Source organism: Macrotis lagotis, chromosome 1 (genome assembly GCF_037893015.1).
Source record: "Macrotis lagotis isolate mMagLag1 chromosome 1, bilby.v1.9.chrom.fasta, whole genome shotgun sequence".
NCBI lineage: Eukaryota > Metazoa > Chordata > Mammalia > Peramelemorphia > Peramelidae > Macrotis > Macrotis lagotis.
The window spans coordinates 9,941,049-10,066,098 of NC_133658.1; the positions used below are offsets into that span (position 1 = coordinate 9,941,049).

At 47.5% G+C, this 125,050-nt stretch overlaps 1 protein-coding gene and 1 long non-coding RNA gene across 5 annotated transcripts; one reads left to right on the plus strand and one right to left on the minus strand.

The window, feature by feature from the left end:
• Window positions 1-20,342: 20,342 nt before the first annotated feature.
• Window positions 20,343-110,869, minus strand: LPIN1 (lipin 1). Of its 4 annotated transcripts, XM_074195123.1 has the most exons (23): window positions 110,763-110,869; window positions 76,108-76,164; window positions 48,873-49,073; window positions 47,077-47,172; window positions 44,731-45,059; window positions 43,407-43,532; window positions 40,615-40,722; window positions 38,778-38,907; window positions 37,715-38,072; window positions 36,048-36,141; window positions 35,393-35,583; window positions 34,214-34,307; window positions 33,817-33,886; window positions 31,635-31,712; window positions 31,417-31,506; window positions 30,015-30,094; window positions 29,688-29,814; window positions 26,252-26,400; window positions 25,839-25,925; window positions 23,589-23,741; window positions 22,387-22,501; window positions 21,973-22,076; window positions 20,343-20,586 (listed from the first exon to the last, which is right to left on the minus strand). In XM_074195123.1, the coding sequence occupies exons 1-23, from the start codon at window positions 110,841-110,843 to the stop codon at window positions 20,418-20,420; spliced, it is 3,087 nt and encodes a 1,028-aa protein (XP_074051224.1). In that variant the 5' UTR covers window positions 110,844-110,869; the 3' UTR covers window positions 20,343-20,417. The 4 variants fall into 4 exon arrangements, with proteins under 4 accessions (XP_074051224.1, XP_074051208.1, XP_074051210.1 ...); XM_074195107.1 differs by lacking the exon at window positions 31,635-31,712 and having other exon boundaries at window positions 110,763-110,864; XM_074195109.1 differs by lacking the exons at window positions 31,635-31,712; window positions 76,108-76,164; window positions 110,763-110,869 and adding an exon at window positions 64,484-64,830.
• LOC141512677 (uncharacterized) lies at window positions 98,663-101,071 on the plus strand. Its single transcript, XR_012475572.1, has 3 exons — window positions 98,663-98,765; window positions 100,061-100,129; window positions 100,566-101,071. It is a non-coding gene; the product is annotated as an uncharacterized LOC141512677 (long non-coding RNA).
• Window positions 110,870-125,050: the final 14,181 nt, after the last annotated feature.

Here is a 125,050-nt window from a genome sequence, read left to right on the forward strand (position 1 = left end):
TGCAACAACTGATATATCCTAAGTTGTTTCTCTATGGACTAATTATCAGTACGACTGGACACAGGGAGGTGGGCTAAGAAGTGGCTGCGGTTGTGAGGCAAAGCCCCAGATGATTAATAACATTGGCCTATCCTGATTCTACTTTCTGCTCTTATCACTTCAGGACCAGCCAAGCCATCTCAGCCTTACTTGGCTAGGGTAGAGTGCCCTGAGAAGAACAGTCTCGGAGCTCTTTAATCAAAGCCACCATGTCCAGCTGAGTATCCTAGACTAGAATTGTCTTAACCTTTTCTGAACTCTGTTATCTGGTCTGAGATCCAAATCTTCTGTTACTGTTAACTATGAAACTTATGGGTCAGAAACTTGCAAATACTATGATTATCTCTGCCTTATCTGTTTGTCAAGCTTGAGCCAGAAGAAAAGATAGATTGAGGAGGCAAGGTCATTGTCTGAATTCCTATTTTATTATAAAAGCTTGAGTGTTTTTATACTCTATTGGAGGCAGTAAAAGCTTCATTTTTCCCACATTGTGTTATAAAGTAAAGCAAGATTCATAGGCTATTTTATAAGAAAAATCATTTCATTATCATCAAATATATCTGATCTCTGGAATTAACCCAATAACATTGATTAGTTCTTAGAGAGTCTGCTTTAATGAACAGTTAATCATGGTAAATATTTAGAATAACAGTTGCCTGAGTGTGTGATAAGCAAATTTCTGTCTTAGTCTTCTTGCCACCACAATGGTAAGAAAAGGACAGTCTTCTCTATTTGGAGCTTCCAGACATAGGAGCCTGCAGAATCACAATTGCTGTTTTGACCAACCTGACCAACTTGCCAACTGGCAAGTGTCCTCAGCATTCCCTTTCTATCACTTTTTGCCCAATATGTATTCTCATCCTCCCCTCCTGATTTCTGGGAAATTCCATTTTTCCATGTAGTTGAGATATTTATATTCCATCTAAAGTTTCTGAAGCTGATGCTCTGGGCTCTCCGACTTTCACTGGGATGATCCTGTTCCCCCAGAATAAATAAAATCTGTAGATAACTATCTCTACATCATTGATTTGTTGATTCACCCAGTTAGTGAATCCCTCAGATGACTTTTACATCATATGTAAATAGTAATTCTGAAAGATGCTTCAGATGAACATAAGATGATCACCCCAATCCCCCAAAAATGGATTCTATATCTTGCTTTCATAAAAATACTACTCAGAGCCAGCATTTCAAAAGTACTTTTAGGTTCACAAAGTGCTGAACATATATCATATGATCCTCATAACACATTTTTTGATCTGTTCCTACTTTTGAAGTTAAAATGTAAACTCTTTTGCAGATGAGGAAACTGAGACTGAGAGCTGTTAAGTGACTTGCCCAGGATCATACAACTAGTAACAGTCTGAGGCAAGATTTGAACTCTTGAAGATGAGTTTTCCTGATTTCAGGTCCAGTGCTCTAACTATGGTTAGAGCCCCCAGGTGCTTCATAAGTTCTAGGTAATTAGTTGATATGGAAACAAAGAACTAGGCTAGGTGCAAGAATACGCAAGTCAGCAAGCATCACGGTCATCACAACTCTGCAGATTCTAGAAGGCCACCATCATATTCACACCCCTCTCCCAAGTCTTCTCTTCTGCTTCAATTCGAGAAGATGTGAGTTTAAATCTGGTCTCAGACATTTAGGAGCTAGGTGACCCTGACAAGTCACTGGACCTCTGTTGCCTCGTTTTTATGTTCTATTAGATGGGGATCATTATGGCCCTATTTCAAGAGGGTGGCCTCCAGACCCTTCCCCATTCTCTCCGCCCTCCCCTGGATGCTCTGCTTTAGCCAGTGATCCTCCTAACTAGGTTGTCTGAACTTTTCTGAGATCCAAGGGCCAGGGGGTATGAGGGTTGGGCTTTAAATCCTGCATTTCTGAATCCCACTTGTTCCCTCCAGCTCTAAAAGGAAAATGGGAGAGTATTCTAGTTAACCTGCCTTTTGAAAATAACTGCCACTCGTCCTGTCCCTGTGTGGTTCTTCTGGTTCCTGTAGAAAACCTCAATTGTGGGGGGGGGGGGGGGCGGGGTCTTGGTTGTTTCCCCTCCAACAAAACAAAAAATGTGACCCCAGCTCTGCATCTCTGTTTTCCTGGAACAAAATGTGTTTCACTTTTGAAGATTCCAACAGACCAGTGAGAGTTGGGCAGACAAAGAGGTTACTTTACTTTCCTATGTGAAACTTAAAACCGCAATCTCCGGTTCACAAAAGACGGGGTGAGTCACAGGAAGAGGCCACTTGCTTGCAAAACTCATTAAAGGCAACGTGAGACAAAATGGATTTCCTGGGTCAATATTAAGAGCTGGCTGACAAGGCCGAGTGACCACCTGACAAAGCCCAGGGCCCCCCTGAGCCAGGATGTCACCATTAGAAAGTCTAAGCCCAGCCTCCACGGATTCTGTATCATTGCTCCAGCACCCTAGCCTTCCTTGCCAGCACTCAGTACACACATGGTGATGTGTCCACCAACAAGGTGAACTGGCCGTTGGTAAAATCCTGGTTCCGAGGCCAGCAGAGGTGACACCCCGCTGACTTGTGCCCTGACCAGACTGGCCTGGTGGGCAGGTCTAGGACCATGGTAGACCAGAAAGCTTCCAGACAAGGTCAGCCAGGGTGAGGAAGACCAGAGATCATGTCTCATGAAGATTGAAGGAAGAAGACTTGGGCTGAAGAGATAGGGAGCCACTCTCTAAACCAGAAAGCCCTGAGTTCAAGTCCCACCTCTGACATACACCTAGTGTGTAACCCGGATCACTAGAGCTGCCAGGGTTCCAGGGAGCTTTTTAAGATTCTAAGGTGATGGGTTGGCTAGGTGGCGTAGTGGATAAAGCACCGGCTCTGGAGTCAGGAGTACCTGGGTTCAAATACGGTCTCAGACACTTAATAATTGCCTAGCTGCGTGGCCTTGGGCAAGTTGCTTAACCCCGTTTGCCTTGCAAAAAACTAAAAAAAAAAAAGATTCTAAGGTGGAGGACAGGTTAACTGGCTTCAGGTATTCTTCAGTCAGTCGACATTTATTAAGCTTCTTCTCTACCTGCCCAACTCTGTGTTCATTAAGCTATGTGGAACCCCAAACAAAAACAAGCAGAATCTGAAGAATGGGCCCAGCCCTCTGCCTTGTTCTGCTTGGCTTTAGAGGACAGAACTAGGATCAGTGTGTGGAAGTCCAAGAGGCACCATGTTGGGTTGACCAAAGGAAAACTTTCCGACCAAGAAAACTGACTCAAAGTGCACATAAGTCATAAATTCTCAACGAGGAGACAAATGAGTTCTACCTTATCTGAATCCTCATGTGGCTATGGGATGGCTGTTCTCCATCAGAGATATTCCCACCATTTTCTAAGAATCACAGGGAGAGATGAGAAGAGGTGGAGATGGCGAGAGATACGCAGATCCACCTAGTGGTCATCGCTGAAGCCTTCAGAGGGGATGAGTTTATTACCTGAGAGTCTCCACCAACCTGGGGGGGAGAATAGTCTTTGGCATGGATTGCTGGAAGTAGAATGGCTGGGGGAGAGCTGACTAGATCAAAGTCACTTCCCCCTGGCCCCTCTCAAGGAAAAAAATACACCTCTCACTCATTCTATCATTAGTTGAGCTTTTGAATCTTTATTAAATGTTCTTTTAAATTTATGGGACAAAAGAAGCGTGTCCCTAACACAGTACAATAAAAAAAGATGATCTCCCATAAAATTGGAAATCTACTATGTACAGCTTCTTTTAATTATACAACAAAACTATCGTGTAAATTTCTTTTTTTTCCTTCCCTCTCCATCGCCACCACCCTCATCATTAATTGTTAACCTATCGGGAACACCCACTGTTTTTCCGTAATGGCACTTTTTTCCAATTATATGGAAAGGTAGGTTTCATAATTAATTTTTGTATAATTTTGAGTTCTGCATTTTTTCCCTCCCGTCCCAAGGCAGCAAGCAATCTGATAGAGGTTCTACACGCACAATCCTGTTAAACCTATCACCATCCACTCTTCCAAAAAATATTTAAGGCATTCAGAGAGACCACTGATCTCAATTTAGTGATTTTTTGAGTCGAATTAATAAATTGATTTTTAATTACCCAGAAACTGCCTTTCAGACAGAAAACCACCCCACTTGACCCAACATTCTAGCACCATTTTGGACCCTGCCGCCCCCGGTGCTCACCCTTGAGAAGATGGATGTGATTTCATTATCTCTTGCTCTTTGGGTGTGGTGATAAAAATGATTTCCAGGTCCATTAGGCATTTTTCTGTTCCCAAGAAAGAAGTATTTTAGGAAAGTGTAAAAAAAATCCTTAAAAAGTTATACCTAAAAAATGAATCTTTGGGAACAAAATTATTTGTCAAACTATCTGACAATGCTAGGAAGTCCCTTTTTTCTCAGTATTTAATCTAATTGTCTAGATCTTTTTTCATTCTCTTAGCAGACTGTGACCTCTTCAGAACCTGTTGGTAACTCAGGCTAACCTGAGCTGTGCCTAAGTTTAACCGACTAATGGGCAAATAGTTTAAGAGGAAGGTTTGTGTAGTCCCCACCCCCTCTCTCTACTTCTCTTGGTCTCTCCATATCTCTCTGTCTCTGCATTCAGCTTGGTATTCTATTTAGATAACTGACAGACAGACGGATGGATGGACAGATACTCTATACATCCTCCTGAAGGTTTCCAACACCAGACCCCCCATGTGCCCTCCCTTGCCTTTCCTCTTCCTGCATCACTGCCCTCCTCACTCCACTTCCTGGCTTCCCTAATTTCCCTCAAATGCCAGGTAACATCCCACCTTCTCCAGGGAGCCCTTCCCAAGGTCTCTTTATTCTAGTGTATTCCTGCTGGGGGTTATTTCCTATTTATCCTGTATCAGGTTTGTCTATATGTGGTTTTGAGTGTAAGCTCCCTGAGGGCAGAGACTGACTTCTTAGGACAGCTGGAGTTTGGTACACATTAGGAGCTCAATAAATGCTTGTTGCCTTCCATATAATTGGTTTCCTTTGTAACCCTATGTATTTTCTTTTTGCACTTAACAACAGACTTCTGAGAAGGAGTCCCAAGGCTTCACCAAAATGTCTATCGGAAGACAGTGTGTGCGTGCGTGTGTGTGTGTGTGTGTGTGTGTGTGTGTGTGTGTATCTGTGTGTGTCTGTGTGTGTCTGTGTGTGTGTCAGTGTCTGTGTATATTATTAATACTACTTCTCATCAACACAGAGAGGAACAATGAGGGGACCCTCACAAGCTGGTCCAAGTCAGGGTCTTCTTGGAGGTCACATTGGACATCAGAGTGGAGGCTGGCTCTGGTTGACTTGGCCACCACTGATCCTCGTGGTCCAGTAGGGGATGATAGCCTTCATCCCAGAGGGGCGACGATGCCCACAAGCCCATGCTTCAGAACCCCCATGGAGGATCCAAAACAAAGAGGGAGCCTAGAGGTCTCTGCTAAGTGGGACCCTTGCATGACCATTCACAACAATAGGCTGAGCCTCAACCTCTTCCCATTCAGGTGACCATGGTAGAAAGGTGGGGGGGGGGCTGAGGAGGGGATCAGCACCATCTTTCTACATCCTTGCATCTCTCTTCAGACCAGTGACCATCACTGCATTTTAGACAGAGAGATTTCCACTCTGGTAATAAGATGGACTCTGACTGAGAAGATGCTAACATTAAATAATGAATAGAAAGCCTTGAAGGCTGGCTTTATCTCAGAGATCAGAAGAGACCCCTCCAAGGTCATTAAGACCAGCCTCCCATCCAAGGCAGGACGTTCTTCCCCATCCTGAGCAAAAATCTGTCTCCCAAGGATACAGAACTATGAATCTCAGAGCTAGAAGGAAGCCCTGGAGGACTGAGACCACTCTGCCCCTGGACAGAAGACATATTCAGGTGACACGGGGGAAGGGTGGCTGGAAATCAGGAAGACTTGGATTCAAATTCTGCCTTGGTCACTCAAATGCAACAACAAACAAAAAGAGCAACAGCCGCAGCCAGCATGTTAAGGGTTCCAAAGCACTTGACATGTTTCATCTAAGCCACCCCCTGAGAGGTAGCTGCTGTTGTGATCCCCATTTTACAGATGAGGAAACTGAGGCACTCAGTGCCAAAGGATTACTTGACAGACATTTTGGCTGAATTAAGTAAGAAGAATATGAATGGCTCGACAGATGCTAATTGTCACGGTTGGCTTCGAGGAGCCAACTTCCTGAGTACAAGACAAGGAGAAGCGACAAGAGCAATTTGTTGATCTTAATGAGCTTCAGGCCCAACACGGGGACCTCAGCATTCAAATCTTTCTTTAAGATCTGCAAAGTGCTTCATGGGATTCTTACAACTTTGAGAGGTGAGTGCTATTACTTCTTTATAGGTTCTGTTTGGTTTTTACAATTTACAGATAAGGAAACTGAGGCTGAGAAAAGGGATCCATCCAGAGTCACCCCACTAGGAAATAGTCCTCCTACCCCCATGTCGAGTGCCCTCCCCACTAAGACATGAGGCAACAAAGGAGACGAGGACTCACCACCTCCGGGCAGCCCGGGTCACCTTGGACCAGCTCTGGTGGCCCGAAGCTTTTCCTGATCAGAATACACAAATGGATTGTTTGTTCATCCAGGCACCCACCTCTGCCTGAGGATTCCCAGCTGCCCCTGGCTGCCTTTGATCTTGTCTTGGACCATGGAGACCAAGCAGAAAAAGAGGAAGGCCACCTCCCCAGAGCATCGTTCCACTCTGGCCTCGAGTCTTCTCCTCTCTAGGAAAGACCGTTCGCAGGTCCATGTGTGCCTATATGAGCATATTGCATGTCTCCATGTATGTCTGTATCTTTGTGTGTCTGGGTGTCCATGTTTGTGTGTGTCCCTATATGTCTCTGTGTGTCTCTATATCCTCACGTCCATGAATGTGTCCCTGTGTCTGCGTGTGACCCATGTGTGCCCATGTATGACTGTGTCTTTATTTCCCTGTATCCATGTGTGTCCTGTGTCCATGTGTCTGTGTGTGCGTATTGAAGCCTCCCTAGGCCTGCTTATCAGAGGACCAGGCTCCCCCGACAACTATGGGGCCAGCTATGGGGATTCTCCCCAGGGTCCCTGTGCCCCTGGATCCCAAGGGGTGCCGCCAGAGAGCAGGCATGAGGGACCCCAGGGGAGGGGGCCTGAGGAACACATAGGCAGCTAACTTTGGGCAGGGAGAGAAGGGGCAGGAATTGCAGAACCCTGGCCTGGATCCTGGCTTCTGGGGGGCGAGGTTCAAATTCTGGCCATTACCCAGGGACCCCACTTTCCTCAGGTACCACCCCCCACCTTGGTTTCTCCATCTATACAGGGAGGGAGCCAATCTGGGGGGGAGTCTGAAAATGAGCCAGCCCGAAGAGTCCTGGGGCAACCACTGCCTTGTTGGACCACTTTAAAAGGAAAGTCACTGCCCCCTTTGGACCTGTTTCCCCACCTGTAAAATGGCAGGACTGCACTGGATGGCCTATGACATTAAACCGTGAACCTGCATTTTGTTGTGGATATTTGTCCTTTGCTCTTGAAGAAGGGAGCTGATGCCATGACAAGGAAGTGAACTGGATTTGAGTGGGGGTGGGGCTGGGCTAAGTCACCAGCCTCAGTTTCTCCTCCATCTAGTGCATCTGGGTCCAGTGGTCAGATATGAACCAGGACGATTGGAGATGACCCGAATGCGAGGCAATCAGGGTAAAGTGACTCGCCCAAGGTCCTACGCTAGTGTCAAGTATCTGAGGCTGGATTCAAACTCCTGTCCTCCTGACTCTCAGGCCAGTGCTCCATCCACGGTGCCACCTAGCCCCCTCCCCACATACTGTAGGATCTCTAGTCTATGTCTTTACTCCACGAAGGAAGCTTTCCCATTCTCTAGACATCGTTCGCTGTCTCTGCCCCCTAGAGGTGATTAATAAATGTTTACCAGACTGAACTACTCAGGGAGACCTTCCAGCCTTAAGATCAGCGTCTATTAAGCACCTACTGCATACCAAGCAGGCACTGCCCTTGGGAAGACCCCTGCCCTATGGATCTCTGAGCTCAGACTTCCAGGCTGACAGCACTAAGTCAGAACTTGTCACGGTGCAGGTTTTAATGGCATTTTAATTTCTCTGGACACTGAGCTATTTGCTGATTAGAGGACTTGAGGGGATGTTCTGTCAATCAAACCAGTCAGTTAGGGAAAGCCTGCACCCTCTCTTTTTCTCTGCTCGGTGATCCCATCATTTCTTCAGAAGAGGAGGCACCAGGAGATGCCGCATTAAGGACAAAGCGTCTAAGCCCCCTCCCCTGCCCTCCTCTCAAACAACCCACTAACTCTTAACTCATTTTCAGAACAGCCCCAGTGCCAAATTCTCTCCTCTTCATGGCCCCAGTGGCCATTGAACTAGCACTGGCATGGCCCTTCCAAGAATTGCACAGTCTTTGAGCTTAGAGGAAACATTGGATCCAAAAGTTCCTGGACCAAGCATCCTGAACAAGCCTCCGGCACCACTGGAAACCCAACAAGAAGCCAGGCTTGGCCTCTTTCGAGCTCAGGGGCCAAGCAGGACAAGGGGCATGCCTCCTCAAGATGGGAAGGACAGGGCAGCAAGGTGGCACAGTGGACAGAGCACCAGTCCCGCAGACAAGAGGACCTGACTTCAAATTTGGCCTCAGATACTTAAAAATTACCTAGTTGTGTGGGCAAGTCACTTAACCCCATTGCCTTAAATAAATTTTTTAAAGTTAAAAAAAAAGATGACAAGGATGGATTCCACCCTGCTTTCGTGGTCCCTCCTGGTCCTCACTAAACACCTTCCTCTTACCATCTTGGATTATGGAAGGCTCTTCTCATTGCTTCCCCCCATATCCAACACAAATCGATGAACCACATGGCCAAAGACACCAATATTGTCTAATCAAAACACAAGCACAACCTTCTCCAAGTCAGAACAAACGCTCAGTCTTCCAGTCTTTCTGTCTTCTACCCCTCTCTTGGAGTCATTCAGTTACCAAGTTCTGGTGATTCTACTCCCTGCCTAGTAGATAGAGCTGGATGCGGAAGCAGAAAGAGTCGTGTTCGAAGTCTTACCTTGGACACTTTCTCCCTCCATGACCTCTCCAAAGTTCAGTCTCTTCATCTGTAAACTAGTGATAATGAGAGCACCTACCTCACACGAGATTATTCTGAAGACCACTGACCCACCAGAAATCTGCCAAATATCACCTCCCTTATCTCTGGCTGCTGGACGTTTGCATAGTCTGGATAGCCTCCTTACCTGTTCACCTGGGCCTTGGTTCAAGGGTCACATCCTAGCTAAGGCTTTTATGGACCTCCCCGGTCCTTACTGGCCCACTACTACCACCAGCGGCCACAAAACAACCTTCATTTATCGGTAGACTGAAGCTCCTTGAGGGCAGGGACTGTCTCAGGACTACTTTTTCCTTTATCCTATCAGATTTTTCCAGTTACTCGTTATGATACACATTCACCCACGTGCATATGCAGATGTTTAAGTTCCCTAATTTCTTTCCACGCTCCCTTCCCACACCCCACCCCCACTGGCAAACAGTCTGGTGAATTCTGTATACACACAGTTGTGTTTAACACGTTTACAGATTAGTCATTTTCTGTATGAGGAATTAGGATTAAGGGGAAAGGAAAAAATCATGAGATAGGAAAGAAAAACATAAGAGGAATTTTAAAAAGTGAATGTAAAGAAAATGGAGTGTTCCTTCAGATTCTGTAGGGTTGTTTTGGTTTGTTTTTCTTCCTCTCGATGTGGACAGCATTGTCCATAGCATGTGTCCTAGGGTTGTCCTGGCTCTCTGAACAGTCTCTTGGGATTAGTCTTGTTGTAATGGGAGAGTAAGACATGTTTATGGATTGACTGATTGACATGGACCTTGGAGACAGGGATTGTTCCACTTCCCCCCTTCTGATCCCTAGGGCTCAACACAAAGTAAGTGTCTAATAAAGGTTTATTATGAGCAGTTAGATGGCACTTAACCGCATTGCCTTGAATAATTTTTTTTTAGGTTTTTGCAAGGCAAATGGTTAAGTGGCTTGCCCAAGGCCACACAGCTAGGCAATTACTAAGTGTCTGAGGTTAGATTTGAACTCAGGTCCTCCTGACTCTAGGGCTGGTGCTCTAGTCACTGTGCCACCTAGCCACTCCTACATAAAATTTTTTTAAAAAGGGTTATTGAATTTAATTTAAATGAGGTCATATGTATAAAGGGCTCTATAAACAAGTTATTTTCAATATTAATATCACATCTCTCCCCTAATGATATCCACTATCCCTGCCCCAATACAGATAGATATCCCCCAATTCAGTTATTCTAAGAGCACCCTAAAAGGCACCCCTCGGTCTGCCTCAGTTTCCTCATCCATAAAATGGGATTAGTAATAAGCACAGGTTTTATAAATACTGACATTGTTGTGGTGGTTGTGGTTATAGCTCCCTGTCCACGCATTAGTCTAGGAACTCCGTGGGAAAGGATCACGTCTCCAATACACTATGTCACCCCACACCCCCCCACAGAGCTAGGCATAGGGTGTGCAGTGAACGAATAAATGAATGAATAAAGGTATCAGTATTGACTGGTCCTCGCCCTAATCCTGAGATAGACAGGCTAAAGTTATACCCACTTCACAGTTAAAGAAAATGACCCAAAAAAAGAGAAGATTGTTCAAAATCACATGGCTACTAAGTGACAACAGAAAAATATACAACTGTGTGACCTTGCTTTGATGGACAGAGGAATATCTGGTCCCATGACTAGGGATGAAACCAGCTCTCAGCAAAGAGTCACCCTTATTCCTATTTAAGCGATTAAGGTCTAACATAGCTTCTCTTTCTGCCCCAAGTGAGTTCAGGTCCTGCCTGGTTCCAATGCTTAGCTCACTTAGATGCTGCTCCCCAATAATGAGACCCTTTCTGAATAAGCACTGTTTTGGCTTGTTTTCCTAGGAGATGGGGTGAGAAACAAGAGGCAATTGCATCAGACCCAAGGGGAACTTGTCTATACAAGAGAAGACAAAGAAGAGGTAAACTTTCCATTAAAACACTGATGTGTGAGGAAAGGAATCCATGATGCAAGAAAACTGCCCCATGGGTTTGCTCCTAAGTGGAGAGGGGATCACAGGAGAAACCCAGGGCATTTCTAAACAAAAGAGAGCAATGAAAATTAATTTTTTAAAAGAGTATATTTATCTCTCCTGCACCCCTCAGTCCCCCATGAAAGCATCACAGAAATGGCCAAAGGATCTTAGGACCATAGTTCTAAAGCTAGAAGGGAGCTTCAAGATTGCTGGATCCAATCCCCTCATTTTACAGATGAAGAAACTGAGGCTTACCCAAAAGAAATCAAGTAATTTACTCAAAGTCATCCAGGTAGTCAAACAGTGATATATTCTAACTTGTCTACATGGGCAGTTGAGTGGCACATAGGGTAAAGTCCTGGACTTGGAGTCAAGAAGACCCTGTATTCAAATCCAGCCTCAAATGTGACCCTGGTCAAGTCAGTTCATCTCTGTTTGCCTCAGTTTCCTCATTTATAAACTGAAGGTAATAATAGCAGCCACCTCCTGGGACTGATGTGAGGATCACTTGAGAGAAAAACTGTAAAGCACTTAGCCCATGGAAAGTCGTTAAAGAAATGCTAGTCACCACCACTATCATCATCATCATCATTATATTATTATTATTATTATTTTAAAGACCAAATGAAAAGTAGCATTTAGCACAGTCCTTTGCCCATAGTAGCTGTTTAATCATTTTTTCTTTTCTTCCTTCCTTTGCAAAGGTCATCTGAAGTAGCACATGAAACGCTTCAGTGGATTCCATACATTCACCAGTGAAGATTGCAGCCCTTTCACACCTTCCTCTTTGCATAGGTCTTGCCCTTTTCTTTCTGTCAATTCTCAAGAGAGGACCCCGAGACAGTGTGTGTGGCAGACCACCTGTTTCCTCTCAAGCTTACTACAGGACTAGCCTACTCTCTTTTTGAGCCAGCTGGGTACTCACAGACACCCAGAAAAGGGCTACCCTCTCATTCATGTCTAAACTAACCACTACTTTCAACCCCAAGTTAGTTCTGATCCTACCTGGTTCCGATGCTTAGCTCGGATGACTGCTCCCCAATAAGGAGACCCTTTTTGAATAACATCCAAATCATCAATTCCATGGCACCAAGAAAAGAATCACCAAAAGGGGGGGCCTCAGTGTCCCCACCTGGCTTGGGACCCCATAGGTGACCAGTGATCCTTTCCCAGATGAAGCCAAGGCATGGGGACCTCTTTGCACCTGGAGAAGTCTCCTTCTCCTGGCACCACTGGGGCACATGATGCCCTCTCCACACATCAGCAGCAAAGTCTGTCCTTAGGGAGGTGTCTTACACAAGGTGGGAGCTGAGACCCCTGGTCCCTTCTTGGACACTCCTTCCTTTGGCTCTTGGTTGTTGCTTCTCCTGGTTCCCCACCTATGCCTCGCTGTACGGCCTTTGGAGGATCACCAACCATCCCTTTGGCTTGAAGCAGGGCATCCATCGATTTTTTTTTTCCTTCCAGGTTCACCTGTGACAGGAGCCCTTTCTAGATTCTCCCTTGCCCTACTCCTGTCCAAAAAGATTACCTTGTGCTCAGTTCTTATAAATTCTGTCCATATTTAAAGACAAACTATCCTCTTGATTAGAATGTAAGCCCCCTGAGGGCAGGAATTAATATCTTTGTCACTGTATGGCCAGCACATAGCCCAGGTCCCTGCTGACTAGCTAACTAATGACTGCTTACTAACCAAGTACAGAGGCAGTAAACTGTACTCTGGCAGGGTCCAGCCCAGTTTGGTTGCAAAGGAGGCCTGGGCACTGTCCAAGACTTGATGGCACCTGGAGATGCTTCCTTCTCCTGGCATCGTGGGGCACACAATGCCCCCTTCACACACTGCTACTGCAGGCCATCCTTAGGGACATGTTTTACAAGAGCTCAGAGCCGAGCCCCGCTCCCCCCCATCATCAAGCCTTCATTCACCCAGCACAGGGACCGGGTACGTTCTCTCTAGATTTCTCTAACTCGTTCTGGCTCTTTTCTCTCTATATCTTTCTCTGGCTCTGGCTCTGGCTCTGGCTCTCTATGTCTGTCTGTCTGTCTGTCTCTGACTTTGTGTCTCTATTTTTCTGTCTCTGTCACACACACACACACACACACACACCCCAGGGACCCCAATGGCTGTATCCTATCTGAACAGTGACACCCTCCACCACCCCTGAGACGTGGTCCCTGGCCCCAGCTTCAGGGAGACGAGACCTCCCATCTAATTTTTGGAGGGGTCTCCTCTAATCCTGAGCCCCAAGGTACCACCTTTCCCCTTGGGGTCCCTCCTCCACAGCACACCTGACCTTGGGGGGGGGGGTGGACTGGCCTCCCCTGCCTCCCACAGTCAATCAGACTCACACCCCCCACCAGCGGCGGGCCCCCAGCAGAGTGGGCCTGGGTCCTGCCCAGGTTGGCAGGGACAGCTCCCAGAGGGCACGCCCGCCCCCAGCCCCGCAGCCCCCCCAGGCTCCCCAGTGCTGCTCTCCCCCGGAGAGCCAGGGGCTGTCCGAGGCGCTGCCCACCGACGGAGGGCTCGGGCTGGTCAGGCAGGGCGCCCTCCCTGCCGCCTCTGGTCCGGTCGCTCCCGTCACCACTGGGTGGGGGTGATGGGGGGGCGTTGGCATCGTCATCTCTGCTCTGCTTGTGGGGGAGGACAGCCCCCTGCCCAGCTCTGGACCCCAGGCCCTCCCGTCCTGGAGGAGGCCTTGCGGCTCAGCCTCAGGCTCCCCATCTGGAAGGACCCAAACTTTGGGGAGCTAGGATTCTTTTCCAGGGGAATCAGAGGATCTAGGTTCCGATCAGCAGCATGGGCTTCTCGGCCACCTGCGTGACTCATCTCTGAGGACCTCACCATTCTCATTTCTGACAGAGGGGCTTGCCCTTGCCCCGGGGTCCCTTCCAGACCTAGGTCTGCGATCCCAGGAAGCCCTGCCTTTTTTAAATTGTGTGCATTGATCACAGTGTTTCTGAAAAATAGCAAGGAGTGGTCTTACAGAGCGGGGAGTTCCCTGATTACAGAGAAACCGTCCAGCCCCTCACCCAGCCCTCAGAACGCCTGAGTGGGCCAGCCTAGGGTAAAATGCCCAAGAGGGCCCAAAGGGGCCTGACTTTGGGGGGAAATTAAGGGCAATGACTGTGGGATCCTTATCAGGCAGGTCATCCAGACAGACATCATCAGCTCCAAAGGGCCTGTTTCATGGATCTGAAGACACAAGGTCAAGGTTGGGGAGTCCCTGCAAGGTAAGAGCAGCCCTAGAAGCTCCTAGAAGTGCCTTCAAGTCTGGGGTGGCCCATACAGGGTTTAATTTCATTGGGACGATGATCTCAGTAGTGGTTGCAACATATTCTTTGTTGTTTCGTTTGCTGCAATGTTTGAGACTTGCTATTCGCATGGGATATGAGTTTTAGCTAGGCTGTTGAGATGGTCTAAGTCCGCAAGGTCAGAAGCGGAAGGAGCAGCTTCACATCCAACATGGCAGAAAGTTCATAAATCAGCTCCCACCACAAAGGGCTTATTGGAAGAACTGAGTTGTTGTACCTAGATATGCTTAGTTCTATTGGGTCCACTTATGATAGGATCTATGATTTCTCCTAATTTGTAAAGAAGTCTAAATTAGGGACGGCTGGGCAGCACAGTGGATAGAGCACCGGCCCTAGAGTCAGGAGTCCCTGAGTTCAAATCCAGCCTCAGACACTTAATGATGACCTAGCTGTGTGGCCTTGGGCAAGTCACTGAACCCCATTGCCTTGCAAAAAGCTAAAAAAAAATAAAAAATGAAAATAAGCAGTCTAAATTAATCTCTGACTGAGTGAGGGGAGCAGAACCAAGAGAACAATGTCCACATTAGTAACAACTTTGTGAGTTGATCCACCTTGATGGATGTGGCTCCTCTCAGAAGTTCAGAGATCAAGGCCAATTCTGAGAGACCTGCTTTGGACAAGGTCATCCACATCCAGAGGGGAAAAAAACCCCATAGTATCTGAATGCATGCTAGGATCACTTTTTTCAAACTCCTATGTTTCTCCTTCCTCATTCTTGGTTTTCTTTTCCCTTAGTTCTCATTCCTCTTACACAAAATGACCAAGATATAAATGTGCATGGACAAATTTCACCAGACTGCCATGAGGAGGGGGGAGCCATGGGAGGGGGGACAGAAAAATGTGTAACTCATTACATTTGCAAATGGCTCGATGGATGCTGAAAAGCTATCACAGCATGTAATTGGAAAAGCCAAATCTCAATGAGCAAATCAATCAAATCATGTCTGATTAGGGTGGAGTTTTGTTCCATGATCCTGCAAATATGCTTCTGTTTCCTCGTATTATGAAGGTTGGTAAGCTGTTGCAACAGATATGTGTAGGGAAAGCAGGGTCTCTTTGATTAGGTTATGAACTGAATTGAAAGAAGAAAAGGGGTAAAAAGAAAAAATTGAAGAATGTTATTTATGTTATCAACCAGTTGTTTTCACAGAGTTGGATGTGCATCACCTGGGGAAATGGCTTCACCCAGCGCGACGTCCCCTTGTTTTCAGTAAACTAGCTCTGCTCCCTTCACTCGCTTCACTTACGTCCTGCACCTTTGCCGTATTATCCAAGTAGTTTTTGAGTAGATTCTCTAGAATTTTCTAAGTATACCCTCATATCATCTGCAAAGACAGTTTTGCTTCCTCATTGACTGTTCCAGTTTTTTCTTCTTTCATTGTTAAAGCTAACATTTCTAGTAGAGTATTAAATAAGAGCAGCGATAACTTTTAATGTAGTCAAAATTACTCACCCCTGATTTTAGTGGGGAAGCTGCTAGCTTGCCTCCCTTGCCTATACTGCTTATTGAAGGAAAACCACCACCATCTGACATTCAAGCACCATTTGAGATCCGCACTCCAGTCCCCCCACACTCACCCTTGTGGATGGATGCAAATTTCATCATCTCGTGTTCTTTGATATGGTGATAAAATGATTTCCAGGTCCATGAAGTGTTTTTCTGCTCCAGGAAATTAATATTTCAGAAAAGTGCAAAAAGAAGAGTCTTTGGGGATAAAATTATTTGTCCAACTTTTTCAAAGACTATTCTAGGTACGTAAACTAATTGTATAGAAGGTCTTTTTTTTTTTTTTCATTCTCTTAGCTGACAATAATTCTTTAGAACTTTAACTTTAGAACCTTAACGCAGGTCAACCTACCTCTGACTGTTAAGATTTACTTTAACCAAGAGACCAACAGTTTAAGAGACTTAGAAACTATATTTTCAACTGGGTAAAGTAAGACAATGGACTGTTCACTTCTGCCAAATACGTATTCATTCATAGTGGATAGGGTTCTGGACTTGCAGTCAGGAAAATCTGATTTCAAATCCTACCTTTCCGACCTGGATGACCCACAAAGGCCTGTTCTTTCATCCGTTTCGCCCTCCCCGTGCCCATCCAGTAATAGTCCTCTTGCCTCTTTTACCTGAGGAACGTATCCTGGGTTGTCCAAGAGGAGAGGGCCAAGGGTTAGCTAGAAATGTGGAAAAAAATTTTCATTGTAGAAAACCAACCCTTTATGAATGTTAAGAATTTTCCTAACTGGGGGCTCTGAGCTACTCCGGTTGTAGGGATCTGCTAGAAACTCCATAAAAGCACAGAGGAAGGCACCAAGTTTGATCCAACCCATCCAGTATTGCCTGCAGGCTAACAGGGAGATAATTATCAGAGGGAGGTGGACAGGGGTGAGAGGTGAACCCCCAAACTTGAAGCCTCTCAAGTGAGAAAGGAAGTGGGGTAGTGAGATGGATGAGTCTTGATGTGACTCAACTTCTCCTCATTCCAGGTGGGAGGAGAGAACTGATGGGACCACCTACTAACATTAAATAAGGCAGGATTTGAGCCTAGATCCTCCAAATCCAAAACCACAACGAACAGTTGGAGAGAATGGAGGAAAGCCTATGGAGCTGATTTGAGGGCTGGGGCTGGGGCTGGGGCTGGGGCTGGGGCTGCGGCTGCTGTTTTGTCTCTGCACACTCATCACATAAGCCAATGCCTGGTTCCAAATGTGTAATATTAAATAGGATTGTGAACTGAATTAAATGTGTCTGCCCATATTTTCTGGAATCTGTTCATCCAGGAGCCCCCAGACAGAAACTTTCACATCACAGGGGCTTAATAGCCGTCTCTCAATTGGACTGGATGGTTTACAGGGTAAAGAATGTTTTTCCATACTAATGCACAAAGCACCATCAACTAAGGGCTGGAAGGAGCCATGATCAGTGCAGATAGAGGGATTGCCACCAACCAAGAAAGAACATTTCTTACAAGATTTCCCTTATAAAGTAGGCACTGAATGCTGAGAGAAGCCTTCCAGCTTTTATAATGCAAATACCAACAGAGAATAAAATCCTTAAGAATGCATAACATTTGGGCTTAGGTTTCCTAAAGGAAAATTCCTATAGCCTGCAGAATCGAGAGCAAAGACTCCAGCCCAGGTCTTCCTGACTTCAAAAGCAGTCCTCTCACCACCAAGCCACACCACCACCCAGAAAATCACCAAGAACCTTTCAAATGGTTGACGGACCCAACAGACTTGAATGCCAACAGCTTCCTCCATCAGTCTTATTTATTGTAAATAAGTTTTCTGACTTTGCATCCAGCACAACAAAATGAAGTATGACAATGAATTGCCACAAATATTGGACATACATAGACCTGGGCATGGGAGGGAAAGACCCGTCTCTATGGAAGATGGCATCATTTCATGCCGATGGAATGGGTGTTGTCAACACAGATTGTTGTAGTCTTCTTCATCCACGACGATTGTTTTTGTTGACTTTGTGCTTCAGATCAGAAAATCACATTCCTTGAGGTGACGTGGAAATGCTTATCAGATCCACCATGGCGGGGCAGTGTCCTGGTTCCGCCATCTTACCTACTTCCAAGCACGGCCACGACCTGAAGCACATCCATGTGTGGCTACATGCACAAATATGGATTGTATAGATGTGTGGACATGTTACATGAGTGCCTGGGCACCTGTCTGTGACCTACATGTATGTGGAATACATGTTAAATATTGTAATACATATGCATATAATACGCACATTCTTGATTTCTACAGTAGCAATGGAACTTGAGCATTAAGTAACATTATCATTCTTTTCCTATCTTTGCCCAAGTCCTTGCCTTCCACATTAGTCTGCCATACTCATCACAGAGAGAGCCTCCTTAGTTGGCAAGGGCATCCGTGTGGACTGCCAAGTGCCAGGCCCTCAACCATCACCCTAAATGGGGGTGATACAGGTTAAATCCTGACAAAGTGACTCTTGGGGGTAAGACTTGCAGGAGCTTCTTGCCCCCCAAGGTTGGATGGGTCATTACCCCCTTGAAATTTCTGCAATCTAGCCCATGGTCCAGATGCCTTCAAAAGGTCCAATGACCCCAGAGTGGCATGGAGAACCGGGAGTTAGGATGGAAACGCCCATCTGTATTACACAGATAAAAACACAAAGAAAGACACCTGTGCTTGACTGACCCTCCGGTTCCACGCAAACCACTGGCGGTGGGGGAAAGAAAGGAGGGATTCTTTCTGGGAGAGAAATCAGAGTGAAGGAATATCTATGGCTTTCTTTCACAGAAAGAATAAAGACTTCATCAAACCATCCCCAGGTTTCTCCCAGTCCTCAAATAGTGCAATTGAAAGAGAAAAGCTTTCTCAGCTACCCAAGTAAAACTCTCTTAAAAAAAAAAATCTCCTCAAAAATAGGAAGTTACTTCTTGTCACCAAGGTAGGCTTCCACTTCCCAAACTCTCTTCCCCGTGAGCCAGTCGGATGAATGCCGGTGTGGAGAGGAAGGGTTGCCTCCCAGCCATGATGAAAGAGTCCCAGATGGGAAACGGCATCAGATTTGGCCCAACTATTCATCCACAGGCCCGTCCCTGAGGGGGAAGGGAAGGGTTAAGAGAAGACAAGCTGCTCTGAAATCCTAGAGGCTAGGGCTCCGTGGATGGAAAACTGGACAATGGCTGAATAGCAATTTTCTTTTAAAAAAAATAGTAATATTATTGATGAATTCAGGATGCTTGCCAAATGACTACCAAAAGATCAAACCAGAATGTTTCTACATGAACACAATGAGGAGGAGACTCCATGAGCACAGCTATGAAGAACCTAGTTTAACGTGCTCTTCCAGTGACTCGGAACAACATGGGCTTCCTTGAGAAAATGAATGTCACCGTCCTTTGGCATAAATTCACTTCAAGGCCATGGTTTTGGCACTGACCCTTTTCCTGTGAGAATTCTCAGTGACCCTGTGTGTAGAACAGAAGGAGAGGAACAAAGGGAATATTGCTGATGGCCTGGAGACCTTGGCCTCAGAGGCCACTGTGTGTCTCATGGCTTTGTGGGACACAGGTCCCCACTATGGCCCTTTATGGAGCTCAGGTCCCCACTATGGCCTTTGTGGGGCATGACTCCCTCTATGGGCCTTCTGAGTCATGGGCACCCACTATGGCCTTTTGGGGCACAGGTCCCAGCCATAGACACATTCCAGAAAGAATCTGTGCTCCCCAGCCCAGAAGTGGGTGGTCTCCAGGGAGGGTGGAATCCCAGGGGAGGGAGAAGAAAACTAAATGGGCCAAGGGAATAGATAGTTAAGTATTCTGGAGTCAGGTTCTCTTTCACAGAGAACATGATGAACTTTTCACCAACTCCCAGGGGCAGTACAACCATGCGAACAGAAGCCACCAAAAGTCCTCCCCAGAGAAAATCAAGCCCCATTACAGAGAACTTCCTGAAGTAAAGGCCCTTCCCAGCAACTGGGGGAGGCCTCCTTAGGAGGGTCTCTGCCCCGACGCCGCTCTTCCAAGGGGCAGAGATCTATTTTGGCTCAGAAACAAGCCACATGGCATCCATGCTGCTCTGAAATGTCCTGCCCACGCTTCACGGGCACCGTCTACTTCCGACTTTGCAGCAAAACAAAACAAATGACAACCACCACAAACCCACGCCAAGCCATCCTTTGGTGACCTGAGCCTGCGGGATGCAGACACCATCCCTGGCTGCGACAGGCTGGCCAACCATGGCCTCGGGACCACCTGGGGCCACCCTAAGAGGATCTTTTCTACACAGTGAACAAAGCAACGATCCCCCAACTCTGAAGTGACTCATAAGTGACTTAGAAATGTTGGTTCAAGGGGAAATGGGGAGGGGGAGGGAGAAATGTTTAAAACTTTTTTTTTTAGCAAATAAATACAAGGCCCCAAATTCCAGCTGAACTCTTCACCAAGCCTATCCTTTAATCGTAGCTTAGCCAGGTGTCACACCAACATCATGCAGCCGTCAGAAGGTGCTAGAGGAGGCCGGATGGATTTCCTGGTTCTCAAACGGGGGTAGGGGCTCTCTCCAAAAAGTGAAGTTACTGAAAGTGTCCGAACAAGGGAAGTCTGAAGAGTGGCTTCTTTTCAGCAATGGGAAAACGTGGTCAACCACCTCACAGAGTCTCACGTACCTGGACAGAAAGCAGACACATGACAATGAACACGACTGAGTAATGGCAACAACAGAAGAACACACCCTCCTCTGGAGCTTTATATGTATTCTACTGGAACCCCACAACCAGACCACCCTGGGAGGGAGTCACCCCCCCCACCCCGTTTCAGGGATAAAGAAATGCAGTCTGAGCGAGAGGCATTAAAATAAAGGAATTTCCTGGAGTCAGACATCTAGTGATGGTCTGAGGCAGGATTTGAACTTGGGTCCAGAGACAGAAAGATGTGGAAAGAGTCCAGCCCTCCTCCCGTCAGGCTGCATCCAGGAGCATGTCCCCGCTCCCCTGGGCTTCAAGCAGCTCCCCTTAGAAAACTAATGAGATGCCCATCACCCCCATGCCGTGTTTCGGACAGGGAGCCTCTGGAGGCCAGGGTCCGGGGCTTTCATCTCTTCCTCTCTTCTCCTCTCCCCTGGACCTCCAGATGGGCAGCTCTTCTGGACGCCCCATTTTAAGGAGACCACAAGAAGGATAGTGGCAGTGAGGAGCCCATTGAAGATTCAGCAGTCCCATATTGTGAGACATTCAGAGAGAGCAGGAGGAGGAAGGCCAGAGTCAGCCGCAGATGGAAGGATCGTGGCCCCTCAAATGGAGAGTGTCCAGTCCCTGGCCGGGCCCTGGAACCACCTTCCTTAGTAACTGCAGGGGCACTTCACACCCTTCAGGATCCAACAGGAAAAGCTCCCTGGACCCTACTGCCCCCACAGCATGTCCACACCTCACTATCCCCCAGGTGCTTCTCACTGGCTTCCTGGCCAGTGACCCCTCCTGACCACTCCTGCCATCGGTTTTCATGTGGCCGCCTCTGACATAGCCAAAACCCTCCTCCACTGGATCCGCCTTTCTTGGAAGCCTCCAGTGTGGGGAGCTCACTACGTGTCCACCTCGGACAGCCCTCCTGAGGAGGACATGAGATCTCCATTTGCTTCTGAGGCTGCCCACCACTGGTCCAAGTTCAGCCCGCTGGGGCCAAGCAGACCACACATCAGTCCTTCTCCCAGATCTTCCATCAGGCCTGGGTCTTCAGGTGGGCCAGTGACCCCACCCTCGGCAGAGGACTGGCCACACCCCTCGGAACGCCTCCTTGTCCTCCTCCACTGAACCAAGAGCTGCTGAGACCCTTCCCAGCACCCGCTGATATTCTCCTGGGGCCCCTTTGTCTTGCACCCACGCTCCACTCTGAAGTCATTTTAAAGGGCAGCACTGACGCCTCTAGCTTGAAGGCACCAGAATAATTTTGGGCAGGATCACCGTGCCCCGCCCCGTTCTCTTCTCCCAGAACCTCCCCGTGTCGGCAGCTGTGACCAGGGAGCCCGGGCCAGAGCAGGACTGGCAAGCGCTACTCACGAGGAGATGTTGGTCTTGGCATGTTCTTGGACTAGCTCTCCTTTGGGATTGACAGTAAATATTCGATTCAGGGTGACGCCCACTTGCTTGTAAGAGTACACGTCCTGAAGGAGGAGTTCAAGGCCAAAGAAAATCCTATTAGCCAACAGAATCAGGGGCGAGAGGCTGCCCTGCTGCCCCCCAGAAGCCTGCTGGGCACTGCCCTCCCCCACTGCCCCTTTCCTGCACCCACCCCGCTTTCCCCACTCTGCTCCTCCGCTCCCCCAGGTCCCTCTCACTGAGATGTCCATATAGAACGATATTCTCCAGAGACCTGGATTCCAATCCTGGCCAGGAAGCTCCCGGCTCTGAGACTCCCAAAACGACCGACCGCAGTGGCTGTGTCAACCAGTCACCATGATGGTGGATACTCACAGCAGGCCGGTTCCCAAAAGCAGCATAAAAGGGTTCCGTGTTAGGAAGAAACAGGTTTTTGATGTCTGTCAAACACTGGACTTTAAATTTTTCAGGCTTCTTCTCAATGACCTCTCTGTGAAGAGAAAATCACCATGAAGCTACATCGGCTCATAAAGGGGACTCTGGTCGCCGGCTGGGAATGCGCTGGCTGATGGCTGGGCCGGGTCTGGTCTAGACAAGCTCCGCCCCACCCCCTCCCCAGAAGAACAGCCTTCCACAGACCAGATTATTCAGGAAGCATCTTTTGCACATGAGACCCCCCTCACAGAGCTTACTGTCCATGTGGAGAAGAGGAGGGAACACACCATCACGCAATATCAGGGCAGGCAGGGACCCCCACAGCCATCCATCCCTGTCTGACCTACATCCCCTTAAGTTACACACAGTGAGGGGCTCTGCAGCCTCTGATCCAAGGTTCCCAGGGACAGAGGGCTTACCACCAACTCAGTTCAATCAATAAACCCCTAAAAAGAGGCCAAAGTCCTGCCCTCGGGGAGCTTATGGTCAGTTCAAGATAGCCCCACCCCAACCTGGGTCAGCTCAGTCATCAGGGAGCTTCTGTGGAGGTGGGTTGGGAGGGGGTTATGGTCTGCAGTATGGTAAAGAAGTCAGAAATGACTGGTCTTTTCTTGGTAATTGTTTGTTGAGAGGAAGCGTAGTCCGGTGTATAAGAGAGCTGCTTCAGGGCTAGGAAGACCTGGGTTCAAGTCCTGATATATGCCTAGTGACTATGGGCTATGGGTAAATCACTCCACCTCTCAGCTATACCTGCCAGCCTCAAATGAGAATTCTCTAGATCAATGAAATGATGGGAGCAAGGTGCTCTCCCCCACAGACAACTGAAATCTAGCCTTCTATCTGGGGAAGGACATCAAGGATGCCAAGCCCCTCACTCTACAGTTGGGAGACTGAGCACCTCTCTCTGGGTTGTGCAAGTGATCAGAGAGCCAGGACTCAAACACAGACCCTAGGAGGAGAGGCAGGAGGGCGTTGGGAGGCCAGGATTCAGCTCTAAGCCCTCACAGCTCCATCCCCCTGCCCCAGCCCCTCTCTTGCATCCCAACCCTGAAGATGGATCTCACACCCTACAAGGACGCCTTTCCTGAACAAGGATCTGTCCCCAAGACACGGAGTGCACAAGGCCGGGGGCTCTTTCCTACCTGTGCAAGGCGGAGAACAGGCTGCTAGGGCTGAGCAGCAGGGGACCCTGAGGGAGCACGGTCCCCCGCTCGTTCACCCAGTGCAGGTAGCCCCTCGTCATGTCCGCCATCCCGATGGCCCTGGCCGAGCAATAGAGGAACTTGTAGCCATTCCTGCAGGAGAGATGGGGAGACGGACGGTCACATTTCAGGAGCTCAGCCAGGATGGTCACCACACCTGGGCGGTCACCACGCCTGGGCGGTCACCACGCCTGGGCTCCCACTCAGAGCAGGCAGTCCTGCTGTGACTCCTGAACAAATGACAAGGAGGTGAGGGCAGCAGAGGCCCGTGCTCATCCCCAAAGTTCACGTTCCAGACTATTCTAAGGTCCTCCCTCAGTCTGACCAGGGAAGAATGGCGGAGGCCCCTCCTCCCAGACTGATCAGGAGCTGCACTGTACTTAACCGGGACTCAGAGAGGCCTCAGGAACCAGGGCAAAACCCCAGAGCTACCCAGCACATCGCAGGGACCAAGCCACACTCCAAGGCACCATACCCATCAAGGGGGCCTTGAGCCTCCACTCAAAATCACTGAGTGACGGGGAACTCAATACCTCCTATGAACTAACTCTTCTTGCTGGAAAATTTTTCAGAACTTCAAGTCTAAAATGCCTCTTTGAAACTTCTACCCATCAATCAATCAATCAATCATTCAATCCAGAGATGTCCTAAGCACCTCCTGGGTCCCAAGAACAAACCTTTGCTTACAGCCCTAACAATAAAACTTTACCCCTGCTGCAAAACTGCCCCTTAAGCTGTCCCCGGGACCATGGGCTCATCTGCTCAGGAGAGAGACACTGGGTTCCACAGCAGCTGTCCACATCCTCATCCACGGTTCTCTCAGTCATTCCGGAGATGCTGCCAATCGACTCCAAAGGACTTGGGAGAAGTCACCCAGAGCCACTGTCTGCACCCATCCAAGAGACCTTCTGTCTTCACTTCCTATCCAAGATGGGGGGGGGGGGGCTTTCCCCTTGAGAATCACCACCTGGCCCAACCCCAGTCACGTCTCCAACTCTGGCCACACAGCCTCTCCTCTCAGGACCCGGGCATTTCACCCAGGCAGCTCCTCCCTGGTCACTCAGTGTTCATCAGCTGCTTTATTCAACTTGGCAAACATGCCAAACCCTTGGACCAGGAATGGGCCCCGCGCTGGACTCTGGAGTCTCCCTCAAAAAGTTCAGTTCCAGGAGACTCTGGCACTCCCAAGGGTGAATTATCAGGAATGAGTTTCATTACATGCCAGACTCCCCCCCAACCTCCAGCAGACTATCCTATGCCTCTCAGCACTTACTAGTACGAGGACACACTTTCAATCTCCTCTCCCCCCCTTTTTCTTTCTCCCCCTTTCCCTTCATTCTCTCTCCTTTCTCTCTCTCTCTCTCCCTCATTCTCTCTCTCTCTTTCTCTCTCTCCTTTCTTCTCCCCTTTTCCCTCTCCTCCCTCCTCCCCCTTTCCTCCCCTCTTCCCCCCTTCTCTTCTCTCCTTTCTGTCTCTCTCTCTCTCTGTCTCTCTCTCTCTCTCTCCTCCCACCTTCTTTCCCCCAGCAATGAGCACATGGCCTGGAAGGTCGGTGGCACTTCAACATTTAGAGGACTGCCTTGGACAGCAGCTCTTCTTGTCATGACAAAAAAAGCCCCAAAGGTCAGAGGCCAAGGGGGTCCATCAACTGATAAACAGTGGTCTAAGATGAAGAATCTGAGTATGACGGATGCTCCAGAAACACTGGAAGCCTAGTCTCAAGTGCCACAAGCCAAGTCAGCATAATGGGCTCTGCCACCAGGGCCTGGTAAGGACAGACACCCCCAACCAAGGCCTGGGTTAACTGACCTTCCAGGAGAGCCCCAATGAATGATAGGAAGGTTAGTTCTTAGCAGTAGTAGCAGTTTTGATATCGGCAAGGTGGGGAGCTGTTTGGTTTGACTATAAATATTTATGATGAGGGCTCTTTTCCTTTCTCATTGTGAAAGAGAAAATAAATGACTATTAATTGAAAACAACATTTTAATTTCATTTTTTTTAAAGATGGCCATGAGCTCTGTGGCCTTGGGCAAGCTACTTAACCCCATTTGCCTTGCAAAAAAATAAAAAAATAAATAAAAATAAAGATAGCCATGCCACACAGAGCATTAGCCAGGTGGGCACACTGACACCAACACCAACACCAACACTGAGGAGGGAAAGGGGGAAAGAAGCAAGTCAGGAACTTACTGGCTAACTTTATGATACAGTTTGGCGATCCCTTGGTGAGTCCAATCTTTACCAAGAGTGGGCAAAATGTGTCCTAAAGTGTCAGATCTGAGAGAAGAGAGAAACACTAGAGTCAAGAAGATGGGAATGGAAAAAGCAGTAGGCTGTAGAGGGATCATTTGCCCTGGAAAGGCACCTGGGAGGCCAGCGAGCCTAGATCGATCCCCTTCCTCCCCCAGGCCATAAGGCAAAGCTAGCCCTGCTGTAAGCAGGGTACACCCAGGAATGGCTGCGAGGGAGAAGCCAGCAGCTGGACTGGGCAAGCCCCCCTCCCCGAAATCACTGAGCCTGCTCACAGGAGACCCTGAGAGGGGCAGGCGGTCCAGCCCCGGGATCTACCTCAGGGAGGCAAGCATATCATTTTATGAACATACCGTGTGATGGTTCCATCAATGTCAGAAATGATGACTTTGTCATCCCAGTCCCAGAGGTAGATGGTGCCTTCACAGCGGCAAGTGCCCTGGTACTGAGTCGTAACGCTGAAAACCACATCATTAGGACCGTTCTTTAACTTTAAGCTTTTCTGAAAAACACCGGAGGCAAGTTTATCAATCAATCAATCATCTCAGAAGTATTTATTAAGGGCCTTCTGTTGCCACAGCCTGGCCTAAGAACATTGGGGACTGTGTTAGAATATCCAGGTTCTAATCTGGTCTCAGATGCTTATGAGCCCTCGGATCTCTGGCAAATTATTTCATTCATATGTCTCAGTTCCTCCCCTGTAAAATGAGGATAATATTAGCACTTCCCTGGCTCTTTACAATAAGGAGAGCTCTCTGGGAGGAGAAAGGGGAAGGATGTACTCGGAAATGCAGGTGAAGGGAAAACAAAAGCTATCAATAAAATTTACTTTTACAAGCTCTAGAGGCAAGAATGAACACAGGCCTGTTGTGTACAGCACTCCATAAACCAGCAAACAATGTATAAATTAGAGCTATTAGAAAAATGAAAAGATCACCTCAATCCTAGGAGCAGAGATGGTGGAGGTAGAAGGTCCATTAAGAAACCTGAGTCCAACCACTCCAACCACTCCGAACCATGACATGGATTTCCCTGTGGTCACCCAGCTAAATAAGTAGGATTTGAACTCAGGTCTTCCTGCCTAAAGTGTGATCTATCCTATCTGCTGCCTGCCTGTCTCTAAATAGGAAGATGCAGAGGAGGAAGGGCTGGGCCTTAGAAACCATTTACAAGCATCATTGGAGAATGCCATCATTAGAAGGGACCTCGATGGTGGAGCACGCAACTCATAACTGTCCAGTGAGGGCAAGTTAGACAGGGGGATCACAGAGAAGAGGAGGAGAGGCGGCCACGATTCTGAGGCTGCAGAGCCTAGTCACCTCCAAGAACAATGGACCCTCGAGAAAAATCAGGAAAGAGGAAATGAAGATGAAATAGAGGAAAGGAGGATGGCCATGAGGGTGAGGGCTCTTTGGGGCAAACTGATTTCAATATAAAAAGGGCTATTATGCCAGACACATTTCATGAGGTTTCTGTTCTACAGCAGTGACTAAGGGAGAAAGAGAAGGGAACAATTATAAAAGTGACAAGGATTGGGTGGGGGGGGAATGAGAGCTCCAGGCATCCCCCAGTCTCCTAGCCATTAAAGCCAGACTAATTAGAGGCTTCCTGCACCACCCTTCCAAGACCATCCTGGGCCAGACCAGGCTGGCTTGCCCTCCATCCCAGAGGTGGCAGACCAAGACCAAGAATTATCTGGGAATTTTATCTTTCTTTCTCTCCCACTCTCTCTTCCCCTACTCCTGACAACGACTCAGTAAGGCAGGAAGCCATGGAAAGATAATTAACCCCATTCCACACATCAATACATGGAAGACAACAACGCTAGTAAGCAGTTGAATCAGCATTTGAACTCAGATCATTCAGACCTCAAGAACCACATGACCAACTGAGCCCCCAGGGCTGTGTGTGTGTGTGTGTGTGTGTGTGTGTGTGTGTGTGTGTGTCTGTCTGTCTGTCTCTCTCGCTCAGAAAGGATTTCTGAACAGACAGGAGAAAGTTGGAGGACTATATTTGGAAATAAAAGTGATGTATGAAGTGATAGCCACTAGGTGGCACAGGAGACAAAGCAATAGACTTGGAATTGGGAAGGCCGGAGCTCATAACTGGACCCGGATACTTAAGTGCTATGTGATCTTGGGCAAGTCACGGAATCTCTGTCCCTCAGTTTCCTTATCTGTAAAATGAAAAAAATAATAGCTTCTAACCTGCTAGGGTTGTTGAGAAGATAAAATGGGATAATCTCTGTATGACGAGGGCTCTTTTCCTTTCTCATTGTGAGAGAGAAAATAAATGACTATACTGTACAAATGAAAGCTACTATCAGCAATAAAATTTTTAAATTAAAAAAAAATTAGAAAGAAGGTTCCAGAGGAAGAGGAAGCCAAGACTGAGGAGGTCTGGAGTTTAATATTAATAATTAAGAGGAAGTTGGAAACACTGTTATTTCTACTGATTTCTCCATTGATACCAGGGAAGACATCAGTGTGGACCCATGTAGCAAAGTCCTCATGGTCATGTTTGCCTCTAAGTCCCGAGAGCTAGTCCTGAGGTTCTGAGATTCTATCAAGTCAGCAAAGACTCCAACATTAGCTTAGATAAAGTCAGAAGAGACAATGGAAGGCAAGGGGAGACAATAGAGACAAAGCACTTTAGTATGATGGTAAAGAAACGTGAATATCAGGGTAGCTAGGTGGTGCAGTGGAAAGAGCATCAGCCCTGGAGTCTGCAGGACCTGAGTTCAAATCCAGCCTCAGACACTTAATAATTGTCTAGCCATGTGGCCTTAGGCAAGTCACTTAACCCCACTGCCTTAAATAAATAAAATTTTTTTTTTTAATGTGGATAATTAGCTATGTACAATGGTCAGCATGCTGGGCAGCTGTCATTGTTATAATTCATAATTAGCCATACACACAATAGATACAAGGGGATTTTAAAGGGAAGAGAACCACAGCTGGGGCATAAGGATAGGTCTTTTGTAGAAGGTAGCATCTGAAGGAAACTGAGTCTTGAGAGAAAAGAGAGGGGGAATGCCTACCAGGTATAGAGGACAAAGGCATGGATGTTGGAAATATGATTGTGCCCCCCACAAGATGAATGAGGGTGTGTGGTGTTGGGGGGGGGAGAGAAAGAGAAAGAGAAAGAGAAAGAGAAAGAGAAAGAGAAAGAGAAAGAGAAAGAGAAAGAGAAAGAGGGAGAGAGAGAGAGAGAGAGAGAGAGAGAGTCCTTTCCCACCCCAAGAAGTTCTTAACTTGGGGTCCATGAACTTGCTTTGTTTTCCTATTTGACAGGCAGGCAGGCAGAGATACTCTTGTCATTCTCCTGGCTGTTCCTCACCCAAGATTCTCCATGTCCCACTCCCACCCTCCTCAGTTCCACTTCCTGGCTTTCCCAGCTTCCTTCAGATCCCAGATAATATCCCACCTTCCATAAGAAGCCTTTCCCATGGCCTCTTTATTCTAGCATCTTCCAGGTGGAAATTATTTCCTATTTCCTATTTAAAGTTTGTTTGCTTACATTTGGTTTTGAGTGTAAGCTCCCCAAGGGCAAGGATTGATTTCTTGGGACACCTGGTGCTCAGCAAACATGAGAAGCTCGATAAATGCTTGCTGGCTTCCATATAATTTGTTTCTTTTTGTAACCATATGTATTGTCTTTTTGTACTAAACAACAGGTTTCTGAGAAGGGGTCTCACGGCTTTACTAGAATAACTGTCAGAACATCAGTCTGTGTGTTATTAATAATATTTATCATCAATGTAGAGAGGAGCAATGGAGGAACACTCACCAGCTGGTCCGAGGTGAGACGCAGGGTCTTCTTGTAGCTCACGTTGGACATCAGTGTGTGGATGCTGGTGTTGGCCTGCTTGGCCGCCACAGAGTCCTCGTCACTGGAGGACGACTCATCCTTCATCCTGGAGGAGCGAAGATGCCCATGAGGCCATGCTCTGGAGGAAGCATCAGCTCCAAAGAAGGGGGTCAGGGGGTCTCTGCTCAGTGGGGCTTTGAGTGGTCCCATGTCTCTAGAGGTGAAGTCAGTTCCCAGAAAAGGATTCACTCATGTTAAGGTCTAACCTAACCATGACTTTCTACTCCAAGTGAGTTCAAGGCCTACCTGGTCCCAATGCTTAGCTTGGATGGCTGCTCCCCAATAAGGAGATTCTTTCCAGACAAGCACTGCTCTGGCTTACTTTCCTAGGAGAGGGGAGAGAAATAAGGGGCATCAGACCTTGGGGAGCTTGGCTATACAAATAGAAGAGGTGAACCTTCTAGAACACCATGGGGGGGGGCGGAATGAAGAAAGGAATCCATGCTATAAAAAAACTGCTCCACAGGTTTCCTCCTGAGTGGAAAGGGGCTCACAGGAGCAATTTCCAAACAAAAGAGACCCATGAAAATATATTTTTTTAGAAAAGCGTATCTACCTCTCCTGCCACTTCCCTATTCCCCCAGGAATGACCAAAGAATCTTAAGACCATAGATTTAAAGTTAGATAGGGAGTCCCAATTCCCTCTTTTTACAGATGAAGAAACTGAGGCCTAACCAACTTGCCCAAATTCAGTGGTACATTATAACCCGGCTGCATGAGCCACTGAGTGGCACAACAGATAAAGCCCTGGACCTGGAGTCAGGAAGACCCTGTATTCAAATCCAGCCTCAAATGTAACCCTGGGAAAGCTCATCTGTTTGCCTCAGTTTCTTCATCTGTAAAACGCAGATGATAGCAGCCACCTCCCAGGACTGTTGTGAGAATCAACTGAGATAAAAATTGTAAAGTATTTAGTGCCTGGTAAGGGTCAAAGGAAAACAGAAGCCCCTAGCCCAGGCCCAGCATACAGTAGGTGCTTCATAACTGACTGAGTAAAAAGGCAGCAGCCCCTGCCTTGGCCAGGCCAGGCGTGACAGTGCATGTAGGACGTTTGTTTGCAAGCTAGAGGCCACCCAGAGGAAGAGCCCATGGCAAAGGTGCAGGACCTGGAGAAGCTTCCTCCTCAGTCACCCTGGGGTGCATGATGTCCCTCAGAGATGGCAACACAATCTTCAGGACACACATTTTGGGAGATGGGAGCTGAGACCCCGCTTGCATTTGCAAGTGTTTCAACTGCTCAGATGGTGGGTCCATGAATATTTCAGAAGAGGGGGACCCCAGTAATAGCATCCCAAATCACAATCATAAGGTGCATTAGCATGGATATAATCCAATGGCAAAACACTTTATTGGGCTTCCTCCAGGCCCTACTGCCCCCATTGGACAGATGAGGCAAGTGAGGTCTAGGAGTCCTCCACAGTGGCAATCTTAGAACCCAGGTCTCTGGGGTACTGGATCCAAGGGATGCCCAGAGAACTGGACTTGAGTCAAAAATACTATTTCAGAGACTGATAAGCCACGGGACCTTAGGGGAAAAAATGATTTAATTCAACCCATCTGTTTTGATCCAACACACTCTGCAGAAGGCAACAACTTGGGAACAAAGGTCAACAGTCCCCTCCCCAGGTTGGCCATCAGGTTTGCTCACCTCTTTGACTGTGTTTCGTCCCCTCCAGGAGAACCACCATCTTCCTCCCTTGCGGGGCATCTTATCCCTCACAATGGACTCCACCGTGGCCTGTCGCAAATGGACGGAACATAAATAACAGAACCAAAAGGGAGGGACAGAGCATTCCATGCAAACCAAAAATAAATAAATAAATAAAACATGGCTGACATGATGGAAACCAAAGAAGCAGGACATACAGGTGGGGGGCTGTAAATCTTAGAAAAGCAAAGCTTTATGGTGTCCAGAATGATGTGGAGGTAGCTTAAGCATGAATACTTAAGAAAATGTTCAAGGGAGAAACCAAAAAAACAGAAACAAAACCAAAAAAAGGGGGAAAAAAGACCAATAAAGAAAATATTAGAAACCACTAGCAATTAGTAAGCGAGGCGGCTTATAAATGAATGGTTAGATGTTTTCCAGTTAAACCAACTACTTGCAACACCTAGGTAGGTTGAGTCAGCAAAAGTCTCAGTAGGCCACTTTAGAGGGGAAAACCAAGACCCCAAGGGTAGCCAGTGCCCAAAGCTTCCCAGTTAATTAGGATGGGGCAGAGCAGGAGGTGGAATCCCCACCCTCGGGCCCCATCGGGGAGGAGGTGCTCTGGTTCTCAAAGACTTTGGACAAAACGAGGTCCAGAGGAGTTGGGAGGGAGGGAGGGAGGGTTGGGAATGTGTTTTAAATGACACTAAGATATGTGTGACTCTTCTTTGTTCCTTTTATAGCAAACCTGCTCATTTACATTTTGAATCTGAAACAGGCAGACTTCCAATTTTAATATTAGATATTATTATATTCAATTCAGCTTAATTAAACTAGAGGGGTTTATGCTCTGCCAGTGATATGGCCCTGAACAAAGACAAAAAAAAAACCCACTCCTGCCCCCCAGGGAGCTTCCAATCCAGTGGGCAGAATCCCATGGGAAGGACATGGGATGTCAGAGAAAGAAGCAGGAGACCCCCACCAGCTAAGGGGAAGGGGGAGGTGGGCATGAGGAGGGAAAGACTTAAGACACAGACCAGGCAAAGGTGTGGAGGTGGAAAGAGGGAGTGAGAAAGGGAACCCAAAAGCAACAGCCGCCAAGGCCAAAAAGGTCATTTGGAGCCAAACCGTAAAGCGCTTTGAATGCCAAGCAATGGAAAGCCAATGAATGAAAAGGAAAAAAGTTTTGTCTTCTAATCTTGATGGGAATGACCAAATCGTCATCCAGGATTTCCTAGGTCCTTTGGAATGACCAAATATCTCTATCTAAACACGTGAAGGACATTTCCACTCCCCAGAAAGTCTCCTTTAACTTTCCCGAGTTCCAGAAGCCAGGGCAGAAGAGACAGCTTAGGCAACTTTACAGGTAAGTGAAGGGGGAGAGCAACAGAGGGAGGGAGGGAGAGAGAGTGCTAGACACAGAAAAACAGAGAAACAGAAAGAGGAAGGGGAGAGAAACAGAGACAGAGACAAAACAAGACTGCGTGCACATTTCTTCCAGATGGAGGCTGTGCATCCTCACAGATGGACAGAATGCCAAGCCCTGAAGGGCTGGGGATTTTCATTTCTGCTTTTCCCTGCCCGATACACAGTAGGCACTTAATAAATAAAAGGTTCAGCCTTGCTAGGCCCTTTAGCCTTCCCCTTTCTCTCCTTCCTCATTTCATAATGAATTTATTTAGCCAATCATCTGGCTTTTATTAAGCACCTACTGCATGCCAGCCACAAGGCCAAGGTCTAAGAATAATGGGCCTTGTAAACACATATATATGAATGTATGTATGTATATGTATATATATACATATATGTACAGAAATGAAATAATACAAGATCATTTAGAGAGAGAGGCCTGGAGGCTGGGGCTGGGGGGGGTGGGCAGCACAGGCAGAGGGCAGAGGGCAGAGGCCGGGCTCCAGCTCCGTCGAAGGTGAAGGTGAGGAGGCCGTTCTAAACCATGAGGGAGGGTGAGCACCAAGGCATGGTGGCAGAAGACTGGGAGCCTTGCGTGAGGAAGGAGAATGGCAAAGGGAAGGCTGCAGAGCGAGGCTGGCTGTGGCTGGGAGGAGAGGCCAGGACACTGGGGCTGGGAAGGGCCAGGCAGGGGAGTCAGCCCTCTGCCCCCAGGATGCTGGCTCTCTGAAGGGAGGGGTGGCTCACTCTCTGAGCTCACTCAGGCTTGGCCTGGGGGAAACGATGGAAGGTGGGGTCCCCTCCCCAAACCATGCTTCTATACCCCTGGGGCACCAGGGAGAAAAGGCCGGAAGCTTTGGGGAAAATAAACTCAAAGCTCCTCTCCCCCTAGGAGAAGCTCTGATTCCGCACCACCCTGACCCAGCATCCTAAAGACTGTCCTGTCCCCCAGCCCCGGGCTAGTCCCTCCGTGTTCATATTAATACTCACCTTGGGTAAAGGCTTCTGGAAGGCCTGCATGGCCAGGAGGAGCGGGCCTGCTGTGGTCCAGTTGTAGTATCTGAGACAGAGAAGAGGGGCCAATGGTGAGACCCCGGCCTCCACCTCCCCCGGCCAGCAAAGGAAACGGGTCACTGACCCACAGTCCAACGGCCCACAGGGAGCTCTGAAGCCTCTGCCAGCATAAGGCTCACCCCTCCTCTAACACCCAGTCTCAGGGAGCTGTCGACAACAAGGTGAAGAGACTCGCTCAGCCTGGGAAGACATGCCAGAGAGAAGACTGCCCAGCCTCCAACCTGGCTCCCATCGCACATACATGCTTGCACACGTGCATCCAGATACACGCAGTGGGTCGGGCTTGGGGGAGCAGGGGTAGGTAGGGACTCACTTGCTCCCGATCTTCACCACCAAGTTGGGATCGTCGATGATCCCAGGGTTGTCCACAAACTGCTGATAAGTCACTTCTTGTTCTAAAAACTCATCTGCAGCAGCCGCCGCGCCGGACATGGGGGAGAAAGGAAGGACGTGTCATTCACTCAACCCCCCCATCAGCCGGCACCCCTCACCACAGAGCGCGAAGCTCTGGGGAAAAGGACTCCACTTCAAAACCTCGCTCCGCTTCTCACTGGCTGTAGGACCCCTGGCCAAGCAGCGGAACTTGGGGCGAGTCAGGTCACCACTGTCTGCCTCAGTTTCCTCTTCTGTTAAATGGGGATGATGACAGACCCTCCCAGCATCTGCCCCAAAGACAGGAGCTGACGGTGAGAAGAGGCCAGCCTTGCCCTCCCTCACTGGGCAAGGGGGCAGCCCTCCTGCCGCTTCAATCGGGGTCACCAGACTGAGCTCTGAACGGGACCTCAGAGGTCACCGAGCCCAACCTCTTCCTTTCAGAGGTGAGGCCCAGACACAGGATTTGAACCCAGCTCCTTGGAGTGCCCAGCCAGTCCTCTGCACACTCAACTTGGCTGCTTTAAAGAGCTGGCTCATTCCAAATTCCTCATTTTATAGAGGCAGAGAAACTGAGGCACAAAGAGATGAAGTGACTAGGTCACGGTCACACAGCGAGGAGGTAAGAGCACCGAGCAGGCGAAGAACCAGAGCACCGCGGCACCAGCACAGGACCACGCCGGGAGCTCTCCAGGGTGGGAGTCAGGCCGGGGTGGCAAGCCGGCATCACGGACACCGGGAGGTCACGGTATTTACCTGACCTGCCCGATATGGATCCCGAAGTCGCTGCCCCCAGACTGTCGGGGACCTCAATGGCCGCGTCCTAGCTGAACGATTACCCCCTCCGCCACCCCTGAGATGGGGTCCCCTGGCTCCAACTCCAGGGAGATGAGACCCCCCATCCAATTTTTGGAGCAGGATTCATCTATGAGCCCCAAGAAGCCACACTTCCCCTTGGGGCCCCTCTTCCACACCATGCCAGACCTGGGGGGGCCTCCCCTGCGTCCCCCCAGTCCATCCAATTCAGAACCCCACCCACAGAGCGGACCTGCATCCCCCAAGGGCGGCAGCGCCAGCCCTGCAGCAGTCCCTGAAGCCCTGCAGCCCCCACCAGGCTCACCGGTTGTGATCTCCCTGCTCTCGCTGAGCCCCCCACACAGCGAGATGGCGATGGAGGGCAGCTCTCTGGGACCGTCCGAGGTGCTCTCCACACCACTGTCCGCGCCCGAGCTGCCCACCGAGTGAGGGGACTGGCTGGCCGAGCGGGGCGCGCCCTCACTGGCACCTCTGGTCGGGCCACTCCCATCACCACTGGGGGGGAGGGAAGGGGTCAACCATTGGCGACATCATCTCGGCCCCCAAGAGGGGCCTTTCCCTCCCCGTCCCCAGCTCAGCCCCGGCTCCCCACAAAGCAGAGTGACGGCCCAAACACTGGGGCTCGGAATCTTTTCCAGGGGAATCAGAGGCTCTGGGTTCAAATACCAGCCTGGGCTCCATTATGACCTGTGTGGCTCATTTCTGAGAGAGGGCTTGAGTTTTCTCAGGGGTCCCTTCCACCTAGGTCTATGATCCCAGGATGCCTTGCCTTTTTAAAACTGTATACAATGTCCACAGTATTTCAAGAAAAAGGGAAAGTGGGAGAGAAGACCTCCCAAGGCCTCATGCAGTGGGGAGCTCCCTGATTATACAGAAACCTTCCAGCCCCCTCCCCATTATCAGACCCCAGAGCACCCAGTCTAGGATAAGATACCCAAGTGGGCCCAAAGGGGCCTTACTTTTTGGGGAAATAAAGGGCAGCGACTTCGGGATCCATATCGGGCAGGTCATCCAGGTAGACACCATCAGCTCCAAGGTGCCTGTTCCTCTTGTCTGAAGACACAAGGGAAACGTCAGGTCAGAGCGGCCCCGCAAGGTCGGGGAGGCGCTATAAGGTCAGGGTGGCCCCCATGAGGTTAAAGGCCAAGGGGCTTCTGACTGACCCCAAGACGGGGACGCCCTCCCTCCTCATCCCTGTCTTTTGTCACTTCTCCAGGACCAAAGCCCCCCCATGAGTAGTTGCCTCAACACCGCCTCCCCGCCATTGGACCCAGGCTCCTTGAGGTGGGGCGGCATCGCCGTCTCTCTCTGTAACCTCAACTCTAGGTCCAGGGCCCGGCAGAGAGCGGGGGCTTAACAAATGCATGTTGACTAAGACGGGACGTCAGAGTGAAAAGCGTCGAGTGCCGTCCTGGGAGGACACACCGATCGTGGGATGCAAAGCTCTGACCCAAACATGCTGGGGTCACCTCTTTCAGGCACTGACGCTGGAGTCAGAGGCTCTGTATTCAAATCCCCCACTGATGCCTCAACCCGTGGACAATGTCACAGGCCCGTGGTTGTGGCACTAGATGTACCACCCCCTCGTGGCTCAGCTAAGGAAACTGAGGCTCAGGGAGTAACCCAAGGTCACACGATGGGCTCCCAGAAAGGATTCGAACCCAAATCCTCTACCCTCTATCCCATGGGCAGGAAACCACCATGCCCAAAAGGCCAGGTTCAGCCTGCGGCCCCTCTCGTAGGAGACCTAACAATAGTGTCATCTTTTAAAATACAATAAAAATGTATTTAGAAACATAAAGCCCATCATCAGCTCGTGAACGGTGGCTCCTCCTTGGGGCTCCACCGGCCTTGGTTTCTTTTTCTGTAAAACGGGGATTCAGCTTCTGCGGTCCCTGGGTCTCTGAGCACTGGCCTTGGCGTCAGGAGGGCAGGAGTTCTCATCCGACCTCACACATTTTCTACTTATTGGCTGTGTGACCTTGGAAGTCATTTAACCCTGACTGCTGCACACCCAGGGACACCTCCAGAGGCCTGATTCCTATCCAGCTGCTGGACCCAGACGGCCACTGCCCCCCTCGCTAAAGTCCCATTCACGTGCTTCTCACGGCATCACCTCTCTGATGTCGTGGTCTTCTTGAAGAATGGAGGACAGACTGTCTTCTGGGGGGGGGGGGAGATTTGGGGAAAAATTGTAAAATCCAAAAATAAATAAGGAATGAAGGACAAACATCACTTTCTCTCTGGGCCTCAGTTTCTCCCTCTGTAAAAGGGGGGATGTTCAGTCTGCCCAGCATTAGGTGACCAGCCCAAGGCCCTAGTGGATTCTGCCCCTTGGGCTGATCTCTTTGGCTCCTACTCCTGCCCCTGCAGACCCCACTGAGTCCCGCACAAGCTGAGGATGGGGCAGGGGAGGAGCCAGGACACCCCCAAGCTCCAGCGGAGCCGTTCTCTCTTGCTCCTTCCTGGAGGCCGGCCTGTGGTCCCCCTGCCTCGGAGAGGAGGGGAGGGCTCTGAGCCCTCCTACTGCCCCCTCCTCCTCCAGGGCTGGGATGCAGCCCCTCCCCCAGGGGCGATGGGCGCAGACAACAAATCTCCTTGTTCACAGGAAGGACCAAGCCCTCACCTTTCTTCCTGGTTGGAGAGTCCATCTTAGCCCCCTGCACGGCGGAGTTGGGGTGGAGCTGCCTGGACTCCTCGACAGTGGACAGAGGTGGGGCTGCGACAGGCACTGCCTTGGCCATGGTCATGGCGGGCGTGGTGGCAGCGGCGGCGGCCCCCAAGCCCTCCTGGCTGTGCTCCACAAGGGACCCCTCAGGGGAGGTCTTGCCATCCTCCGGCGGGATCAGGGTCTCACTGTGGCCCCCATGGGGTGGAGATGGGTCACTAAAAGTCTCCAAAGATTCGCTCGGAATGGTCCGGAAATGCCTCTTCTCTGAAAAGCTTCTATTGGCTGAGTCTTTCACCTTGTGCGGAGACGTGATCTGGACAGGCCAGGAGAGAGGAGAGCGCCAAACTGAGCGTGAGCACAGAAGAGGAGGAGGAAGACGGCAAAGCTCCCGGAGCCGGCCCTGGGCACCCACGCCCCCAAACTCCAGGGGCATGACTTCCGGCCCCCAGACTCTGGGGGCACGGCTTCCGATCCCACCTCATTACCTTCCCAGCTGGGCGCCCTGACCCAGGCGAGCTGCAGCACCTTGCCTCAGTCTCTCCATCTCTGACCCTCCAGCCTCGCTTTCCCCTTGAGTCCCCACCATCTACAGTGCTACGTGGCCCAAGGTCATGAGCCCCGAGAGGTCGAGAACCCCCCAGAGCCTGTAAGGAGTCTTTGCTCTGAGGTACAAATGGGGAAACTGAGGCTCAAGCCAAAGAGGCAACTGGACAGCATGGGTCCGGGAGGCGCAGGGAGTGTGGACTGGGGGCTTCTGGAGGGAGGGGGGGATCTTTTTATCCTCAGTTTCACCCAGTAACTCTCACACAGTGGGCGCTTAATGATGATAATAATAACGAGAACAACAAGGCCGGTCGGCTGCTTCCCCATCCGTGGCAGGGGGACATGACAAATGCCCTCCGTGGGAACTTTACCCAACCGAGTCACAAAGACCTGGGCCCAGCCAGGAAGGAGTCCCCAGAACCCATCCCCCAGGGCTACCCCATGGGGCACCCTCTGGGAGTCTCCCAGGACCCACCTTGGCAGCCTGGGGCAGCTCCCCCCACAACCACAGCATCTCCGGGTTACTCTTCTGCAAGCCCCGCTCCGGGCCCTTGCTGACCAGCTCTGAATCGCTCTTGGGAGTGGAAGGGCGAGAACCTGAAGGGCTGGAGAGAAGGAGGACCCTGCTGAGGACAAGCCCAGAGCCTCCCCCCACTCTCAGAACCATCCCTAGACTGGGGCCATCGGCCTTCGTCCCGGGATCCCAAACTGAGGGGGGGATTAGTTGAGACAGCACGTTTAGCAATGTGGCAGCCTAGAAAAAAGAGCTAAGCTTCACCCCCCCGGGGGCAGCCTCTCCCTGCCCGCAGACCCCCGGGCCTGAGCTGAGGGGCTGCCCTGGCCTCACAGACTCTGGGTCCCAGTTCTGCGGGCACCGGGGAGGCGTCTGGCCCAAGGCAGACCTGACCCAGTCCCCACTCCCTCTCTGTCCCGTGACAACTGCCGAGAGAAATGAAAACCATGGGGGAGGAAAGGAGGAGCCTCATTTGGGGGATGCCCCAAACACACCCCAGATCAGCTCCAGCCACACTCCCTCGCTCTGGGCTCACTCTGTCTCCCCAACAGAGCTGAGCTAGGGAGCACCCAGAAACGCGTGGCACCTTTCACTGAGCAAGTCAAATGAAATTTAATAAAAATTGGTCATTTTGATAAGATTTGATAATGCCAATAACACTGACTTAATGCTTTTGGGATTGTGAAAATTAATACTCGACAAGGACGCTCTCCCTTGATTCTTCCAATCCTGGGATGAAGGGGCTCTGGTTCTTCCCATTCTATAGAGGACGAGTCCGAGGCACGGAGAGGCTGAGGGTCACAGGGCTAGCCAGGGTCCGACTCGGCTCTCCCAGGCTGGAGCCCAGTGCACTATCCTGGATCCCCACCTCCTCTCCATTTGGGGGTATCTCCTCTCCCTCAGGATCAGGACAAGTCCACCGAAGGAAAGCATCTCACAGGGGGCCTTCAGAGGACGCCCCTCTAAGCGTGTGGCTGACCAGTTCAAGCTGTGCAGCCCGCTCCCACCCCTAGACAATCACGTCACGTGGACTGGCTTCTACATTTCGGCACCCCAGGGTAGGCAATGCCCAGGTAACAGCACGCCCACCCCAAGCCCCCTGCACTCTGACTATGCTGAGAGCAGCTCATCCATGCCGCGTCTTGACCCCAGCGCACTGGACCGGGAGCTCCTGAGGGCAGGGCTGTCTTCTGAACCCCCAGCTCTTAGGAATTCTTAGCCCAGATTAAGAGGTCCATAAACAAGTCCTGATGAGCCGCAGAGGGGGCCCAGGCTGCCCATACCCCAGGGTCCTGTGGGAAAGCCAACAGACACCCCTCCTTCTGCCAAGGGACACTGGGCAGGCCAGGGAGAAAGTGGGCAATCAGGAAAGGCTCGGCTCCCTGCTGAGGCTGGTGAGGCAGAAGGAGCCCGGGCAGGGAAGAGGTCTCGCACCCTGGGCACCATGGGGGATGGCAAGGGGAGATCCCTGACCATAGGAATGATGACCCTCTCACCAACTTCCTCACCAAGCCACTTGGAGGAAGGGCTTGGCAGCCATGGACTTTAAAATACAAGTCCAGGGTGGGAGTCCAAGGGGTCTGCGGCCAGACTACAGCCACAAGCCAACGAGGGCCGGTCTACAAAGTCTGCGTAAGTGCCCTGGGTGGGTGCAACTGGATCTGCTTGCCAGATTTGGGCTATTAGTGGTCCCATTATTGGACACAATTTGGTCAGTTTGAACCCAGAAGGTCAATGAGCTGCCCACCCCCCTCTGTCCTCTTGAGCCTGGCCCACCTCCAGAAAACCCAACCTTTACCTTTCTGAAGAATGGAAATGGGAAGACTGTGGGGGGCAAGAGCTGGAGAGGCCTCCTTCTGGCACCATGGGGAGATGGGGGGAGATCCGCTTGCAATCTACCGGCTTACTGGATCCCACCAGAGGCAGAGAAAGGAAGGGGGAGAGAGAGCCGGGTTAGAAGGCGCTGCCCTGCACAAGAGCGCCCACTCAGGGAAGAACGTTCAAGGACCTGAGCGGCCGAGGCACCTGATCAAGCAGGGGCAGGAGACCTGCCATCCCCAGGATAGGGTGATCCCTCCTATTTGGGACATGGTCTCTCTCTGGACTCCAGACCTGGGGGTCTTCACCCAGCCAGGGGCTTTTAAAAGAAAATGTGATAACTGTTTAATCAAATTCCTTCTCTTTCTAAGCCTACTGAGCTTATTTGACTAACTTAGAGTTGCCGCTCCAGGAGCTCAGGGGCTCCGCCAAAGGGTCATGTCTGAAAAAATCAAAATAAAAAAGGCTAGACACCCCAACTCCAGGGGCAACTATGGAAGAGGTCACGTTCCTGACTCAGAACCAGGAGCAGGGTGACAAGAGTCCTGGAAATGGATTCTTCTTTGGTTTAGATGGGAGAATTTTCTAGAACAGAATGTCAGGGAAGATCAAGGCCTCCAACACGGGGGGGGGGGGGGGGGGGCGGGAATCACAACAGGAACCTACACTTGAGTTTCACTTGATGTTCTAAGGCTTTAATCCATCTAGGGCTTCTGTAAAGTAGTGCACACCCTAACTTCCAGAACAATACTACACTCTGCTCTTGTCATAATGGATGTCCCCAGTGGGCCTTTCTCTAAGAGTGAGGGGCAGGGGAAGCTAGGTGGCACAGTGTATAGAGCACTGGCCCTGGAGTCAGGAGGACCTGAGTTCAAATCCGGCCTCAGACACTTAATAATGACCTAGCCGTGTGGCCTTGGGCAAGCCACTTAACCCCACTGCCTTCAATAAATAAAACTTCAAGTCAAAATAAAATGACTAGGTGCAATTAAAAAAAAAGTGTGGCCTTCCTTGGGCTTTTAGTTGTCACTATCTGTCCTTTGTTCTTGAAGACCACCCCAACATCAGGGAGGCAAGGCCATGACAACCACCTGAAGTGGATTAGAGTGGGGGGCTGAGCCTCACTTTCTCCTCCAGAGTCATCTCCAGATATGAATCAGTAAGACTGGTGATGGCCCTGGATGGAGGCAGTCAAGGTGAAGTGACTTCTCCAAGGTCGCACAGCTAGACTCCAGGGCCGGTACTCTAGCCCTGTTCCACCCGTAGCTACTCAATGAATCCATGAGACACACTTGAGCTTACTTGGGATTTTACAGTGTGCATTTGAATTCTTTGGTCTTTGTTGTTTCTACTAACCTGCAGCATTAGGTTAATAAATGTGACAATACCAACCTTAAAACAAAAAGAATGCATGGACTCAAGGGGAATGTTATCTATTGCCCCAAGGACACAGCCCAAAGACTCTGCAGCCCCCCTCGAGGATCATGGCCCTCCCACAAGTCTGCCGGGGGTCAGCCCTCTGTTGCTGGGCTATCCTCGAGACCAGTGCCCGACCACCAGGAAGCGGGGCTCCCCCTGCCTCCTGCACTGACGCTTTCACTTGTTTGGGGCCTGACCACAGAATCCACAGCACACATCCTCACACATCTTGAGAATAGCTTTCAAAGCATCTTTTCTTAAAAATCAGTTTTCAAGTGGTTGAGTTGAGAGGACAATGGATTTGGAATGAAAGCTTTGGGGGCCTAGCCCCAATGTGACATGGGCGAGCTGGGCTGTGGCTGGTCACTGAGCCAAGGTGGCGCTGGGTCAGATTAAGGACCTCAAGGTCTCCCCTCGGATGTGACGACTCCTTAACCTCTAAGTCACTACCTCGAGGGGCAGGATGGCCAAGTGAAGGGTCAACCGGCAGGGCAACCCCAGGGCAGGGCCTTGACACCTCAGCGTAAGATGCAGCAGAAGCACTGGGAAGGGAACACCAGCTCGGCGAGTTCCCTATGCCAATGAGATAACAGAGCTGATCCCAGAAACGGAATCCCTTCCGGAACATTCCGCAAGGATGACAAGAAAAATGACTGCCCCCATTTACGCAACACTTTAAGGTGCACAAATTACTTTATGCGTTCCCACAACCACCAGGAGAGTGGGCGCTGCAGAGGAGGAAACCAAGGCAGAGAGAGGGGAAGTGATTTGACCAGGGTCACCAAACTCATAAGAGTCCAAAGAAAGACTTGACCTCGGCTAAGTCCTGGCCAAAGGCCCAGGGCTCTGAACACTTTGTCATTCCCGTTCCTAGTCCCTCCTCCTGCCGGAACAGGGGCAGAAGGGTACTAGAGTTGTGTGCAGAGGCCAGGAATGGAGCAGCTCTGGGTAAGGCATCACTCTCGGACCACCTATGAAGCCCACCAGAAGACTGGTGCTTGGGGAGCTCAGTCCCACCTAGGAGGCCAACCAGAACGAGGCTGATTAAGATCAGGGGGAGCCCTGTTCTCTCCTGCCTCAATTTCTCTCTCTGTAAGAGAACGAGATGGCCCAAATCTTGTGGGGGTCTTTAGGAACTGGAAGAAGTTGGGCACCTCAGCTCTTTCCACTAAGGAGGGGGATGGAAGGAGAGGAAGGATAGATGCCCAAAGGGATTCACTTTGGGAGATTCAAAACAGGTGAGACCTTGAGAGGAAAGGGTGCCCCTGCATCATGGCCCTGCACCTGCAGAGACCCCAAAGGGTTCCTGGGTCCCCCAGAGATGGTCAAGAACAATGCCACCCAATAGCTTACCTCTGGTTGGGTGACCACTCTATTTCTGAACTAGCAGAGCGTGTCGACTGTGGGAAACCTGGGATCAGAGAAGGGTTTTTCTCAGGAACTTCATCTCTAAATGGAGGTACGTCATGAATAAGTGTTCTGAAAATTAAAAAAAAAATAAATTCCACTCATAATCCCACCAAGAGATCATTATTAGAATGACTCTTGTTGTCATCGTCATTACAGGCCAGGGACCCCTTTTTCTCCAATTCATTCCATGAGGGTTAGGCTGGAGAAGCTGGGGGGAATTGTCCTCTGAGGATGGCAAGAGTGGAGGGGAGGCCCCAAGGAGACCCATGAATGAGAATGAGGGAAGGAAAGGAAGGGGCAGAGGTGGGCTTCTCCCTCCCTGGAGGTCCTTCAACAAGAGCCCAGTGCCCACTTCTCAGGTCTGAGCAAAGGGTTGGGCCACAGCCAGAAAATTTGGTGATTCTGTGACCTTGAGAAAGCCACAACATCTTCAAAAAGATTCTAAAGAGACTTAAAAGTTTCTCCCCCATGTGCCCATCTGGTCTCAGTTTCCCAATCTGTAAAAAGAAGGGTCAGACAACAACCCCCAGGGTCCCTTCTAGGTCTAAATCTGATGGCCGCTAGGCAAAGGGCTGAACAGATGACCTGCATCCCCATCGGAGGGCCATGGCAGTCCATCAAGGATGTAAACATGGCCTGGGAGCGACACAACAAACCCAGCCTCTGGCAGTCTCCTTATCCTTTGACTCAGAAATAGAAAACAAAAAAGGAGAGACCCTGGCCGGGGCTGAGGCCTTTCACGTTCTCCACTGGCTCTGTGCCCCAGTTCTGACCCTAACTGCCCTGCATGATTTCCCTGAATGTGTCTCCCCTTCTGTAAACTAACATGATGAGGGCAACTTCATAAGAAACCAGAGAAAAGGCTTACTTGGGAGTTGGGAAGACCTGAGTTCAAGTCTCTCCTGGCCACCTTTCTCAGCCTCAGCTTTCTGGTCTGTAACATGGGAATAGTACAGGGGTTCTTGGGGAGGTCAAATGGGAGGTGAATAGAAGCTACTAAACATTTCTGGACCAAATTCCTATTGGATCCTCATTGGGAGCTCTGGGTGAGCAAGCTCCTGACCCAGCAGAGACCGCCTCTGCTCAGACCGTCACGGTCCTGAGGGAAGCCAAGCTGACCAGAAACACAGAGCCCCCCAGGTCGGGGTGGGAACTCGGACCTTGGGACCTTTGCCCAAGGTGAAGAGGAGGCGGTGGAGCTCGGCACTGAGCTCGTGCGGCTCTGCCCAGGGCAGGCTTGGGGCCCTGGCTGGGACTCCTCGCTTACCTGGCACCGCTCTCCAAGGGTTCCAGGTCTTCGTCAGAGCTCATCTCAATGGGAAACAGATCCTCCTCCTCCGAGGTGTGGGGGCCGTCATCCCTCTTGAGGCTGTCGTCCCTCTTGAGGCTATCCAGCTGGCACTTGCGCCGCCGCTTCCTCCTCTTCTTCACGGACAGGCCCGCCGGCAGCGGCTCGCTCACGACCTGTGCCGGGGCTGAGCCACTGGCCTCCAGGTTTCTGCCCCGTTCCAGGGTGCTGCGCTTGAGCTGGGTCTCCATGTGGATGGAGCCCTCTGACAGGATGGGGGACGTGGCCAGGTGCAAGGGGATCACCTCCTGCAGGAAAGGGGGGATGGGGCATGGGGAGCACTTGCTGGCTAACTCACCTGTCTCCTTCACTCTCCCCAGTCACAAGAGCAGGATTCAAACCCACCACTTTCTAATGTGGGTGGAAAAAGCCAACCCAGATTAGATGGTGGCAGAATGAGGCCAAGGGGCACTGTGAACTGAGAGCCCAACAGTCCTACCAGTGTGTGGACAGGACCCCTTCCCTAAATCCCAGAGTGAGAGCTAGGAGGAAGCCATCCACTTCCACCTTGTTATTATACAGATGAGGAAACTGAGGCCCGGGGTGGGGGGCTCTGGATCACTAAGGTCATGGCCCAATGAAAGTAGATGGGGTGAAGATCTTAGCCCAGGGCTTCTCAATTCAGGGCCCCTCTGCCCCCCCCCATTCCAAGTCCCTCGCTCTGTAGATAGAGACTGAGGCCAGAGCTTCCAGTGACTTGACCAGAGGAAATAACATGGAAATAAAGGAAACAGGAGAGCCCCACGCTTGGCCAGTTGTGGCCACACTGCAGAATCGGGTGGACACAACCCCAGGGATGATGGGGGAGGTTGGGGGGGGGTGGTGCCTGAGAAACCCGGCACCAGAGGGCAGCTCACTGCAACCTTCCAGGCTTGGTTGACGGCAGACCCCTGATCAGGGTTTCCAAACATTCAGCCACGGAAATAAGTTTGGGAAAAAATATTATTTGGGACGAGGGCCTGAGGGTCAGGGCTTTTTGGCCCCATAGGAGGCCGTGCCAGACAACTCTCTCAGAGAAGGCAGAGGCTGCAGGTGGACCAAGGGCCGGCCCGTCCTCCCAAGGGAGGGTTAGGTAGTTGACCTGGAAGGAGTCGCGAGACTGAACCTGAGCTTCAAGCACAGAGTGACCATTTTAAGGGTCAGTCCAAAGCAGCGTGCCCTTGTGAAGAGCCTGGGGACGTCACCCAGAGGGTCCAAGGCAAGCCTCTGGCAGCCCATGTCACAAGTGATGCAGGAGAGCATCCACATCTGCCTGTGAAACCCCAGGGCCAGGACCCTGCCAGGCCCCCAAGAGGAGGAGGGCCGAGGCCTGCTCCCGAAGCCCGCCACAGGGTGCAGACCAGAATCACTCAAAGACAAGAGATAAAACACCAGACAGAGACACAAAGACACACACACACACACACACACACACACACGTTGCACATGCATATGTAAGCATAGTGTGTGCACATGCACAACATGCAGGCACACACACTTATGTGATGTGTTACATGTATACACTTGAGTGTATAGAGTGTATATCTTGAGTGTATATCTATGTGTGTTTCTGCATGCACAAAGATCACATGCATGCAACATGCACATACCTACTGCATCTGCACTGCAATAAGCATGCACACACATGCACACACACTACACTGCACCACAATGCACTAGGCATGTGAGTACAGCGCACATAATGTGCATGCATGCGTGCATACACACATGTGTGTACCTGTACACACAGCATGCATGTGTGCTGTCCACATACACATAGCATGACCACACACAATATGCATGTGCACACAAGCCACACATGTACAGTATGTGTGCCCATCTACACAACCATGCAATGACACCATACACATACACGTACACACACACACGTATATATCTGTGTTCTTGCATGTGATATGCAGGCATGTGTGGGCATAAACGCTTATGTGTATGTATACCACACACTTACAATGTGTGCCCATGCATATGCACACTGCATACATGTGCAATGCGTGCACACATGCAACTGCACATATGCCGCACATACAGTATGCATGTGCATATAGTATGCAGTGATGCATGCAGGTTTGTGCATGCACATACCACACAACATACATGTCCACATCCACACACATGTGATGGGTGTGTACTCTAGACTAGATAACACATATGCTCTATAACATACAGTATGTATGCGTGCACGCGCGCACACACACACACACACACACACATAACTCCATGGATCAGACCCCCCCAGGCTTAACTCCAGGTCTTCCTTTGACTCACCTGATCATTGTCGGTTTCCTGAACAAAAAATGCTTCTCCGTTATCTCCCAGCTTCATGTGCAGATCGACACACTCCCCATTGATTTCAATGTCCACCTGGAGGAAGTGGAGAGGTTCCGATAAAGTCAGGGGCCTCTGGGCAGAGGGCCCAAATTAGAATGCCCCCCCCCCCCCAGATGCTCATTTGGAGCTCCTGGGATTGCCTCTGCACAGAGAGGAGACTTGGACGTGGCCCAGATCACCATCTCTCCTGCCTGGGCACCTCCTGCCCAGGACCTGGTGGGGTCACATCCATCCAAGGATAGAGTCAAAGAAGACGCAGGCACGGGAGCAGGGAAGGAGGTCCCGGGAAGGCTGGGCTTTAGCCTGAGCCAAGGACCCTGGCCCGGTACACCAGTACGCCCGGCCCAGTATGTGGTGGAGGGGACGTCCGCTCACAGGAGCCATGCTCTCTCATCAACGGAGAATAAACACATTGATATTTAGCATTAGGACTCCATGGAATGCAGACTCATCCCTGCTCTGACCCAAACAGCCCAAGAAAGGGGCTGGGGAGGTCATCCAGTCCATTCCCCTCACCTGAGGAAACTGAGGCGGAGAGGTGCCAGGGCTAACCGAGGACACCTGGGACCACCTAGGACTCCCTGACCCCAAGGCAGCCCCCTCCATCCAACAGACCACTCCGTCAGTACTAAGAGTAGCATGTAATAAGCATGGATATGTATACATACGTGAATATAAATGTGAGTAATTACATTATTAATGAATTACAGAATTAGTGCATTGTCAATCACTAATATTGATGAATAATAATCTATTCATTAATAACATAACCACCATTTCTGCAGCTAAGCTTTCCCGAGGTCTCTCCTCACCACAGCATACTGTGATTTGCCATTTCACAGATTGGGAGGCTGGGGTATGAAGAAAGGACTTCAATGTAGATAATAATGACAGAGTGGGGCATTTGAACTCAAAGCTTCCTTTCTCTGTGGCAAGTTCTTTGTCTGGTCTCAGTGGAGGCCTCTCACTAGCAGTGAATTATAGCAGCTAGCATTTATATGGTCTGGCATGATTTATTATTTTTTTTTGCAAGGCAAATGGGGTTAAGAGTGACTTGCCCAAGGCCACACAGCTAGGTAATTACTAAGTGTCTGAGGCCGGATTTGAACTCAGGTCCTCCTGACTCCAGGGCCGGTGCTCCATCCACTGCGCCACCTAGCCACCCCGCTGGCATAATTTATAATGCACTTAACATATATTAAGTCATGAGTATTAAAGATTAAAGTATTCACTAACAGTAATGACAATTAATAATGAATAGTGTTTATTAATATGTTGATCATGGATTTAATTATAATAAAAATGAATATTTTTATTAATGATTACTAACAATGACTTAGATATTCATGTTAATAATAATTATGAATAATGAACATTGGGTATTAATAATACCTAATATTATTAAGAATGAATCAATCATTAATATTAGAGCTGCTCTGATCTATATCACTCTAGTAACTACAGAGAAGTAACAAATATTTTTATGATTACTCTCATTCTGCAAGTAAGGAAACTGAGGAAGAGAGTAACTAACTGCCTCCCTGGGACCAGGCCTGCTAGGAGACTCAAGGGCTCGCTCTAGAACCTGCACCTGGGCAGCTCGAGGTCAGACCTCTGTCCTCAGGGTGACAGAGCCTTCTGTGCATTAGAGGGGGAGACTGCCATCCATCCTGAGCGCCGCTCCTCCGTCCTGTTTGGGGATCCAGGGGCTAAAGCAGCGGGGCCAGACTTACCACTTTCTCCCGGGAGCGCAGCACCCCCATTTTCCCAAAGCGGACATGGAAGGGAGAACACTGCAGGTTGCCATTGGGCTGGCGCACTACGATGATATCGATGCATCCAGACAGCGTGGCGGGGTTCAGACCCTTGTACAGCTCCTTCACCGTCACAAAGACCTGGCCTGCTAATTGTCCGACGTAATTCATGGTTTGAGCCTGCACGATGGAGACACAAAGGGGCAGCGGTGAGGGACCCCACCCTGGTGTGTCGGAGGCCGGCGGGGTGCTTCCCCCAAGCAGTCTGCCACGTATTGGTCCCCATCCCTGGCTGACCTCCTGAGGCCAGACCAGGGTGATCTTTAACCGTCCTCTCCACCAGCTCCTGAGTCCTATCTTTGGGATCCTCACGGGGCCAAGGGCTACCCATATTGCCAGAGGAGGAAACCGAGGCTGAGAGGGGCTGTGTGGTCAAATAACTGGCAAGCACTGAAGTATGCAAGCCCACAGAGCAGGTCTCAGACAAAGAGAAAGACACAGGATAGACAGACAGACAGAGACAAGAGAGAGATGAAGGATGATATAGACAGACAGACAATATAGATACTTGATGGACAGTTAGGTAGATGACAGACAAATAACTGAGATGACTGCAAATGTTTAACAGATTTAGATGACAGCCACAGAGACAGAGCTAAGTAACAAATATAGACAGAGGAAGGAAGGATGGAGGGCTTGCCTTGCTCCAGACTCCACCTGAACCAGGCAAACAAGATAGCCCAGCCCTGGAGGAGCTTCCACTCTATTGGGGAGGGAAATATAGGGAAGGTAAACTGAGGCCTCAGCAGGTGAAGCATGGCTGGGGCCTCTCCTGACACAGTGGTCCTGAGGTAGTCACCAGTCTGGAGCAGGGAACCTCAGGGTGGAGGCATCTCCAGGGTGAGAGGACCAGGGAGCCGGGCTGGGTCTGCTCGTGCCTCCCAACGTGCCAGCCAGAGTCCGGCCCGGTCGGGCGGGAATGAAGGAAGGCTGGCTGGCTAAACCAACACAATGGCTTGCTGGATGCAACAAAACAGAGAGGTCCCTGAATATTTTTGAGGCTGCCCTTTGCTCAGGTCTTCCCTCAATGCTGCCCACCCCTTCCAAAGCCTTCCTTGACCTTTCCTCTGGTTCCATAAGCACTCCCACGATGCCTAACATTTTAGAGACGATGGCCATCTTCAGACACCGCAGCTTAGGAAGGGCATTGGTCAGCCTGATGGCATCCAGAGAAGGTGGTCAGACTATGAAAATCAGTGGAAACAGCCGGAAAGACCACTGTTGTCAATTCCAAGGACCGGAGTTCAACCCTCTCCTCGGGTGAGCTTCCACGTCCTCAGCTATAGCGAGGGGGTCGTCCGGCCCCGATGCCACAGCTGGAGAAGAGAATCCTTGGGGGGTGGGGGGGTGTAAGGATCTGTGCTGCTGGGCCGCAGGGGCAATGGCAGAGGACGCAAAGCAGCCGAGCGAGGCTGACTATCAGCGAGAATGTCCTGGGGAGAAGAGGCCTCCCAAAGTGGCCAAGTTGCCCCCAAGAGACCTCAGGCTCCCCCTTCTGCAAGCAGGGGCCAGACAACCACCTGGGGGGATGGGGGAGAGGGGCTTCAAGGCCTGGGGCCCCTTCCCTCTCCAAAAGGCTGGGAGGCTTCTCCTAATACCTCCAGCTGGACATCAGGCCCTGCCCTGCCCCTCCCCACCCCAACCTCAGGGGTAATATGCGTTGCCAGTTCCATCTCAGGGGAAGGCCTTTCGCCTGGTCAGGCGGGCCCCCCGGTCCTGCCCCAGACTAAGAGCTCCCCCCATGATGTGAGAGATGCTTAAGTCCTCTTGGGGGCCTCTGGGGCCTTCTGGGCCCCTGCTCTTCTTCTATGATCTAAGCTGTCTCCCCCACTTCCCCCATCCTTTTTAAATTTTTTGGCAAGGCAATGATTAAATGACTTGCCCAAGGTCACACAGTTAAGAAATTAAGTGTCTGAGGCCAGATTTGAACTCAGGTCCTCCTGACTCCAGAGCCAGTGCTCTATCCACTGCGTCACCTAGCCACACACCCCCCCCCATCCTTTTTTAAAATCGGCCAGGTAAGAGTTCCCAGGCATCATCCACATCTTTGCCTGGTCTCCAGATAAATTTCTCCTCTACCTCTACCCAGCGAATACTTCCAGGAAGGAGGTGACCCTCTGAGACCATTTCCCTCCCCATGACTTCTCACACCCTGAGGGCACAGGCCACCACGGGCTCTGGATCCCTGCCAGTTGGCAGGGGCCACAGAGAGCGAGTCCAGATGAGGGGAGGCCCAGCGCTCAGGGTCAACCCAGGGACCACAGTCCTGGAGGGCCAGACAGTGCCCACCCAAAAACGATCTCAGCAGCAGAATGGCCATGTTTGGGTGGGGGAGGAGGAGGAGAGCCTGCCCTCCAAGGCGCCATCCCTGATCCGAGCTAAGATGGGATCTGCCAGGAGATCACAATCCTAACCACCAGGACACCTCAGCAAAGCACGGGTGACCTTCTCTATTCTGATGAGTTGCAATCTGCAGTGGTGAAGAGAATGGCCACACCAGAAGTCTGCCACCCACCCCTGCCTAGGACAGACCTGAAAATCCCATTGACTTCCCTTCAGTCAAGCAAGAGATAAAGTACCGAACGCTGGCTCAGGTGCACAGAAAGGTGCCAACTCTCCCTGCCCCCACTGAGCTTCTCGTCCAGTGCGGGAGGCCGAGAGGCAGCTGCTGCAAGGGAAGTACACAAGCAAATCCAGCTACTCACTGACTTCCGAGCAACGGAACGCGGCTGTCCCCAAATATGGCCCCCAGCTGGGGTCTCTAAGGGGCGCCCGAGTGCTTAGAGTCGGGCCTAGAGTACCAAAGACATCTCCCTGGGTTCAAATCTGGCCTCAAACACTTCGCTGCGTGACCCTGGGCAAGTCACTTCACCCTGTTTGCCTCAGCTTCCTCACCTATAAAATGAGCTGGAGAAAGAGACGGCCAACCCCTCAGTACAAATGGGGTCAAAGAGGAGCCTGGAAAGACTGAAAAATGCCCCCCCAGAATCTCGAACAGTTCCCAAGGAATGGCCAAGGAGCCCTTCCCACTTCTTCACTCTCACTCCCCACACACCTCCAAGCAGTCACTGCCTCTTATTGCTCCACGATCTTTCATGCCGACGATTTTATCTCCGCTCACAGACGTCTGCCCCGAACCATCTCAGCAGCCTCCAAAAATGAGGTCCCTAAAGCACCACCACCCCGCCCCTCCCCGCTCCACACACCCAAGAATAGAAACTCCTCCATGGAGAGGTTTACTCAAGAGTAAATGAGCTATTTTAATTATAGAACACTGGAATTATTTGCTTGTTTTTCCACACTGGGCCTGAGTCAGGAAGACTCATCGTCCTGAGTTTAGACCTGGACTGGGCCAAGTCATTTAACCCTGTTTGCCTCAGTTTCCTCATCTGTAAAATGAGCTAGGGAAGAAAGTGGCCAACCAGTCTCATCTCTCTGCCCAGAAAATCACACAGGGCTGGACAGGATTGAAAACAGTCAAACAGAAAACACAAAAACAAAAATTAACAAGAAAACAGGTAAGTGGAGATTTTGAAAAAAACAAAAACAATCTTTGCAGCAAGTTTTCCTGAACACAAGTCTCCCGTGCAAACTATCAAAGGAATGGATTCCAATGGAGATACAAATAGTCAATAAAAGACCAAAGAGTATGACTAGGACATGTTCTGAAGAAGAAATCTGGGTTTTCAACCACTTTGTGAAAAGATATGGTAACACTCATTATTAGAGAAATGTCCATCAAAGCACCTCCCACCCATCAGGCTGGGGAGACAAATGATGAGGTGGGAAAACAGGCACAAACTGGCATTGTCGTGAGGCGGTGACCCAGCCCAGCCTGTCTGGAAAGCGACTTGGAACAAGGCCCCAAAAGTTACTGGACGGGGCCTACCCTCAGACCCAGTTATCTCCCTGCTAGATGTACCCCCAGAGATTAAAGCAAAAGGGAAGGGCACATGTGCACAAAATGCTTAGTGGAGCTCTTCTCATCATGACCAAAACCAGGAAACCGAAGGGATGCGACTCTGCTGGGGAAGCGTTAAACAAATGGTGGAGAAGATGGCACATTACCACTCTGGGAGCAATAAGCCTCTTATCTATGACTGGGAGAAGAACAGACCAGAGGAAGTAGGAGAACAAGTGACGCAGTGATGTAGAGAAGAAGAACGGGAGACTCTGGGGCTCTGCTCAGCAGGAAGAGCCGGCAGACGCTGCGAGCTCCCCACCTCACCTCCGCATGGAGATGGGCCACCTGGGGATGCGCTGCTTGGGCTGCAGGCTTGGGATGAAGGTCAGAGTATCAGGACTCTGGAAGTTGCTGAAGTTCCAGGGGAGGGGTGGTGAGGGGGGGCAGACAGTGAGAGGGACAGAGTACAAATTCAGAGGCGTTTTTTATGCGATTAGACGGCTCCGTGCTTCAATCTGTTTATTGGTCTTATGGTCCTTTCAGGATGAAACTACAGGAGTGGCTAGGGGGTGAGGCAGATGGAGCACCGGCCCTGGACTGAGAAGGACCTGAGTTTAAACCCGGCCTCCGACACTTAATAATGACCTAGCTGTGTGACCCTGGCCGAGTCAATGAACCCCATTGTCTGGCAAAAAAAAAAACAAATAAAAACCTAAAACTATAGTGTCCTGAACAGTACAAAACTGTCAGGTGCCTCATGCTGAAGAATAACCCCGGGGGTGACTCGCCCGGGAGGCGCCGCTGGGGTGATGCGCAGTCTCCTAGAATTTTGGTTTTGATTATTAATTTACTATTTTACGATTCTTTTCAGTTACCATGGCACAGCTCTTCGCAACTGTGGTGCACTGAGCCGCCGGGATCTTCTTCCCTAAATGCTACATCTGCACCGCGCGTCCCTCCCCTCGGCAGGGCGCGAGCAGGGGAGATGGCATCAGAGGGGGGGCAGCCGTTCGGGCGGCCGGGCCCGTTTTACAGCGATTTCACCTTGGCACAGGGAAAGTCGCTTACGCCGTGTTGTTGACCCCCTGAGGGGCGCGGGTTTGGGGGTGCGCTCTGCCGGTCGGCCCTCGCCCGCATTCAGAGGGGAGGAATCCGTTTACCAACACTGGACAGAGGGAAGCCACAGAGGCGCCGTCCAGAGTCACGGCTGGAAGCAAGTCCGCCCCCAAACACACACACGTGCGTCCGGTTCACTAAAAGCCCTCGGGGGGCCTGGGGGCCTGGGGGGCCTGGGGGCCTGGGGGGCCTGGGGGCCTGGGGGCCTGGGGGGCCTGGGGGGCCTGGGGGCCTGGGGGGCCTGGGGGGCCTGGGGGGCCTGGGGGGCCTGGGGGGCCTGGGGGCCTGGGGGCCTGGGGGCCTGGGGGCCTGGGGGGCCTGGGGGGCCTGGGGGCCTGGGGGGCCTGGGGGGCCTGGGGGCCTGGGGGCCTGGGGGCCTGGGGGGCCTGGGGGCCTGGGGGCCTGGGGGCCTGGGGGGCCTGGGGGCCTGGGGGCCTGGGGGGCCTGGGGGCCTGGGGGCCTGGGGGGCCTGGGGGGCCTGGGGGCCTGGGGGCCTGGGGGGCCTGGGGGCCTGGGGGCCTGGGGGCCTGGGGGGCCTGGGGGCCTGGGGGCCTGGGGGGCCGGGCCGGGCCGGGCCGGGCGCCAGGACAGGCTGATCTAGGAACTGGGGGCTAGCGGTCTGGACCACACAGAAGGGCAAGGCGGGCGGCCGTGCCCGGGGGCTGCAGCCCAGGCCTCGGGGCCCGGGCCGGGGCCCCTTCCCTGCCGCGGCCTGCTCTGCTCCCCGGCCCTGCGGGCACCCCCCGGCTTCAGCCCTGAGTTCTGGGCCGCTGCCCCGCTGCCCCCCGCTGCCCCGCTGCCCCGCTGCCCCCGCTGCCCCCGCTGCCCCGCTGCCCCCGCTGCCCCCGCTGCCCCCGCTGCCCCCGCTGCCCCCCCGCTGCCCCCGCTGCCCCGCTGCCCCCCGCTGCCCCCGCTGCCCCCGCTGCCCCGCTGCCCCGCTGCCCCCGCTGCCCCCCCGCTGCCCCGCTCCCCCGCTGCCCCCGCTGCCCCCGCTCCCGAGGGCACACGCCAGGCCCGCTGTGGGGCCCGCCTGGGGCAGCGCCGGGGCGCAGCGGGCACAAGGGCTGGCGGCGGCCGGGCGGGGTCTCCCGGGTGCCCGGGCGCTCGCCGGCCCGCGGAGCCCCCTGCTCCGGGAGCCCGAGGGGGAGGCGCGGGCCGGGGCCCCCCGCGTGACGCGGCCTCCACGCGCGGCCCCGGGCTCCCCCCCCCGTGCGGCCCCGGGCACGTCCCGCCGCCCCGCGGCCCGTCTCGGGGTCCCGGGCCCCTCGGGGTGGCCGTCACGGCCCCCGCGGCCCCCCCCGCGCACGCGCACACGCACCCCCGCGGCCGAGCCGCGCCGGGGCCTACCTGGGCCGGGCCGGGCCGCGCGGGGCGGGAGCGGGAGCGGCGGGAGCGCGCGGGGCCGCGGCCCTTTGTACGTCGCGGCGGGGCGGCCGCTCGGGGGCGGGGCCGGGGCGGGGCCGGGGCGGGGCGGAGCCGGGGCGGGGGCGGGGCGGAGCCGGGGCGGGGGCGGGGCCCGGGGAGGCCAGGGGCGCAGGCGCAGACGCGCGCACGCACAGACACACACCCTGCCCGGGGCCGGGGGCGCCGTGCGCGTGCGCGTGCCCCGCGGACACAGCGCGCGTCTTCCCCACGCGCGGCCGGGCCTCTTCCAGCCCGGTGTCCGTGGAGACGCGGGACCGGGCGCCTGCGCCCTGGAAACCCGCGCGGACGCGTGGCCTAAAGCGGGGGGCGGGGCGCGCGGCGGCCCCTCCCCCTCCCCGCCTCCGAATGCTTCCCCCGAGGCACGCCCCCCGCTGACTGCGCAGGCGCCGTAGCATCGGGCCCCCCCCCAGGGGTGACTCAGCCGGGAGGCGCGCCGCTAGGGTGATGCGCTCAGCCAATCAGGAGGCGGCCCGGGAGCAGCCCAGGGGGCGGGGCGGGGGCGGGGCGGGGGCGGGGCCTCGGCTCCTCCCGGGCTCAGCCCCCCAGGCCGCCCGGAGCCGGGGTGACCTTGGGCCGGTCCCCAGCCCCCATTCTCCAGTGGGGCGCCCCCGCGCAGCCCCCCCGGGAAGCCCGCTCGGCCCACAGCGCCTCACGGCGTCTCCTTAAGTCTGATGGGATCAGCATGCAGTAAGCGCCTGCTGTATACCGGGCAGGAGACTCAGAGGGAACCCCCCCAGTCCCTGGGCTCGGAAGGGAAGCAGAGCCCGGGTGGGCCGTCGGGGACCCCGAGCCCCAGGCCCGGGGCTGTGCGCCCCGCGGGGCCCCCAGGGGCGAGCCCCCCGCCAGCCCACCGGAGGCCGCGGGCAGAGCCTGGGCCCTGCGGAGAGGCCCGGGCGGGAGCCGCCTCCCCATGGGGAGCCCGCCGCCCCCCCGCCCCGTGGCCCGGGCTCGCCGAGGCCGGGGCCCTTCACACAGTCCTTAGCCGCTGCGGGCCCCAGTGTCCTCCTCTGCCAAATGGGGATCATAAAGCGCCGCCCCCCCCCCCCCCCCGGCTGCTGTGAGCATGGACCGAGACCCCTGTTTCTCAAGGGCCTTTCCCGGCCTTAGGTGCATACAGCAGGTGCTCAGTGTGTGCTTATTCCCTTCCTTCCTCCACACTGTCACCTTGGCCATGCCCCTCACCTGCCATCCTTTCCCTCCTCACCTGCCCCTTGGAATCTCCAGCTCCCCCCTTCCAGACTTCCCTGGTCATGGTTTTCTCTCCTTTCTACAGTATTTATGCCTAGGTCCATGGAAAATAAATTACATGTTTGCCTTTATCTCTCCTGAAGGGATTCCAAGCCCCTTGAGACAAGGCACCATCAGCAGTGCCGAATAAATGCTTTTTCCATCCGTGACTGGCTCATTTTCCCCAGAGGTTGTTGGCATAGTGGATAGAGTACAGAGCTTGATGTCAGGAAGACCTGGGTTCAAATCCTGCCTCAGACACATATCAGGTATCTAATCCTGGGTAGGTCACTGGGGGCCTCAGTTTCCTTACCTGCAAAATGGGGAGACTAGCATTTATGTCCCAGGGTGCTATAGGATCAAATGTACAAAGTGCCAGACAGATGCCAGCTATTGCAATAATTCTACAGATGAAAGAACCGGGCCCAAAGAGGCGAGGAGCCAGACCGAGGGGACACAGCCAGGTACACTCAAGGTCAAACCGTGACCCCGACTAGAAAACAAAGCCACAACAAGGACGAATCCTTTGGCCCGACTCGGCCAACGTCCAAATGAGATGGGGGGGTCCCAGTCCCAGGGAGGAAGCCGCCACCCGGCAGATGTGGCGCTCAGAAAACCAGGCCGGCTCTGGGCAGAGGCCGTGGACCGGACGAGCTCGTCACGCTGCTCCCACGGGCACAGCCCATCGGGCAAGAACAGAGACGAGGCCTTCAAATACAGAGCATCGTGTGGGAATCGGGAAGAGTCTTAGAATGTGGAACCCAGAATGTCAGAGCTGGGAACCGTGTTGGAACATAGATTAGAAAATGTCAGAGTTGGGAAAGGCCTTGGAATGTAGAACGTCAAGAGCTGAAAAGACCTTAGAACATGGAACCGAGATTGTCAGCGTTGGGAACGGTGCTGGAACATAGAACCAAGCATGTCAGTGTTGGGAACGGTGTTGGAACAAAGATTAGAAAATGTCAGAGTCTGGAAGGACCTTAGAACATAAGCGCTGAGAAGGATCCTGGAATCCGCACCAGAGAGTTGTCAGAGTGGGGCAAGGGGAGGAAAACTGGGAAGGGCCTTAGGTCAGAGAAACCAGAGCTGGGAAAGGGCGTAGTAGAACATGGAGTGTCCGAGTTGGGAACAGTGAGTCCTAGAACAGAATGTTAAAAGTGAGAGGAGCCTTAGAACAGAGGAGGAGGGAGGCAGGGAGGGAACGAGCGTGTATTAATCACTTCGTGTGTACCAGACTGTACTAAGCCCCTTAGAAGATGAAACCCGATGTCAGATGTGGAATAGTCTTTGAAGCCCTGGATGTGGAGGCAGGAGACAGGTTAAATCTGTTTTCTCCAGAGAATATAAAACTGAATACCTCCCGCTAACACTTTATAGAGTTTTGCAGTTACGTAGTGCTGATTGTGTACCCTGGCCCTGAAGGTTGGAATGTTGTGATTCTTCTGAGCTGGTCAGCTCCAGCCGTACCATCCTCACACTGGGCACCAGCCCTCCCCCAAGTTTGGGGGCTTGACCTCCCTCCTCCTTTGATTTTGTGCCCTGTCGCTTAGGAGAGGGTGTGTGGCCCGCAGCAGGCGGTTAATGCACGCTTAATGACTCATCCTGGATGCACATCCTGCCCCTGAAGCCCACGGGCTGTGCAACCCTGGAAAGTCATCTGGGGACCTAGGAAACTCCCTTAAGACAAGCAACTTGCCATTACTGAAAGAGGGAGTTCTGAACAGAAGAGCTCCTATGTCTAGTCCAGAAGCAAGATTTAAAAATCACGTTTAGAGGGTCCCGTTACTGCCTTCGAGCTGTGGTCATGGTCACAAAATGAAGACAACCTCCCGGGGCTCCCTCCACGTCCTTCCCCACTCCAGTGGCTCCCTGTCACCGCCAGGCTCAAATAGAAAAGATTGTGTTTGACATTCAAAGTCACAAATAGCGGAGCCAGGAGGCACAGGGAATAGACCAGAGACTTGGAGACAAGAAGATTGAGTTCAAATCCAGCCTCAGACACAGATTAGCTGTGTGACCTTGAACAATCCCTCTCACCTGCCTCATCTTCCTAATCTGTAAAATGGGGGGAGTAATGCCACCTGCGCAGTAAGTGCTGTGAGGATGGGCAAGGCCATAGGTGTAAACGGGCTTTGCGGAGCATCCAGGCCTAGATAAATGCAATTCTTATTCTTCCCTTTCCAGATGCCTTAGACTTTCCATCCCCCCCACACCCAGTGAAACCGGCCACTAGCCCTCAGGCTGAAAAGGTAGAAGCCTGAGGAGACTTCTCAGGGGGATGTTGGCAGCCAGTCAGGAAGGAGCCGCCCCAGGTCCAAGGTCCTACCCAGGCCAAGGGTCCTACCCCCACCCCAGGGAAAACTTATTCTCATCTGGATGAGATGATGATGATACTCTCAAGAGATCAAAGAAGCAAGAGGTCCTGACCTCCATAGAAAAGGGAAAATTTAGTCGGGGCCATGCTCCAGCAGCCCCAGAGACCTTTCAAGGATCCACTCAGACACTAACAGGGCAAGAAGTCACTCAGCCTCTCCCAGCCTCAGTTTCCCCATTTGTAAAAGGAGGAGATTGGCCCTGGTGACCCTCACTGTCTGTTTCCATCCAGCTCTCACTCTGTGATCTAAGTGTCTCACTCCTTTGACAGATGAGGAAACTGAGGCAGGCAGGTTAAGTCAACACACAGGTAAGCAGCGTTTGAGGTGAGATTTGAACCCTGGTTTTCCTGACTCCAAGTTCAACACTCCACGGCCTCCTGAAGACATTGAGACAGATCACCAGATGTTTATAATTAGCTGGTGACTCCTTCACAGGTATGTCAGGGGCCCCCAGGAGCTGCTATCAAGGCTTTGCCCCACTGACTTGGGATTTTGTTGTTGGGATTTTTTGTAATAACACAAGAAAATCCTAGGACTCCAACAAAAAACTGAAAACAGTTTTCTGGTAGGTAACAAGTTGGAAGATAAAATCCTATAAATCATATTTTCTATGAATTCCCCACAAAACTAAGCAAGAAGACATAGCATTCCATTTCAAATAACAGAATCATACCTATGCTTTATGAATATCTCTATGGCAGTGGTGATGACTATTCCATTTGCAGTCAAGGAACCTGAGTTCAAATACTGTTTCAGACACTTGAACTAGCTGTGAAACCCCAAGCAAACTGCATGACCAGTCAGCCTCAGTTTCCCCCTCTATGAAATTAAAAGGTTGGATTCATTAAGAGAAGAGAGAAGAGAGGCTAAGTGTCAGGACCAGGACAATAGTCCAGGAGGAGGCAAGCCCATCCTCATCCCCATTTTAGAGCTGTGACTGCCTGAGGTCAGCGCAGATGCCTTTAGTCCCGGTTGTAGTAGTTATTTTGAAATTACAATGAATTTCCTGGAGTTCCCAAGAATAAGAGAGCCCTAGACTGAGCCTTAGATGTGTGGGCCCTTGAGGAGATTATCTATTTGTGTTCAGCCTGGATAAAGATATGGAGGTGGGAAATGGAAGAAACTTTGCTGAATAGCAAATAAATTCATTCAACTTGAATGTCAACAGTAATAATAGGGCAGGGAAGAAAGAGGGAAGGGTTTATTGGGGAAGTCAATGAGTTCATTTTATCTATTAGGGACTGGACAGACAGAATAAGAGTCATTAGCTTAGAGATTATAATGTGTATATGGGAGATGAGTCAAGGAAAGAACCCAGGACACAACCTTTAGAGCATATTAGATGTGTGACTTAAATGAAGATTTAACAAAGATGAGAAGGAACAAGGAGAGAGGGAGGTATCCCCAAAACCTAGAGAGAATTCAGGAGGAGTGAGGGATCCCCAGGATCCAAAGGACACGGGGAGTTCAAGGAGAATGGGGATCGAGAAAAGACAACTGAATTTGGCATCATGTATAACTTTGGAAAGAGCAGATGAATGATAAAGTCAGATTGAAGAGAATTCAAAAGAAAGTAAGAACATCGAAAGGGGGGGGGGGTATCAATGTCAGACGCTCTTCCCCAGGAGCTTAGCCCAAAAGGATGAAGACATTTGAGAGGACATAGGGGACGGACAGATGAAATGAAGGGGATCCATTGCAGACAGTAGGGAAGCACTCCCTAGATGGGGAGAGATTGAAGACAAGGGAGAGGTGGAGGTTCAGAATGAGGCAGATATTTTCAGAAATAGGGAACGTGTTGATTTAGCTTGTTTGATTCTACTTATTTGTGAAAGGAGGGTTTCTCGGGGGTTCTGTGTCCCACCTTCCACATTCTACGTTCAGGATTTTAGAGTTTCTTCCAACCTCTTCCAAGTCTGGCATTCTATGTTCTATGCTCTTCACTTATATTTAAAGTTCTCTTCCAGTTCCAACATACTGTGTTCTAAGTTCCCTCCAAGCTTTGACATTCGGTGATTCCCATGACTCGAGACACTTTCCTCATACCCAGGGAAGTTTAGGCCAAAGCTCTGGAGGAAGGACTGCTCAATAATTTCACATGCTTTGGAGGGTTCCAGAAGGATAAGAGCCAAACTTGGGCCTCTGGATCTGGCAAGTGACCTATAAGATGGGAGGTCATCCCACCCAAACTCTCCCCAAAGTAGGATTTAGGCTAGGAAAAGGGAGACTTGGGGGGTGGGGGGGGGGGGGAGACAAGGAAGCTTCCTCCAATCTGTATTATGGCCAAAACTGAGCTATCTTCTTTCAGGTTTAAGTCACACCCATCCTTTGCCACCTCTAGGAACAGGTGAGTGTAGGGAAGGTGTATCTAACACAATCAGCCCACCCCAATCCAACAGCCCCACCTCTGCTTCCTGACTCTCAGGCTATCCTGGGCCCGGGGATATTTGCAACGTGGATGTTATTGCTATTTTTTATTGTTCTTTTGATGGAGAGCTTAGCCCCAACCTGCCAGGAAGGACTGTTTTTAAATAGAAATTTTACACAGACCTGTCCCATTTGTAAAAAGGACAAAAAAAGGAGGAAAGACCTAACTCAGAAATAGTCCACCAGGAAAGAACAAGACCTTCCCTCCTGAACTGAATAGACACCAGAGGCTACCTGCAAGATTATCAGTTTAAATTCCCATGCAGTACCTGTGTTCATTCCTCTGAGAAATTCTTTAGAACAATTATTGAAAATCCAAATCCAAATATGGGCCTCACTTTTTTCTGTCTTATATAAATAACATTTACTATTGCTGTTCAGCATACAGCTGTATCTTTCCACCTTTTAGAGACACCTCACCTACCATTCCCAAGACAAAAAGAGAAGCCTATAGCATGCACAGGTTAGGAAATACATCCAAGGTAGGTGCTGTGGTGAATAGAGAAACTTTGGAGGCAGGTGGATCTGGATTCAGGTCCTACCTCTGATCATCTGAATTATGTATCTTTGGAAAAGTCAGAACCTCTCTGGACCAGACAGCTCTTCACTATTCCAACTTAGAATGGAATTAGGGGTCTCTTACACCAATGAAATCACTGACCCAAATGTCTGCTCCCTGCCCACCGAGTAAGACATTTTTGGTAGAGTCCTCACCCATTGAGGTGAGCAGAGGAGACTTCCTAGAGGAGATGGCATCTGCACCGAACCTTGAAGCAAGTTCCTTTAGGAGGTGAAGAAGATGGAGGGCAACCTGGGCAGGGGCCCTAGCTAGTGCAAAGATAAAGAGGGAGGAGAGAGGGGTAATGGAGGTCCGGAGTAGCAAGTTGACTGGAACTCAAAGTTCTCTAGGTGGAACAATGCAAACGCAAAACCTGTAAAGGCGGGTGGGAGTTCCACTGTGATGGCCTTCCAACGCCAACCTCTAACCAAGAGGCATTAGGGAGTCACGGAAGCGTTCTGAGAAAGGGAACAACACGGTCAGTCTCAGGCCATAAGAATGCCTCCGTAAGGATGGAGAATGAAGAACATAGAGACCCCATCAGAGGACACTTGGAGGAGATCAGTTCAGGTGAGACAGGATGGGAACCTGCCCCCAAATGGTGGCCATGCCTGTGGGGACAAGGGGCATGGACAGGAAGGAGCCGCAAAGCTGGATGGACAATGCTCTGCAATTGACTGAATGGAGGCAGGTGGCATTCAAGAAAAAGAGGAGTCAGGGATGATACTGATACTAAGGCATGTACCTGGGCAAGTGGGAAAAAGGAAGTTTGGAAGAATGGTCATTCTGGACTTAAATTTCAGGTGGAGACTTCTTAGCTGATAATAGCCGTTAGGTTCGGAGCTTCGAATAGAGGCAGACAGATATATAGATAAATGTAGAGAAGAAAAAAGAAACAGAGGCAAAAAATAGATGAATGGAAAACTATATAGATATAGTAGACTTTATAAATGCAGTTGAAAATATCAGTAACAGAGAAAGAAATGCATACATAGATGGGTAATGAGAGATGAGGGAGAGAGAGAGAGAGAGAGAGAGAGAGAGAGAGAGACAGAGAGACAGAGAGACAGAGAGACAGAGAGAGAGAGAGAGAGACTTGGACATTATCTGCCTAGAAGTAGTCAGTGAACGCATGAGTGTACCAAGAGAGACTGCAAAGAGAAGAGAGAAGGGGACCCAAGACAGAGCCTTGGGGACCTCACATTCACTTAAGTTCACTTTTGTATTCTATGCTGCACCATCTCCTCCAATATTGCTAAGAGCGGGGATCCCCTTCTGAATTATCCTGCCCATCTAGCCTAGTTGCTAAGTTGGTGCTTAAATAAAGCCTCCGTGCGTTATTGGATCAGATTTGTAGTTGTGTTCTTTTGGGTTGTTTTGAATTGGGATGAATTGAATTGGTTTGGATGAATGAATTTGAATTGGGATGAATTGAATTGGTTAAACCAAGTACTTCCCCATAAAGGTATACATGGATTTAGCCTCTGAAGGAGTTCAAAATGGTGGCCACAGATGAGGTGTGATTTCAGGTGGCATGTGGAGAGCTCTATGACCAACTGAAAACATGTCTTGATGGACGAATGAAGACTCACCTAGAGGCCTCAACTTCTTGAGATCCTTAAAGGGCTGGGCAAGATTATGACTGGTTTTAGGGGTGGCTAGGTGGCACAGTGGATAGAGCACCCGCCCTGGAGTCAGGAGTAGCTGGGTTCAAATCCAACCTCAGACACTTCATAATGACCTAGCTGTGTGGCCTTGGGCAAGCCACTTAACCCCATTGCCTTGCAAAAACCTAAAAAATATATTATGACTAGTTTTAATTCACTCTATAAAGGAAATGCTCAGCTCCTGTAAGAGGTCAATAAAAATGAAGAAATCACTGTTGACGGGCCTTCCTGCCCCTCCCCTGAGATCTGCACTGAAGATCCCCTGCTTTAGATGGAACCCAAACTTAGAAGAAGCCAGTCATCAAGCAAGGGTGAACTTGGGGAGTCCCCTCTTGACAGATGTCAGAACTTGGAGGGTCTTTTGAATATAGTAGAGAAAACATCAGGGCCAAGGGGCCCTAGAACAGAGACCATCGGAGGTTGGATGGACCTTAGAAAGAAGAGAGACTGTTGGTACTGGAATGAGCCCCGTTCAAGCCCCACAAGCATAGATGAAGAAGCTGCAATGTTCATGTCATCACTGAAAAAAAGAGACAAAGTCCTTGCCCTCCAGAAGCTGCCATTCTATGAAGGGTAACTGTCATTTTACAGAGGAAGAAATTGAGGCCCCCTAAGGGGAAGCTCACACGTTGAAGTTAGCTCCGGGGGTCACCTAGCCCCAACCTTTTGGTTCCTGTCACCCCCCAGACCCTGAGTCTGTTCCCAGAGGATAAGAGGTAGCATGAGAGGCCCAACATAATCCCTGGAAGACAAAAGGCACATCACAGAGGTTTGTTGATTGACTGAGAGCATCCTCCAAAGGAGAGAGGCCCCTCTTTTCTTCATTTTACCTTTTTTCTCTGAAGAAAGCCAACATGCATCCTTCAACTTGTGCCCCACATACACACTGTCTGGCATGGTGGAAAGTGCTGGGCCCTGTCTGTTCCACGGCCTCAGCTGGTGCTGAGGACTCTCCTCCCCAAGATGCTGTCTCTGCTCTGGCATTGTCTGCCCTGGTCAACATGGCAGGCTACCAAGAAGTAACTGGTGAGAAGATAGGCATGGTTCCTTCTCTTTCGCTCTGGCCCCTTCCTTTCTCTTCCCACTCTGTTCTTTCCCCTTATTCTGCCAATTGTTATTCCTCCCATTTTTCCTTCTCCATCTCCCTTTGGCCCCCTCTTTCCCTCTAAAGAGACTCTAGAAAAATGATGCATTATTGCCTGGCAGGATTATGACCTCAGCACTTCACTGGGGGCCAGAGGAGGAGAGAAAGACAAGAAAGGATGATGGGGAGGGGCTGGCAAGGGGGGAGAGTAGAACCTGCTCAGAGAGAGGAGTTGGAAGCATATGGGGGCTCTCCATCTGGGTGTCATTTTTTTACAGAAGAAATTTCAATACTCTGTAATTTTACTGAAAATCATTAATATTGTAACTTATTTTGTAATCCTCTGTATTTTATTTTATTCATTTAAAAGTGTTCCTCTCAGAAGAATCCAGAGGCTTCCCCAGATGATAGGTCTTTGGGTCTGTGACAACAAACATAAAGAATTCTTGGTATGGGGGAAAGAGGTAGCTCTGGTTCTGGGTCCAAAGACCATTATGCTTATCATTTTTAGCCACTTCTTTCTGGACCTTTGAATAAGCACTTATTAAGGTCCTACTATGTGCCAGACCCTGGGCTTAGCACAAATATTATAGTACAATCATTATCTAATAGTTATCATCCAATACAAATATTTTATTTGATCCTCACAATAACCCGGGGATGTAGCAGTAGTAGTATTCCCAATTTACCTTTGGGGAAACTAAGGCAGACAAGATTAAGTGATCTGCCAAGGGCCACATACTAAGTGTCTGAGACTAAATTGGAACTCGGGTCTTCCTCACTCCAGGCTCATAATTTTGTTTTTGTTGATGTTGAGTCAATTCAGTCATGTCCAACTCTACATAATCCATTTTGGTTTTTCTTGACAAAGATACTAGAGTGGTTTCTTATTTCCTTCTCCAGTTCATTTTACAGATGAGGGAACTGAGACAAACAGCGTAAAGCACCTTACACAGGATCACCCAGCTAGTAAGAGTCTGAGGCTGGATTTGAACCCAGCTACTCTTGATTCCAGAGCTAGTGCTCCATCCCTTGGGTCACTCAGCTTCCTCCCTGCAGGAAGAGAGGACTGAACTCAGTGGCCTCTAGGGTCTCTTCCTGCTCTGGCACTATCAGAAGCTCTAAAGGGTCTGAGGTTCAAGGACCTGGGTTCAAATGTGAGGTTTCTGCCTATATGACTTTAAAGGAAAGCCCCTCCTTAGGTCTCCGTTTCTTCAGCAGCAGCAGCAGCAGTAGTTAATAGTGGCAGCAATAGTAGTAATAATAGTAGTAAGGATTTTGTAGCAGCAGGAATAGCAGAAGTAATGGTGGCAGTGGCGATAGTGGTGTCGGCATTTACATAATGTTTTATGTTGGCAAAAGGTTTTACATTTTGATCTCCCAATAACCCCAGGAGGGAGGTGCCATTATGATTATTCCCATTTCCTTGACAATAGAATGAATGATATTCAGTGACTAAAAATTGGTCCAGCAGCCATGGTAAGACGGGGTGGAGCCAGGGAAGACAATAGCGCTCTTGAGCCTCCCCACCCAGTTGTGTTACTGACTCTTCCCACCCTCCCATTGCCTAAATAACCAACAGCTCACTTTTCTAGGGAGAGTTTATTTGCCCATAGCCCCTTATGTAATTTTCCCAACAACCCTAGGAGGTAGGAGCTCTATACACCTCTGGAGGCTGAGAGAGATTCAGGGACTGCCCCAGAGCCCCGCCATTCAGATATTCTAGGGGGAGGATTCGGGGATGTCAGTGTATATCCATATGTAAGCTTCCTCTATTGTTCTGTTCATAAGGATGTACTCCCCAGTGGAAAGTTCACTGAGTTTGGAACCAACTCTGTCCTTCACTCCTTGTGTGATCTGGGTCCTCAGTTTCCTAATCTGTAAAAGAGGGAGTTGGGCTAGAGCATCACTGAGGTCCCTAGGCCAAGGATTGTATTATGCCCACACCAATAATGAGGGGAGGCCCATCGTGCTCCTTTGGGAGCCTCTGAGCCCCTGGGGTGCTCAGTGCCGCACATCAGAGGACCTGCCCCAAGCCTTGCTCCGAGATCCAGAGTCACCCACACAAAGAAACATTCTGTCATGCCAAAGTAGGGATTGGAATGTCAGTTCGGCTGCCTAGCCAAACAAATGAAAGGAAAAACAGCAGTGAAGGGCAAAGGAAAGTCACCCTCCTGGATGACTGAAAAACACTGTTGTCTGAGACAGGCCGAGAAAATGTTTGCACTATTAAGAGCAGTCCTGGATGAATATAGGCCAGGATTAAGCCGAGCAAGCCCCTGTGGCACAGGTGAGAGAAGATCCAGTGAAGTGGCCACCATGGCAGGGTTGGGGGGGCAGTGGAGAAAGTTCTCCCATCCCCACTCCAGCAGGCCTTGGTTTCCCACTACGACAGGAGCACCGGAGCTTACAACAGCTGTCCATCTATTGAGCAATTTCCTAAGGCACGGCCCACATTCCAAGTCCATTTTCAACACACACCAGAACCCCAGGGAAGGCCTAGAGATCCCAGCTGGCAAAGCAACTGTGTGAAGTCAAAATGACCTTAGACTAGAGTCAAATTTCCTAATCCTCAAGGAAGCTACCATCCACCCAGTAGGCATATATTAATCTCCTGCTGTGTACCAAGCACTGATAATCCTCAAAAGAACCAGAACCCAAGGAACCATTCTCTCAAGGAAGAGACCTGCTGTACCCTTCTTTCCCCCATCTTTGGGCAGCATTTTGGAGTCTTGGTGGAAAGGCCACAAGGTCACAGGTGGAATCCATCCATCTACATGAAGTCTTTTCTGAGCCCCCAGGTGCTAGTGCTATGATGTAGAGATTGACATAGATGGACGTCTTGTCTCTTAGTCACCTAGACTGTCATCTCATCGGCTTTGCGCCTCATTCCCTGGCAGAGCAGATTGACGAACGCTTGTTGATTGACGATGATTAATGGAGAGTCAATGGCAGATAGGACTTAGACTAGCATTGACCTCCAAAGTGATCTTGTCCACTCCCTCCATTTTACAGAGAAGGAAACTGAGACCCACAAAAGGGAAATGACTTGCTCAAGATCACCCAAGCAGGAAACAGCAGTACCCAGATTCAAATCCAGGTCCCTCCAAAGCCAGCAATCTATCCACTGGACCAAGTGGGAGCTGTTGCACTCGAGTGGGAGTCATTTGAAAATCCTTCTAGAGATGTAATTTCCTTCTAATTAGAGGTTTCACCCCATCTAGAATATTGTATTGGATTCCAGATCTCATGCCTCCCTTACCACCATATCCTCTTTGATCTAGGGACACTAGAGTCCTTCCATCTCCCATCTCCAGGCATTTTCCCTGGCTGTGCCCCCTGCTTGGCTTCCTAGCTCAAATGTTCCTTTCCACAAGAAGCACTGCCCCATCCCTCTCAATTCCAGGGCTTTCCCTCTGAGATGACCTCCCATTTTTCTGGTCTAGAGCTTCTTTGGGGGTTTTTTGGTTTTTTGATTTTGCAAGGCAATAGGGTGAGGTGGCTTGCCCAAGGTCTCACAGCTAAGGTAATTATTAAGTATCTGAGGCCGGATTTGAACTCAGGTCCTCCTGACTACAAGGTTGGTGCTCTATGCATTGTGCCACCTAACTGCCCCCAGTCTAAAACATCTTCAGCATGGTTGCCAGTTGGACTGTCAACTTCTCCAGAACAAGTTGTCTTTTACTTCTCTTTGGGTCTCCACGGTTTAGCCCTGTGACTGGTGCACAGTTGGGGATTAATAAATGATTATTGATGACAGATGGACTCACAGTCCCTGTGAGGATCTATCGGATGGTCGAGGCATATGAAGCCAAGAGAAAGGCAAGTGGAGGGTTAATCAAAGGGCTTTTATGGAACTATCAATACCAGAAGAAGAAGCACAGAGAAATAGCAACAATTATTAAGTACTCACCAACCTCGAAGTGGCAAAACCCTTTGTATATATGATGGCATTGAAGCTTCACATGAACTCTTTGGAGTGGCTTATGTAGTAAATGACTGAACCCATTTTACACATTGGGAAGACTGAGGGACAGGTTAAGGGATTTGCGTAGGGCAATGCAGTTACCAAATAGTGGAGGCAGAATTCAGCTCTAGCTCTTCCTTATGTCTAAATCCAACTCCCTCCCTCCTCTTTTACTATACCAAGAGCCTCAAGACAAAAAGACTGGAGCCCTGGGATGCCACGTCTATGAAATGAGTGTTAATAAAGCTAAGTATTCATTGCTTTTAATTTTAAAAAACCCGTCATCTTATGTCATTTTGCCATCTCTTATACTACATTTTTCTTCCTTAAGGATATGATTTCTCAGGGGTGGCTAGGTGGTACAGTGAATAGAGCACCGGCCCTGGAGTCAGGAGGACCTGGGTTCAAATCCGGCCTCAGACACTTAATAATGACCTAGCTGTGTGGCCTTGGGCAAGCCACTTAACCCCATTGCCTTGCAAAAAAAAAAAAAAAAAGATATGATTTCTCTCTCATCACAGTCAACTTAGACCAATGTATACCATAGAAACAATGGAAAGACTAACAGACTGGGTGGTCTGGGGAGGAAAGTGAGATTAGGGGAAAAAAATGTAAAATTCAAAATAAATTAATTAATTAAAAAAAAATAAACCTAAGTATTCACCCCTGCCCCCTTCAGAAAATGGTCAGGAGTCATGAGGAAGTTTGGAAGCCCCACTCAAAAAAAGGGATTCGTATCACATCCATTGGCCAGGAGAACTTGGGAAGATCTCTGTGGACCATGACCAAAGGCCTCGGGTGATAAGAAGGGAAATAGGTCTTGTAGTATCTAGTAGGAAAAGGTCCTACAGGGAGATAGTCATAGCTCCATTTCTGGAGGCTCAAAGGATGTTAAAGTAGAGTCCTTCCCACTGCAGACCTGTGGGCTAATGACGTCAGAATGAGGGCTTCCCACTCTAACATCAGAGAGGTTGAGAATTGTCCATAATTTATGCAGCCATTATACAAGACCTGAGCTCAACGCTCCTGCCCTGATACAGTGGGAGTGGGAGATCCTAGCTTGGTGACCTTAGGCAAGCTAAAACTTGTGGCTCTTCTCCAGACTTCAGTTTTCCCCATGGGTAACAAGAGGACAGTCAGCCAGATGACTTCCAAGGTCATTTCCAATTCTAAATCAATCTGCACCCTATTGAGTCCACTCAATGTCTCCTCCCTATAAACACATAGAGCAACATGGAAAACATGGGTCATCAGTGTCACTTGATTCTAAGCAAGAATCCTGACTCATCATGTTGCCTTGATTTCCTCTTCTGCTGTATGAGGAAACTAGACTTGCATCAGGTACCTCCCAGCTCTAAATCAATAATCCTTTGATTATTTGATGACTTTGAAATAATAAACTCTTGTGAGCTAGCTCCAGATTATAAACCCTTTCATGGCAAGGCCAAGGGGAAGGCCATCCTGGGTTTTGATCCTGGTCTTCTTGGCAAACAAAAGGCCTTTCAGTGGCCAAAAACAACTCACATTTTATCTGAGAGTCCTTTGTGACTTACAAATTTCTTTTCTCATAACAACCTTGTGAGGTGAGCTTTGCCAGAATAACTATCATCTCCATCTTATATTTGTGGAAACTAAGGCTGGGAGAGGAGACCCAACTGAAGGGTTACAGCCAAAACTGAGCTCAGGTCTCTTGGTTTCAGTTCCCCATCCATTCAGCCGGGTTGTTTGTCCCACCCAGGTCTCCTCATCCATCAGTCAATATTTAGTATGCACCTACTGTATGAGAAGCATTGAGCTAGGTGTTAAGGATAAAAATGCAAAGAATGAAAGAAATCCTAGACTCAGGGAGCTGGCATTTTAAGGGGGGGGGAGGATCTAATGAATATTAAATATTATATATAAATATATATATGCATTCATTGAATAAATATAAAGAGAATGGATGCAAATAAATAAAAGGTCATTAGGGAGACAGGGCCTTGGCAGTGGGAGAGAAAGAGGGCAAGAGTTAAAAGGCAGCATGAAGAAATCTAGTGAGGAATGTTAGCAAGGCAAAGGGGAATTGAAGCAAAATATAATTATAGGTCAAAGATCGTTTCTAATGTGGTTGCCCATCCAAGAATTCAATAGATTGGGGATTGTTGCAATTGGCTTGACCTTTCTCCAGCCACAGCATGGTTGGATTTTCAACTGATTTTCAGATTATTGGCTTCTCCATTGTGAAACCTAAAAGAGGGACATACTGAACTCATTGGGACTCTCTTTTTAAAAAAAATAACCATATATCTGGGAACTCCAGAAAGACTGATCTCTGTGGTCTATACCCTTTCCAGAATTGAGACACCTACCCATTGACATGGAATGAAACATGGAAACTTTCACCCACTGCTTCCTTCCATTTCATCATTAGTTCAGAACTGAACCACAGTCTCAAAAGAAGTAACAAAGCACAAAAGCCTTCAATCAAGAAGACCTGAGTTCAAATATGACCTCAGACACTAGCTATGTGACCCTGGGCAAGTCACTGCACCCTGTTTGCCTCAGTTTCTTCATCTGTAAAATAAGCTAGAGAAGGAAATGGCGAACTACTCCCGTATCTTTGCCAAGAAAACCCCAAATGGGGGTCACAAGGAGTTGCTATGACACAACAACAACAGCAAAACTTGATGAATTCAAGTGAGCTGATCCGTGAGCACTACATCCTGCGCCCAGAGACAGGATCATCTACTAGTGCCCCTGACCCAGTCCTTTCATTTTACTGATGAGGAAGCCAAGTACTAAGGAGAGGAAGTGATTTGCCAAGAACTTATAAGAAGCGATTGGACTGAGATGAGAACTGAGATCCCATGATGCCAAGTCCAGATCTCTTCCTACCGAGTGTGTCTCCTGGAGGAGGGGCTCATCCTCCCTTCATCAACAAATCAATCCTGCCCATAGTCAGTCCACAGGGTGGTGACCCATCACACATCCCCTTGGAGGTAGCCACACTCCCTTCTTGATGAGTATGAAGAGAAATATGTAACAACTAGATCCAGGCTTCAGCTGCTTCCCTTCCTTTCCATTCATTCAGTCATTCACTCAACCAACATTCAGTAAGCGTCTAATACACATAAGGAACGGTGTTAGATGCTGGCAAGACCAAGAGAGAATGAAACCATCCCTCCCTCAAATAGTTTCCCTTCTCTGAGAGGCACAAGATCTAATCAATCCTGAGTGTAAACAAAGCAGCAATTCTGGGGATGGAGGAGAGCCTGAAGACTTCCTTCTCCTCCCCCCCCCCTCAATATTTGTGTCTCTTCTTAGCTCTCACCCTTCCCTCCCTCTCACTTCCAAGCTCTGATGCCCCCCCATTTCCATAGTAACAGACCTAAAGGACACCCCAAGAATCCTAGAGCCATTTCCTGGATCACCCACATGCCTGAGGAGGCAGAGGCCCCTGTTCATTTGTCCAACCAGAAAATGGGTACTTACTTCTCTGAAGTGACTCTCTCCTCTAGTCCACGGACACTCCTCAGCCTTTCACCTTTCCCAACCGCCACCAGCTCCCATGGGTCCATGTTCCTGGCCCTGATTGGGCCAAGGAGGACAGAATTTCTGGGCAGGGTCTCTTCTGTCCATCCCCTTGACTCTTGGATGATCTCTCCTCTAAAGACAGCCTCCAATCACCATGAAGCTGGCTCTCTCCTCCGAGCCCTCCTTTCCATCCACATGGAAGCTTCTAAGTCATACGACCATGGGCTCATGGGCTTTTTCATGTAGGCTCACAAAGGGACCCACCTCTTAGAGGGACAAAATGACTCATGCAAAGTCATACTTCTGAATCTGACTCCAAATCTAGTGATCTTTCCCCTGAGCCATAGTCACTACCTTTTAATTTCTTTCTTTTTTAGGTTTCTGCAAGGCAAATGGGGTTAAGTGGCTTGCCCAAGGCCAAGGTAATTATTAAGTGTCTGAGACCGGATTTGAACCCAGGTCCTCCTGACTCCAGGGCGGGTGCTTTATCCACTGTGCCATCTAGCTGCCCCTTTTAATTTCTTAACTAGCCATTGGAACAGCCTTGTCCCGCTGTCTCCCCATTACAGTGGACACTACCACTATATTCAGCATCCAAATCCTGCCTAGGATCCATGGTTCAAAACTACCCTAACTGGAGTAAAAAGGGGAGCACCCGGGAGAGGGGCAAGGGGAAGGAGGAATCATCCAGTCTCTCTTCTGGAAGTTTCTTGCTTAACTAATTTCATGTAAACTAGTGTGTTTAGTTCTTTTGTTTCTCGAATGAGCAGTAGCACTGAATAAACTGTTGTTAATAATGGCATCGAAATCAGCCCTTTGGAGCAAAAAGTTCTAACTGCCCCCCTTTGGTGGCAGCCTGTCACTCTACTCATGTCCCTCATAGTCCAGTACAATCTTGTTCAATGTCTCAACAATTTCTCTGGCTAAAAATTCATCAATCTACCTCTCAACCCAACTCTGTGTGTGTGTGTGTGTGTGTGTGTGTGTGTGTGTGTGTGTCTGCATCTGTGTCTGTGTCTGCATCTGCGTCTGTGTCTGTCTGTCTTTAGGTGTCTCTGTCTCTGTGTCTCACTCTCTCTGTCTCTATATCTCTGTATTTGTGTGTCTCTCTTTCTCTCTCTCTTGGATTTCTTGTGACCATTCTAGTAATGACTTTCTAGGATGTTAACCAGGCTAGTTCTTGGCCAATAGACACGCAGGATTTAGTGGTGGAGGCAGGAATGGAAGCCAGGCCTTCTTAGCCCAAGTCAGGTCCCAAAGCTGCCTCCCTGGGGTTCCATGCTTAATGACTCCTTCAGTCCACATGAACTTCTCAGAGAATTCCCAGAGAGTTTTTGATCACCTCTCGAGAAGATGCTTCTGGATGGTTCTCTCAGTAGACTAACCTTCCTGAATCAATCACAGAACTTACCCTATGGATTAAGGCTTGCCTGCCCCCAACCCTAAGATCTCCCTGCCCATAACAGAGATAGACCAATATCCTGTGGTATTATCTCATAGAGTACCCAGAAAAAAAGTCTTCCAGAAAGATAATCTCTTTTATTTAGGTTTAAAAAGGACTGTTCTTGTCTCTAGATCTAAACAACCCCAGGAAATATTCAAAGTACTTAATGCAATGCCTCTTTTAGAAATAATGGCACGGAAGGTCAGAGGTCACACAGCTAGTAAGAGGCAGGGGCAGGACTTGAACCCAGCTTCTGGGACTCCAGAAGCAAGAAGTGGTCTTTCTACTCCACAAAGACAACATTGATAACAACATGACTCCATCCCTCAACCACCAGTGCCCCCTTTCCCTGTCTTCGTAGCTAAGACACTGGGCATCGTACCTCATTGGTTGTTGACAACTTTGTATTTAACATTTTTTCAGTATATACCCATTTTAAGTATCCAATTTAGAATTGAGGCTCTTTAAGAGCAGAGCTGGTGCTTAATAAATGCTTATTGAAGTGATTGCATTTTGGAGAGTTCTTCCTAGAAATTTTCTCCTTATGTCAAAACATAAGTTTGTCTTTTTATGACTTCCATCCATTTTACCCAAGAAGAATGAACTAAATCCCTCTGCCAGTGACCCTGGCCTCTATAACCATCCTCTGGGGGTCTTTCAACCAATCCTCAGGATGGGAGCTTGAGACCCCCTCCTACTTGTGGGTCCACAGTCCTGAACAGACAACAAAATGGGTTGGTCACCTTCTTCCTTTCTGGAAACATGACCTCTCTCATTTCATACATCCAATAAGTCATATTTCTTGACCGCCATCTCATCTGCTGACTCCCATGGAGCTTACATACATCTCCTAAAACCAACTTCTCTTTATTTAGCAGGACTTCTATCTAATCAAGCCTCCCCCCATCTTTGCATGGACAGAGTTGATTTTTGACCCCTCAGTGTAGGACTTTACATTCATTGCTGTTAAATTTCATTTTATTAGATTCAGCATAAGGTCAAAGTTTGTCCTGACTCTTACCATTCTTTCCATTAGGTAACCTACATTGTTGTCAACTAAAAACTTCCTAAACTTTCTATCTATGGATTCCTTTATTTATCATAGATAAAAGTATTCAGTGGTGTGAGGTTCAGCCCAGGTCCTGGGGGCATTCTACCTGGTTAGCATCACTATCAGTGAATTCTCTTTGGATTTGACCATTTCACCAATTTCAAATCCATTAAAACAACACTACTGCCCAGCCTTCATCTGACCACAGATCTAAAAAATAAACTGGTTAATTTGTATTTCTATTAAGAAAACCCTTCACTCTCCCCAATTTCCCTATATTTCCATAGTTTAATCTTAGAATTCCAGACCCTGAAAGTTCCTCAGTGGTCAGCTAGTCCAATTCCCTCATTTTACAGAGGAGGTAAGAAATTAAGCAACTTGCCCAAAGTCATGCCTAAAGATGAAGGTCCAAGATAGATTGGAAACCAAATGTCCTGACCCTAAATCCAATTCTCTGCCAATGGCAGAAGATATTTGATATCTTGGAGAGTCACTTTTGCTCCTTTTCTTTTTTTTCTTTTTAATCAAGGATATCACCTGGGATCCCAAAGGTCAGTTGAAGGAATTTTTAATGTTGAATGGAAAAAGAGAAAGCTTTGGGAGGGAGGGGAGGCATCATATCAAATGACCAAAGTGCTGCCCAGGGGAAAAGAATTAGATTTATTCTGCTTGGCCCCAAAGATCCAAACAAGAAGCCCTGGTTTAAAAATTGCAAAGATTTGGGATTGATCTAAGGAGATACTTTTTAATTCTAATTAGAAAATGCCAAATTAGCACATTCTAGCTCATAGTAGGTCCTCACTAAATGATAACTGAATCCATCAGAGTTGTCCCAAGAAGGGATGGTTGGCCTTTGGTGGAAGTGGCTTCCCTTTTATTAGAGGCATCCAAGCAGAGGTTTCTATGTCCACTTGGAGAGGTAGCTTTGGGGAGACCTGTTCACATAGGAGTTGGCTTCTGAGACCTCCTTGTTTCTACATTAGCAGTGCTCATTTTGTTGGGTTGGTTTTCATTGGACTCAGATTACATTTGGAATGTGTCCAAAATGAAAAGTGGTTGGTCAAATGATAAAAAAAACTCAGTAAAAATACTAACTAACATGGCCTTGAAAACAAGGCTTTGCTCATAGCCTCATAGTTAAATTTAAATTTACTGACTTCTGATCACTGTGAAGCCAGTCTACTCTTGAGGTTCAGGCTAATCCCCCTTGGCAAAAGAGATGGCCATCCAACTATGGGGATTTGTTTTTCTTTGATAATGCATATTTAATATAAGGATTTGGGGTTTTTTTTCAGGGGCAGGGGTGGGTAGTTAGGAATAGGTGGGAGATGGAAGAAATAAATGCTGAATGATTAGAATTTTTTAAAAAGTATTGCTGCTCTTAAAACTACTCACATTAAGGTTAGAAGTCCATACATTTCGGATCCATCCGGGGTCCTTCATCATTGGAATCTAAAAATAAAGTTTACAAAAAAAGAAACTGAGTCACAGAAGTGAGTTTCCCATTCTTCCCCCAGCTGCCTCAGTGGAACCAACATGGCTGTTACATCTATATTTCAAAGTTCTGGGATCCTAAGATGCATGGTTCCTGGTAAGAAATGCTGAAGACATTGTTCATCATAGCATAATTTTATTCTAAATGTGCCGAACAAGGAAGGCCTGCTTCCTTATCCAGAGCTGCTGTTGCAAGAGGAACAGGGACAGCCCTGATGTCCTGGGATTTTCAGTCTTAAAGACTTCCTCTCTGGGGAAAAAGAAATGATCAAATATAGTCTAGAAGACTAGGAACCTTGGTTCTAGCCCTGAATCTGATACTGATTGGCCAGGAGGGAAGGTTCCTCCACCTCTCAGGGTTCAGATGCCTTATGTGCAGAACATCAGCCTGAGCTAGATCAACACTGAGGCTCCACCAGACCTAAAGGATAACACATCTTGATGCAGAACCTTCCACTTTACAAAGACATTTCCTTAACACAACTTGGTGAATCTGATAGCAAAAATAGAATTAACTTTATTTTACAGAGGCCAATCTGTAGAACTCATTGAGGAACATGCTGAAGATTATGGAAGCCTGGATTTGGAGCTGGAAGGGGCTGTGTTCTATGTTCTAAGGTTCTTTCTAACTGTTATATTATGTATTCTTAGCTCTAAAGATTTTTTAGTTGATGGTATTCTCTAATCTAAGGGGCCTCCCAGTTTTGACAATCTATGTTCCAAGGCCCCTCCAAGCTCCAATAGTCTGTTCTAAAGTCAACTCTGATGTTCTCTGTTCTAAGGTCACTTCCAGCTGTTGCATTCTGTGCTGGCATTGGAAAATAGTTCCTAGCACTAACATTCTGTAGTCTAAGGTCACCTCTGATAGTCTCTATTTTAAGGTTCCTTCCAGTTTCCACATTCTAAAAGTTGCATCTAATGACAGCATGCTGTGTTCTAAGGTCACCTCTAATATTCTCTATTCTAAGGTCCCTTCCAGCTCCTGTATCCTATATTCTATGTTCTAAGGTTCCTCCTAATGTCAACATGCTGCATTCTAAGGTCACCTCTAATATTCCCCATTCTAAGTTTCCTTCTAGTTCCTATATTCTCTATTCTATGTTCTAAGGTTTCTCCTAATGTCAGCATGTTGTGTTCTAAGGTCCCCTATGATATTCTCCATTCTTCCAGCTCCTGTATTCTATGTTCTCCATTCCAGGGTCACTCTAATAACATTGCTTGTTCTAAAATCATCTCTGATATTCTCCATTCTAAGATTCCTTCTAGCTCCCACATCCTGTGTTGTCTAGCACTAACATTCTATGTCCTAAGGTTGACTCAGATATTCCCAAGTCCTCTGACTCAAAACCAGATCCTGTCTTTCCACTAGATCCTGTCATCCCCCAAGCTGGACAAGGTGGGGCTGTCATCAAGATTAATCTGGCTGAGCATCCAGAGGCTTGTCACCAGAAACTTAGGCACCAAGAATGATTTTTATTTTTAATACCTAACAACTCATAAAGAATTTTTGATTAGGTCATAGAGAGTTGGTCCTTTTTATCAGTGATGAAAATATCACATTAAATATAGAATATAGAACATTAAGGTCATGAAAGTTATTAAAATGTGGAGACCCATTTGTCTCAGGGTTATAGCTGGAGTTCTAGTTATAGCTAGAATGTTTTTGAACCACCTAGAACCAACAACAACTTGGGATGGGGTGCTCATCTTGGTCAATACTCTCCCTTGGGACCTGAGGAACTTGTAACCAAACTGTGTACAATAGCATGAAAAGATTCACCCTGTGTACCCTGATGGTCCCACACTGAGAGGAGTGGTCCTGGCATCCCAAGACAGGAGGAGGAGTGGGTCCTGTATTAATTACAAAGGAGAGAGACTCTGGATGTTTCTACCTTCAACTCTCTAGGACTTCTGGCAACTCATTTTTCAGCGTCTGCAGGAGGGGCCAACCTTCTCCCACCCCAGCAACCCCATGATTAAGGTTTTCAAATGGTCAATGGAACAAGAAAAAGCTTAAGGAAATGAGTTTAAGTCTGAGCCTCTGAAGGCCTCTTTTGCTCGTGTGCTTTCCTTGAGTATAGGTGATCATGCAATAAGCTTGAGATGGATTTGTTCGAGTTTGGAGGCAGCATCCACACGTTTGAGAAGTTCTTGATCCCCGGCTCTCAGATAGCTCTGACTAATGACAAGAGGCTTTTTCAAATGGTGAAAGGGGGATGAGCCAGGACCCGGACTGTCTGGACAGAAGGAGAAGATAGACAGTACAAAGCTGCGTTGAAATGTAAAAGGCTTAACTAGCAATCCCGACAAATTCTTCATGGTTTAATGGATCTGAGTCTTAACTTTCTAGGATGAGTACAAACAATAATTGTAAAACATTGACTGCTGTTTTATGTTTTGCTGTCAATGAGCAGAAAATGTGGGTCTCTGGTGTGGTGAGTAGTTCTATTTGTGATGGAAATAAATGGTTTCTCAACACTGCACATTGAATGTTTTTCTTCGCAAAATTTTGGTGAGACCCTCATCATGAGCCAGATCAATGCTTTAAATAATCTTCTTCCACCTAAATCTCTGGGGGGGGGGATACAAATCAATCAAACACAAATGCTTTCTATTAAACCAGGAACTCTTGCTGGCTAAGGGCACAAATACATAATGATGATGACTGATGATGATGATGATGATGATGATGACAACAATATAATAATAAATTAAATAATTCCTTCTCTCAAAAAGGGAGAGACATAGAGAGACTTTGGAAGTCATACTTCCCCAGGACTAAATCTAGTCGCAGCAGACTCAGAGCTGAGGGGGTCCCTGAGTGACCATAAAGAGAACCCAGGAGCCCAGCAGCCCCTTTATCTAGCTGTAGTTCTCAGGAAGGAAAAACATATTTTGAAACTCTTGTCAAGATGGACACTGTTGCTTCCATTTCAGTTCCTTTTGAAATATTTGGTTATGATGCAAAAAAATCAGGGATTGAGTATACAAATGTTCTGGATCGTCGAGTTCCCCAACAGCACTCTCAGAGGACAATAGTTAGATTGAGCCACTTAGCACGAGGCACTCTAGGCTTCCTGCCAGTAGCTGAAAGTCCCAGTGTTTGGATTGGCCTCTGACTAAAAATGGAGTTTCAAATGAAACAGCCAACATATGATTTCTCCCCAATATGAATAAGAAGAGAATTTGAGGCTGAAAGGAGGGGAGGTTGAAAACCACAGGTGGGGACTGGCCAAGCTTGGCCCTATAGAGAGGAGCAAGGATGGCCTAGGAAGAACGGCCCCTGAAGAACCAGCAATGACCGATAGGGTGCCCGTAGAGAAATGGGAAACTTATGGGGGGACAGGGGAGAGGAACTGTCCCTGTGGTTTCATGGACGTAAGAACTCCAGGGGAGGAAAGGCCCTCTACCAATGTAGATCACCACCTTCTCTGCAAATGGCAATCTGAAAGACTAGCTCTCCAGTCACTTCCCTCCCTGTCAGAGTCCTTGCCACCCCACATCTCATCTTTAGAAAAGTAGAATTCATGCTTTCCATGCCAGAAGATACGAATGCCCAGAGTTTGATTGTAAAAGGAGGTGAGGAGGAAACAAGGAGAAATCATACCAAACAACTGAAATGTTAACTTTTTTGTTGGGGTTTTTTTTGCAAGGCAAACAGGGTGAAGTGGCTTGCCCAAGGCCACACGGCTAGGCAATTATTAAGTTTTTGAGCCCAGATTTGAACCCAGGTACTCCTGACTCCAGGGCCGGTGCTTTATCCACTGCGCCACCTAGCCACCCCCCTTTTATTTTTTAGGTTTTTGCAAGGCAATGGGGTTAAGTGGCTTGCCCAAGGCCACACGGCTAGGTAATTATTAAGTGTCTGAGACCGGATTTGAAATCAGTTACTCCTGACTCCAGGGCCGGTGCTCTATCCACTGCGCCACCTAGCCACCCAATGTTAACTTTTTAAATCAGAAACTTCATTACTGGGGTTATATCTCAAAAAAGCAATATATACACACACACACATAAAACATACACAACACAGACATTTATATTTTATACTCAGGTATTACTTAATACATTTATTATCATATCTTCAGCATTTATTCATTTCTATATTTATATTTGTTTAAATTTATCTATACACAAACACAATATCAAAACATATTCACGTGCCACAATTTGTTAGATATTGTCCAACTGATGGATATCAAGTTTGCTTACTATTCTTAACTATCAGAAAACTGCACTTTTCTGGCAGCTATCGTAAACAAACTAGAGACCCATCAATTAGGCAATGTCTGACAAATTGTGACATGTGAATGTAAAGGAATACTACAGTGATGAGTGCACAGAGAAGCCTGGAAAGATCTATATGAACAGATGCAGAGTGAAGTCAGTGGAGCCAAGGAAATACATCCAACAACTACAATATAATGGGAGGCATAGCCACACACCCAAAAAACAATCAAAAGTAAATGGAACAGGGAGGGGGGTTGGGGAACTAGGTGGCGCAGTGGATAGAGCACCGGCCCTGGAGTCAGTAGTACCTGAGTTCAAATCTGGCCTCAGACACTTAATACTTACCTAGCCCTGTGCCCTTGGGCAAGCCACTTAACCCTATTTGCCTTGCAAAGAAAAGTAAATAGAACAAAATTTAAAAAATTAAAAGGACAGCAAATAAAAAGAGATGAGATGACAGCCCCAGGCCACCCTTGGTGGAGGTGGAAGTCCACAGGTGTTACATGTACATTACATTTGGTTTTGGAATTTCTCAGTAATTTTCTCAGTCCGTTTTCCTGTCCTTTTTCTTTTTCCTCTCTTAAAAAATACTATTTGTCATATAGAGAGCTCTTGGGGAAGCAGAAGGGAAGAGATACATGCGCCACTATGGTGATAGAACAAATAATATATGAATTAAAAATATTTTTTAAAAGGAGGGTGGGTAAGGAAGGAAGAGAGAAATAGCCTTCCCATCTGAAAAATTGTTTCTCCGCCCCCCCCCCCCCAGCACAGTGTCTGTATTTCATGGCTAGAATGATAGCATCCCAGATTAAGAGCTTCCTTGGTTTGTATCTTTCTTCTCTATTCTTAATGTATTTTGCACATAGTAGGTAATTTATATATGCTTTTCTTTCATCCAATTTTCAGATTATAATCCAGAGCTGGGAGGGACATCAGAGGCCATTTTGTCGAAATCTCTTTTCTGGCAGCATTTATTGTTTTTTTTCTAAATTTTTATTTGTTTTTATTTTAAACTTGAATGAGAAGAGGGTAGAAAGGGGAAAGGTGAAAAGAAAGGAACAGAAAAGAAGAGGAAGAGAGATAGGAGGGGAGAAAAAGTGAATAAAAGGGGGAAAGAAAGGGAGAAGGAGAGAGGCAGCAGGGAGAAGAGGAAGAAAGAACTGGAAAAAAGGGAAAGAAAAAGAGGGGGAGAAGAAAAAATGGGGGGGGGGGAGAAAGATAGGAATAGAGAGAGCCTTGATGTTATTACAAACCATAAAGGGAAAACTAAAATAAAGTCAAAGAATAGCAGGGATTCACTCCAGAAAAATGCAGTTTCCCCAAGCCCTGTAAAAGGGGAATCATTGGCATTCCTGGCAGCTTGGTCAAATGTCTAAAAGAATGATGATCTCTATGCATGCTGTTCATGAAAAGTCTACAAGATTCAGGGTATCCTGGACTGTCAGACCTAGGATAGACCTCGAAGGCCTCTTTTCCAACAGCTTCATTCACAAATGAGGAAACTAAAGGGAAATTACAGAACTAGGGTCACTCATTCAATAGCCATGGAACCAGGTCTTGCTCCCTGATGGCCAGGACCATCCCCACAGGGGCTAAACCATCTCTGCTCTTGTTATCCCCCAGCATACCACTGCCTCTAATTTAGTCGGTTAGTCTTTGGATGCTGCTTTGGAATTGTCTCTGGGCAAGCCCCACCTTGGAGTGGGACGTAGTTCTGTATGGGCCATTCTCAGGGCTGGGTTCTAGGTATTGTTCATATGGACCCAGCTCACTCAGAAGGTCAAATAGCTCCCTTGGAAACATTCCTACTTACAGGTCCCAACTCGGGGTTCTGGACAAAGTGCTGTCCTCCATCTCGGAAGCCCTGGGAAAGGGTCTAGTCTCTGAAACTAGTTTTGTGGTCATAGGGAATCCCTTAGTGTGCTCATCTGAAAAATGGGGTCAGAATAATTATACTGCCTCCTTCACCAGATTACAGAATGGAAAATACTTCTTATCATATATTTAGAGTTAGAAATCAAGCTGGAGAGCAGCTAGGTGGTACAGTGGATAGAGCACCGGTCCTGGAGTCAGGAGGACCTGAGTTCAAACCGGACCTCAAACACTTAATAATGACCTAGCCATGTGGCCTTGGGCAAGTCACTTAATACTCCTTGCCTTGCAAAAACCTAAAAAAAAGAAATCAAGCTGGTGTTCTTTTACAAAGGACTTGAACAAAGTCACTCAAATTAGAAAAGGAAGGGCAAGATTCCCACCCAGAGCCTTTGATGCATTCTTTCCACCATGCCATGATGTTTCCCTATATCACACTTCCTCATCTGAGTTCAAATCCAGCCTCAGACATTTAATAATTACTTAGCTGTGAGACCTTGGGCAAGTCACTTAACTCATTGCCTTAAATATAAAAATAAAATAAATAAGAAACCAGGAGAGATGAGATTTCAGAAAAGCCTGGAAAGACTTGCATGAATTGTGGTGGAGTGAAATGAGCAGAACCAGAGGAACATTAAACACATTAACAACATGTGGGGTGATGATCAACCCTGATGAACTTCATTTCAGCAGTATAATAACCAATTGGTTATTATAAAATATCTTGGAATTATACGACGAAAGTGACTGAGATGCCCATACTCTTTGGCTGGACGTAGCCTCCAATTTAGATTACTTAGAAATGGAAAAGACTTCAGAGTCCACCTCATTACATTTTGAAGTCAGGTGACCTGATTTTCCCAGGGTCACATGGCTAATAGGTGTTTGATGGAGGATTTGAACTTGGGTTCTCCTGACTTGAATTCCAGCAATGCACCCAGGTGACATAACAGATAAAGTATTGATATGCTTGTTGCCTTGTTGAAGTCTGCAGAATGCTTTTTATTCTTTCTTCTTTTTAAATTTTTTAAGTTAAGAGAATTGTCTGGGAAGGAGTGGGGGGGGATATGATAAGAAATCTAGTGACAATCTTCATATAAATAAAAGTTTATTTCTTTAAGAAAGCATTGGTGGGCAGCAGAGGGCCACTTTTCCCCTAACTACAAAGCCAGTTGGGGGCATATGTGTGTGATCTTTCTCCCTGTTGTCAGGGAAGAATTCCCTGAACAAACATATACAAACATCCCCTAATATATTGGTCTCTGGGGCTCCCAATTCAATAGCCAGGCCCGTTAAATGTTTCACATTAAGAAAAACAAGACTAGAAAGCCCTTGAAGTCAGATGCCAGGCATAACCAGAGAGAGGCAGATGGAATTTTGCCCTAGAGCACCATTGTTAGGAGGCTTGGTTCCTCCCACAGATAGTCCTAGGATCCCACACTCTGCTCCCTCCCTCTCCCACCAGATCATCCCACACTGCCCAACCCCAGTCCTTTGTCTGGCCTCGGGGCTGCCATGCCTCGGCTCTCATGCCACTCTGACTCTTCTTCAGGTCTCACTTTTCCACCTCCCTCCAACCCAGGGAAACAAAGAATGGATTCTCTGCTGGATGGGCCAACCCGTATGCCAACATAATGGGCCTCCCTGTTAGTCCATTAATCTGTCCTCTGGGTTACTTCTGTGTCCACCCTCCAACTCTTTTTGCCCCAGGTGAAAATATTGCTAGTTCCAAGTTGGTTATTCCTAGCTGTTCCTAAGCAAGTCACTTAACCCCATTGTCTTGTAAAAACCAAAAAAAAAAAAAAGTTTAGTACTCATTACTTGTATGATTTGAAGGAAATCACTTAATTTAATTAAATTAAAAGGATAGTATTGATCCAGCAATTCCTCTGCTAGATATATAGCCCAAAAGCATCCAATGAAGGGGGAAAGGATCTATTTGTACAATAGACAGATAGAAAGATAGGTGATAGGTAGATAGATAGATAGATAGATAGATAGATAGATAGATAGATAGATAGAAATGTGATAGCTTGTATGTGATAGCTAAGAATTGGAACTCAAGGGGATATCCATCAACTGGGAAATGGCTAAACTGTTGTAGATGACTGCAATGGAATATTATTACACTCTATGAAATGACAAGCAGGATGGTTCCAGAAAACCTGGAAAGACTTAAATGAACAGATGCATGGTGAGGTGATCAGGAGCAGGAGAACGTTGTATACAGTAAGTGCAATGTTCCTATACAAAATTACTAATATGGAAATGTTTTACATGATTGCACATGTATAATCTATGTGATTGCTTAACCATCTGAGGGGGGTAGAGAGAGAAAAACTTTAAATAAAATTGTTAATAAAGAAAAAGAAAAAGATGGATTACATAAACTGTCCAGTCCCTTCCAGCCCTGACATTCTAATCACTATGTTTTCATTGTTGTTCAGCCCTATTTGACTTTTTATCACCCCATTTGGGGTTTTCTTAACAGAGTTACTGAAGTGGCTTGCCATTTCCTTCTCCAGTTTATTTTCCAGATGAGGAAACTGAGGCAAATAAGGTTAAGTAATTTAGCCAGGGTCACACAGTTTGTTTCTGAGATCAAATTTGAACTCAGCTCCTCCTGACTCCAGGGCCGATCTCTATCCACTGCGCCATAGGATTACAAAGGAAATTAGTAAAACAGACCCTTTGGAACCTATGCAAGAACCTCTTTTTAAGGTCTCTCCAAGCTCTGACCTGTTCATTCACAAGACAGACAGATTTGACAGACTTGCACTAGGAATGTGACCTCAGTTCAGCCACTGCCCGTCACCCTTGTCTCCTCACTGTGGTGTGGCACCCAGAATCCTCTGGATCTTCTCACAGAGCTCTGGGCAGAGGTTGGTGGCCTCAGAAGTCACCCCAGAAAAACAAGTCACATTGTTTTATCATGATGCTAATTAGGGTGATGACGATTAGTCAGTGAGCCCTTGGTCAGCCCCAGTCACCGAAGTCAGACCCGGCCCTGCTCCCTCTAGCCCAGCTGCCCAGTTTCCATTTATAAAGATGGCATGAAATGACTCCAGGGCAGGGAGAACCTTGTGTTCTCAGGCCAGTCTGGGCAGCAGCTCTGGAGGAGAGGTCATAAGAGGAGGCTTTGTCACTCCCAGAAACCAAAAAGCATACATTGCTCCCACCCCTAGCTTCCCCTTCTTGGAGACCAATCTGTAAACACAGGGCTGAGAAGCCCTGGAGAGACTGGGCTTCTCTCTCCCAAGGGCAAAACTTTCCCCATAGCTGGAACACTCAGTTGGGAAATATGTTTTTTTTCTAATGACCAATTAGCCATCCAGAGCCAGCCTACCATGGGGCAAAGAGCATGAGATTTGTAGGCAGAGGAGCTATGTTTGGACCTCAGTGGACAAGTCAGTAAAGTGAGAGCTTGGGCCAGGCTCCTATGACCTCAAATCCCATTAATTTCCTAAAAGAGCTGTCACCTTCCCCCTGAAATTCATCTAAAATTAGGGGTTTGAAAGAGGTTCTGGGATGGAGAAGGCATTTGATACCCAAGTTCCTGGATTCACATCCTGTCTCAGAGACTTCAAGTCTCTGAGCCTCAGTTTCCTCCTCTGTACACAGAGGATATTAGAGTAGATCAGTGGTTCTTATCCTTCCCTTGTACCATGAACCACTTTGGCATTCTGATGAAGCCTGGAAGTTTTTTTTTTCTCAGAAGAAAACTTTTAAAAACATAAAATAAAATACAATTACAAAGAAAATCAGTTGAAAACCACTATCTCTCTCTCTTATTTGGTGTTGTTCAGTTGTTTCAGTTGTGTTCAATTATTCATAACCTTATTTAGGGTTTTTTTTGATAGATACTTCTACAGTCAGTTCCTTTTACTGATGAGAAAGGAAACTGAGGCAAACAGGGTGAAGAGACTTTCTCATGGTCATAGAGTAATTGCCTGAAGCTGGATTTGAACAGGTCTACCTGATTCTAGGCCCAGAACTTATCTACTGCACCACCTCCCTACCCCCCTACATATACATATATGCATGAATATGCATGTGTGCAGATATTTTCCACATGTGTTATAGCATGTAATGTGTATTACATTCATGTAAATGTAAATATACTCTATTATAAGCTATTTATGTGTGTGTGCATGTATAAGAATGTATATCTTTAGATTCACACACCTAAGGTTAAGAACCTCTGGACTAGATAATTTCTAAGATGACCCCTACTCTAGAAGTTTCTATGGCTTCTCATTACCTTTAAGACCAAATGCTGACTCCTACTATTCCCTTCATTAGCAGGTCTTAGCCACCCTTTCAAAGCTAATGCACATCAGTTCGCCTGCAGACTTCCATACTCCAAGCCCATTGACCTATTTACTGTGCTCACCTTCCATCATTCCTAGCATATTCTCTCCAAATCTCTTGACCTTGGAGCCCTCCAGTTCCCTCGGGATTCTGTTCCAATGCCACCTCCTTCAAGAGCCCTTTCCTGATTTCCCCAGTTTGGATGACCCCTCCTCTAAATCACCATAAACAGCCTTTGTGTACATGTCTTGTGCTGTGCTGGATCTCCCCAGTAGAACAAAGTTCCAGGAGACCAGATCTTATTTTGCTTTTGTATTTGTAACTCCAGAATCTAACCCAGTGCTTTATACATCTTAGATGCATTAAAAAATGCTAGTTAGGGGGCAGCTAGGTGGCACAGTGGATAAAGCACCAGCCCTGGAGTCAGGAGGCCCTGAGTTCAAATCTAGCCTCAGACACTTCATAATGATCTAGCTGTGTGGCCTTGAGCAAGTCACTTAACCCCATTGCCTTGCAAAAACCTAAAAAAAAATGCTAGTTGACTATTTAATTGTTTGATCTCTTCATCTTTAAACTCTATGACAAGAAGACAGTAGTTCATCCAAAAAAGTATCTGGGGTCCTAGTGGACCCCAAGTTCAATGTATGAGTCAAGAGAGTAAAATGACAGAAAAAAATGAGCATGTTCTTATTTGGCTGTTCTAAGAGAAGCCTTGAGTCCAGAATTAGGAAAGGGAGTATTGGTTTCAGTTCTGGGCATCACCTAGGAAAAAACTGGAATATATCCAAAGAAAGAGAAAAGGCCTCAATTTCATGCATATGAGAGTCACAGAAAACAGGAAAGTTTAATTTAGAGGGGAGAAGTGTGGTAGGTGTCAGGGTAGGGTAACTTTGACTTTGTGAATTTTAAGAAGTGTTTATAAAGAAGGATGGGGCCTGCTCTACTTGGCCCCAGGGGGGACCAATCAAAGGAAGAATAAATGGAAGGTGCCAAGAGGCCACTTGGACTGGGCATCAGTTCAACTTCCTAACAAGGTGAGCCTTCCAGAAGTACAGTTGAGAATTTCCCTTCCTCTAGAGTCTTCAAAGGATGGAGGACCATTTGTTCTGGGTGGACGTGTGTCTTAGATAAAATGGCCTCTGGGTTCCTTCCAAATGTAGCCAATCAAGAAGCATGCATTAAGTGCCAACTGCATGCTAAGCAGTGGGCTAAGCTCCGGGATGGTAAAGATATTATAAAGAAAGGTTTAAAACAAATAATCCCTTCTCTGAAGGGGCCCCCACCCAATGGAGGAGGCAAGAGGCCAATAATTATGTACAAACAATTATGCAGGATAACTGGAGATCTAAGGGAAACTCCTAGCCTGAGGGGCGAGGAATGGAACTTCTTACAGAAAGTAGGGTTTGAACTGAGCTTGGAGAAGAGCCAAAGGGTGGAGATGAGGGGGCATGAGGGAGAGTCAGTGAAAAGAGAAGTCTGGTGATGGAGGAGCTGGTGGGAGATCAATGCTGCCAGGCCATAGAATACATTGGGAGTAGGTGGGGGAAGAGACAAATTGTAAAAGGCTGGACAGGTAAAAGGGCTTAAAAAGACAAACAGAATACTTTTTTATTTGATTCTGCAAATGAGAGGGAGTAATTGGAGTTTACTCAGTGGTGTATATGTAGGGCACATAAATAGATTTGAACTTTAGAAAAATCTCGGACTCAAATTTAGGGTTAGGGCTGCTCAAAAGTCTCAATTAGTCTAGGGCAGTCAATATTCTTGGGTGACTAAAGGCTAACCATTCCCAACATATCAAGGTCACACCCAAGGTTTCCTACTTGTGCCCTGAGGGTATTTCCAATGGGAAGCAAACTACTAAGTGTTTGTGGACTATAAATTCTCCAAAGCCCCATTAGCCCCATGTCCTACAGGCTAAGCATGGTGATAATCTCTGCGGCTGATAACAGAAGATGATTTATGGCCCTGCCCTGAAGGAGTTCATACTCTCATTGGAGAGACAAGATGCATGTATGGGAATAAAGAATCGTGGCATCTTAGGCCATCAGGGTTAAAATAGGTGAGAGAAAGGGGGGAAAAAATCCATGGTCTGAGTATAACCAAGAAAGAGTTTGAGGAAGAGAGGCTAAAGAATGGGTAGAATAGGTAGAAAAGGAAGATGAGGAAGAAGATGGGAGTTGTGGGGGAGGGAATGACCTAAGCAAGTATGCCATAGAACGGCCCACTCAGTAGCCTGGAGTGGCCAGTTAGTCTAGAGTGATGGGGCCATGGTGGAGAGACCTAAAATAATTCTTTCTGTTAATGGACTCCCCCAAAGGCAAACATGAGGGGATTTGGAATATCAGGGCAGTGTGGCTTAGAGGAAGGAACTATCCAGAGTCCCAGGACTTGGTCCCAGTTCTGCTGGGATGATATTCCCTTAACCAGATGGTCTTCCATGGAGAAGGGTTAACCATTCCCAACATCTGACAACCAACTGTTACCCAAGAGCCAAGATGCTCTGATGGAGAAGGTGTAGGTAAGTCTCACTATCATCTCCTTAACCAACATCTCCCCTCAGACCTCTTCTGTTGGATCCATTCTATCCCAGTGGACACAGTCCAAGACCCTGAACCCAAGAGTCATGAAAATAGTAGTCCTTCCAGGTCAGCACCCTCACGCACTTCTCTGGGAAGCAGCCCCTATGGAGATGTAGCTTCGACCTGCTTCCCAAGGGTTGCAACCACAGCTACTGAAGACCCTGAGAGGAAGACACAAGCCACCAAGGCCTTGCCCAAGCCAATGATGTAACATCAAAAATTGATCTATTTGGTCAGTGGAGGTGATGGACAGCCTGCAGCTTCTCCCAGGAGATCATTAGACCTTCCCATCCGTCTTGCAGCTGAATCTTCTTCAGGTGCGGTCCCCATTAGAATGGCAACTCCCTGTTACAGAGATCACCTTACTTTTCTCTGTCTATTCTCAGTTCTTAGCACAATGCTTTGTACATTATTAACATCTAAAATGAACCTTGTTAGACAAATAATAGAGAGCCACGGAAGATCATTGAGGAGAGGAGAGACACAACTGGTCTAAATGAAAAGATCACTCTGGGTGTAGCATGAGGATGAATTGGAAGGAGAAAAGTAGAGGCAGGAAAACTAAGAGGGAAGATGCCGTCAAACCTTCCTCTCTTCTTCTTCCTCCTAATCTTCCCATTGATACTAACAGCTAGCATTGACAGAGCAATTTAGGTTTGCAGAGTACTTTGTATTTGATAGCTCATCAATCCACATCTAAGGCCGGATTGGAACGTGGGCCATCCTCTCTCCAAGACTCAGATTCTATCTGCTGTGACATCCAACTGCCTCAGATCTCAGTTTCCTCATCTGTAATATGAATGCACTGGGTTCAATGGTTTCAAAAGTCTTTCTGGTTCTAATTCCTATCAAAGATCGAACTATGGGATGCGGGTTTCAGAGTTTATTCCTTTCAATGAACCTGCAGAGTCCACTGGATAGAACTCTGGACTTGGAATCAGAAGGCCTGACTTCCTAGCTGTGTGACCCCAGGCCAATGATTAAACCTCTCTGGGTCTCCATTTCCTTATCTATAAGAAATAATAGTCTTACCTCCCAAAATAATCTAGAGGATCAAATGAGGTAAGATAACCCAAAGCAGTCTTTGAACTTTGACCTGCTAAGGATGTAAGATCTAGTCCAGCAGCATCATTTTTATCAGCCTCTCTGAGACTCAGTTTCCTCATCTATAAAATGGGTACAATGACACTAAATGTACTCACTTAACAGGGTTGTTGTGAAGGTCAGGTGAGTTAATATAGGGGATGTAAACTTTAAACCCCTAAAGAAATGACAATTCTTTATTATTCTTTATTATTAATATTAATTATTATTATTATTATTAATTTTATTATTATTACATGATTTGTGCCTTCCCAACCCAGAGCTAAGTATCAAGCACTAAACTAAAAAAATTACTAGTTATTCCATTTGATCCTGATAAGAACCCTGGGAAGTAGGTGCTATTAGTATTCCCATTTTACAATTGTGGAAACTGAGATAGAAGGGGTGAAGTGACCTGACCTGCCCAGGTCCAGAGTTAGCAAGAAGTGAGTGATAGGTGCTGAATTAAGATTTCCAGATGAAAATGAAGACAAGAATAACAAAATGAATGGATGCTTACTCATGACTTTTCCAGTCAAGCCCTACCAGCTCCTTCCTCAAACACTTCCTCATAATTATAAGCCTGAGGTAGAGACTCTCCTCTGCCTCATTCACTCACCTGTCATCTGAGCCCATCCCTCAATCAGAACATCAGAGGTGTCATCAAACATGTGACAGTACCCTGAAACCAGAGTCATCACGATTGGACTTAATGACACTTAATGATGGGAGACTAAGCTTGAGAGACATGCCCCAGGGAGAGCTGAGCACCAGCCGGGAAAGGGAAAAGGAAGAGGAAGCCAGAGTCATCCTCACTGCCACCAATGACTGAACTGAGGAAGGTCCCCTGTGCTTGGAGACACAGCACATCACAAAAGGGGGGGAGTTCCCCCATCTACCATAATCCTTCGTATACAGTAGGCACTTAACAAATACGTGTGGCCAGTTGATTGATGGAATGATTAGATCATGGATTTTTAGCTGGAAATCTAACCTCTCATTATACAGAGAGAGATTCCATGACTCAGGGATGAGAAATGATTTACCCAAGATCACATATGTACTAAATGAAAGAGATAGGATTCAAACCCAGGTCCTCTGACTAAGATTCCTGTATCAGCCGATCCATAGAGTCCTGGGCTCTAATCTAAGTTCTATAAGCAATTATTGTGCACTTTCCGGTAAGCCCCTGTATCATTATGATCATGTCTTTTCAACTGTCAAATGAGGATAAGAATATTTTCCCTTCCTACCTTGGTGAAGATCAAATAAGAAAATCAAAGTCCAGAGGGTGAGAGGAAAGTATTAGTGGGGTGAACAAATGAGGAATTCCGTAGAAGAAATGAAGTATGGGAAAAGGGCTGTTCATGTGACAAGATCCATGTGCTACTCTTGTTATCCTTTCACGGTCCAGAGAAAAGGGAGAAGGAACATAGATTCATCTTGCTACCACTCATTACTTACTAGCTGTGGGTCCCCAGGCAGGTCGCTTTACCTCTTGCTGCCTCAGTTTCCTCAACTGTAAAATAGGGATAGATTTAAGTCCAGAAGGGACCTTAGGACTCATTTAGTCCGCCCTGGGGAAACTGAGGCCCATGGAGATGAAAGGACTTCCTCACAGTCTCCCAGGCAAAGTGGCAAAGGGAGTTTTGAATCCAGGCCTTCTTTATATTGTTTTATATTAACAAATATAAACAAATATAACAAATATAAACAAAAATAAACCAGACTTTTTTTTTTTAATCTGGAGATTCCCTTTGAAACAGGTAAGGGAATGGAAAGCTTTCTGACCTTATTCACTAAATGTAGAGGCATGGGTTCAAACACTGATTCCTGTATGACCCCCTCAGTTTCCTCATCTGTCCTGTGACAGGGGAGGGGGCAGGGGGTCAGATATCTCTGAGCTACCCCTTGCAGTAATAACTCTGGTCCAATGAAAGGACTTTAGGAATTATCTCTTCCATTCTCTCTACTATGCCTCCGAGTATTTGTATTAAAATTAGACAACAAACTCTCCCCAAGCACCTTCTGTTTCCTTTCCTAACCCTGCCTCTCCAAGGAATGCAAGGCATCATGAAGTCATTTTCTCATCATTCTCTGACTGACTCATCTGCCAGAAAGGATGATTTCTCAGAGAGCTTCAATCAGTCATAAATAACCAGGCAGTTGTAAAACCGGGTCAGCACCAGGAGAGGGCAAGTTGGGAATTTTGCCTACTTAAACATCCTCATGTTCTGTTGAGGACAAAGCCGTCAGAGGGTCAGTGATCAAAAAAAAAAAAATCCATTCAATAGATTCTATTTGGCCTCTGTCATCTGCACCAGAGATGTATGAGAAATGAATGGGAAGTTCCAGGACTAATCAACAAAGATGGAAATAATGTATTCAAGGACAAGGTAGTGAAGGAAAAACATTGAAAGCAGAGGACCTAGATTCAAATACCACTGTGAAGTTTTGTCATCTTGGGTAAGTTACTTCCCTTCTTTGTGACTCAGTGTCCCCATATCTAAAATGAAGTTGTTGTGAGGATCAAATAAGATAATGCTAGCCCATTACCCTCCCACCTATAATACCGCTCATACCACCTGCTCACCTGTGAGATGCTTGACCAATTTCCTTAAGACATTCCTTAAAAGCCTATCTGATGGGTTTGATGCTGTCCTCAGAACTTTTTAGTTTTGGAGGTATTGGTGAAGTCCTTGGAGGTCCTCCTGCTACCCCTTATTCTTACTACATGACCCCCTCTTTAGTGCATTCATGCCATGGATGATGCCATGGGTGGTCCACCATTGGTGAGGCATTTCACCCTATTCACCCTTCAAATGTCCCCCTCCAATGTCCTTTAGGTCACTGATTATTCTGATTCTTCAAAGGACATGGTATTCCATGACTCATAACCATATTGTCTCTGAAGGGGATGTTTAAAAGATAGACCAACCTCAATGGCAGAAAAGGTTCAGAAAGATTGCACATGTGGTAAAATCTGAAATACAACCCTCTCTGTTATCTCCTTCTGTTCAATTCTGGAATCCACCCAATGCCCATCGTCAGTGCTCATTCAAGACAGAAGCACTGATAGACCAATGCAACAGGATCGTAGGCTCATAGAATGAACAACAACAAAAAATAAATAACCATCAAATCTAGCCCCTTCCACATTTCACAGATTGGGAAACTGAGACCCACGGAAATTAGCTATGTGAGCTGACCAGGGTCACATAGCTACACAACAGGATTCAAATTTTCTTGGATTCCTGGTTTACAATTCTCTGTCTACCATACTACCTGACTGCCTTCAATGGATCAAGGTCAATGAGGAGAAAGCTTCTGTTTTCTCTCCCAAGGAGAATGATCATTGCACTGGAAGAGACAGAACACAAGTGATTAATAGGTCCTGGGTGCTCACGATAAGTAGGGTGAGAATTCAAAAACACCTTTGATGAGTTCGAGTTACCTAGACCAAACATGCTGAAAATCAGGGTCCTGAAAGACCTAGTGGGTGGAATCTTTGTTTGACTGGTGACTGAGAGGAGCTTATCGTCATATTGGAGAATAGCCACATAATAAGGATGACCGGAATTTTGACAGTCTCAAAGCTTGGGAAGGCCTTTTTCATACATGATAGTAGTGGAGTCTTCTCATAGCCCAGTGGAATAGACATTGTCATGCCCATTTTAGAGGAGAAAATGGATACTCACTGAGATTAAGTGACTTGCTCATAGCCATTCAGTCATTAAATATGAGAAACAGAGGATGAATCCAGGTCTTCCTGATTCCAAGTTCAGGACCGAGCCCTCAACCAGAGGCAAGATTTTTAATGACAATAGAAGTAGAAGAATAGAATTTTGAAACTATAGACAGTGAGCTTCTCTTTGATTTCTGGTAAAAATTCTGGAATTTGTGATGAAAAGGGCAGTTAGGATTGACAAAAGAACATAGTAGTCACAGTGAATCAGAATGGCTTCCTGAAAAACACATTACACCAAACTCATGCCAGGCCAACTTGACTTCATTTTTATGGCTCGAAACCTCAGCTCCTTACCCCCATCCCTATCCCACCTCCTATCTGTCACCAAGGTAAACCACAAAAACCCTCAATTACCTCCCTCTTCTCCCCTTTGGTGCAGACCTCATCACCTTGAGTCTGGACTATTGCAGGCACTGCTGGAAGGGTCTACCTGCCTCCAGTCTCTCCCCACTCCAATACATCCTCCAATGTCAGCAATGTTATTTTCCAAAAGTTCTAAACTGACCATGTAACTCCTCCCATCATCTCACCCAATAAACTCCGGTTGGTTTCTTACTGCCTCCAGAACCAAAATCTTCTGCTTGGCATCCAAAGCCCTTCATAACCTGGATTCACCTGCCTTTCCAGTCTTTTTATACCTTATGCCCCTCACCCAAACACTTCATTCTAGTAACATTGGCTTCTTGACTGCTTCTCACATATAACTCTGTCTCCCAATTCCATGCCTTCCAACTGCCTCTCCCTAGAACTAGGCTTCTCCTCTCTACCTCATCTTCAATGACTTCCTTCCAGACTCAGCTCCAACATGGCCTGGGTAGGAACCTTTCTCAGTTTTATTACCCCTCCCCAGCTAGCCCTTCCCCTCAGATCACCACTCATTTTTACTGCATGCACACATGACCAGTGGAGATACAGATGAATGTTTTTATGCCTACATATATGAATATATATAAAGTATACTGCATATTATGTGGGACTTATATGTATATATATATATGTATATATAGGTGCTTAATAAGAATAGATATTTGCCTGTACATTTTATACATACATACATATATATATATATGGTAGATCAAGCACCACCATTTTCACATTAATTAATAACACAAGTTTATTTAATGTCAAAGCAAGGTTAGATAGCATTTGGTGTTTTTAGCACACTGCAAACTTGATATAAGCAAATGTTATGAGATGATGACTAGAAAAAGCCTGTGACCTTGGGATGAATTCTGAAAGGTGGATTTCCAGACCTAAGAAAGGGGCAGTTGGGAGATTGTCTGATCCAGTCAGATTGTCTGCTCAGTGCCATGGCCTGTCGGCATCTCATGTCCCTAGCTGAGCCACTTTCATTACATTAAATATATCCAAGGTCATCTACCTAGAGTCATACTTTTCTGTTGCCAATTTTATGTTTATGAGCATTACACAAGTATTGTTATTGTGGTTGTTGCTCAGCAGCCTTCACACTAGAGGTACTAATCTTCCCTGAACACACTTATTGAGCTGTTTGGCTCAAGATGAATCACTCAGTCTCAAACAAATAAGTACAAACAAGCTTTCAACAGAATAAATCAAAAAAGATTAAAAGATTTTTGCCTAGGAAGGGCACTAAAATTAAAAGAATGATTGGAAAAAGTTTCTTTTAGAAACAATAAAACTTCCTTGATGCACCTCAAAGCAAACATTGGCATCTAATAGATGGTATCATTGTAAGGAGAAGAGATAGGCAGATTGTGAAGGTCAAGAAGACCATCTTTGTCTTCATATAAAGTGCTGGACTGATCACAGACTCATCCTCTCCAAGTTAAATATTCTCATTCAACCAAAGTGATAGCCTCAAAGCAAAATGATAACTAGAAGAATCAGTCATGAGGGTTTATAGAAAATTATGTCAAAATTTGGTTGCCTGAAGAAGTTCATCAGTATTGTACATCAGTTCCACGATGCCATGCTTGCCTGGGTTCTGGATAGTGGATGATGCTCTCGAAATTTTCCAATCACCAACAGAGTGAAACAAGAATGTGTCCTTGCTCCCATGTTGTTTTTAACATGGTATTTTCAGCCTGTTATCAACCATCTTCACTGAGGAATGAACATGGTCTCAAGGTCAGCTATCGCACTGATGATAAATTCTTCAACTTGACAAGGCGACAAGTCAAGACCAAAGTGGAGGGAGAGCTGGTGCATGATCTTCTGTTTGCAGGTGATTGTGCCCTCCATGCAGCCTCTGAAGCTGAGATGCAACAAAGTATGGATCGATTCTCTGCTATTTGTGCTCATTTTGGACTGACAATTAATACCAAGAAAACCCAGGAGCTCCATCAGTCAGCACCACACCCTCCATATGTGGAACCATCCATTACAGCAAATGGAGAAGTTTTGAAGATAATGGACAAGTTCACTTCCCTTGGCAGTGTCCTTTCCAGGGACACATTGATAATGAGGTTGACTCCTGCACTGCCAGAGCTAGCTCAGTATTTGGGAGGTTCCAGAAGGAAGTGTGGGAGATGAGGTACTACAAACTGACTACCAAACTAAAGGTCTACTGACTTCATTGCTCTATGCTTGTGAAATCTGGACTGTCTACCAGTGCCATGGCAGGAAACTGAATCATTTCTATTTAAATTGTCTTAGGAGGGGCAGCTAGATGATGTGGTGAATGACAGTGGCCCTGGAGTCAGGAGGACCTGAGTTCCAATGTGACCTCAGACACCTAGCTGTGTGACCTTGGGCAAGTCACTTAACCCCTCTGCCTTGCAAAAACCTGATAGATAGATAGATAGATAGATAGATAGATAGATAGATAGATAGATAGATTGTCTTAGGAAGCTTCTGAAGGTCACCTGGCAGAAGATTCCACACAATGAGGTCCTTTCTCAAGGCAAACTGTCAAGTATTACAACATTAGTACAAAGAGTACAACTATGATTGGTTGGGCACATTGTTAGAATGCCAGATGTACCCTTGCCAAGAGGCCTATTTTATGGAGAATTCACACAGGGCAAGGCTCTCACAAGGGAGTCAGAAGAAGTGACACCAGGTCACCTTGAAGGTCTCTCTAAGGAACTTTAGAATTGATTGTACAGCAAGGGAGGCAGTGGCACAAGCTCGCCCAGTATGGCGTGCCCTCATCAGTGGGGAAGATAGAATGGAAGCAGCTCAAAGGAAATGTGAGATGCCTACGTTTAGAGAACCCATCCCAGGTGTTCACGTGGACCATTTGTACGGGTCTTGTAATAGAGCATTGTGCCCCCCTATTGGCCCGATCAGCCCTAGTCAGACACACTGCAACTTGACTCCGACAAGGTGATGTGGTTTTGGTCTTCTTCAAGAGTGAAGGACCAGAACCAACCCAGCTGGAAAGTAGCAGCAGCCCAGAGGTAGGATGACAGGTCTGGCAACAACAGGAGGTGAAAGTCTGCCACAAACGCAGGGCAATGACAAAAGCCATTTCCAACTTGGCTACAAATTGTGCTGTTCTTAATTTCCTAGAAGAGGTGGGGAAGCCCACAACCTGATCGTTCCATGGAAAGAACAAGGAGGCCCCCGACCTCTTGTACTGACTTTTCCACGAAAGCAGTTGAGAAGAAATGAAGGGAAGGGTGGAAGACAGACTGCAGGACTCTTATGAGGGTCAGATGAGATCTCAGTTATCCAGGGCTTAGTAAGGGCTATATAAACGCTGGCTATGTTTATTATTCAAATGGGTGCCCATTAGAGTTCCAAGAATTTCAGATTATGTAAACCAGACAACCACATTGTAAGATTCGCTAAGCACGTTGATCCTCAAAACAACCTTTTGAGCCAGTTATCCCTGGAACATCAGAGAAGTTTCGCTACAAGTCCGGGTCTCATACACAGGAAGCCAGTTTAATTCAACAATGTTCGCTAGACCTGTGCATGGGCCTCGGAGAACGCCAAGGTGAGAGCAAACAGTCACTGCCTCAGGAAGCTTGCGTCCTTCCTCTTGAGGCCCCTAAGGGACACAATGGGGAGAGCACTGGACGCTCTGAATTCAAATCCAGCCTCAGACATTTCTCAGCTGTGTGACCCTGGGCAAGTCCCTTATCCTCTGTTTGCCTCAGGTATTGTTTTTAAATTTATGAAATGGAAGTAAAAATAGCGCCTACTCCTAGAGTTGTTGGGAGGATTAAATGAGATGATATTTGTGGAGTATTAAGCACAATGTTTTATTTTAAAATGTTTGGTTTTTTCCTTCCTTGGTGGGGGTGAGAGGAGTAGGAGGGAGAAGCAACATGTGTGGACACATGTGTAGACAGCACGTGTAGATACATAGATTCAGACTGGGCATTTCAACAACAAGAAAATACTTGGGTAGGAGGGGGCCTAGAGCCAAGCCTTGAACGGAGCAGGACATGCTAGGGGGGGACAGCTTGACTTATTTGTTGAAAAGCACAGATGTGAGATATCGACTCTGCAGCCAATAGGGAACAGCATGGAAACCGAGATAGGTTCAAGGTAGAGTGGGCAAGGGGTGGCTGACCTCAACCCAAAAGCACCTGATGGAGTCCGATTGCATGAGGCTGGAAATATAAAGCAGAGAAACATGTGTTTCTCCCTTGAGGCAATAGAGAGGCGAGGAAACTCCGTCAGTCAGAGAGGAGCCAGATCTGACCTCTTTAGATAATCACTTTGGGAGTGGTAGGAGACCAGAAGCAAGGGGGGCCTGAACTAGGGAGTGGCTTTGTGAGAGAAGCGGAGGGCAGGTATGTATGACTTCCCTGATCTCATGGGGTTTGCCTTCCAAATAGGGGAGGGGGGACTCAAAATGTTTTTAATGAATGCTAAAAATAAACAATGAATAAACCAACAAACTGGAATGGATGAATGAAAAGACAGAAAAGAGGGCAGAAGGGAAACAGGTCAGAAAGGTACAGTGGACAATGATATGATCCGGCAGGAGAGAGATGACCAGGTTCTAGCCACTTCCAGATTTTACCTTATTTGATCTCCATAACAACCCTGGGAGTAGACTGAGGCAAACAAAGGTGACTTTCCAGGGTCATGTAGCTAATAAGTGACTGAGGCTGAATTTGAACCCAAAGAGAGAGGTAGAGAGTCAGAGACAGAGACAGAGACAGAGAGAAAGGAGAGGAGAAAGGGGGAAGAGAGACAGAGAAAGAGGGGGAAGGAAAGATAGGAGAGGAGGGAGAGAGAGAGACAGAGACAGAGACAGAGAGACAGAAGGAGAAACAGAGAAACACAGAGAGAAACAGACAAAGAGAAAGAGAGAAACAGACAGACAGAGACAGAGAGAAGTGAAGACAAGAGAAGGAGAGGGTGTTGGACAGAGTATGAAAGCCAGAAGAGCACAGGACTCTGTGGTATAGGGTCAAGGAGAGACAGGAGAGCTGGCATTGATTACTGGAAGGTCTGTTCTGCAAAAGGGATTAGATTTAGCCTATAAACTTTGCCCCAAAAGGCCAAAACAAGAAGAATTTTACAGACTTTACAAATGGGCAAGCCCGGAGTGGAGGGCCTGGTCAGCTTTGCATGAGCCCCCGTAGCATTTCTACCTCATTATTTGCACCTTGTCTCCTTCCATAGGGCAGGACTCCTGGGGCCAATGCCTTTTTTGTCCTTTTATGCATCTCCAGCTCTTAGCACATAGGGCCTGGAAGTAAGGAGCTTCTCAACAGACCAGTGACTAATGGGCTCTCCCTCATTGGGCGTCTCGGTTTGGAAACTGGGCAGCAGAGAGGTCCATTAAGGGTTCTGTAAAAGTCTAAGTAGGAGTTGATAAGGTATTAAAATAGCAAATGGCAAACCACTCCAGTATCTTTGCCAAGAAAACTCCACTTCAGGTCACGGAGAGTTGGACACAATGGAATATTGATAAAATAGGAAGGGACAGTGGAGGATAAAGCTGGACCTGGAGTCATGAAGCTCTGAATTCAAATCTAACTGCAGACACTTCTTAGGTGTGTGACTCTAGGAGGGGGTTGCCTGCCTCAGTTTCCACATCCGTAAAATGGAAATAATCATTGCATCTATTTCCCAGGTTTGCTGTGAAGAGAAAATGAGATGATTTTTATGAAGCATTTTCCATGTGACCGGCTGTTAGCACAAGGTAATAGAGTATAATTAATATAACATAATAAATGCTATGATTATGTTACTATCAATGTCAAGCTTTATCAGCCAGCATTATCAACAATAACAATCTCATTATCAATGTGAGGGATGAGGAGGGATGAGCCCAGGAAGTTTGGAGCTCCTGGAGGGTTTTCCCTGTGTTGGTACTGAGCGCACCAGTCTGCTCTGGGAGCTGCCCAAGGCCTCAGAGGCAAAGGATGTCCCTGAGTTGGGTAGTGCCACCTTGGAGCCCTTTCCCATTCCCTTGGCAGTGCCCCAGTAGAAGGCTACAAAAAATCTCCATCATCCACCAACTCTTCTGTTTTGTCCCAGTGACTGACCAAGAAGGCTCCTTGGGAAGCAATGCCTCACGTTGCCTCCTGTCCATCCATCTTCTCGTATCAACATCTCATTTCCTCTTCCTCTGACAGGTTTCCGAGACAATGCACCACAAAGCCAGTCAATGGGAGAAATTGCAAAGCCATCAGATTGTGGGAGGACAAAAGACTGGAGGAAAATGGTAGATGGTGGAGACCAGATTCCTGCTATGGCTAGGTGGAGACCAGAGAATCTCTGGTGGCCCTCCAACTCACAGGGTGGGTCTTTCTCCTCTTATAGATTTTTTGTGCATAAAGTTTTTGCAAAATGAGGAGAGCAGTGGAGAGAGACAGGAAGACCTAGGTTCAGATCTTACCTTGGGAATATATTAACTGACTCCAGACAAGTCGCTACCTGTTTGGGTAGACAGAATTTCCCCATTTGGAGAAGTTCCCAGTAAAAATGACGTCTCAGGATTGATGTCTATATTCAAACATTTATAGCAAAAATTCTTAACCTAGGGGGAGTCCCTGGATAGATTTCAAAAGATCCATAAACTTGATTGGGAAAAAAATTTACATTTGTATTTTTTTACTAACCTCTAATTAAAATTTAGCATTTCTCTCAATTATGAAACTCTTAATAAAATGTTATTTTGTATATTTCTTAGTCAGATAAACTGATAATTTTTTTAAAAAGAAAATAAAATACATTGCATTAGAAACTAAAAAAATTCTTCTTAGGGATCCCTAGTCTTGGCCAGGCTGCCAAAGGGACAAGTCACTGAATTCCTTGGCCATTCCAGGCAGACTTTCAAGGGCTAAGTTGGAGACAGTCGCTCACCTGCATGGGTAGAGGGAGGTTTCTTTCCAAGAGTTCTCGGACACTGAGATTTTAGTTCTAGATTTGAGGTCAAGGTCACTAGCTATATGATCTCTTGAGTTAGTCACCTCCACGGGCCTCAGTCTCTTCATCTGTAAAAGAGAGATGCCAGTGCCTACCTTGCAGGACTTGTTGTGGGGACCTAAGTAGGACCATGTCAACAGAAGCTATTCTTCAACATTCTTCTCCCGTAATATACCTTCCTGTTGGCTTGATTTGGGGGCCTGGAACCTGCTAAGCATTTGTAGTTGGACAAAAATGGGAAACTGGATCCCTTCCTATCCTGGCCATTGGTGAGCAGCCTGTGTTTATCAAATAGCTATTAATAAATGGAACTTTCAGCAAGGGTCATAAGACCCCACCGGACCATGTATCTCTACCCACTCTGCTCAGACATTTTCTTCATCTACTATTAAGACCACAGTGATAGCTTCCTCCTGCTGAGATCCAAGAGGCAGGAAAGTTCCTAGCAAGGACAAAGGAGAATAGACTATGCAAGTAATATTGTCCTCATTCTACAGGAGAAGAAACCGAGGCTCAGACACATGAACTGGTTTGTCTAAGACCACACAGCAATGAAGGATCTGAAGCAGGATTCACACTCAGATGTTCTTACTCCCAAACAAAGGAAAGGAAAAGAGAGAAAGGTGAAGAAGGAAGGAAGGAAGTAAGGAAGGGGGCGAAGGAGGAAGGAAGAGAGGGAGGGAGGGAGGGAGAGAAGAAGGAAGGAAGGGAAAGAAGAAGGGAGGAAGGAAGGAAGGAAGGAAGGAAGGAAGGAAGGAAGGAAGGAAGGAAGGAAGGAAGGAAGGAAGGAAGGGAGGGAGGGAGGGAGGGAGGGAGGGAGGGAGGGAGGGAGGGAGGGAGCAGAAAAAGAATGAAGAAAAGATGGGAGACAGGTAGGAGGGGAGGACTCCTTGGGTCCCACAGGAAATGATAGTCAGAAGTAAAACCTAAGTGCACTGAATCTAATCCCAACACTGTTTCCATGACATTGTTTTCTTGATGAGATGGGTAAACCATTACCACCAACATTTATGAAAGAATTTTCTCAATATAAGACAGCCATCTCCTTTAAAAATACATATATTCTAGGGCAGCTAGGTGGCACAGTGGATAGAGCCCTGACCTTGGAGTCAGGAATACCTAAGTTCAAACCCAGCCTCAGACACTTAATAATTACGTAGCTGTGTGGCCTTGGGCAAGCCACTTAACCCCATCGCCTTGCAAAAAAATTTATATATACATACATACATACATACATACATATATATATGTATATGTATATGTATATGTATACACATTCTAGAAATCTCTCCAGCCTTCACAATATCCTATCATTTCTCAGTTAAAAGGAACCTCATAAGGAAAGGATCAAGAAGCTCATTTTGTGGGAATTGAAAACTAAGGCCCCATAGGAGAAGCCACCCGGTCAAAGTCCCCCAGTTTGGAGCCAGTGGAGCCATCCCAAAATCCAAGGTCCTTCCCACTGCTCTGTCAGCCAAGAAAAACCACAAAATCCCTACAATTTGGCTCCAACGCCCTCATGGGCTAGCTCAAGCTCATGGTCCCTTTCTGGGACATGCCACATCCCAGTGAGGGACAAAAGAGCCGGACATGCTCACAGACTGAGCGAGTTCACCCCCTTCTGGACAGTGGTGGGCATGACACAGGGCAACCAAATGACCAAGCTTTGAGCACTAAGGAGTCTGAGGGGAAAAGGCAAGGTGCTGAAGAGACTTTGGCAGCATCTCAGAATGTCCAAGGTTCCCAGGGGACACTTAGTCCTCATCCCTTTCATTTTATAGATGAGGAAACTAAGGCCAAAAAGTCACAGAGATAGGATTTGTACCAAATCTGGAGGTCTAAAGGACACTTTGGGAAAGTGTCTTGTGGTCTTGTCTGTGAGTGAATTAATTCCCCTCTTTAGCCTCACCATCCTCTTCTGTAAGCTGAGTTCATCATGGATGCCTTTTTCACAGAACTGTACCAAGCCCCAGAATCTTGGGGTGGTGAGTGCCCTCAGATGCCGTCCCGTCCAAATCAGGACCATTACAAGGATGAAATCAGATACTGCCAGTGACGCAAAGTGCTACACAGATGTCAGCTGTCACTATGAAACTTCGACATCAGTTGTCCTCGATTGATGCCTACAGAATCAAAAACCTCAGCCAACAAACGACCACAGACCAAGGTCCAGACCTAACACTTCCTGCAAGATTGGCTTTGGCCAATCTTTAAACTTTGGGAGGTCTTAGTTTCCTCAACTGTAAAATGAGGAAGGTAGACTAGGTGAGTTCTGAGTCTTGACTATCCTGAGACCCTTAAATGTACCCCATTCTTTCCTGCCTATAGACTCTCCAATCCAAATCAATAATTTCTTGTTTTTGTTTGGGGGAGGAGGTTGCAAGGCAATGGGATTAAGTGACTTGCCCAAGGCCACACAGCTAGGTAATTATGAAGTGTCTGAGGCTGGATTTGAACTTGAGTCCTCCTGACTCCAAAGTCAGTGCTCTATCCACTACACCACCTAGCCACCACCCCCCGATCTGATAATTTCAGTAAGCATTCATCAATGTCTATGGCATGCCAGCTAAAGACATGGCTAAAGACTAGGGATACGGTTAATAAGAAGAAAGACAGACCACCTCCATTAACAATTCTTAATGAGTTGAAACCAGGCAGGGAGCAGGTGCCAGCTGGGCATGCCCCATACAACACTTCCCACTGTTGCATTTCCATTCTTCCCATGGGGCAGCTGCGTGGCACAGGGGTCAGAGCACCAGCTCTGTTCTACCTCTTGGAGATAAGGAATATAAAATGTTAGCCAACATCAAAGGTTATATTACCATCTCTGAATGTGTGTCTGGATCGACCAGGTGCAAACCAAGACCCCCCACATGGCAGAACGTCACACAAACTAGGGGAAAGGCCACAGGTGGCTGCCACCCACCACAAGTGGCCCACAGCCCCATTAGCAGGTGCCTCCAAGAGCTCCCATCCTCTCCAGCTGCCCTGGCCTGGTATCCAGCCTGGCTGGGGGCCAGGGGTGAAAATAGCCCCCATGCCCTAACCCACAGCCAGCTGCCCTTGGCTTAACATCCTCACCACCATTACCAGCTGGGCCCGGCCAGGGGCAGACCAGGAGCTGGCCGATGTCCCAGCAGCCCCAAGCTCTCGGGGCGATCCTCCCACCCACTGGGAAGGGTGGTGGGGGCAGAGGAATGGGAGGGGGAAGTTGGGGGGGGGGGGGGCAAAAGCTCTTCAGTTCCTGGTCCAGGGGCCGGCTTACACATATCCTCTTCCTAGCTGGGTGATCCCAAGTTACTAAACCCCTTTGAACTCCATCAAAAAACTAAAAATAAGAATAAAACTTCAAATGCATTAAAAACTAATTCCTGGTTATATTAATCAATATAGTTCCTGGCACAGAATAAGAGTTGCATGGTGGAAAGAGAAGCAAGACTAGTCAGGAAGACCTGAGTTCAAATGTGGCCTCAGACACTTAACAGCTATGTGGCCCTGGGCAAGCCACTTTACCCTGTTTGTCCTAGTTTTCTCATCTGTAAAATGAGCTGGAGAAGGAAATGGTGAAGCCCTCCAGGATCTCTGCCAAGAAAACCCCAAAATGGGGTCATGAAGGGTGAGACATGACTGAAAATGATTGAACAATAAATAGTTAACTTGGGGGGGGGCACAGAAAAAAATCCTCAAATCCAGAATCTCATTATCCCAGGTTGCTCGTGATGGAGGGAGCCTAGAGTTCAGACCTCCAGTTTTTAAGCAAGACCCAGAGGGACAAGTGCCTTCCGAGGTCACCCGACTCGTTTGTGGGACTGTCAGAGCCCAGGCATCCCGACTCCAACAGGAGTTTGCCTCCTGCCTGGGGATCTCAAAGAGGTCTGAGGGATTCTGGAGCAAATGGGGACAAGGTGATGAACAGAATGAAGCTCCTGGTTCCTTCAATGAGAATTCTGAGGGAGTGAGTGAGCGCGGAGTGATGAGGGGAGGGAGGAGTGAGTGACAATGGCCAGCTGGCCAGCAGCTTGGGTCAACTCATGGCCAGGCCATGGGCATCTTCAGATGAATCATGAAACGGCCTCTCGGGGAGAAGAGCCAGCCGGGCTTTGGGGGCTTCCCCAAAGCTTGCTTTCTTCTCCCCATCATTTTGACCCTCAGGCTCCTCCTCTGGAGAATAAGGAGAATATGCCATCACTAAGGGAAAAGTCTTGAAAACATAGCAGAAATGTGATCTTGGAGAGAGAGAGAGAGAGAGAGAGAGAGAGAGAGAGAGAGAGAGAGAGAGAGAGAGAGAGAGAGAGAGAGAGAGAAGCTTGGTGGCTAGAACCTGAGCCTTCAATCGGGAAAGAATTGGGTTCAAATTCTAGCTCTAACACTTAAAAGCTGTGAGACCTTGGATAAGTCTCTCCACCCCCCAAGGCCATCCTCTTCTAGTCTGGCTGGCAGAAAATGCCATCCCTGCACCTTCGTCCTCAGGGGAAGCTTTTTTTTTTAATCCCAGTAACTCAAAAAAGAAGGTAGAGGGAAAAGATCGTTAATAAAGCATTTTTTAAGTCACATTAACAGAAACAAAAAAAGGAGATGAGAACAAAATGAGGACAATTTATTGCTTAGATATTAAATCTAATAGACTTTTTTAAAAGCAAACTCAACAAAGTTTCATAGTTTTAGGTACTCTTTTATTCTTCTTTGTTAATATATGAAAATGTTCATGTTTGGTAATGACACTCAAATCACAAGGCAGGAAGGAAGGAAAGAAGAAAGGGAGGAAGGAAGGAAAGAAGGGAGGAAGGAAAAGGAAGGGAGGGAGGGAGGGAGGAAGCAATTATTATAAGTCCCTCCTAAGCATCAAACCAAGCACTAAATGTTTTACAAATGTGCCATCTCCTTTGCTCCTCCCCACACCCTGGAAGCTAAGTGCTATTATTACCACCATTTTAGCTGAGGCAGACAGAGGTTAAGCGACTGCCCAGAATCACAGATCTAAGTGGCTAAGGCCAGACCCGGTCTCCTGGACAGGACTCCATCCTCCAGCTGCCTCTAAAGACAATGAGCTCAAAAGTCAGGATAGACTCGTTTCAAGTTCACGAGTAAAGCAGACCTGGGGATCCCAATGGACCACAAGCTGAGGGTGAGCGGGTCAACACTAGCACGTTGTTATGTAAAAAAAAGGTTCATCTCGCGCTGAGGTGTATTAATAGTGTGACATGTGAAGGCCAGGGAGTGACATTCCCCTAAGCCCGGCTTTGGCCAGGCCCTCATTAAATTACCTCGGCTGGCTTGACCTTTGTGTTGTGAGAGGATTAGAAGGGCCGGGGGTAAGGGGAGGACTGGGGGTTGGGAAGCTCAGGGATTCCAAGAAGATCAGAGATGATTCAAAGAATGGAAAATGATGCCCCTAAGGAAAGGCAAAGGTAGACTTGAGAACCATCGTCCCGAGAGCTAAAAGTAGCTTTAGAGACCCGTCCATAATGCCCCTGGGTCCTTTTCCGGAGAAGGAAACTGAGGTCCGAGAAGAGGAGGGGCTTGGCTGCAGAGCCAGGATTCGAACCTACATCAGCTAGATCCACAATCACTGATCCTTGAACTGCCCTTACAGAAATTTGGAGAGCGGGAACTCCTCAAGCCACAGAATCTTAGAGCTAAACAGGAGTCTGACATCAGCCAAGCTCAACCCACACCCAAATCTGTTTTTGTATTTTGGGGATGCCTCCCAACCTCACAGCACTCACCCCAGCAGTCTCCTTCCTTCTGCTACAATTGTATAATCCAGTCACTTGAATTTCAAATAAATTCAATTGAGTAGCAGATTAATGTAATCTTGCATTTGGGTCCCAAAAACCAACTACAACATGGGGAGACACCGTTGGACAGTGGTTCAGCTGAAAAGGATCTGGGGGTCAGAGTGGACGGCAAGCTCAGTAGCATTGGCAATAGGCCTGATGTAGCTGTCGCAAAACTACAGTGAAAGCCATGCTTTTTCTTAACAAGAATTTTGCTTTTCTTCTTTTTTTTGTTGAATGGGGGGAATGAGGATGGAAAGTAGATTTTGATCATTTTTAAAATTAAATTAACTTTTCAAAAAAGATTAGTTTCTACAGAAAAGGAATGAGAATAACTAGCAGTGATATGGCTCTTTAAGCTTTGTAAAACACTTCTCAATAATCTCTCTGTAGAATCATATCTAGAATACTATGACCGGTTCTGGGTTCCATAGTTTAAAATGAGAATTAATAAGCTGGAGATAACCTGGATAATGCAAAGTTTTGAGTCTGAATCATATGCAGGTTGAGAGAAATGGCAATAATGAGCTGGGAGAAAAGACCCAGGTGGGGAAGTTGGGAAGGGGGGGCTGACACAGTACAAATCATTAATTAGCCTGCTCTTATTGATCCCTTTGGCCAGACCCAGGGGAGCTGGCCCCAGAGGGCTGCTTTGAGAGCGGGATGTCCCCTCACTTGAGAACTCCAGAAAGAGGGTGGACAAACACTTGGAAGGTGATTGACAGGTAGTCAAAGGGATTAGAGCTCAACTAGATGGCCATTGTGCATTGGCATACAGTAAGAGCTTAAGAGATGTTGTTGCTTTCCTGACACCAATACTTCCAAATAAAATGTTAAAATGGCTAATTACAGGAAAATCTCAGGGCATCTCAACCCTCAATCAACAGGCTGACGGAGCTCACAAGTCAGAGACCCTTGGGGTACTGGCTGGGAGCTTAGTTTGGAGTCCTAAGGCCTAGGGGTGAGGTTTCAGTATGAACCAGCTGTGGGATTTGGGGTAGTTACTAAAACCTCTCTGAACCTCAGGATCCTCATCCATAAGATGGCAATAAGTATATGCACCCTACCTTCTTCACAAGACTATCGTGAGAAAGGTGGCATGTGAGCCTTCAAGTTCAATGGAATTATGTGATTAGCAGACTTAGTATAGCAATACAATTTCTTTTCAAAGAAGCTGGCATCATGAGTTTTATTATTTAAACTATTTTCAGGGTGTAGTCTGAGTTCAGGGAGCTTTGGTCTCAAACCCTCTGGGGTTTCAGTCATAGCTTATTTCAGGGGAGGGGGTACTATCAACTGAGAGAATCAGGAATAGCCCCATGTAGGAGGTGGAACATTCTCTAAATTGCACTAAAATCCAATGTAGAGACTTTAAGGGTTGACAGAACATCAGAGCTAGCCGGAACCTTAGCCTATAGAACAATCTGAGGGAGAAGGAACTTTCCCATGAAGAATATTAGTGCTAAAAGGGACCTTGAGGATTATTGAATCCAAACCCCCTCACCTCAGTCTGACAGAGGAGCAAACTGAGGAGCAGGTGGAAGGGGACTTGCCAACATTGAGCTAGTGGAAGAACCCAGGCCAGACAAGGTTGGCATGGCTCCAACTTTACCCATTGCCTTTCCCCTTTCACATTTTCCCTTTGTGTCTTAAGTATTGAATACTACAAAATTATCCCTTCCCCTCCTAGTTCATCTCATAGTCAAGATCTCTGGAAGGGAAAGAGGCTGTTGCCCATAGAGGCAAGAATGACAACAGCTTCAGTCCCTCCTCCATTCCCACCCCATTGACATCCCGTTTCTCCTTCCTCTTTGATTGGTTTTCAAGCATCTTAGAAGAAAGGTAGGAGTGAGTTTCACATCTCCCTAGGACAAACTGCATCCCAAGAACCCTGATTTCTCCCAGAGACTGATAGGGATGTTGGGACGTAGAGATGAAACTTTTCTGTGCCTCGGTTCTGTCATAGGACACAAGATGGACTCTATAAGATGAGGGAGGCGATCTCCGTCACCCTTGGGGCAGTACCATGGTAGAAGCCTCACTCAAAATGGTTCTAATCACCAGGGCAGGGAAAGTTCTGAGTTTTGGAAGATCATATCTAGAATAGCATCCCATCTTAAGAGAGGTCCTAAGAGTCAAAGATCAAAGGTCAATGGAAAATGGGAGGCCTCTACTGGCAAGCAGTCAACAAAGTCCTCAACACTTACTATATTCAAGACACTCTACTCAACTTAGGAAAAAACTGCCTGCCCACAAGGAGCTTGTAGTCTAAGGGGAAGGACAATGGGCAAATGGGCAAATCACAAAAATAAACATGGTGGTGATGGAAGGTGATTTCAGAGGGGAAACTGTAGCCCCTAAGCAGAGCCATGGATGTGCCAACGGCCAAAGGGGAGAGGAGACAGATTGCCTTGGATGAAGGGTTAGAACCCAACTGTTCTAGCTTCACATTCAGGACACATTTCACCCCAGTCCCGAGGACAGTTCTGCCATGAAGCCTCCCCCGACCCCACACACAACTCAAGTGTCTAGCCCTCAACTCATCTCTAATGACTTCATCATGGGATATTGTACATTCCAGACAGTTATCCATTAGCCCCAGGCCAGCCATAGCCTCTGTCACAGCCATCACTCTGCCTAAAGTGAATGCTCAATCAACATTCCAAGCTTTGAATTCTCTTGGCACCACACACACAGTAATGGAAGAAATCCGGGAGTTGGAAGAAGAGGTAGAAAGAACACTGGTAATGGAGTCAATCAATCAATCAATAACTATTTAGGGAACGTTGGTCCTGTGCTAAGTGACTCAGCTGCAAAGACAAAACCACCCCAGACCTACCCTCAAGGAGTTTCTATCAAGGACCAAAAGAACCAGGTTCGAATCTCAGTTCTGCTAACTTTCCCTCCACTACAGAGAGGCTATATAGTAAGGACCACAGAATTCAGGAACAGAAAATAGAGACTGTCAGATATGGATGGGTCTTTCTGAACAGAAAATGTTGGATAAGGGCAGAAGTGGATGAATTCCAAGATGAGAAATACAGTTCCAACAAAGCTAAGAGTCTTAGAACAGAATGTCAGAGACCTTAGAACAGGGAGTATGGGAGCTAAGAAGGAGCTTAGAACAGAGAACATTCTATTAATCTTCAAAGACTGTGAACCAGGTCACCAGGTTCAGACCTTGAACAAGTTTCTCCTCTGAACCTCAGTTTCCTCCACTATAAAATGAAAGGTATGGATTAGATCATCCTGGGGCCTTTCCACCTCCAAATCTCTGACCATTGAGACCAATCCCTTCATTTCAAAGCAGAGAAAACTTGTGGTCACCTGTCACCCAAAGAGTTAGGATCTGTTCCTAGGCCCTTGGTCTACAAATCCTCTGCCATGATTCTAGCTCAAAGGGGTGGCCCAAGTGACCTCCCAGGTCCCTCACTGGTGGCTCTCTTGTTCTTTGACTGTCGGTGATTATGCCACCTGGCCCAAGGCAGGGCCCTCCACCCCTCCTGCTCCAAGGTATAATACCCATTTTCCCTATCCAGGCTGGCCAGTGTGTGCCCTGACTTTCAATGGAGAAGCAAGGCCTGGTTGGCCAGCCTCCACACAGTGACAGGCACAACGGTACCTTACCCATGACCAAGCAGATTCTGGGAGGGATTTTCCACGTGGACTTTCCATGGAAGACCCCTCGGTTGAATCCCCAGGCTCCATGGTCCCTCCACAGGGTCTCTGTTCAGGTGCACCCGAGACTCCGTCCAAGGGACTAGACTAACAAGATCTGCCTGTTGAAAACTTCTGCGCCTCCTGCAAAGCAGGGGAGAGAGGAATATTCCAGGGATGGTGAGAGCAGGCTAATTTTGCCTGCTCAAGTGTCTGGGAAGCCGGGCCAGGTCGGAAACCTGAGCCTGGCTACTAACAGCTCTTTTCCCTTGCAACTGACTCCTTAAGATTGGGAGCCAAGTCACAAGGACAGAATCAGCTTGGGCGTGGGCACAAATCTTTCCCACCTGTACATGGGTGGGGACCTGAGTGTGAACAAAAAAACAAAAAAAACACCAAGTTTGGATGAAATTATTATTGCAATTATTATAGAAGCAGTGTGGCTTCATGGCCTTGGGGCCAGGAATACCTGGGCTCAAGTCTCACCTTCCACCAGAGGTCCCTGTTGGTGTCAACCACTTCTAGCGCCATCTTACTGGGATAATGACCTTGGGCACATTCTGCCCCAGCTACTTGGGTCTTCCCTGGGAGATCACCCACCTTTTTCACTATCTCTATCACTTAGACACATAATCTTTGACATGTTGAAAGCAAAGCTTTTTTGCCTTTCTTTGTAACATCAGTGCATGTTTAATAAATGCTGCTGTCTGGTTGACTGGCCTACTTTAGACTATTTAGGATTCTAAACAAGATCCCGAAGATAATCTCTGGCAACTCTAAGCAAGAAGAGTGAGCGGTCTGCATTGGTGGTTGGTCATTCTTTATCCAGGATTTCCCTAAAGCACCAATCCAGTCTCTATCCAGAAGCTAAATACTGTTTATACATAGAGAATGATGGTGCTCTTTAGGATGGGAAGACCAATGGACTCATCTACTTGACATCCGGATCCCAGCTCTGTCACTTACTACCTGTAAGATCGTGGATTGGTCTTTTTTGCCACTAGAGATCTAGAGATAGAAGAGACCTTTGAGAATATCTAGAATATCTTTCCCTGATTTTTCATTTGAGGAAACTGAGGATGGAGGGTCTGTGACTTGCCCTAGGTCACACAAGTGAAAAGTGGGAGCAGTGATATTTGAGCACAGGCTTCCACTCGACTGCACTTCTCTCTGGGCTTCCACATCCCTGAAAAATGGGAATCAGAATACTCCAACCACCAGTTGCAAAGGGCAGCTGTGAACTTGGCATCTCCGGCTTCCAAGTCTTTGTCTGATAAATGTAAGGGAATTGGAGGGGATGGATCTGAGTTCCCTTACCATTCCATGGCTATATAAGTGAGAACTAGTTTGAGAGTTTATAAGCTTCATATTGTGAAAATGTGAGCTGTTATTATTAAGTCTCAGTAGAAGCAGATCAACACCCTACTTGTAAATGGTAGGGGCTTTTTTTGGCTTTTTTGTTTTGTCTTGTTCTGGTTTTGTCAGTCTCTCTTTCCTCTGGAGCTAATATTACACACAGAATCCCAGAATCTTGGAGTAAGAATGGATCTCAGTATCCATGTTGATTCCCCTGTACTTGAGCCAGAATCTCTTCCATCACCTTTTTGACAAGGGAGAAATCATCCAAGCCTCATCTGAAGATGTCTAGGGAAAATAAACTCTCCGCTTTCTTCTACCACTCCTGCCATCTTGGCTTTCACTGGCTCCCTTAGCATCCTTCCCTGGATGGCTTATTCTCCATCTCTCCCCCCCACTCACTGGTTGAGGAAGGGGCAGCAAGAATATTGTTGGCTCCCCATCTTCCAGACTGTCTGTCACCATCACTGTCTTCCTTTGAGGTTGACAACATTCAAATTTAACCACCAGTCTCTACTCTGGAGGTCACTTCTCCTTCCTTCCTCATTGAGTGCCTAACACCATCCTTCTCTCTTCCCCAAGTTTTGCCCCCAAATAGAGGACTTCAGTCTAGATATCGGTGCTTCGTAACTTGGCAGTTCCTTAACCTAGTCTGTTCCCATGATCAACCACTCACTCCTCCACCTCTCTCTCACCATCTAACTCTGACCCAAAGTCTACTCTTTTCTCTAGGTCTGTAGCATGGTGCACATCCTGATGCTCCAACCCTTGGACTGACCTCTCCTTTACTGGATTGTCTCCCAGGTCCCCCAGCACCCACCAGGGTCTGCTTGCTGTCCTCTTTCCTTCTCCAAGACAACCTCAAGTTGCTCCTGCCTTGTTGGGAGAACACTTTGGTGAATCTTAAAACTGCCAGAATTGTGAACTGAGGCAGTTGTTGTAGACATTTTCTACCCCCAAGACTTGCTCCTCAGAAGGTCAGAATATTGGGGACAATACAGGTGACCAGCCCCATGCCATCAATGCTTCCAGACCTTTCCACATGTCCCTGGCCTGGCTATTTTTACATTCCCCAGGCAAGATATTTTAAGAAACTCATAGTCAAAGGGTGATAGATAACATGATGAGCTCTTGGTCTATGTGATGTGGGAAGTGTCATCCCTGCACACACATGTGAGGGAAGGGACTGTGTGTACATGGGCATGCATGTATGTGGATGCACATGCATGTGTACCCAGTGGTTCCTCACCCACCTTGTCAGAGTGTCAGAGTCCAGAGAAGAGAAAACGCTGAATCCACATTTGGACCATTGGCTTCCAGGACACGGAGTCCTGAGCAGGGAAGTGTTCTTGCCTCCTCTGGCCACCATTCAAGGCAGAACCAGCCAAGTTCCAACATACCCCTGGGAGACATTCCAAAAGAATAATTCACGTCTCTCTGGCTCACAAAGTTCTTCCCTTACAGCAGCCCAGGGAGGGAGGCAGGACAAGAATTATCCCCACTCTCCAGAGAATAAAACTAGGCTAGGGCTAGGCTTGGAGGGGCTTTTCTAGCTAACTCCCATTGATCAGGAATCCTTTTACCTTTTCAAAGAGCTTTACACATTAACACACTTGATCCTTACCAACCCTGTGTAGCGGATATCATTCACTCCATCTTACAGATGCAGAAACAGAGGTGAGAGCTCCAGAATCAAATTCCTGTCTTTCTGATTCTAGGCTGTGTGGCCATTATGAAATCTAGTTGCTCTAAATATAACATCTGCAGTTATTCTCTCCAGTCCTCTCCTTCTACATGAGACCCAGAAACGAATGACTTGCTCAAGGTCACACAGCTAGTAAGAGGTAGACTGAGATCCAAATTCAGGGGCTCTGACTAGAAGCTCAGTTCTCATTTCATCTCCTTCTTTCAAGAGGGAACCAAAAATAGAAAGGGAATGGTAACTTGCAAGAGGTCCTAATCAGGCAGGAGATTTTGGCCTCATTAGTATCTGTAGCGCTATACTTGATTTAAAAGAAATAGGGTAGGGGTCGTAGTGGATAAAGCACCAACCCTGGAGTCAGGAGTACCTTGGTTCAAATCCGCCCTCAGACACTTAATAATGACCTAGCTGTGTGGCCTTGGGCAAGCCACTTGACCCCATTTGCCTTGCAAAAACCTAAAAAAAAAAATAGGGTAAGTAAAAGAAGGGAGGAGGGGATGGGTAGAATTGTCTCCCAAGGAGGTATGGATATGTAAAGAAATTCAGGAACTAGAGAAGGGAGACATGATGGGGAATATTTAAGTGAAAATCCAAAAAAGGGAGAAAGAAGTGTTTCTACAGACCACTTGGACAGAAAGGAGAAATAAATGAGGATTTCTAAAACACATCATAAGATTAACCCAAAGGCATGATCTAGTTGGGGAGGGGGGAGGACATCAATGATCCAACCATCTGCTGGAGCTCTCCCTCCCTCTCTGGTAAAAGCAGAGCCATTAAGAATTTTAGAATTTCACTTCACAGAATTTCATCTTTGAAAGGTGGGGAGGCAACAAGTTAGAGATTCCATTCTGAATGTGATTCTCACTGATTGATAGGATGGACATTAAAGATACTTTGGGGGGAAGTTGGAGCTCTATCCAGGAATTTATGATAGAGGGAGAGAAAATCTGGGCTTAGTTTGACATGAACCAAAGATTTTGGAAAAGCAGACTGCAAAGATTTTAGAGATATTGAATCAAAATGCTTCCAAGAAAGCCAGTCCAGGAGAGTTGGGAGAAACTGAGGAATTAAATTCTAAAATCGTAAAGAGGAATAACTTCAATGAGCAAGAGAAAGGGGATCAGTGAGCTAGTACATCTGGCACCATGGGCTACCCAGGAAGGTCAAAGACTCTCAAGGAGTGCCATGTAATCGGAAAGACAACAAGCCAATAAATATGTAGAGTCAGTACAAAGTGCAAATATTCAACTCTAGTATTAAGGGGTGAGGAAATGCTTCCTTGAGAAGGTGGGATTTTAGCTGGAACTTGAAGAAAGTCAGGGAAACCAGTGAGAAGAGATGAGAAAGGATCATAATCCAGGCAGAGGACACAGCTAGAGCAAATATCCAGAGTCCAGAGATGAGGCACAATATTATTAGCCCCATTTTATTGATAAGGAAACTGAGGCAGGCAGAGGCTGTGATTTGCTCAGGGTCACATAGCTAGGAAATACAAGATGCTGGATTTGAATTTAAGTCTTCATGATTAACCTGAGTTCAATCCAGTTTCAGATACTTACTAGTTATGTGACCCTGACCAAGTCACTATCTAGAGAGAGAGAGAGAGACAGAGAGAGACAGAGAGACAGAGAGAGACAGAGACAAAGAGAGACAGAGACAGAGAGACAGACAAAGATAGAGACAGAGAGGAGGTCAGTGGAGATAAGAAGAAGAAAAAGAAAGAGAACAAGTCTACAAAGCATAGGGCAGGGAATAGGACTTGAATTTCTAGAAAAATCTTAGAGGGATTCATTAAAGAGATAGGCCGTTAACAACTAAAACGCAGAACATTTCTATCAATGTGATTCCAAGTGATTTCAAAGAACCAACTGAGCTTCCTCAAGAACAAGTCATGGCAGAATCAGCTCATTTCCTTTGTGATAAAGTTTCTACACTAATAGTTGGAAGAACGCTGTACAGCTACTTTACCTGGATTCAAGCAAAGCTGAAGTATTTCTATTCATGGGGCAGCTAAGTGGTGTAGTGGACAGAGCATAGAGTCAGGTCAGCTCATCATTGCGAGTTCAATCCAGCCTCAGACACTTCCTAGCTGTGTGACCTTGGGCAAGTCATTTGACCCAGGTTTCCCTCAGTTTCGTCTTACATAAAATGAGATAGAGAAGGAAATGGCAAACCACTCCTACATCTTTGCCAGGATCATCCCAAATGGGCCACTAAGAGTCAAACACAACTAAAAATGCCTGATTGGTGACTGATCAATTGATATTTCTCTATCTTTGCCCAAAAGATCACCCACTAGTTGCCTTTCAGAATGAAGGGCAAGTAGTATTCTTTTCATCAAAGCTGAAGAGAACTGGATTAGACTCAATTGATGGCCTCAGACCAGTTTGAATGGCAGGACTCAAAGGGTAATTTTGAATGGCTCAATATCAGTGTGGCAGCTCTCTAGTGGAGTGTCCCAAGGTCTTGTTCTTGGCCCCAGTGGTTCAATATTTTTCTCAATGACTGAATAAAGGCATAGGTAGTGTTTGTATATGATGACTGGACTATTCTTCCCTTGTTCATCACACTGGTCCTCTCTTAAAGCATCTAATGCCTTAGCATACTGTTGAATCCTTCTGAAGCCAATGTAGACTCAAGTCAACAAAGATTCATTATATGTTTACCGCAGGTCAGACAACGTGCTATGGAGATTTCTCACAGTCACTGCTGGTTGGCCATGGTCTTCCCATCCTTTGCTTGTCCCACTGATACAAGACTATATTTCTATTCAGTTCATTCATCTTCTATCCTGTGCATCTTTCAGACCAGTCCAGATCATTCTGCCCCCCGATTGTGTCTTCTAGTAGTCCGGCTCTCCTTCCTAGTGTCCTGGCAGCTGAAAACTTGGATGAGCATGCCAGTCATAGCTGTGTTACTTCAAGCCACTGAAAGAAATGTTGGACATGGGACTCTCAGACACGCCTTCCTCCTCTCCCCATTCAGTCCCCAGAGACATCCCATTCATGCCCGGGTGCCTCTCTCCTGAGGTCATGGCTTGGGGATGAGTTGGGGATTCCACAGACCTTCCCCATGTGCAAGTCGATGCTCAAATCCAGAGAAGCTCCCAAGCTTCTGGGCAGGAGGGGCCGTTATTACCTCTTTCCCAGTGAAACCTGATATGGATGAAGGCTTAGGAAACCTGGTAGGGAGAAACCAAGGGCCTTCTCTGGCTGAAAGGGACTCTTTATTTTCCCCCAGCAGCCAGACCTCCCTGGTTGAATTTCAAAGGAATTGCATAAATGAGAGAAAGATGACCTCCTATCTTATCTTTTTCAGGATTCATTTGCCCCAAAACTCTCATAATCATGTTTATAGAGAACTTTACAGTTTGCCCAACATTGGGTAGACTTCTAACTGTCCTATGGAATAGCCACGGTTATCATGCTAAAAATAATCAAGATAATTGCTAGCATTTATAGAGGACTTCACAGGTTACAGAATGCTTTACCAACACTATCTCACTCCAACTTCAAGAAAACCCTGGGAAGAAGGTGTTACTATTAACCCCATTTTATTGATACGGAAACTAAGGCAGACAGGGGCTAAGTGATTTGCCCAGGGTCATCTAGCTAGGAAATACAAGATGCTGGATTTGAATTTAAGTCTTCATGATTAAGCTGAGTTCAATTAAGCTTCAGATACTTACTGGCTATGTGACCTTGGCCAAGTCACTATTGAGAGACAGAGAGACAGAGACAGAGACAGAAGAGGGGAAGGGAGGGGAAGGGATGTGGAGAGACAGATGGAGACAGACAGAGAGAGAGAGAGAGAGAGAGAGAGAGAGAGAGAGAGAGAGAGAGAGAGAGAGACCTAGAAGCAACATGAGGAAACATGTACAAAGTTGATTTCAAAGCTCTATCCCATGTGCTAGAAATCCAGAGGCAGAAAGGAAAAACGGTGCCTACCCACAGGGGTTCTAGCAGTGTATATAACAAGAGATCCATCAATGACCCATCAATGATCTATCAATCAGTGTCACAGTTTCAGAGCTATAATGGACTTTGGGGACCATCTGGTCTAATTCTCCCATTTTATAGATGAGAAGCTGAGGTTTAAAGACTTGCCCAAGGTCAAAGTGCTAAGGAGCAAACTTTGAACCCAAATCCTCTGATGCCAAATCCAAGGCTGTTTCCATTGGATCACTCTGCTTCTCTAGCGATAATTGCACAACACTAAAAACCAGGGACGGGGCAGGGGGAATTAAGAAAGGTTTGCCACAACTATTTCTGGGAGTCAGAGGTGAGGAGCAAGGAAGGGAGGGAAGGAGGGCAGGAGAGAGGGCCACCTTATACAAAGGTCCTGAGGGAGGAGCTGGAGGACCAGGCTTGAGGGATTGCCATTAGGCCCTTTGTCTATAGTCTTATAGATCGAATGGGGAACCCCATAAACTAAGTGTGGGAAGGATAGAGCCAGTCTGAGGAGCCGGGGCACAGAGAGGGGAGCAGGGGAAAGGTCTTCTCTCTCTGACTTCCTCCTCTCTGTCTGAGACAACAGGTAGAACATGTTTGGATTTAGTGACAGGTGTGTTATTTCAGCCACTTTCCTTTTTTATTTTTTTTTTAACAAAACCAGTCCCTTAAGACACATTAAAATAGCAGAGATTATACCCTTGGAACAATGTCCTTCCTGAACTTTCCCTATCGCCTTTCTCCTTCAACTTGATCTAAACTGGACCATGTGACTCTAAAGAGGCTGAGACCGAGCCAGCAGATAAAGGAGGAAAAGGAGGGCCCCAGAAGGAACCGGCCAGGGTCGGAGACCAGGTTAGACACAGAACCAGGTTTCGAACTCACATCTCCTTACTCCCAATATCCTGGGATGCTAGACCTGGAGGCCATCTAGACCAGTGCCTCTCAAACATTTTGGTCTCAAGACCCCTTATGCTCCCAAAAGGATCCTCCCCCCCAAAAGCTTTTGTTTATGTGGCATATACCTATTGATGTTTATTATATGCTAAATTAAAACTAAGTTTTTAAAATATTTAAGTTAGTTCATTTTTAATAACAATAATGAGCTCATCACATGAGAATAAAAAATTAATGAAAAATTACTATTTCCCCAAATAAAAACTTGATGAGAACAGTGGCATTGTTTTACATATTTTTGCAAATCTCCTTAATATGAGGCAGCTGATGGGTATAAGTGGCTAAAACTCTGAGACTCAGTTCAAATCTGACCTCTTGTTCGACTCTGATACTTGCTAGCTGATACCCTGATCTCTGATATTTGTTAGCTTTATGACCCTGGGCAAGTCACTTAATTTTGGTCTACCTCAGTTTCTTCATCCTTGTGAGGGTAAAATGGGATAACATACATAAAGCATTTTGCAAACCTTAAAGTGCTCTATAAATGCTAGTGATGATGATGATGATGATGGTGGTGATGATGATGATGATGATGATGATGATGATGATGATGATGATGATGCCTGGTTCAATAGAAGACAGCTGCATTCTCCTATTTCTACCTTCAATGTGAGGGTGTGTGGTTTTAGTTGAAGAAGATTAAGGAAATCCATCCTCATACTGACATGGAGTTGGAAAAGGGAAAAAGCAATTTAATAGCTAATAAATAAACAGATCTTAGGATTATTACAAAACCCCATGAAAGGATTTTAACATTAGCCCTAGGAGACTAAGGACCACACCTGGAAAACCCCATCTAGACCAATCTCCACCTAGTGAAAATGGAAAACTTCAGAACCAGGGAAAGCGAATCTCCTGCCCAAGGTCACAGAGTCATAGTGACACTGGGGACCTCGAACCCAGGACTTGTGACTCCAGGTGCAGGATGCTGAGTATCTTGGCCATCTCAGTTTCCTCTCTAGCCACCAATGACTCCTACTGACTATACGACCCTCTCTCACTTAAATCCAATTCACTTGCCTTCCTAACATATTGGTCTTCTTCAAGGGCAAAGACCAAAGAACAGCAACCAGTAGTTTGCACAAAGACCTTTCATGATATAATAATTGTAAGGAATATGATGAGTAGTATATTCAATTGATGTGAGGATTTGTTAGTATCATTCGTTGTTTGTTTTGGTTGTTAAGGGGGCTTCAGGAAGGGACAGCTGGGGGATGCAGTGGATAGAGCACCGGCCCTGGAGTCAGGAGGACCTGAGTTCAAATCCAGCCTCAGACACTTTATAATTACCCAGCTGTGTGACTTTGGGCAAGTCACTTAACCCCATTACCTTTCCAAAACCAAAATAATGAGAGTTTTGGGAACAAACATGGTTTGAGAAACTTTGCTCTATATCAAACTTCTTTGGCCACCCTAAGGTAGACAACAGAGAAGGAATGATTTCTAAATCCCAAAATCCAATTGACAAAGGGTTCATTTGCCCTACTCCTTTGAGGTAATCCTAACAGCCCTAGTGAGGAATGATTCAGATACTTTCTTTTAAGACAAATTTGAAAGAAATTCTATATCCAAATGGTAGTATCTGTTAAAGAGGAAAGGGACCTTAGAGTGTCTTGTTTGACAGATGAAGAAACCAAGGCTCAGAAAGATTGAGCAGCTTGTCTGAGATAGCACCGGCCACTAGCTAATGGCAGAGCTTTGACTTTCACCAGAGCAACTGCTGACTCTATCATCCTATTTATTTGGGTTCTCAAAGTAGTCCCCCTGAATGGATGCTAACTTATTCCAATATTTACTATGGCTCAACAATTTTTCCAGAGCTCTTCTTTGCAAATTCCCTTTGGAAAATGCTCACAGGTCTACACACACACACACACACACACACACACACACACACACACACACTGATCTCCTCTAAAGGAGAGAAACCAACTTCAGAGCCAGAGATCCTCAGTTCAAATCCCAGTTCTTCCACACCTTTGGGAGAGTCACTTATCTTCTCCAGATCCAGTCCCTCTTCTGTAAAGTCTGCCTCAATTTCAACCCTCTCCAAATGATCAGTGATGACAGACACTCTTATGATCTTGGAGAAGTAAGTCAGCCTTGGGCAAGTCACTTTACCCTGATGGCCTTGCACTCAGAGCCATCTCTGGTCATCCTGATTCGACTCTGGCCATTAGACCTAAATGGTTCTGGAGGAGAAAGTGAGGCTGCCCCCCCCCTCAAATTCAATTCACGTGATCATCATGGTATCACCTCCCTGCTATCAAGGTCTTCTTCAAAAGTGAAGGACAAACATCATCATCATCATCATCATCATCATTAGAAAGTACCTATTATACCAGACCAAGAAAACTGAAAGATAGCCCCTGCTAAGTTAAAGTTCTCACAGTCTGGGTGTCTCAGTTTCTTCATCTGTAAAACTGAAAGGTGAGACTAGAATTTTCCTCCTTTGGAGTCCAAATTGACCCATTGCCACCCGATGTCCCTAGTCCTGCCCTGGAGGGGCGGCCAGGTGCTCTGTCATCCCTGAGCCTAAAGCTGTCCAGGTTGGACCTGGAGGATGTGAGCTTCCTATCCGGCAACAGCAGGGGGCAGCAGAGAGCCACCTGGACCAGGTTGGAGCCGGGATGGAGAGGGAGGGGCCCCCAAGGATGCTGGAGCAGGTCCTAGAGGAAAGTTGGTGGTCACACAGGACAGGTGCACAGGAGAGGAAGGGGTACCCCAAGTCAGCAGGCCCCGCACCTTGGAGCTTACCCCTGGTCCTTGGGGCGCATTCACTGAATAAAGAAATCTGATGCCCACAGCTCAGGTCACACCTGAGGAAACTGAGGCAGAGAGAGTTGAAGCGGCCTGCTCTGGCTCCCTCAGCTGATGAGTGTCTGAGGCAAAATGTGAACAGAGTGACTTCTCTCTCCAGTGGGGGGGGGGGGGGAGATTACCAATTTATCCTGCATGAACAGCTGGTGGAACCATCTTCCCTTGAGGGCAGGGATCATTTCTGCCTTTCTTTTTCTCCCCATGCTTATCATCATTCTTGACTTGCCTTGATTTGCATCATCGATTTAGAGCTGGGAGAGTCCTCCCAAACCTCTAAGCCAATCCCCAACAGAGCAAACCATGAGTCAAAAATATTAGATACTTACCCCAAATCACGGGGCAGAAGTAGCCAAAGCAGAATTGAACCAAGGTCCTCCAACTTCCAAAACAGTGCTTTTCCCATTGCATCATGCTACCTCCTGTCCCAGGGTCTCAGAGTCTGAGGGGACCTCGGATCATCCGGGTCAAATTTACCTGAATGAGGATGCTCTGTAACAACACTTAGAATAACGTTAACAAGAGCAGGTATTTGTGAAGGTCCTACTGTGTTCCAGGGACAAACTTTATCATCAGTCAACAAACTTCTTTAAAGTGCCTACAATGTGCCAGGAGCTTTATGAAGCCCCGAGGAGACAAAGAAAGGCCAAAACCTGAATAAACCAGTAGCTTACAGTTTAATGCGGCCACCTACTATGCGACAGGTGTTACAATTCAATAGCAACAGCAAAACGGCCTTGCCCTCAAGGAGCTTACATTCTCTTGGGGGGAACCACATGGAAATATAGACCAGATCAGTCAGTATGACATAGATGCCATGATAACATTTGCCATTACTTTTCTAATCGGAGCCTCTGTCTTTGTCTTGGTTCCTCCCATTCTCATTAGTTTTATGGCTGCTGGGATCGGAGAATCTGATTCAAATAAGAATACAAAAAGAAAAATAAATAACCAGGAGATACTGAGTTCATATTACATAAACTCAATATCTCCTGTTCAATTTTTCTTTCTTTTTTATTCTTATTTGAATTTTAACAGGCTTAAATGTTCAAATCAGATTCACAAACTTAACACATGTATTGATTTCATCTTATCTGTTTAAATAAATAATGTGATAGTAGGTCTTTATGCACAGTGAAATATATAGGCAAAAGAATGATAATAAAAATAAAAGGGACTAATAAAGTAATTTGAGATTTAAAATGATAAGGTCATAAGTTCTTTGGTCAATTGAGCTAATGATTAGTCACATGCTCTTCTTTGCAGATTCAAGAATTATTTTCAAATCTTTAAAAATTGTCTTTGCCTATATTCCAGAATGTAGCAAATTATACCAATATAAAAAGGAATGAAGTAAATATTTTTATAGAGTAATACTGCATAGCACAAGGTTGTACAAAGGATCTGATTTGGGGGTGGCTAGGTGGCACAGTGGATAGATCACCAGCCCTGGAGTCAGGAGTCCCTGAGTTCAAATCGGGCCTCAGACACTTAATAATGACCTAGCTGTGTGGCCTTGGGCAAGCCACTTAACCCTATTGCCTTGCAAAAAAAAATCCTTAAAAAATTATTTATTTAAGTTTTTGGAGTTAAGAGTGACTTAGCCAAGGTCATACATCTGGGCAATTAATAAGTGTTTGAGGCCGGATTTGAACTCAGGTGCTCCATCCACTGCACCACCTAATGGAATGTTTTTACAATCCCTTTGCTCCCAAAGTATCTCTTAGCTGATACAAGTGCCTCCAATTCTATCATTAGAAATTGTTTCTTCCATCTGCGAGTATCTTTTAAAATTTAAATTCCTTTGGGATGTAGGTAAATAATCCAAATTAACTCTGTTTCATCCTCCCAAGTCTCCATTTTCCTAACATCTTTTTTACCTACATATAAAGAAAAAGTTAAACTATGACAAGGATGGTGAGGAGTAACCTAGCCACCTCTGGCTTAGCAAAAGTAATAGAACATACAAATATGTTTCTCTTTCATGTTACCTTCTGGCCGGATGTATCATCACATCTTGATCCTCAAGAGGCAAGAGTTTGGGGAAGAACAAGAGAGAATGAGGGCCTGGGTTTTATTGCTGGTGTACCCCAAAGGGGTGCAGCTCCAATGGGCATGCCCACTTCTGAGAGGCCCCCCTAATCTCTCTAGGTTGGAACAAACTGAAACTCATCAAATAACACTTTCTCTGAATTGTGGTCCTGATTAGACCCAGAGAGATTATGAGAACAAAGGAGGCTGATGACCCAGAAAGATCAGATTAGAGGAGATCCCACAAAGGTTACTTTTTAGGAAACTAAGAATCAATAATATTTTCTGTGTTTTAAAAAAATTAGGTTGTTGATAAGATAATGGACAGAATTTGAAGATATGTTCCTGACAATGTAACAAATAAAAAGGGAAAGGACAAGAAAAACTTCAAAAAACAAGAGCAGCTCCCTCCCCATCCCTAAGGGAGTAGATTCTATCATCTGAAAGCAGCCAGCAGCCCCTTTGGGTGACCTAGAAGAGACTTTCAAGATCATCTAAACCAGACCCTTCATTGTACAGATGGGCAAAATGAGACCCACCCAAGAGAAAGGACTTGGGATCAGAAATCATCTAGCATAGATGAGACAACTGGGGTCCATGTTCTTTCTACTACCTGGTCTTGTCTACCAAGTCATGAAGACCTAGAAGATGAAAAACCAAGGCCTTTGTCCTTGGGAGGCCTGGTGAGGTCATTAAAAAGAGAACTGGATGATGGGGGTTCAGGTCCCAACCCAGACACTTTCTGCCTGTATGACTGAGTAAGCCACTTCTCTTCTCAGAACCTCTAAGATGAGGGGCTTGGGCTGGCTGGCTTCTAAGGCCCTTTCTATCTTTGATCCTGGGGTCCCATGAGTATATTGGCTCCTGTATTAGGGGATATTCTCAGTGTGTTCTCATAGAGCCTCTAAAGCTCTCCCATCTCCAATCCCCATCTCAGACTCTCTCTAAACCTATAGGAGATAGCAACTATCTGGTTAAGGATCCATTATTGGTGGGGGTCGGCACCCATGGGGAAAGTGGTAGAGGCACACTCTCTTAGATGTCACTGCCAGTAATATAGATAGATATATTATAGAGAGACAGAAATATGGATTTGGATACGGATATAGATACAGGTAGATGATAGAGACAGAGACAGAGATATAGACAGAGAGAGACAGAGACAGAGACAGATATAGAGATAGAGATAGAGATAGAGACAGATGTAGATATAGATATATAGCAGCAGGTGACCAAAGCCAGAAGGCACCATGATATTCAGAACAGTGCCTTGTGGGGACAAGGAAAGCAAGCAGGTAGCTACGGATGGGAGCAGGTATTCAGGTTGGGGCAAGAGGAGGTTTTCTGGGCCATAGAGGCTGAACAGAGAGGCATTGGAAAGAAAATGCAAAAAAGTTCTTCAAAGGTTTTTGCTCTCAATGTGTTTGACATTAATGAGTCAGTGA

Excerpts from the sequence above, each read along its gene's own strand:
- LPIN1 (XM_074195123.1), bottom strand. The coding sequence starts at position 110,843 with ATGGAGCCTGGGGATTCAACCGAGGGGTCTTCCATGGAAAGTCCACGT. Across the intron at positions 33,887-34,213 it reads GTGGTGAAGATCGGGAGCAA|ATACTACAACTGGACCACAG; the intron begins GTGAGTCCCTAC and ends TCTCTGTCTCAG. Across the intron at positions 26,401-29,687 it reads GTCTCACCTCGGACCAGCTG|AAAAGCTTAAAGTTAAAGAA; the intron begins GTGAGTGTTCCT and ends GGTGTTTTTCAG.